Here is a 144,179-nt window from a genome sequence, read left to right as displayed (position 1 = left end):
AAATAATCAGTCATCAAAAACAACCATTTATCATCAAAAATAACAAAAAATCAGCCCAAAAACCAACATATTTCACACTCAACAATATTACATAGGTAACCAATGGATTTGGGTACCAAAACCGCCTGCTAAACCACCTCTATCAGCTGAAGGCCAGATCACATCAAAAGCAAAGAAGTGCATGAGGAAATCTAAATGAAAATCCAAGTCTTTAGTCAACAACAATGGATTGACTGAGCCCCTCACGATTGAAATCAAGAAACCAAACATGACTATTTGAAAGGTAGATCCTCAGTCTAGCATGCTTAACAAGCAAATATCAGATGTAATCGTCAAGTGTGCATAAGGAGCCTTTGACTTCCCAAGAGGATAATGAGCACCATAGGTGCAACGTTCCTCATGATAAGGCTGATTGCTCAACAAAGCAAATGGCAAAGTCATCTAACAGCCAGCAGGAGCAAATCTTCTAGCTAGTGCCAAGTCCATCTAGGAGTCCCAAATCTCCTACACCCTCTTTTTCTAAATGGACATAGGAAGCACAACAGCAGTTGTCAAGTGTAGCTACTCAATCCCAACCTCTATCTCCATCTAAGCTTCTAAACATCCAAGATGCAGGATATAATACCACCCTTAGCTCTCAGCCTAAGGATATGCCTATGCAATCCACCTTGACTAGCTCAATCGATGCTCGATCTACACAAGTGAATGAGCAAAGGGTAACAAAAGACACGACCACTTCTCATCTGCTTAAGGACTTGACACTACAATCTACCAACAATAGCGAGTCCACTGAACTAGCTGCTACTACTTCCAATCAAGAATTACAGTAGTCGCAGTCTTTGGCCATGATGACACCCCTTGTTGAAGAATGTGTCCTTAGCAATTCACCTGTGGAAGAAGTGTCGCAACCAACATCCTTGACACCTCTAGCACTTCCAAAAGCACCTAAAGCCTAGGCTTGAGGAGAAATCTCTTGAAGATTTGCCCAAGGAGATGGCGCATCGAACCAATGAACCAGAGATGAAGTGCATGATGAAGCTTGATCACAAGTTGATAGCCATCACACGTGCGTACATCCATATGGACATTGAAAGGCCAACACTAGAGCACACAAACCTCATAGCTTTCGAACCCCTGACTTGGGACAAGCAACAACATGTTTGATCCCGCTATGTAGTTGTCTCACTTAAGAAGTCATAAAAGACTAGGTAGAACGACTTAGGCAAAAGGGAGGAGGAGACTACTCTAACGAAGATGGAATCAAAGATTTAGCCTACAAGCTGGAACATCACTGCAACATGGACTCCATGCCATGACATCTAAGCCTAACACTAGCTTAGGAATAGAGGAGCAATGTGCTCTCAACTAACTGAACTTCACAAGAACTCTCCTTACTAGGGGCTTGGGGAGCCAAAATAGCAAATGTAGCCGCCTCAACAGGAACCACTAGAGCTTGGTCCATTACGAAGGGCATGACTTTAATCAAATCAACGAAAGAAACAATGAGTGTAGGAACCAAGCCCCCTCCATGGCCACAACAAGTATAGTCAGAAGACAAAGGGCTCCATGCCAAGACATGCATTCCTTGGTAAATCTCTTAGGCCCCCTCGAAATGTAACTGTTGTAGAGCATCAGGATGATATCTAGTGTGCCCCCCTCCAAATGCATCTCCAAAGCAAAAAAAAAAAAGAGAGAGAAAAGAGAAAACAAACAAAGACCCACACAAAGAAAAAGGAAAGGAGCAATGAGCTTTTCCATGTATATCAGAGTGCCACAAACACTGCACCTAGGGGTCCTCAGGTTAAGCATGTCTGGTGGCCTTAGTCAACCGCGGCTTCATGCCTAACCCCCTAGCCCTTCGTGTCCCCCACTTCACACTTAAGGCACATCAACGGCAAGACACACCTAGGGAGTTTATGCTCGCCTATGGTTAGATCTATCTCCCTAAGTGACACCCACATCACCTCCCATGTACACAAACTAGGTCCTCAAGTGTGGGACAATACCATAGGCTTCCCTGAGGTCACGACCCAACTCCTAGTTTCACTAGCATGGACACCATGCAACACTCCATATTGAGGTAGACACACCCCTAGGTAGTGCACTTCCTTTTTCTTTTTTCAAGTATACTCAACAATGGTGATCAACCACCAACATTGAAGGTCCCCCACTACCTAATCAAATCTTATCTCTGCCTCCACAATCTAATCTCGACATCAATGAGCTCAATTATGCTACATCATGTTTTCAAAGCACAAATAACGTCTCAAGAAGTCTTCAAGTGTACTTCTCCTCAACATCAACAATTTTTTCCACCCCATTGAATCCTCGCTTCATCCACACATTGCTACGAGGAACCAAACTTCTAACTATGTCATATCTAAGTATGCACGTGCACTCACATAATATATGCACCACAATCTATACACAATTTGGGTTCTCAAGTTCAAGACAATACTCTCGGCTTGCTTAGAGTTGCTTAGAGTTCAACCTGTCTCCCAAACTAATCAAACTACATCTTGTGCACGATAAGAAGACTAGCACTAACCCCTAGGGAGAGACCATATGAGAGGTTTTTAATTGCAGGTATTGAATGTTGAGAAATGTGCAATCACATCCACCATAGCCTCTTTGTATGGGACAAACAAGGCAAAGAAACAAACTGCAAATAAAGCCTTAGACTAGGTCATGTATGCACGATTTATTAAAACCACGGTTGTTGAATACCATGGTCCCTTTCCACCTATCTCCACCTACCAATACCACCTATTGTAAGCCTATAAAAGGCACTCATCCCCACACTCATTCAGTCAGTCATTATCAATCACTTGTACTTGCATTATGCTTGGATAATATTAGTTGTTCTTCCTTGTAAATGTTTTTGCATCATTATGATTGTCTATTTTCTCATCAGTGATCCTCCATAGCATGCATTCTTAGTAGTTTAACATGGTATCAGAGCGGGTTTTAAGTCAGTGAGTCATCAGCCCACAAATTGAGTCATTCCAGTTTGAAATTCTGGCTCCCTCCACTTTTCCATGAATCTCTCACCTACCTCCATAGCTACCCATCTTCAGTGGAGGGCTTGAATCTCTCAAACCGGGCCATTTTAGCTCGTACTTTCTTCTGGAGAACTCTTCCTTTGCTCTAGGAGCTCCTCCCTATCACTTCAAAGTTCAACATTGATGCCTCTCTGCTCCAGCATTGCACCTACAACGGCACGCTGTCCGGATTGCTCCTTCTGCTGTTCGTAAGTCAAATTCTGCCTCTGTACACGTCGCGACGCTGACGAGCATCATAGGGCTTTGATAGCCTACTTTCTAAGCTTCATTTCTATCAAAAAAAAATTGGAAATGATCAAGTATTCAGCTCACAGGAGGTGAAAAACCAGGCTGCCCCCTAAAACCCTAATGCAGACTCCATAGCTTTCAAGCTTCAAGATCTTGTTTTACTTCCTTCTCTCACTCCTATAGCTCAAATCAAGTCACTGACTCTCTAGTATGCTCCAGTACTCAGTCTTCAGCAAACATTCAAATTATTTATCAGCAAAGGAGAGAAGATCTTAACAAGATTCTCAAGCATTTCAAGAAACAGTGTCCATTAACACTCATCTAGTGCTTTTAGCACTAATGTCAATTAACACAATCAGCTTTGCCTCTAATCAAAACTGATTTTTTGTGCAACTCCAGCATCAGATCAAGGAGGAAAAAACCTGGACTTGCATCAGATCTTGAAGATTTCAACTTCAAGGGCATCATAGTCACTAAATTGCCTAGTATCTCTTGATACTAATCACCTAGTGATTCTTAGCACTTGTGCCCAACTGAAACTGGAACTGTTTGGAGCTGATTTGTTGCTGATCTTGCAAATCTCAAAATAGGCAAGGATTCACCGACATCCCGATTCAATGGTGTTGGATTCCATACATGGCAAACTAGGATCAAATTGATCCTAATGAAGAAAGGCTTGTGGTCAATCACAAGTGGTCAAGAGAAGAAACCAAGGGAAGCTATACTTTCAGTTGTATGGGATAAAAATGAAGATAAGGCTCAAGCTATTATCAATCTTGAACTTGATGATAGCTACATTCATCATGTTGATGATTGTGAAACTTCTTATGCGACATGGGATCCATTAGAAACCTTATTTGGAGCTCATTCCAAATCCTCAAAATACGGTTTACTAATTGAATTTTTTAGGCTCGACATGCAAAGTAATACCTCACTTGCAACTCATTTGAATTATATGGAAATCTTGTTGACACAACTTTCAGGAATCAACTTGAAGATGGATGAAGACATTTGCATTGGAGTGCTTCTCAAAAGTCTTCCACCTGAGTTTGATAATATGTCTACCACATTAATCAACATGCCAAAGCCAAAGCTTGTGGACATCAAAGCCTCTCTTCTAGAAGAGGAAAAGAAGGTAAAGAACAAAGGAGAAACAAGCATCCCAAGAGGAGACCAACAACTCCTCTATGTGAAAGGGAAGAAGAGCGTAGTCTGTGACTTTTGTAAGAAACCTGGGCATATTGAGAAATTCTGCTATGCTAAGAAAAAGTCTCAAAGAGCATATCTTGCTATAGCCAAAGAAGATGAAGACAACATTGAAGAAGAAGGAGAAGAAGAAATCCAAGATCAAAAGGATAAGACTCGCCAGTCCCTCTTTTGTAGCTCATTCTCTGATGATAGACTGTTTTAAAGTTTAGCATGTGGACTTGCCTTATGTTCCCACCATAAGCTCCTAAACTCCTCATGTAGCCTCTGCACACTACAGTCTCTACACACTTAGTGAGGCCTTGTAACAGCCTCTAGCTTTGTATGGTTGTTTTTTTGTCTCTTCCATGTCTACACTTAGCAAGGTTCTACTCATGACAGCCTCTATATACTCAGTGTCTTTTACGGTTGTGATTAAGGAGAGGTGTTGAGAAATGTGCAATCACATCCACCCTAGCCTCTTTGTATGGGACAAACAAGGCAAAGAAACAAACTGCAAATAAAGCCTTAGACTAGGTCATGTATGCACGGTTTATTAAAACCACGGTTGTTAAATACCATGGTCCCTTTCTACCTATCTCCACCTACCAATACCACCTATTGTAAGCCTATAAAAGGCACTCATCCCCACACTCATTCAGTCAGTCATTATCAATCAGTTGTACTTGCATTATGCTTGGATAATATTAGTTGTTCTTCCTTGTAAATGTTTTTGCATCATTATGATTGTCTATTTGCTCATCAGTGATCCTCCATAGCATGCATTCTCAGTATTTTAACATTGAAGACTCCAATGAAAGTACCGTCAGCTCTTCATCAACACTCAGCTCTGAACTCTTGTCCTTTATCATCATGCAAGCCCACAAAAGACTCGTCACATGCAAAATCCCCAAAAACCAACACCTGTGCTAGCCATGAGTACAACTCCCAACAAAGAACAGCCCTATCACCAACTACAACAATCCTATCAATTGCAACCTTCATCCACACCACCACCAAAACTCCTCCACAACAAACCACGATAGTCCCTTCCAACCACATCTTCGCTGCATGCCAAAGCCTGCTACCCTACGACAGAGAGTGCCATGGGACTGGCACTCGTCTAGGAGGGGGATAATGTTTACCCTTAAACAAACAAGGTGGAAAATCTAAAAAATCTAGAGCAAAAGACAAGGCTAAGGCAAAAGTGGAATGGAAGACGAAGGCACACCAAGAAAAATCTGGAAACACAAGAAGTACAGAAAATTCCTAAATCAAGGAGAGAGACGCACAAGAAAAAGTACAAGTCAATGCTTTTGTAAAAGAGCGCAAGGTGCACCATGATTTATTTTGTAAAATAGTGCCGCAGGCTCTCACCCGTGCAAATTGTAAAGGTAGATGGGCGGTAGGAAGGAAGCTAGGAAGATAGGAGGACAATAGGGAAAAGGGCCTAGGGCGGCCATGTAAAAAAGGGGATAACCATCCAAAAGGAATTTAGGGTTTTGTATATAAAGTTGAAAAGTGAATGAGAAGCTCATTCTTGTGTGTGGCAAAAAGTAGCTCTCCTCTTCTTATTCTTCTTCTTGCTTGCTTGAGCTTGTGCTTGAGAGAGGGAGTGTGCGAGTGTGAGGGAGTGAGTATGTGAGGGTGAGGAACCATGGTGGAGAAGCTCTCCATCTTCTCTTCTCTTCTCTTGCCTGTGGCAATGAAGCTTGGAGTGTGGAGCTTGAGGATCGAGCTCGCTTGAAGCTTGCACTCATGGAGCTACCAAAGTGCTTGAGGGAGGAGGCAACTCGATCGAGCATGGAGGTAAGCTCACTACACTCATAGAGAGAGATAGTGTGTCGGCTATGTGAGAGGTAGCCATTAGTGCTTGGTTTGAAAAGCTTGAACCTTAAGCGGTCAGTGAAGATAGACTTCCAACCATTTATTGACACACTCAATTTGTCTAGCCATTTGCAAGTGATAGGCCATGCTAGGAGTAAACTTACTGTCCATTGAAGAAAAGAGACTCCACCAAAAATTGCCCATAAATTTAGCATCACAATCAAATACTATCTTTAGTGGCATTCCATCAAGCTTGAACACATTCTCCATAAATTGATTAGCCACTTGTTTGGATATGAATTAGACTTTAATGGGGTTGAAATGGGTAGATTTTGCCAACCGATCAACAACCACATAAATGCTATTCAAATCATGCTTCATTGAGTAGTCCTGTAATGAAATCCATGCTAATACCAATCCATTTACATTGACAAATAGGTAATGGCTAACGCAATCCACCAAGTAGAAGTGTTGAGTCTTTATTTTGTTGACATTGAATATAGTACATGACATAATCTTTAATATCCCTCCAAATTCCCTTTCAATAAAAACTCCTATGGATAGTGTCGTCTTAAACAACCCATGGTAACCCGCCAAAGGTGAAGAATGAATTTCTTACAAAATATGGTGCTCATAAACCTATCCTTTATATCACAACAATCCATTATACCATGTAAAATTTGGATACTCTCTTTACCTCTTCCTTGTTGAAATGCTCTCATCATAGTGGTTGCATTTTCATCAAGTAAATACTCTTCTTGTATATCATGAATCCACTCTTTGTATCGAGTAGAAATAGAAGAAAGTGAACATGCCCATATTCTTGACAAAGCATCTGCTAGAATATTGTGTTAACCCACGATATATAAAATATCAAAATCATAGCCTTGGAGTGTAGAGACAACCATTGCAATTGCTTAGGAGATAAAGTGGGCAAAGAAAGGAAATATTTCAGCACTCTATGATTGCTCTTGACCTTAAAATGGTTGCCATAGATATAGTGATGTCATTACTTAATTGCATGAAGTATGGCTAGTATTTCTTGCTCATAAACATGGAGTTGGCATTCATTTTCATCAAATTTTCTTCTCTCATAAGCAATTACTCCATGATCCTAATATAGAACAATCTCAATACCTCTTATAGTGGTATCCACACATATAATGAATTCCTTAGAAAAATCTGGGCATACTAGAATGGGTGCGAAAACTAGCAAAGATTTCAGCTCATTGAAGCTTTGGTCCACTATAGTATCCCAAAAGAAAGATTTTTTCTTTAGTCTATCAGTTATTTAATGGAGCTACAATATGAGCATAATTTTTAGTGAACCGCCAATAGAAAAAAAGTTAATCCAAGGGAATTCTCAAAGATGTAGAAGTAGTAGAGGTAGGCCAATTCTTGACACATTGCACCTTCTTTAGGTCCATTCTAATCCCACTCTCACCCATTATGTGGCCCAAATATTCCACCTCATCTTGCATGAAAGAATACTTGGATTCTTTTGCAAAGAGTTTGTGCTTTCTTAAAGTGACAAACACATCCCTTACATGCTATAAATACTCATCCTTGCATTTATTATATATGAGGATATCATCAAAAAACACAAGGGTTGGCTTAAACAAGAATGGTTGTAAAATATTATTCATTAGGGATTGAAAAGTGGCTAGAGCATTTAATAGACCAAAAGCTATCACAAGAAATTGATAGAACCCCCTCTTAGTTCTAAATGTGGTCTTGTACTCATACCCCTCTTTCATGTGAATCTGATGGTATCCTGAATGAAGGTTGATCTTCATAAAAACCTTGGCATCCTTGAGTTCATCCAGAACATCGTCAATGAAAGGAATGGGATATCTATTTTTAATGCTAGACTTATTTAGTTCCCTATAATCAATGCATATATGAAATGCCCCATCTTTCTTCTTCACTAAAAGTATTGGAGAAGCAAAAGGTGACCGGCTCGCTTATATCGAACCCATTTGTAGCAACTCTTTAACCTATCACTCCACCCCTTCACACTCAAATTTTGACAATTTGTAAGGAGGTTTATTAATGGGCTTGATATTAGGAACCAAGTCAATTGGATGGTCAACGTCTCTCTTGGGTGGCAGTGAAGATGGGGACTAAAATATGTCTTTGCATTCCTTTAACAATTATTCCTCCTCCTCCTCAATTTATAGTATTTCAACATCCAAGATAGTTAGGTATAGAGGCAACCATAACTACATAAAAGATTGCAATTGTCCATCCAACATTGCATAGTCTTTAGCCTGGTCCTTTGCAAATGTAACATGCATATCCTCCACAATTACCAAAAGCAACAAGTTGTGATCCAAACCAAGACACATGTGATGAGGTTGATGTGATCGAGACCCAAGTGTTAGTTGTGCCACAAGCTGAAATGCTAAGAAGCGATAGCTACAACAAACTTCATTTGAGTCTGATGTACAAAAGCTTTCTAAACCAAAGAGAGTGCAAAAAGGAAAGAATTGAAGAATCCCCGCTCCAAACATAAGATTAAACAATAGCTACAAAAAAAATCTCAATAGAAGCATGGATACTAGAGCTATTTCACATCCAATGATTGATGAGTGTAAAGTTTTTCCAAACCTATAACAAGCAGGATACATAGGAACTAGGGGTTAGACACCCAGTCACCCTGACTGGAGTATATAAGGTGTAAGAGTCCCAATTTAGGACACCAATTATTATCAAGAATATACACTTCACCTTCACCTTCCATGGCTTTCTCCCCCCTTCTCCCCTCTTTTCTATCTTTCTCTCTCCTTTTTGTCTTTCTTTCTCTTCCTCCTCTCCTTCTCTCTCTTCAACTCATCCTCCTCTCTATTTTCAGCTTCATTCATTACAAGTGGTATCAAAGCATCAAGCTTTGGTCCTTTTCTTATTTTCTCTTCTCCCTTTTCAAAATTCAAACCTTAATTACTTAGGTTACATGTACATGTATAGTAGGAAGGACCATAATTAGTCTCAGCTTCTTGGAGTAAGCAGGAGCTATGTCTGGAGACTCAGTCATATTTAGAGGTAAAATGGCTAACTTAACAAGTCATCACTCCTTTTCATGAAAATTTTAGGGGTTCTAGGCCAAGTTTAGAGACTCGGGAGTGGAGACAAAGTATAAGACAGTTGACAAAAAGGTGAAACTAATTGCTTTGCCACTTCCACCAGAGAGTGAGGGTATGTATGAAAAAGTGTCAAGGCAGCCAAGCTTACGAGATCCTAAAGATACAGGTCATCAGTTTACATCTGAAACATTACAGGAATTGAAAGTTGGTGCAGAAGGGTTTCTTTTGCTTGCTGAGAGAGACTGTTTTATGCGGATGTTGGCTAGAAATGGGAAGGCATTTGCATTTTAGCCAAGTGAAATAGGTTGTGTGGATCCAAATGTTGTCTCTCCTATGGTCATATTTACTGTGCCACATGTACCATGGAACTTGAGGCCTATTCCAGTGCCTAAAGCTTACTTGCCAAAGCTAATGGATTTGCTAAATGAAAAGATTCGCATGAAAATCTTGGAGCCTTCTTCAGCCTCGTACTCAAATCGTTGCTTTACTGTGCCCAAAAAGAATGGGGCTTTGAGATTTATTCAAGACATGCAACCGGTCAATAAAGTGACCATAAGAAGTGTGGGTGCAGGTCCTGTGGTTGATGAATTTGGAGAGGCTTTTGCAGGGAGAGCGATCTATTCTTTGGGTGATCTTTACTCGGGTTATGATCAGTTTCAGCTTGCAATTGAAAACAGGGATATCACAACCATGAAGACTCCTTTGGGGTCACTTGTTGACATGCTTCAGTCCATTTAAAAATGATCAATAGCTTGTACAAAGGTCTGGCAATCAATGCATAGTTCAACACAAACCGTCGGACTTAGACTTATTCTACCTCTAGCATCATGTTAGCCTGAAACTATGAGAGTATGAGAGGCATAGTCTACATCAACATTCTTCCTATTAGCATCTTTAAAGATCCCTCTATATCTAAGCATCTAAATCCACCCTCAAGAGTATTAGTGCTTATGGCAATTAAAAAAATTTTACATGATGCAAGGAGAGTCACAACCAAGAACATAGACCTAATATTATCATCAAAGACAATCTTTTGTGATGTAAGCTAGCTGTAGATAGAATGGAACTCATTAAAAAATATAAGTAAACATAGGAGTTCCTTCCTTCATAAAAGGTCCAATAAGCATCCAAGCATGTAAATAAGCATTTTCAAAAATTGTAACAAGATGTCTATCTGTTCAAACAACACGATTCATCAGTTACTCATAATTGTTGAGTGGAATAAGAGGCACTTTACACACTGCATTCTCAAACATTGTAATGAGCTATTTGTTCATTCATGCAGCATGATTTACTAGTTACTCATAATTGGTCAACACATTCCAAAAACTTTTGAAGAAAAAATTTTCTTTGTTAAGCTAGAGTTTTAATCTTCTCACTAGCTCTGCAACACAACAAGGGGTGAGATTGTGGTAGGGATAGAGAATATAAGAGCATAAATAATTCCCTGTAAATGGTCCCACTTTTGGTCTTGCCACAAGCTCATTGAAATACCATGCCTTTTCATCTATGATTATGCTTAACCACCTACTCACACAAAGGTGATGTTGCATCGGTCTAGTTAGCTCAATTACCTTCCTCTACAACCTAATCACCCTTCGCTCTCTACATAACTCAACCATCCATTTGTGCAATTTAGTTCACGAACCAATCAAGATTGCAAGCTTGGCCACCCTTTTTCATACACAAGGAACTTTAATTGTTCCAGAGGTATGAAAGACATAGGGAAATTTCCATTGTGATATCTAAATAGCAAATTTTTCTTCTATAGGATATTCTGTAGTTACCATCGGACTCCTCAGGCTGCATGACATTTATCTCCTCAATCTTTATGCTAGACTTTGTAGGTATACTATTGCAATCTTTGGATTTCTCCTGCACTTTTTCTTTCCCCTTTTCTTTGCACTTGTCATTGTGCATCTTATGGCACTGTAGCATATGTGTCCTGCTTTTCCACAATAATGGCATGTAAGATTAGACTTATGTCCACTGGACTTGTCGCGTCCATGTGACTTAGACCGAGACTTTTGAGAGTCCTTCCCATGATGATCATTATCTTTCTTGCCACTTTTACCACCTCTAACAGATAAAGCATGTGAACTACAGGAAGCATCATTGTTTTTCCTATTAATTTCTTCAGTCAAAAGAGCACTCTCTACATTTTTCGATTTCAACCCATCAAGTTTGTTGGTATAGATCGCAGTGTGAAATGCATCCTAAGACTCAAGTAAAGTTCCAAGCAGAAACAAAGGATGCAGATTATCTTGAAACTCAGTACCTTGTTGAAGCAGATTCTTCATGATAGAATGAAAGTAGCTAAAGTGAGTAGACAATGGGATCCCCTCCTTCATGCAGAGATCCATCAAGTGTTTAAGCCAATACATCTGCGAAGCAATGCTCTATGTTACATAAAGTTCATGAATCTTTTCCCATAGATTCCTTGCACTTTGATCTTCATCTTCAACAACATTATTGTGGACCTGTTCAAAGAGTGAGAAAATGATAGTGGACTTGCATAGTGCATCTAAATCAGCCCAGTCATCATCATCCATATTCTCAGGTTTAATAGCTTTGTCTTTTAGTGGCTTAATCTGCAATTTCTGCACCAAAACCTGCCATATTTGAGACTTCCAGTACCCATAGTTGGTGCCATCCAACTTGGCAATGTTAAACAAAGTCATATCTTTGAGATGACCAACCATAATGAGTCAAACAAAGGCAGAGTATGCAAAAAATAGCATGCTATAATTAGCAATAAACAAGTCAAAAACGTTGCTAAAACAAGCTGAAAATAATAGAAATCGCTAAAATGACCATCTGTCCACCAAATAGTACCAAAAGTACATCAAAATGACATGATTAAGCTTAGTAAATACATCATAGTCCGCATAAAATAGCTTGCTGTAATAAATCACAATAGTGAGAAAAAGAGAGCAAACAATGGGCTAACAGTGATCCAAAGTCAAGTATGACTGCTAGGTCAGATACTGCATGAAGCAAGCATGTAACAAACACTGTAGTAGCCAAGAACCATGAGTCAAACACCCAAATGTGTCAGAGCAATCGATGTCAGTAGGAGGAAACAAGCCATGACATAAAGAACTTAGAGAGTAAGCCAAGCTAGCTGTATGCCTAACTGATAGGACCTAATAAAGGTTGGTGTATGCTCAAAGAGAAGACACATCAAATTAGCCCAAACGCATCCAATGCAGACAAGCATCTATCAAGAGCATAGACATGTAAGAGATCCTACTCTCGTCTACTCAAGAAGCTCAACTACATAAACCACAAGCTATGCAATATCCAGAGATAGCATGAAGCTCCTACTGGTAGAAAGGTCAATGTCAATTGAGCAACCAAGCTCAAAGATAGCATGTGAATACATAAGGCATCATGGAGCCAAGAACGTATATCAATATATCATCCAGAGGAAGGGATCGGTCAACAAGCATCACCTATAACATCCAATACATAATGTAATAGTCAATTTCAAATCCAAATAAGCATCTAAGAGCTCCAAAGTATGCAAATGAATGCCCAACTGAAGCTCCAAGTTGGCAATCAAACATAGACAATGTAAGGAGCATGCATTTCTAACATATGCATCAAAGCATGCACCGAAGGGTCAAGCATAGACCACAGGCATAAAGACTATCATGAAGCATGCCAATGTAGACCAATGCCAATAAAATGCTAACCAAGATGGAGCTTGATCAAAGCTCAAAAGGTATTCTAGAGCAATACAAGACATATGCCAACCTCCATATACATTCATCTAGTCATATGAGTCGGGAAGCACTCCTGACCAATAGGTAGAGCATGCATTGACCAAATGTGCTTCAACCCTAGTTATTACAACAATAGATTAACTATCAAATCTAAGTAAATGAGTCCTCAAATCAAGCTCAAAGTCACCTCAAATCATGGGCATATGATATACTGATGTACTAGCATCAATGGTACACATCAATAGTGCATATAAAACACCCAAATCATAGGCAAAAGCAATAGGCATATAAAATCCCTGTTAAAAGAGGTTCATCCTTGTTGTATATAGCAATAAATACACTATCAAATCAAGGTATTTTAGTACCAAAATCATCTCCAAATCCAACCCATAACACGGGCATAGCATTCCCATACATGTAGACATCACTCCAGCATAACAAGGCATAACCATGCACCATAAGACCAACAAAGCTTACCATAGAAGCATCAAATAGAGTGCTGCCCTATATTTCTAGTGAGCAAACCTCAACCAAAACAGAGTAAATGAAGTGGTTAAATTAGTCCAAAATAAACTCCAAGCAATCACAACATAGCATCCCCGAATATTTAAGCATCAATTGTGCATAATCGTGCATAATCGGCCATCATCCAACCAATGGCAATCAGTGTAGACATCAAAGATAAGTGCTGCCCTATTTTACGACAATCTATGGACCGTTATAATAGCCCAAAATTGAAGCTTAGCACTCAAATCGAATGACAAGAGTGGAAGGATCAATGCTAAGCATCAAAACTAAGTATATAAGTGCTTGTATAGCCGCCCAATGAAGAAGATATGCTGTAGGAGATGAATAATGTGAGCTATTACTAAAAGAAGGGTCTATTCCACACAACATGATGCTGCATGAGTAGGGTGAAGGCTATGGGGGACTACTCTAACTTGCTCGAGAAGGCTCAAAGAGTGCCCAAGAAGAATGCAATCGATAGGAAGCTCGAATGGAGTGGCTATAGCTACCAACAAAGAAATGATTGTTGTAGGTATTCAAATGGAAGCTGAGAGTGTGCTAGACCAAGCTTGATCAAGCAAAGAAGAAGGCTTTGATACCAGTTGAAGGGAGGAGAGCCTTAAAGTGGAAGCAGGAGTGGGAGCAAGAGCTATGGTGGAAGAAGCAAAAGAGCAAGAGAGAGAGACACACATAATGTGGGAACTCCAACAGTCACAATGTGTGACTGTCCTTCCCTTTATTCGAATATCACTGAAAGAATAAAGAATGAAGTGACAGTGATGGATGCCTGTCACCTGTAGTGTGTAGGTGTAGGTACTATCAGTGTAGTAATACACAGGCGGCTAGGCAGAGGTGCCTTTACCCCCAACAACAAATTGAACTTTCAGGGGCTGTTGGAATTCTATAGGGGTGCATTTCAATCGGTCAATGGCTGATTTATTGACAAAATTGTGAGTACTACCACTGTCTACAAGGATAAAGACATGCTTCCCATGAATATTGCCTTGAATGTGTAGGGTGCTGGGGCTTTGAGATCCCATCCAAGCATCCAAGGAGATGGAGCAAACGGAGGTGGTAGTTAGGTGGGATGTCAAATCAAGTGCATGGAATGGGCAACCACATGGGTCAAAGGGGAACCCATCCTTTGGGTCATAGAACTACTTGTGATCCACATCCTCAACATGCTCATCATTGTCAACTTGTAAGTCATCCTCATCATTGTACCAATCTTCCATTACATACATGTTATGAACCTTGACCTTGGCTGTCCTTGGCTATCTTGTAAGGTCGACATTGTACTTATCCCCATATTTAAAATGTAGGACTTTTTCCTTCCGTTCCTTCACAACATCTGGGGAAATGAACCAATGGCTCATTGAAGCTATTGGCCGGTGATGTAGTGGAGTGTCTATTTTTAGCATACTTGCTCTCATCATTAGAGCCAGATGTTGTCCCAAAAGTGCCCTATTTTCTTTCAGCATGGAAGCAAGGTAAGTGGGTATTTTTGGGTTGCTATTAGGCATGGAATTTCCTCTAGAACCACTCCCATATGGGTTTGATCTCAAAGGGATATGGGGATGTCCATAACCTTGCTAAAAACTCTCATTCTTATGGTACTTCCTTGCATATCGGCCATGATAAGCTCGGTTCCAACCCATGGATGTACTTATGTAATTTAGCATCATCACTAATTATCTCCACATACATGGTCAAGTCCATAAATTGATTTGTGTACTCTCGTACAGTGAGATTAAATTAGTCAAGAGTGCACCATTGTCTTGCCAGCCACTCTTTTTTCACGGGAGATACAAATGCTTGAACCATATACATTTTAAAGTCTTCCTGATCAATGAATTGATGATTCTCTCAATTGATATAGCACTACCATGTGTGGGCAAATCCTTCCAAGTGGAGAGAAGCAAATATAATTTTTTTATCATCTGTACAAGGGTAGATGTTGAATAGGACTTTGACTTGGATGTCCATTCCTCCAAGTCCGATGGTGAGGGAGATTTCCATTGTACTTAGTGAGTAGAATCTTGTCACAAAAATCATGAGGGCCTTGCTACCCATACATACCTTTCTGCCCATATATACCATGTTGTGCATTTATGCCATGCTGCCTATTATAGCCATACTACCCATTATTGCCATGCTACCCATGATTGCCATGATGGCCATTAATACCATATTGTCCATGATGGGGCTCATTCATATAAGTTCCATTGGGGCTCTAAGGGAAAGTGGGGGAGCTTCTACCAATGGTGGGAGAGGGCCTCACTAGAGGGTTGGATACATGGTTGATGGGGGAGCTCAAAAAAGGCTCTTTATGAGCATGAGAGAGTTCACCAACTGTTGAGATATCGAGCTCCACTCGTGATACTCCAGGGTGACCGTTGTGTATTTATGTCACCAACTTGTCAGTTGCAGACGCGGTTGGTACACCGCCCATGAATAATAGCTACATGATAGCTATCCTTATCTACTCTAGTTGGTGGCTCAGTTAGTATGCCACCTTAGTTAGTTGAGTTTGGTTTGAGACCCATATATAGGGTTCTTCTATTTCTTTGTATGAGAGTTCTTTTTGGCTTACACAACTAAGAAGAGGAAAACTTTGCCTCCACCCTTGTGTGTATTCCCCCATTGTGCAAGCAAGAAAGCTACAAGTGAGACTCCTTCCTTCTCTCCCACAATCTTGACATGGTATCAGAGCCTTGTTCGTGGTAAGGAGCTCAAGAAAGCAAGCCAAGCTCGCGGGGTTCTGGTAAGAGGAGCAGTGTTGCTTTCATTTTCTATTTTGGGAGGAGATCTCTGCAGGTAGTACAGCCGGAAAGTGCAGGAGTGCATTGTCTCAGGTTGAGACGCCCTTCGCAGTGAAGCAAGAGGGCAGTATGTGCTATAGGAAAAGGGCTTTAGCCCTAGGCGACCTTGGTTTTTTTATTTGAGGCCATTTCGGGGCCTGTTTTGAAGGCGGAAGTTTTCTGCACGCACTCAGGAAAAGGCCCTGTTTTATGCTGTGCGACCACTGTTCTACAGGTCGGTGAAAAGTTACTGTAGAAATTGCATTGTATGCCTGTGCGCAGAGACATTGGGAGTTACAGAATCATCCCTGCTGCCTGTTGATGCAAAATCGTCACTAGGAAGTGACTGTGTGGTCAAATACCACTTTCGTCAGTTTTGCAGATTTGCCCTTGTGAGGCTGAAGCTGTGTTCTTTGCAGTGACAGAATTTTTTGCAGTGTTCTGTAATGGCGTCTGATTCTCTTTCACAGATTGTCACTGAAAAGCTTGACAAGAACAACTTCCAAGCATGGAAGTTTAGAATGACAAATTTCCTTATGGGAAAAGGATATTGGGAATTTGTTGCAGGAAATGAAGAAGAACCAGTTCTTCTTGATGTTCCCAATCAACAGCAAATGCAGGCATTCAAAGCATGGCATGAGAGAGCCAGGAAAGTTATGTACTGGCTGTCTATCAGTATTTCAAACTCTATGATTGTGCATATTCAGGATGCAAGCACGCCAAAGGAGGCATGGGATACTTTGTCAAAAATGTATAGCACAAATATGCAAGCCAGGAAAATGCAGCTCAAGCAAGAGTTGCATAATGTGCAAAGAGAAAGTATGAGCATCAATGACTACCACATGAAGGTGAAGAAGATTGCAGATGCACTTGCTTCCATTGGTTCGCCAGTGAAAGATGATGATTTAGTTTCTGTGACCTTGAATGGTCTAGGAAAGGATTATGCACAGTTTCGGACATCCATTTCAGTTCGTGAAAGATTTCCTGATTTTGAGGAGTTGATTGCTCTTCTAATTTCTGAGGAGCAGAGAAATGGTGGTGCATCTTCTTCAGGAGGAACTTCAAAAGAAGCTGTCTTCTACTCAAATACTGGAAGAGGTAGAGGCAGAGGTAGAGGAGGCCGATTTGGAGGCCGTGGCAGAAATCAGAATATGCAGTAAACTCAAGAAAACCAGTCCTATGGAGGAGGACGTGGTAACTCTAGAGGCAGGGGGAGCCAAAGAGGTCGTGGTGGATGGCAAAGAGACCAAAATGCAAACAGTAATGTTGAATGCTACTACTGTGGTAAAATGGGTCATATGGCTAAAGACTGCTATAAAAAGCAGAATGACATCATGAATGGAAAACTGCAATAAGGGAATTATGCATCTTCTAGTAGACAGGGTGATGACAGAAATGAGCATTTGTTTATGGTGCAGCACATGAACAATTCTGTGACAAGTGCAGAAGAAAGCAATGATGTATGGTATGTTGACTCAGGTGCATCAAACCACATGACAGGTCATGCAGAATGGATGGAGGATGCAAGGAAAATGGAAAAACCAGGATTTGTGGAGACTGGTGATGATACTGCACATCCTATTGTGCAGATTGGAAAAATTCATTTGTCTATGCAGGATGGGAAAAAGAAATACCTGTCAGATGTATTTCATGTCCCGAATATCACCAAGAATCTGGTTTCAATTGGTCAAATGGTTGAGCAGGGCTTGCAGGTCAGATTTAATCCTCATGGATGCTTTGTTGAGGATATGAAAAATAAAGGTCGCTTGATAGCAAAAGGAAAGAAGAAGGGCAGAATGTTTACATTGGATGCAGACATGCCTGAATTGAGTGCAGCAATGTTTGCACATGGGACTGGTGTAGTTGCAGATATTGATATCTGGTATAAACGCATTGGTCATGTTAATGTACAGCGACTTAAATCAATGCAGACCCAAAATATTGTTGCAGGATTGCCCAAATTCAAGGTTGCAGAAATGCATAAGGTATGTGAAGCCTGTCAGTTCGGAAAACAGGCAAGGAAACCATTTCCTAGACATGTTCAAGAGAGTGAGAAGCCATTGGACTTAATCCACTCTGATGTGTGGACTACTAAAGCTGCATCTCTTGGAGGCTGTCATTATTTTGTCACTTTTATTGATGACTATAGCAAAAAAGTTTGGGTGTATTTTATGAAAAAGAAAAGTGAAGTTTTTGGGCATTTCAAAACTCTTAAAGCTATGGTTGAAAAAGAAACATGCCTGCAGATAAAATGCCTAAGGTCAGATGGAGGGGGAGAGTATCTCTCAAATGAGTTTGCAAGGTTCCTGCAGGAGCATGGCATAAAGCAGCAATATTCATGCAGTCATACCCCACAACAAAATGAAATTGCAGAAAGGAAAAACAGGCATATTGGAGAGGTATCTCGTGCCATGCTCAATGAAAAAGACTTGCCAGATTTTTATTGGGCTGAAGCAGTTGCTACAGCAGTCTACATAATGAACAGGACTCCCACTGCAGCAATACATGGAATGACTCCAGAGGAGAGGTATACTGGTAGGAAACCAGATATTTCTCATTTGAAAATTTTTTGTTGCATTGCCTATGTACATGTGCCAGATGAGTTGAGATCCAAGTTGGATCCAAAAGCTGAGAAGTGCATCTTTATTGGTTACTCTCTGCAGCAAAAAGGGTATAGATGCTATAACCCTTCTACTCGTAAGTTTACAGTGAGCAGAGATGTTGTTTTTGATGAGATGAGTAGCTGGTATAAACCAGTAAATGTGATTGATGATGTAGATGCACAAAATGGTAATGCTGCACAAAATTCACAGCAGCAGACACAAAATATTAGTGGACCTGGAGCGTCCTCTAGCAGTGGTTCACATTCTTCGCCATGGACAGGCAGATTGAGATCAGGAGAATCTTCTCAAAGCAATGCAGATAGTGGTATGCAAGTATCACGAAAAGGAAAAGAGAAGGTTAATTTGCCCATGTTTGATGTGAATGCAGGTCACTCTTATGTGGATGGTGAATCCAGTGGCTCAGAACAGAGCATTGATGATGAGTTGGGTATTCCTTCTATTGTTACACCTGGAGTAAGGAAGACCAGGGATGTTTTGAGAGCACCTGGGAGTGAACCTACTTTGCGCAGATCTACGAGAGCTAGGTATCCTGTGGATAGGCTGAAATATGATGGATTTACAGCCATTCACTATGCATATATGGTTAAAGTGATAAGGAACCAGAACCCACTTCTTTTGAGCAAGCCATGGGAAAAGAAAAATGGGAGAAAGCCATGGATGAAGAAATGGATGCCTTGGAAGAAATGCTACATGGGAGTTAGTACCTTTGCCTAAAGGTAAGAATGCAATTGGCTGTAAGTGGGTTTATAAGGTGAAGCACAATGCAGATGGTTCTGTGAATAGATACAAGGCAAGATTAGTAGTCAAGGGGTATGCACAAACATATGGCATTGACTATGAAGAAACATTCAGTCTGGTTGCAAGGATGGCAACCGTAAGAGCAATCATTGCTATGGCTGCATCAAAGGGATGGTCTTTACATCAGATGGATGTAAAGAATGCCTTCTTGCATGGTGATTTGCAAGAAGAGGTCTATATGGAGTAGCCACCAGGTTATGTGCATGCTGTTCATCCTGAGTTTGTTTGCAGGTTGAAGAAAGCCTTGTATGGCTTGAAGCAAGCACCTAGAGCATGGTTTGACAAGATAGGACAGTATCTTGTCACTATTGGCTTTCAGATTTCCAAGGCAGATTTCTCACTTTATGTGAGAAAAACAGAGAAAGGTATCATGCTACTTGTCATTTATGTTGATGATTTGATTATGACAGGTGACAGTGATGAAGATATCCTTCATGTGAAAATGCTATTGAAGCAGAAGTTTGAGATGAAGGATTTGGGAGAGCTGCGTTATTTCTTGGGCATTGAGGTGATTAGATCACCAAGTGGGATACAGCTCTTGTAGAGGCAGTATGGATTGGATATGCTGTCCAAATATGGGATGACAGGCTGTAAGCCTATTTCAGTTCCTTTGGAGCAGAATGTGAAGCTGAGCACAGATACAGGTGAGCTTCTAGAAGACCCTACTATGTACAGACGCATAGTAGGAAGTTTGATTTATATGACTATTACCAGGCCAGATTTGAGCTATGTTGTTGGATTGGTAAGTCAATTTATGCAGGCTCCAAGGAAACCACATTTGGATGCGGCTAGACGCATACTCAGGTATGTGAAGTCCACATTGCAGTATGGACTATTTTATGAGACCAGGGTTCAAATACAGTTGCATGGATACACTGATGCTGATTGGGCTGGTAGTATTTCTGATAGACGATCTACCAGTGGATATGTGTTCTCTTTTGGGAGTGCTGCAGTCACTTGGAGCAGCAAGAAACAGCCTACAGTTGCCTTGTCCAGCACAGAGGCTGAGTACAGGGGTGCAGCAATGGCTGCATGTGAGGTAGCTTGGTTGCATAAGCTACTTTATGATATGCATCAGTCTACAGATGGGCCAGTTGTCATTTATTGTGACAACATGAGTAGTATACACTTGGCAAATAACCCAGTCTATCATGCTAGAACAAAGCACATTGAGGTGCATTATCACTATGTGCGAGAGAGTGTTTTACTAGGTCTTATTGATCTAGTTTATGTCAGCATAGAGGATCAGGTAGCTGACATATTCACGAAGGCATTGGGCCCAGAGAAGCTGCGCAAGTTCAGAGACCTGCTTGGTGTGTAGGAATTGGGATTGAGCTCGAGGGGGAGTGTTGAGATATCGAGCTCCACTCGTGATACATCAGGGTGACCGTTGTGTATTTATGTCACCGACTTGTCAGTTGCAGACGCGGTTGGTACACCGCCCATGAATAATAGCTACATGATAGCTATCCTTATCTACTCTAGTTGGTGGCTCAGTTAGTATGCCACCTTAGTTAGTTGAGTTTGGTTTGAGACCCATATATAGGGTTCTTCTATTTCTTTGTATGAGAGTTCTTTTTGGCTTACACAACTAAGAAGAGGAAAACTGTTTTCAGCCTCCACCCTTGTGTGTATTCCCCCATTGTGCAAGCAAGAAAGCTACAAGTGAGACTCCTTCCTTCTCTCCCACAATCTTGACACCAACTTCATATGTAGAAGGGGGAATACCCTTGGAGGCAAGAATGCCCTGTGGACCATGCAGTGGCTCCAATGGTGGGGGGCGTTGAGACTCATGCTTGGATTCATTTGCCTTATTTTGGGATGAAGTTGTAGTTAGCTGAGATACAAGAGTGTTGAGCTGCTCTAGGGTTTGCTGAGTCCTATAGTTCAAGAGGGTCATCAAATTTGGACATCATTTGGTGGTGGTTGGTGACCATGTCATTATGCCTCTCCATGTGACAAAGCTCATGCTGACATAAAGTATGGTTGAACAGGTTTTAGGGATCCATTATCGGGAACTTCTGCATGAATATCACCATGGTAATCTTGTGCCAAGATAGGTTCATCATTCGTGGAGGTTTGAGTGTCTCTAATCTCCCTCTGGAGCTCCTCATGGGCCTTACTTTTGCCTTTCTAGCCAGCCATCTAGATGCAATCCATAGGATCCACTATCAGTCAATGGGGTGTAACTTTTGGTGGAAAACTCCAATCGGTGAGATTTTTTATTCAAATCTAAGGGGAGGAATCCCTCTTTGAGATGAGCTATTAAGATTTGTGACAAAAAAGTATTAGAATTTTTTGCAATCGGATTTCTATGTTTGGGTTTGTACCCTATCCACAATGACCTCAATGCACAAAAATGGCCATAAATTTTAGAATGTAGCTTTGATTGGGGAGATTTTTGATTAAAATCAAAGGGGACAAAGCCTCTTCAAGAGGAGCTATAGGGTGCCCTCCCAAGTGTAATAGAGAATTTTCTATAATTGAATCTTTATGATTGTCTTGATTGATTGTGACTAAAAACAATGTCTGTCCCTTAATGCAAATACATTGTATGAATGGCTCATAGACTAAGGGGCCTGAGCAACATCCTAACTAGCATCTTGAGCATACTGAACACAATCCAAAGTACATTTACATGACCATCTACTTTTGTCATCATTGCATAAGTGGAGCTTAATGCCATACATCACTTCTAACTCCATACACCTCAAGTGTCATACATGGGTACCATAAGCATTCAAAGGGTGTCCAAAGGGGATTATGGGAGGTTGTTGGGGGTAAAGGTGCCTCTACCTAGCCACTGCATGTATTACTACACTGAAAGTATATGCACCTGTACATTACAGGTAGTAGGCGTCAATTCACTGCCACTTTATTCTTTATTCTTTTAGTTACATTTGAATACACCTTGTGATTGTTGGAGTTCCCACATTCTCTCTCCCTCTCTCTCTTGCTCTTGCTCCTTCCACCATAGCTCTTTCTCTCGCTCGTGCTTCCACTTCAAGGTTCACCTCCCTTTAGTTGCAAATGGAGAGGAAGAAATTAGCACGCATGTATGTCTTGTAGTCCTATGCTTGATTGAAAATTGTGTGGCATTGGTTGACCTATTGCCTTAGATATGGGCCCCATCGATATTATCTTGGGTTGTGATTGGTTGAAACATTTGGAAAAATTTGCTATGGATTTCTCTTAGCTCTATATGGAGTTTATGATACATGGACAACTCATTCTCTTAGAGAGAATTCAAGATAATGCTCATTTTCAGCTCTTTACAGCAAAGCAACTCAAACGAGAGTTTAAGAAATGCTCACAGTTCTTTGTCTTGCACTTGAATAAGGAAAATTTAGATCATCTCTCCAAAGTATCTAAGGATTCAGCCTTATAGGCCTTACTTGAGGAGCATAGCGATTTATTTCAAATGCCTACAGCCCTTCTCCCTGAGAGGTAAATGGATTGCCCACTTGATTTAGAGCCCCATTCCAAGCCAGTGAACAAGCTACCTTATAGACTCTCCAAATGTGAATGTGAAGAGGTTGCAAAGCAAGTCAAGGAGTTGCTTGTGAGATGGGTTTCATTGAATCAAGTTCTTTGCCTTATGCATCCTCTGTCTTGTTAGTCAAAAAGAAAGGTGGCTCTTTCCACATGTACATCGACTACAAAGAATTGAACAAAATCACACTGAAGAACTACCACGGATTGATAACTTGCTGGTGGATAAGTTGAAAGGGATATGCTTTTTCACTAAGATTGATATGCACTCAGACTACCATCAAATCCGTATGAGGGAGAATGATGAGATCAAAACAGTTTTTAGGACTGATCGTGAGCTTTATAATTTTCTAGTGATGTCTTTTGGATTGATAACACTGCTGCCACATTTTAGAGCCTCATGAATAATATTCTTCACCCCTTCCTGTTTAAGTTTATGCTCCTTTTCTTTGATGACATCCTCATTTACAGTAAGTCATAAGAGAAGCACTTGGCACACGTGAGAAGAGTGTTTGATATATTAAGAGAGCATCAGCATTTTGCTAAGGAAAGTAAGTATATCTTCATGTAGACATCGATGGAATACTTAGGACACATTGTTAGCAAAAATGGCATATAGGCTAACCCCTAGAAGGTGCAATGTGTTAAGGACTAGCCCACTCGATCCACCACTACTTCATTACGTGGTTTCCTTGGTCTCTCCTCATTTTATAAATGCTTCATTAAGCATTATGCTACCATTGCAACACCTTTGACTAATCAAGTAAAACATGAATCTTTCTTTTGGGACACCACTACTGATCATAGCTTCAAACAATTGAAGGAAATGTTTACTTCAAACCCCATCCTCATATGCCCTGATTTCTCCAAGATGTTTACCATTCAGTGTGATGCCAGTGGCATAGTTTTGAGAGCCACAAGCTTGATGACAAGGAGATGCAAATAAATTTGTATGACCAGGAGATATTGACCATCCTCCATACTATTAAGAAATGGCATCACTATTTGTATGGCAACCAGTTTCAAGTAAAGAGTGACCATCGAGTCCTCCAGTACTTCCTGACTTAGTCTACTTTGACTCCTAAGCAAAAGAGATGGGTGGTGACATTGCAAAACTATGATTTTAACATTTCTCACACTCAAGGCAAATATAATATCATGGCTAATTCACTCTCTTGGATGTGGGCATGCAAAGTATCCTCCATTTCAAAGTTGCACAGTGATTGTATTGAGGATCTTCAAAAAGCTTATTTGTTGGATAAGGACTTTAGCCACATCTTCAAAAAAATCACAACATGGGTTAATGGCTGAAAACTCCCAATATCAACTCAAGCATGGCCTTATTTGGTCCCATGGCTTGATTGTTATTCCCATGCTTCTCCTTTTGCACAAAAGATCACGGAAGAGATGCATGAAAGCCTTATGGAGGGATGTCAAGGATTTTGTAACCAAATGTGTTCCATGCCAATAGAACAAGGACAACACGCTTAGGCCCATTGGCCTCTTGCAGCCCCTTCCTATTCCTAAAGGGAAATGGATACATATCACCATGGACTTCATCACTGTCCTTCCAGTTACCAAGAAAGGCTAGAACAGTATATATGTGGTAGTTGATCATCTCACCAAAGCTGCCCACTTTATCCCTACTAAGACACAATACATTGCCTCTCAGGTGGCCACTCAATTTATGGAATTTGTCTTCAAGTTGCATGGCTTGATAAAATTCATAGTGCATGATCGAGATGTTAAGTTATGAGCAACTTTTGGCAGACAATTTTCACATCTATGGGCACCAAGCTTGCTCCATCCACTACATGTTGATTTGGTGATTTGGCCTATTGATCAGAGCTTTCCCCTACCACCAAGATTCATAATGTGTTTCATGTTAGCCATAGCTAAAGCCCTTCATTGGCACCTCAATGGACTATGTGGAAGAACTTCCCCCCATAAACAAAGAAGGTATCACTCAGTATATCCCTAAGGCAATCATTGGGCAATGAGATAAGCACTTAAGATCTCCATCAATCATGGAGTACCTCATCAAATGGCAAGCCCTACCCTTGAAAGAAGCCTCATCTCCACTATTGTCAATGAATTTCCTCACCTCCAAGATCCCAACGAACTAGCTAGTTATGCCTCCTTTTGACCACACCCTACCTACAAACTGCACACTGTTTTAGAACAATTTTGTACTTGCCCAAATCTCAACAATGTGTTTTCTACATGGGATACAAGTACATGTCATCATAAGCTCTGTTTTGACATGTGGCACGCCTAGTAGGCCTATCATGGACAACATGTTGTCCCTAGTCTTTACCCACCCATTTTCATTGTAATGTGGCTCAGAGTTGAACTCTACACCCCACTACTTAAGCCCATCTATCAATCCCCTCCAATTGTCTTTGTTTTTTAGGGCAAAAAACCTTCAAGGTGGGGATGGATTGTAATGAGTGGGATACATAAGAACTAGGGGTTAAACACCCAATCACCTTGACCAAGGTATGTAAGGTGTAAGAGTCCCAGTTTAGTGCAACTAGTTATTATCACAAACATACTCTTCACCTTCACCTTCACCTTCCATGGCTTCCTCCTCCCTTCTCCCCTCTTTTTTGTCTCTCTCTCTTCTCTTTTAGTCTTTTTTTCTCTTTCTCCTCTCCTCTCTCTTCAGCTCATTCTTCTCTCTCCTCCCAGCTTCATTCATTAAACCATTAAAGTAAGCAATGGAAGTTTGGTCTAAGGTAGCTAGACATCCAGCATCATTGTTTTTAGAGTTTGATAAGGATGGAAAGACCTGAAAAGAACATTGGGGACTTGTCTACAAGTCATATTGAAAGGAAAATATCCACAATGCTATATTAAGCAACAATCATAATATCACTTGCCAAAGATGTAATATTATGGATGAATAAATATGGAATTGTGCCAATTTTATTAGTGATGCACATGCATTGAGCATGAGCAATTGTAACAAGCGGGATACATAGAAATCAGAGGTTAGACACCCAGTCACACTAATCAAGGTATATAAGGTGTAAGAGTCTCAAATTAGGGCAACTAGTGATTATCCAAAACATACTCTTCACCTTTATCTTTAGCTTCCTCCTTCCTTCTCTCCTCTTTTCTGTCTTTCTCTCTCCTCTTCTAGTCTTCCTTTCTTTTCTCCTTGCTCTCTTTCTCTTTCTTCAAGTCTCTTCTCTCTCCTCTCAACTTCATTCATTACAAGTGGTATCAGAGTTTGAGGCTTTAGTACTTTTCTTCTTTCCCCTTTCTCCCTTTTCAAATCCCAAAAACCCTAGTTACTCATGTTATAGGTACAAGTATAGCAAGAAGGACTATAGTTAATCTTAGCTTTTTGGAGCAAGCAGGAACTATGGTTAGAGACTCAAACATATCTGGAGGTAAAATAGCTAAAGTAGCAGGTCATCACTCATTTTCATGCAAATTTTAGGGGTTCTTGGCCAAGTTTAGGGACCCATGAGTTGGAAGAGGGCAAAAACCCTAGTTACTTTTTGCCTCAACCCTCCTTCTCTCTCTTCTCCTACAAGCTGCCATGGCTGCCTACCCAAAAAACCTTCAAGATATTACTTGAGACTGCCCCCAAGCATCAGCCAACCTTGGAACCTTGTTCCTAACCCCACCAGCTCCAAATCAAGCAGTGGAGTGGGGGGATTGTTGATGTGCCCAGAAGGCCTATAGGGCAGTCCCCCGCAATTTTTGGCACATTTTGCACTAGTTGCCTTACATGCTCCAACCCTCTTGCCTTCCCTCTCCTGCTACCTTCTGGCACTCTTGCCACTCTAGGGCACTTGCTCAACACTCCTCTCTCTTCCCTCTTGACACTTTTGGCCCCGGGAACCAATTTGCAATATGGGTGGACAGTTTGGGACAGTTTGGACAGCCATGGATCCTTCAACTAAAGCTATCTCTAACCACTGAAACTTAGTTCAATCCCCCTATCTTTGAGAGCTAAGCCCCTTCAGCCCGTGAATTACCTCTCTTACTTGGATTGAAGACATGGAGCTTAGCATGCAAAGAGCTTTGTGGGCAACCATGAAAGCTACATTTGAAGCTTTCCACCCTTGAAGTTCAAGCTTAGGAACAAGCATGGGAGCCCTCCTCATCAATGGAAGCATTCGAATGTTGAAGTCTTCTTCCATGGGAATGCCCCAACCAATCGGGCTTGTTTGATGGAGCAAATGGGCATCATGATGGGTTATGTTTCAACCGTCTTCCCCAAGCAGCACTGATTTTATTAGTTCAATCCCTCTTGTATGCATGCATCTACTGAAAGTCAATATTCCCCTTTGCTTCCTAATGCATCATAACTAATCCTGAATCAATTGTATTGGCTGACATTAACCCCATCTTTGTCTTATGTGCCTTGGATAAACCTCAAAGTGAGTAATAGTCTTTGTAAATGGGTAAGTAGCAGCCAATGAGTCACTAGACTGCCAAGGTAACCCCTATCCAAGTCTTTGTCACCCTTGAATCTCATGAAATGACCCAATGTTTCCTCTTGAATGCATCTCATGTTGATTGCTTAATAAAAATATGTGCCATGTATACTCTGACTGAGGAAAAAGGCTAATGCCAGACGAAGTGGTAAGACAAAAGAGAGGTGACTCTCCCTTACCACTTAAGACCCTGAAGGGGTGCACAACCTGGCCCGGGGGGAACTTTGCCCACCTCCCAGTGATCCAGAGCCTGATACTTGTATGCAAGTGTAGGTACTTTCCCATGATCACCACCTCCCCTGATGTAATAATCCCCCTAGACACCCTTTCAATGCTAATGGCACCCATGTATGACACTTGAAGTGCATGCAATTAGAAGAGATATATGGCAATAAACTCCATTTATGCATTGATGACAAAGTAGATGGATATGCAATGATGCTTGGGATGGTGATCAATATGCTCTGGATGCTATTCATGTTGTTGATTAGGCCTCTCAGCATATGACTCATCCGTATAATGCTTTTGCACTAAGAGACTGACAATGTTTTTGGTCACAGTCAAGCAAGACAATCATAAAGATCCTATTAAAAAAAGTATGTATTGCATCAAGGAGTAAATCCTATAGCTCATCTCGAAGAGGGCTTCGTCCCCTCCAATTTGAATCAAAAATCTTCCCAATCAAAGCTACGATCTAAAAGTTATGCCCATTTTTGTGCACTAGGGTCACTATGGACAAGGTGTAGATTGCTCCAGGACAGACACAGTAATTCCATTGCAAAATATGTTGATCATTTTCTGTCACAAAGATTAATATCTCATATCAAAGAGGACTTTGTTCCCTTCTATTTGAATCAAAATTCTCACCAATGGGAGTTTCCTACCAAAAGTTGCACCCCAATTACTAATAGTAGGTCCTATGGACTGCATCTAGATGGCCGGTTAGAAAGGCAAAAGTAAGGACTGTGAGGAACTCCAGAGGGAGATTAGAGACTCTAGGACCTCCATGAATGATGAACCAAGCTCGGAATAAGTACCATGGTGATATGCAGGAGGAAATGCCCGATACGGATCCCTACAACCTGCTCAACCACACCCTATGTCAGCATGAGCTTCGTCATATGGAACAGCCTAATGACATGGTCACCAACCACTGCCAAATGATGTCAAAGTTTGATGAAGCAATTGAGAAAATGGCCCTCTCAAACTTGAGGACTCAACAAACCTTGGAGCAGCTCATTACTCTTATTGCTCACTTAGTTATAGCTTGATCCCAAGAGAAGGCAAATGACTCTAGGCATGAATCTAGACGCCCACTACCTCAAGAGCCATTGCATGGTCTAATGGGTGTACTTGGTGCTAAGGAAATCCTCTCTTCTACCTAAGAGATTGGTGAACCATCTCATATGCATGATGAGCCTCTATTGAGCTTCCCCATCAACCATGTAGCCAACACCTCACTGAGGCCCTCTCCCACCCTTGGTAGAAATTCCCCCGCTCTCCCTAGGAGCCCCCATGCAATCTATATGAATCAGCCCAATCATGGACATTACAATACCAATGGCTAGCATGGCAATCATGGGCATCATGGAATGTATGGATAGCAAGGGTTTCATGGGCAGCAAGGCCCTCATGATCTATGTGACAAGATTATCCTCACTAAGTATAATGGGAAATCTCCCTCACCATCAGACTTGGAGGAATGGACATCCAAGTTGGAGTCCTACTTCAATATCTACCCCCACACTGATGATCAAAAAATAACCTTTGCTTCTCTCCACTTGGAAGTACTTGCCCATACATGGGGGTTCTATATCAATCAAGAGAATCATCAGTTCGTTGACTAGGAAGATTTTAAAATGCATATGGTCCAAGTATTTGTGTCCCCTATGGAAAAATAGCGATTGGCAAGACAATGGTACACTCTTGACCAACGTAACCTCACTATACATGAGTACACAAATTAGTTTATGAACTTGACCATGTATGTTTTGAGCATTAGCGATGATGCTAAATTACACAAGTATATCTATGGTTTGGAATTGAGCCTATCAGCAGATGTCATGGCTCAAAAGCCTACCACACTATTTGAAGCAATTGAACTAGCTGAGAGATATGCAAGTACCATAAGAATGAACATCCACCACCACTTCATTACGTGGCTTCCTTGGTCTCTCTTCAGCATCCCCTTCATTAAGCTGAGTTAAGGAGATGTTGGAGATGGGTTTCATTAAGCCGAGTTCTTCCCCTTCGGCATCCCCTATTCTGTTAGTCAAGAAGAAAGATGGCTCTTTTCGCATGTGCATCAACTACAGAGACTTGAACAAAATCATAGTAAAGAACCACTACCCCATCCCATGGATTAATGACTTATTGGATGAGTTGAAAGGGGCATGTTTTTTCACTAAGATTGACTTATGCTTTGGCTACCATCAAATTCATATGAGGGAGGGAGATGAAATCAAAATGGCCTCCAGGACTGATCGTGGGCTTTATCATTTTCTAATAATGCCTTTTGGGTTAACTAACACCCCCGCCATATTTTCGAGCCTCATGAACAAAATCCTTCAACCCTTTCTATTCAAGTTTGTGCTTGTTTTCTTTGACAACATCCTTGTTTACAGCAAGTCACCAAAGGAGCACTTGGCATATGTCAGAATGGTGTTTGACATATTGAGAGGGTGTCGACTCTTTGCTAAGGAGAGCAAATGTACCTTCAAGCAGACATCTGCGGACTACTTGGGACACATTGAGAGCAAAAATGGCATACATGCTAACCCAAAGAAGGTGCAATGTGTTAGGGATTAGCCCACTCCATCCATCACCACTTCATTGTGTGGCTTCCTTGGTCTCTCTTCATTCTATAGACACTTCATTAAGCACTATGCCACCATTGCATCACCTTTGACTAATCAATTAAAAAAGGAGTCATTCTTTTGGGGTGCCACTACTGATCATAGCTTCAAGCAATTAAAGGATGTGCTTACTTCCATCCCCATCCTTGTCTTCCCTGACTTCTCTAAGTTGTTTACCATTCATTGTGATACTAGTGGCAGGGATATTGGTGCAATATTGTTTCAAGAGCATGATGTGATTGCGTTTGAGAGCTACAAACTTGATGAAAAGGAGATCCAAATGAGTGTATATGACCAAGAGATGTTGGCCATCCTCCATGCTATCAAGAAATGGCACCACTATTTGTATAGCATATGCTTCCAAGTAAAAAGTGACCACCGAGTCCTCAAGTACTTCTTGACTCAATTGCCTTTGACTCCTGAGCAAAGGTGATGGGTGGCAACATTACAAAACTATGACTTTGATATTTCTCACACTTAGAGCAAAGATAATATCATGGCTGATTCACTCTCTTGAATGTGGGTATGCAGAGTATCCTCTATTTCAGAGTTGCATAGTGATTGGATTGAAGAGCTTCAAGAAGCTTATTTGTTACTGATCACTTCAGTCACATCTTTGAGAAATTACAACATGGGGTCATGGTTGAAAACTCCCAATATCAGCTTAAACATGGCTTTATTTGGACCCATGGCAAGATTATCATCCCACACACTTCCCCCTTCATGCAAAAGATCATGGAAGAGATACATTCTTGGCCCACTACTAGTCACTTGGGTGTTTTCAAAACATATGACAAGATTTCCAAGAGCTTTCATTGGAAAGTCTTATGGAGGGATGTCAAGGACTTTGTGACCAAATGTATTCCATGCCAACAAAACAAGGACAATACACTCAGACCCACTAGCCTCTTGCAGCCCCTCCCTATTCTCGAAGGGAAATGGACTCATATCACAATGGACTTCATCATTGGCCTCCCCATGACCAAGAAAGGGTGGAACAATATCTATGTGGTAGTTGTTTGCCTCACTAAAGCTGCCCGCTTTATCCCCACTAAGACCCAATACATTGCCTCTCAAGTGGCCACTCAGTTTATGGAATATATCTTCAAGTTGCATGGCTTACCACAAGTCATAGTACATGATCAGGATGCTAAGTTTATGAGCAACTTTTGGCTGTCAATTTTCACATCCATGGGTACCAAGCTCACCCCATCCACTACATGCCACCCTTGGACTAATGCCCTGACTAAAAGGGTGAACAAATGGCTTAAGACATATTTATAGCACTTTTGCCATGATGTATAACACAGTTGGGATATGTGGCTCCACTTGGCTGAGTTTGCCTACACTCTAGCATTGGAGTTTCCCCTTTTGAGGTCTTATACGGATATAAGGTTCCCCTCCCTACAGTCTTATTCAATGATAAGATAAACCCTCAAAGTCAAGCCAAGTTGGATCGCATGCAAGCCCTCCTTCAGCAATGCAAAGTGAATCTTCAAAAGGCACAAGTGCACATGAAACTCTATGATGATGAGAAAATAAGGCATTTGGAATTCCGAGAAGGGGAATTGGTCCTCTTGAAAATGCCTAAGTCCCGCTACTCTACTCTCAAAGAGGGCAACAGTAACAAGCCAACCCACCGCTTCTATGGCCCCTACTGGATCCTGAAGAGAGTTGGTGGCTTGGCCTACCGATTAGAGGTTCCCCCTACCACCAAAATCCACAATGTGTTTCATGTCAACTAGTTGAAACCCTTCATGGGCACCTCAGTGGACTATGTGGAAGAACTTCCTCCCATAGATGAAGAAGGCATCATTCAGTATATCCCTAAGACAATCATTGGGCAATGAGATAAGCACTTAAGGTCTCAATCCATTAAGGAATACCTCATCAAATGGCAAGGTCTTCCCCTAGAAGAAGCCTCTTGGCGCCCATCCACCGTTATCAATGGATTTTCCCACCTCCAAGAGGCCCAATGGACTGAAGATTGCCCACTATTTTAGAACAGTTTTGTACTTACCCAAATCTCAAGCACGTGCATCCTACCTCTACTTTTGCAGACTGCACACTATTTTAGAACAGTTTTGTACTTACCTAAATCTCAAGCATGTGCATCCTACCTAGGTTGAAAGTACTTGTCATAAGCTCCGCTTCGACATGTGACACGTCCCATTTGGATCTACCTACCAAAAGTTATGACAATTTTACCTCAACATGCCAATCATGGACAGCATGTTGTCCCTAGTCTTTATCCACCCATTTTCATTGTAATATGGCTCAGAGTAGTACTCTGCACCCCTCCCTAAGCCACCCATCATTGCCCTCTAGTTCTCTTTGTTTTTTAGGGCAAAAACCTTCAAGGTGGGGATAGATTGTAACAAGCGCGGGATACATAGAAAATAGGGGTTAGACACCCAATCACACTGACTAGGGCATATAAGGCGTAAGAGTCCCAAATTAGGGCAACCAATGATTATCAAGAACATACTCTTCACTTCATCTTCAGCTTCCATGGCTTTCTCCTTCCTTCTCCCCTCTTTTATGTCTTTCTCTCTCCTCTTCCAGTCTTCCTTTCTCTTCTCCTTGCTCTCTTTCTCTCTCTTCAACTCTTATTCCTCTCTCCTCTCAGCTTCATTCATTACAGTAATGTGTCTTCATATGAAGACAACACTATAACTTCTAGAGAGATAGAGGAGTCTTCAATGACATAGCTCACACTACTTGGTTGATGTTAGCCAATCAAAAAGCAAACTCACAAGAAAAGAAAGCAGTTGAGGAGTGTAGGCTCATTATCATGTATATACTTGCCTCCTTTGTATTTGGTATGTTAGATGTGATCAAGAGTTTGGAAAAAGATTAATGAATGAGATACTTTAAGAACCTTGAGTCTTTGTCCGTTTTGTGTTTTTGAGTCTAATTATATGACATCTCTATAGAATTACCTTATAAAGTTTTACTATAGCTTTGATAAGTAAATGGATGATAAAATGCATTGATAAATTGTGCCATTGGTGTTGTGATCACTATCATGGAAAATTTGTGCCATTGGTGTTGAAATCACTATTAATATAAAGTGATTAGGACGACAATGAGACGACACTATACACTTGCATTTTTTGATCAAGTGCATGGCTTGAGGTTTTATTACTCGTTGTGCTAGGATAGCTCATCGAAACATGACCAACAACCATGCTAAGCTTATCTCTTATCTCAAACCATGAATTTTTATGGAGCACAGTCGCATAGCTAAGAATACACACATATATATAAGGAAGTTATGGATATGGTAGGTTCTCTTGCAAAAGCATCCTCCACATGTTCTAGATCCATCTTATGTAATTCTCCTAAATATCTAAATATTTTCTTTTTAGATATTTTCTAAGTACGTGCTCATATGGGTACATTCCAACAATGTTCTATTGGAGATAGTCCCATCCTTGCTAACCTTGAAAGGAAGTAGCATCCAAAAGTGTGCAATATAAGCATTATTTCCACAAAGACAACTATTGACCCAAAGCTCCATTGATGCATCATTTTCCTAAATTTGAACATTGAAAAATATTCCAATCATGCATTAAACTTGCCCAACAAATGTCATGGTCCCAAACAACACAATTGGTAGTCACCTTGATTTGAAGAATCACTAAGTGGAAACCCTTTCTATTAAAATAGCATTAATGGTTTTGTATTTGGGTAATGATTGATGTACGGCTACCATATATTGCACCAACTACAAATGATATACCTCAAAGGCCTTGAGATACATTTGCGTGCCAAGGGCTGTGACTGCTGTGATCCTTGATTGGAAATAGTAGTAGCTAGTTCAATGGACTGGCTATTATTGGTGGATTGCAGTGTCAAGTCCATAGACTGATTAAATGTGGTCGTGTCTTTTGTTGCCCTTTGTGCATTCGCTTGTGCAGATCGAGCCTCAATTGTTCTAGTCACAATAGATTGCACATGCATACCCTTGGACCGAGAGCTATGAGTGGTGCCATGTCCCACCTCTTGGACATTTGGAAGCTTAGATGGAGATAGAGATTGGGATTGAGCAGCTGCCCTTGACAACTGCTGTTGTGCTTCCTGTGTCCGTTTGGGAAAAGAGGGTGTAGGAGATCTGGGACTCTTAGGTGGACTTGGCATTGGCTGAACGATTTGCTCAAGGCTGTTAGACGATTGTGCCATTTGCTTTGTTGAGCAATCAGCCTTCTTACGAGCAGTGTTGTGCCTCTGGTGCTCATTATCCTCTTGGGAAGTCAAAAGCTCCTTGAGCACTAGTAGTCTTTGTGCACGCTCAATGGTTACATCTGACGTCTGCTTATTAAGTATGCTAGGCTGAGGCTCTTTCTTTCGAACACTCGTGTTTGGTTTCTTGCCCCAAGACCTGGAGTTTATCTTAGATTTCCTCCTGTGCTTCGTTGCTTTTGATGCAATTTGGCCTTCAACTGATAGATGTGGTTTAACAGGGGGTTTTGGTACCCAAATCCATCGGTCACCTACATAATACCCTTGAGCACGTAGCAACGCTTTGGATATCCATCTCGGCATTGTATTGGCTCTCCATTGATGCCTTCGTCTATAAGGCTTAGGCTTCCTTTGGGGTCTTTTACGATATTTATAAGTCCAAAGCCCGTCCTTGGCAATGGTTCCCGATCTCCTTGTTTCAAGCATGACCTCACTCACCGATTCTCATTGTTCAACCTGTGCTTATATCAACTCTTCCAACAAGTCCTTTCTTTCGTTAGTAGGCTTGACTGTTATGTCAGCACCTTCCATGCTTTCCCTCGAGGTTCGATGAGGTCACCCTTGCTAAAGGTTTTGACTATCCTCACACCCGGTAGTGTTAGGTGTATGCTCTGTGCTACATAGTCGGCCTCACACTTGGTCGCCCTTTTGAAGGGTCTTCCTAGGAGGGTTTCCTTCTCGTAATTAGCACTATTTGGAGGAACATGAAATAGGATAAGCAAGCTTTCAGTTTCAATTGTCGCTAGGATTTTGCACTTCCCTATGAGTGCTTGTGGGTGTCCCCCATAAGGGCTAAGAGTTACATTAGTCGGTGTGAGCTCTGGTTGGCCTAGTAGGGTCCATGATTCATAGGTCAAGATATTAAAATCTGCTCCTTCATCAATCAGAGCATCAATAATAAGCTCTCTTTTTGCGGTGAGTTTGACCCTAAGATAAGCATGTGATACTATGTCTTCGTCTTCCGAGTCTTGGCTTGTAAATTTAAGCCTTCTGACAAATGCCCTTGAGTCCCCAACTGCACGACCAGATGTGGATTCTCCACTGATGTCTTGGATTGTTAGTGCAGTGCTATTCAAGGAGCATCTATTGTCAGGACTGTCATATCTAGTCATTCTCGCTATTGTAGCTTGATGTTGTTGCTTCCCGCTTTGACTAGATGCAGTCCGAATGCAACACGTATGTGTTTTTGCAGTGTCGCCTTTTTGCCCTTGTTGCCTAGATTGGCCCATTGAGGTTCTAGGGTCTCTATTTGTCTCTGTTTGGGTACGGGCTTTTGGTTGCTCTTTTGCAAGTGAAAATCCATGCTCGTATAGAGCCATTACTACACTAGGGTCTAATTTGGAGGACCTGTCACGGCGCGCGTTTTCTCTCCAACCTACTTAGGGGAGGTACGAAGGGGGCAGTCCCCCCGACCCGCAAGGCCGTTATGGTAAATGCCATATGTGATTTGAAGGACTGTTTATAGCCAAATTTTGAACTACTTGCTCTAAGTTTCAGCCCAGTGAGATCGATCTATGATATGGTTTCGGCTCTATATGGTCTCTCGGTTAGTTTCGTTGTCCACAGGTTAAAATTTGAAAAAATCTAAATTCGACCCAACAGGTTCGAATTGCAGGGGCTAAGTGCCTAATTCGGCCCGTCCGAAGGCCGAGGGCCGAATGAGAAAGGTCCGAATGTAACTAGTCCGAATGTCAAATTCGGCCAGTCCGAGTGTGGTTGTCCGAGGGTCGAGTCAGGTGGCTCGAGGACCGAATGATGAATTCGGCCCTCGGGCCGAGTCAGGTGGCCTGAGGGCCGAATGATGAATTCAACCGGGCTGAATGTCAACTTGTATGAGTGGGGTTGAGCTGAGTTGGCAGGGCCGAGGGCCAAATTTCAAAGTTGGTCCGAATGGTCGATTCGGACGAGCCGAGCAGTGGTGGGCCGAGGGCCGATTTTGGGACTCGGCCCAAAATCGTTGTCAGTCGGACGGGCCGAGCGCAACATGATTTTTGACGGTGCAATGATAAATCGCTCGAATCACACGATTCAGGTCACGGCCTATCATACACACCTCCAGATCAAATCTATGGATGGAGGAGAATAGTTATATATACCTGGAATAGTCCATAAACTCCAAAATGCAAATCGGAAACCGAATTAAACCCTCATGCCCTCTTATGACAACAAAAACCCTGATGCTTGTTTTTCTTCTTTTTCTTTGTTTTTTCCTATCCTAATGCACCCAAATCACAAAGCAAATAACTACACTACTCCAACATTCTTTTCCAAATCCAAAAAACCAAAAACCTACTTGCTAAGGAGATTGAATACCTCTTCAAACTCCCTCGCTTCCTACCTATCTACCTCAAGCACCAGTTCAGGGAAAACCCTTACTTCGATGCTCGATTCGAAGTGCGCAAGTGCTCAGGGCTTGAATCCGTCGGTCCCGACAACGAAATCAAAATGTAGGAGCTTTCACTCAACCGCCAAGACCCACGGTTCCCTTATTGTTTCAAGCGTTCCAAGCCGAGCACTAATGGCTACCTCTCACATAGCCGACGCACTACCTATCCATGAGTGTAGTGAGCTTACCTCCATGTCGATCGAGTTACCTCTCTCCCGTGCACTCCGGTAGCTCCACGATCCAAGTGCAAGATTCAAGCAAGCTTAATCCTCAAGCTCCGTGCTCCAAGCTCCATTGCCGCGAGCAAGACAAGAGAAGAGAAGAAGAGAGGAGAATATGGAGAGCTTCTCCTCCTTGGTCCCTCATCCTCACACACTCAAGCAAGCAAGCAAGCAAGAAGAAGAAGAAGAAGAAAAAGAGGAGAGCCACTTTTGGCCACACACAAGAATACGCTTCTCATTCACTTTTCAACTTTATATACAAAACCCTAAATCCCTTTTGGGCGATCATTCCCTTATCCCCTTTTTTACATGGCCAGCCATAGCCTAGGCCCTTTTTCCCATTGTCCTCCTATCTTCCTACCTTTATAAATTGCGCGGGTGAGAGCCTGGCACTCTTAAAATAAATCATGGTGCGCCTTGCGCTTTTTTACAAAAGTATTGACTTGCGCTTTTTCTTGTGTGCCTTTTTTCTTTATTTAGGACTTTTCTGCACTTCTTGTGTTTCCATATTTTTCTTGGCGCACCTTCGTCTTTCATTTCACTTTTGCCTTGGCCTTGTCTTATGCTTCAGCTTTTCCAAATTTTCCACCTTTGTTCGTTTGAGGGTTAACATCAATGTACAGTGCAAAATATATAGTGTGACATGGTTGCACGGACGGCATTTTCGCGTGGAGAGTATTGACAAAATGCACTCCACAACAGATTGTGGTATCATGGCAAGGTTCAAACAAGAGAGCCGACGACGAGCAACGAATCCAAACACGGTTATAGATGAGATGGAGTATTTTGGAAACTTGCAAAGTATTGTCACAGTGGATTATCATAGCTTCTCCATGATCCTATTCGATGTGCAGTGGTTCAAAGTGGTACTTGAAGGAGTTGAAGCAACAGTTTGACGAGGTCCATCTAGATTTCTCGAAATAGATTTCGAAAAAAATAGACGAATTTGCACAACATGTTAGTGTTGCTGGCCCATTGTGAACAGGTGCATGAACTCGTGTGTTTTTTAATTGTATTACGACATGGTACATGTCACAATAGTTAAATCTCTCTTGTACGTGATTGTGAACATGTAATTTTCTATCCAAACCCCCGACAACCTCAATGGTGGTACGTTATACCTTTAGCTCCCCGAAGTGCGAGAGTATATGATCAAAGCGATGTTCCGAGCATAGATGAGAACAGTATGCAAATAGAGGGGTCGATATTGCAAGGGGTGGAGGCCACCGAAAGCTTGGAGCATGTAGAGGAGCCAGCATCGGGTAACAATGATGGAAATACAGGAGTCCAAGAATTCTTTGAGAATGAGGTGGACTCATCCTTTTGTGGTGACATGTCTATCGACCTTTCAGTGTATGCGGAGTTGTGTCAGGAGATTGACATGGGACCATAGGGTACTTCATACTTGGGGCATCCACCTACTCAATTCGTTGACGAATCGCTTATAAGGGTACATAAGATATGCATTTTAAGTAAGATCATTTTTTAAAGATTTATATTATTGTGATTCGTATTATTTATATTGATTATGCTAACATTAATTTTTGTATGTGCAAGTGACCTCTGTGGATATTTAGATCATCACAATGAGTCGAGGGATGAGCGACAAGGAGCTACAGGAGATCTTCACGCGTATGTCTCTAGATCAGATGGCAAGATTCAGAGATATGGCGGACCAGGAGCTGTCTCGGACACCATCATGCCGTTCTATTTGATCTACTTTAGTGTGATCTGATGCTTTAGTTTCCAGCAAACAAGGTCAACGCTCCAAACTTGGGCCAGACGGAGGGAGTGGTTTAGGGGGATGCTGCGGAGACCTAAGAGGCAGTGAACCCGCGGTCAACTCGGAATATAGGTGCTACTCCTCGCTCTTGTGGCGGTTCGAGAGAGCATGGCTTAGGTGGGTGTTGTGGAGGTACCGACGCAGTGTCTCTGTCTAATCGTTCTGTTGGAGTTGCGTCACTCATAGGATTTGTCACACCTGTGGGGACGTCTACTCCAGTCACTCCAGCTTTTACTTAGCTGTCCGCAGGTGGCACCCCTATGGGTGCTACTCCAAGAGGATACTACCCCGTAGATACACCAAATGTACAGGGGTCTCCTGGATATGCCTAGGAGTGTGGTCGCAAGTGGGAGAGGACACACCTTAGGCATACCACAGAGGGGTATGCCTACTTTGTAGATGATAGGACAGGAGCCATCATCATGAATGATGAGGGGAGGAGGGTGATGGCTCGTATGAGAGAGTTGTGCCAACAAGTTTTTTGGCACAATGTCTTGGATCATTGGAAGAACATACCGGAGGGGAGCAAGGACTACATAGTAGCATCCTTGCATGAGGAGTTTCCGATACCAGCCACAGCAGATAGGTTTTCCACGAGGTGGATAATGGAGTGCATGTGTGCGTACATGTCACACAGACGATCGGACGCATGCAAGGCACTCAAGAGTAGGGCTTCAAAGCCCGAGTGGCTAGACGTGGACAACTGGTGCCGACTTACGGAGGAGGCTACAGATTCTCCAGGATGTTGGAGACAGTAGTGCGAGGCGGCGAGGGCACGATTGGAGGCCGGAGTGGTCCATCATCTTGGGAGTGGTGGCCACAGGACATATCTGGAGGACTTTGTAAGTTTTTCTTTTGTTCTACTTGTTTTTTTTTTTTTTGCAATATCCTTTGTACTGACAATCGTGTTTCTAACAGTTGTATTTTGTTTTCTTTGCAGCACTCCATTACAAACCGCGATCCCATCGGGCCTAAAGACTCGATATACAGAGAGGCATGGTCTCACTCATTGATCGACAGATTGTATGGATGTGGCGGCCCTGTAAGTCACTCATCTTTCTTGTCCGTAGTTACTAAGTTTAATTCAAATGCATTATTGTATGGTGGACTGATGTGTAGTTGTTTCTTTTTTTGCAGAGTCCATTCGATGCTCCTTTGTGGTGGGACGAGGTTTCAAATGGCGAGGATCTATAGCTCACCCTTGGATCCCTGGAGCTCACATACTATTCTTTTTTGGTCACGTGATCTGCGTAGACATTTTCTATGTAGTTGTAGTAGTATCTTGCCATGATTGTACCGATCGCTTTCATTATGCGATCATGTATTTATTTCATGTATCAGTGTTATGATTCAAGTATACTTTGCCTTTATTTACATGAGCATTGTATACGTTACTGAAACTATTTTATATGGCCCAAATAAATCACATAGCTGCCCTGCCACAACTTTTTTTTTCCCTGTTACCGTTGCTATTAGCGTCGCAAATTTACTGCATGCGTCGCTCTCAACGTCCCAAAGCATCGTTATCAGCGTCGCTATTTGCGTCAGGCAAATTTCTTTATGAACATTTTCGTCACTTTGAACGTCGGTATAAGGCCTGTATCTTGTAGTGAATACCGATAGATCACTATGGATATTAATTTTCTGAAGCGTCAACAAAACTTTATGGGCACTAGGAAGCTCGATGATATGAGTCCATCAAAGTTTAGCTATAAGTGGTGTGGTGGTTAGCACCTCCCACAGAACAGTTCTCATATGAAGTGCAATATATGTGGGAAGTCAAGCTGTATGGCCAATATCTATTGGAGTAGGATTAGTTCTCTCCAACAAGGTAGTCAACTACCTGGACCTATGAATCATCATGTAACTAATGGGAATACTCAAGTGGAGTTGCCTAACAAAATCTTACAAAGGGGAAAGGCCACCTAGAGGAAATTCCCAATGGGGTCAGCTTAGTTGAGACGCTTCCAATTAATGAGGGTGTAACTTCTAACAATGTTAAACATAGTACTTAGTAAAGGTCAAAAAGTGAAAGAGGATCAAAAGGATGACCCTAGTACAAGCAAATCTAACCCTAAACCTAGTGTGGTGGACACAAAGGTCGCAAATGCTAATACCCAGGTGGATTCTCTTAAACATGATGGTATTTTAGAGAAGCTTGTCGTTAAAGGTAAATGCAAAGAGAAAGCAAAGGAGGCTACTAAGGCCATTAGTGAACCAAAAGAGCAAATGGTGTGGAAAGAGAAGAAAGTAGTAGGAAACTTTTGGGAGTTTGATTTAACAAATGCTTTATGTGAAGTAAAACCAAATGTGAATTTTTCTACAACTAATCTAATTCTCACCCAATGTTTGCAACAAGGAATTCAAGAAAATCCTACAAGGGGTTATGTTATAGAACTTGTTGGTGTTAATTGTGTGGGTAGTGAATGGTGGGAGCATGTGGAAAAACATTGCCCTAGGGTACAAGGTTACGTGGATGGCATTCTGATAGAAAGTGCAATGATAGACCGGGGCTATTTTATGAACATAATGAGTATGGATTTATTGGAGAGGCTAGGTCTACCCATCCAAAAGGATCTCACTACGATCCTAAAAATGGAAACCAAGCTATCAATTTGCTACTTGGATGGCCATGGATCTTATAGTTTAATTGTTTAGAGGATATCCTAGCTAGCCAATTGATCTTTGGGCGTGGGTTGAAGAGAACGATCTTGGATGGCTACCCTAAGTGCCCATTGAATGAAAGGGCATTTCCCATCACTATGGAATGGGAGGTGCTTGAGGGAACCTCCATCATTGGGACCTCAAGCTCTAGTGATTCTAATGAGGGTTCCACCATGGAAGAAGTTTTTCAAGTGTGCTTGAATGAGTTGATAGGGGTGAAATATTAGATTCGTAATGTTTTTGTGATAGAGTTGGATCTTGAGACTCCTAATGATTCTTACCCAATCAAGCTCAGTACCATATTCTTAGATGATGAGCCCATAGACTATGTGGCACACCTATAGAAGTTTAGAGACATATTTTCGTGAAGCTATGATGAATTGAAGGATATTCTTCCTATTGTTGCCATGTATATGATGCTATCGAAAGAAGACATCAAGCCTACAAGACAAAATGTCATATGAATGCCTTTTGAGCTAAGAGAGCCTCTTTTTGAGGAGTTGATGTGATTAAGGAAGGCAAGTCTAATCTTTCCCATTGAACCATTGAATAGTGCTCACCGATTGATGATAAGGAGGAAGAAGAACAATCAAATCCACCCATGCATAGATTTTAAGGAGCTAAACAAGCAGATAGTAAATGACTACTATCCTATGCCCTTTATTGATCAACAGATTTTAGATCAATTGGCAAGGCAATAGACATACTCCTTCATGGATTGTTTTGTGGATTACAATTAGATGGCTATAGTTGAGGAGGATAAGTTGGAAATGACATTCATTATAGTCTTTGATACCTTTGCATACCATGTCATGGATTTTGGTTTATATATTGCTCCTGGGTCCTAGTAGGTGATAAGACATTTGCCATATCTCCCCTGAATAGCTTAAGGTTTTAATAAACAATTTGGGGGCTACCAAAATCTATAGTGGGCAACTCATTGTTCTTCAAAAGTGCTTTAAGCATTTCTATGAGTACTACATAGCGTTAAATCCTCAAAAGTGTGTATTTGGGGTATCCTATGGTTTATTATTAGGTCATGTTATGCGTGTGCCTAGCATTGCCACTAATCTTGAAAATGTAGCTTTTACTGTGGCCTTGAGTCTATCCACCAACCCTCGTGAGGTTCACAGCTTTGTTTCATTTGTGGGCAATTATCGTCTGTTCATTAATATATTGGTTGAGTGTTCATTGCCTCTAATGAATCTCTTGTCACACAACCATGTTTTTGAATGGATGGAACCATGTAAGGTGCCATTTGAGAATGTCAAGATGGAATTACCCAAAATGCTAGTGTTAAAAGCTCCCAATAGAGGTGAGGTTTTCTATGTCTTCACGACAGCAACAATGCATATAATTAGTTGTTGCCTATCCTAGATTTGGGAGGCACATCTTTATCATTTGAACGTTTTTGCAAGTTGGAAGTTGGGTGTTTCAGAGCTTCATTATAGTAGCTATTTGAGAAGGTCTAACAGGCTATGATACTCACCACAAAAAAGTCTAGACATTGTATTCTTTACAGGAAAATGGTGTTTTTCACCAAGGCTCACGGGTTATACCTATTGCTGAACAAGCTTTACCCCCTAATTGCCTAGCCAAGTGGTTAATCTCTTTGCAAGAGTATGACTATAAGATTCAAAGCAAGCCACCAATATTGCTGGGAATTGTCGAATGTCTAGTAGATTTTGGTGAGCTTAAGGAAGATGGGCTAATATCAATGACTGCAAGGATCAACGTAAGATTGATGTAGCCTCAATCCCATTGTGGTATGTGTCTATCATGCATTACTTATCTACATGCAACCTAGTGGAAACTCTTTCTGTGTCCAAAAAGATAAATATTAAGCAACAAGCATTGTGCTTTTCATTAATAACTAGTGTTTAGTATAGAAAGGGTGTGGGTGAATGTTATCATCATCATGTGGTGCTTGATGAGGTGCCATTTATTTTAGAAGAATTCCATGATTCAACATGTGGGGGTCATTTTTGTTATATAGCTTAATGCCTAGAAGGCTTTACATGTTGGCTATTGGTGGGGTTGACAATTTTCCAAGATGTGTTTGACTATGTAAAGCATTGTGATATCTATTAGAGGCATGATGATAGGGAAAATCATAAATGGTTGCTTAATCCCATTCTAGTGACCTCACCCCTTGAAAAGTGGGGCATTGATTTCATTAGACCTATGTATCCTTCATCTACAACATGGAAGCATTATTCATTGTAGTGACTAACTATTTCATGAAGCGGTCAGAAGCTTATGCTACAATGAAGGATAATGCCAAAGAAACAACTAGTTTCATTCTTAAATAGATTGTTTGTTGTTTTGGTCCACCCAAAGAACTGGTGTTTGACCGTGGAATACAATTCTTAATAATATTATAGAAGTTTTGATTGAGGCTCTGAAAATTAAACATAATAAAACTACACCTTATAATCTACAAGTGAATGGGCAGAGAGCACCAAATAAGCAACTTGTGGGGACTTTATCTAAGACTATATTAGATGGCAAGCATGATTGGGATAAGAAACTTTATGTGGCTATGTGGGCTTATAACATGACATTCAAAAAATCAATGGGCCACACCCCATTTAAGTTATTATATGGGGAAAAGTGTGTCTTGCCATTGGATATTGAGTTACCTACTATGAGATTTACTTTAAATCATTCTTTAGGCAAGGCAAAAGCATTGCAAGAGTGGTTCACTTCTTTAGCACACTTTGATAAAAAATCAAATTGTAGACTTTGTTGCATTAAGAGGTAAGGAAAAAGTGTATGAAAGTGGTATACGATCTGTGAGCCAAGAAATATACATTTGCTAAGGGTCAATTGGTCCTATACTATGATGCACATTGTGCGCTATTTCCATGAAAATTAGAGTCCAAGTGGGATGGCTCTTATAAAATTGTTAGTATAAGAAAGAATAGCTCTACAACCCTTTCAGTAGACTTGCAAGGGATAGAGTTTAAGACTCGAGTGAACTTCAATAAGCTGAAGTCCTATTATATGTAGGGATTGACATAAGACTTGGCATCTTTGCATGTCTTCTAGGATTGAACTTAAACTTTTAGAGTATACCAAGGCTATTGTAAGGGAAAAGTCATTCCTTATCTTGAATATCCATACTTAGAGCAGTGCTTTCACTGAGGCAGAGTCATTTGGTGGAGCAAGTGTTATCACATTATTGAGTAGCTAGATGGATCTTTCATGTGGGACATTAAGGTCTATTGGCACCATTGTTGTAGGGTTCTTTCTAGTGTCCCTATTAAGTTTAGTGAGGATGGAGAGATTGTACCTATCACACACCCTCTCTCTTAGCTAGACTTTGATTATCATAAGTATGAGTAGGTTGATCAATATGGCACAACACATCAATGAAGCCTTGGTCTATACATTGTATTTTAATGGAGCTTCCCAAGGGCAACATGTGAGTGTAGGGGTTGTTATTAAAGATCCCCGCAGTAGAGTGATCATGAAATGGGAGTTTTTCTAGGCACAGCTTTCACTAATAATATGGCAGAATACAAGGCCTTACTCATTGGACTAAATTTGGCTAGATGTGTTATTTATCATTTATTAGTGAAAGGTGACTTGCATTTGGTGATCAACTAGTTGAATGGGACCTACAATATGAGGGATCCCATTCTACAAATGTACTATCATGCAGCCATGGACATGTTGGAGATCTTTGAGTTAATGACTTAACCTCGGACTTGATGTCCATTAGGTTCAAACCTCCTACCTCAACATCAGATTTTAGCTTATCCATCCTAGTGGGGGCTACATATCTAGTGCTCCCTACCTTGCTCCATATGAGGCTACCTAGCAATGAGTCAATCACCTCCAAGAATGTGCTGATAAGAGATATCAAAGGTAAATAGAACCTAAGCATAGGATAAATGAGGAGCTTGAGGATTTTTAATATGAAAGTGGAAGGGTCACATAGTTAATTTCTAGACTCACTTTCTCCTTGTTTATTGAGAACCCATTTTGTATTGTCCTTCTCACATACATCGATACCTATAGAGAATCCTACATATCTAAATATATTTATTCTCCTTATGATTTGTCTAGTCTAGCTCAAACTGAACAAAGTGTCTTCTGATACATTGATTTGGTTGGACCTCTTCAAGTTGATTTTGAGTCCTAATGCGTGCTTAAACACCTCCAATGCATGTAGGGCTTTGCTCATATTCTTATTGTTTGCTATAATAGCATCGAATCATTAGTAAATCCTTTCCCCAAGAGTTGCTTTCTTTAATACTTTATCCCTTCTAGCTTGGTCTCATGCGCTAGCTCTTCTAGATAACAACATAAAGGATGGGTAGCTAATGCAAACATGGTGGGACTTAATGGTTAGCCTTGCTTGACCCCTCTTTTAACGGTTATAGGTTCCAATAGAGCACCATTTGTGGAGATGTAGGCTAGTGAATCCTATACCGGGAAACTTGGAAGACCAACTATTTTCTCACGGAACCCTATCTTGACCATAACTTGGTTGATGTACCTCCAATCAATCTTGTCAAATGTTTTTTCAATGTCAATCAGTAGCAATACTACTTTTTCCCCTATAACAACAACCCAGTCTTTCGAGCCACATTGAAGATCTACATTGAGTCTCTTACTGAAAAGATTGCCCAATTTTTCTATCTCCTTGTTTGCAGCAAGGTTATTGATTGATGTGGCTCTCGAGCAAAATTCTTTGTTTGAATCAGTTAAGCAATTGCTGCAAGCTTTCTCAACAATATGGTTGATTGTGTCTTCAACCCACTCTAATTCCTCCCTCTCCTTGCTACATAACCACATGCCTTGCAATGTATTGCATTGTTGTAGGGTATCAAGAACATTCGGCCATTTATTGTTCCACTTGCTCATTTAGTACATTTATTACATCATCTAATAGGTAATTGAACGGTTTCTACCTATAATGTCTTGTGTTGACCACCAAGTTTTTATGCATGCATATAAACTTCTTAGGCTCAAATGCATTCATTATTAGAAGGATTAGAGCATGATCCAAAATAAGAGTACCTTGATCTACTTTCAACATGATGTAGTTCGAGAGCTAGTCCTCTGCTTATGTGTTGTACCAATGATTGAGTCGTGACTAATATCCCTCGCGATTGCGAGAGTGATAGAAAAACATCCCCTAGTCAATCTACAAGTTTTTTTAAAATATCAATAGTAGTGTGCTCTTATAACGCTAAGTCCCATGCTACAAGGTCCTCCCCTTGAAATAGCACAAATGATGGCAATGCATCTCCTCATCAGAACCATGTAGCATGTTAAAGTCTCCCCCAATAAGCGCCTTGAATGTACGTAGTCCTCTTAGCTCCCTCCAAAGAGAGCTCCTATATTTAGTATTAACCCATACACATTAACTACATCAAATGTCTCATCATTCTAGATCAAGCTAACCACAAGAAGATAGCCACATGCAACATTAAATTTGAGAATGTGAGATTTATCTATCTTGACAACAATGAGACAACTAGACTCCTCCCCCTTACACCTCCTACAAAGCATGAGTAATCACCATGACTAAAACTAGTGCCATTGAGACTGTGTAACTTATGCTCTTGTATGATAGCCATATCCAATTTATTTTTCTTAATCCAGCTCGACAACAGGTAGTGCTTTTGACACCACTATTGACACCTTTCACATTAAAGGTAGCCATTCTAAGTTCAACTTGCTTTGTCATTTTGGCCATTGTCATCTTTTTGTATTACTCTTGTAGCCTTTATCTTATTTCTCCAAGCATTCATGTTCCTTGAGCCATTATATAAGAACCATTTTAGACTTGGCACCATCTTCTGCACTTGTGTATGTTGCAAACCACTCCAAAATATCGAAGCTTCGGTGAAATTGGGAGCTTGCTCTATAGATGCCATTTGAATTTTTGCATTGATCCTGGGATATTCCCTATCCAAATGCTCAATGAAACTCTATTGAGATTGGTGAACGAGTTTGCTTTGCTTTTTTGTACCCTTAGGAATCGCAACCTTGGACCGAATGTTTTTAATGGTGTGTCACTTAGCACTCTTCGATGGAGGAACTTCCACCACTTTTTTGCTAACCTCATGTTCGGATTTGCTATTTCTGATTTTATGCCACCCCTCTTGTACACCTCCTTTATCTTGCATAAATGCTACCTTCCCACTCAATGTAGGGTTATCTCAAATCACCTATGCCCACAATTGTTTGAGAACATTTACTTTTTGCTCCTCATTGTCCTCATTATTTTTTGAGTATTCTTTGAAATAGTACCCCCACATACCACTACTACCATAGGTGCCTACATTCAACTCCATACAAGCTTGAGCCTGAGACTCCCTACATAGGGCATGTCCAATCCCACCGTATGTGGCTTAGCTTCCGAAGTATCCCATAAATGACAAATCCTATTATGAAATGGATTGGCCAAAGGAGGGATGTAAAGTGGTTTGTTCAATCCCTTAGGAATGTTTGGCAAAATATTCTAGAGATAGGTGGGTAACTCCATGAGCTCAACCCACAATGAATAATCATTTTTCATTGCATCTTGAGCAAGCTCCAATCCATTATGTAAACACCAAATCAAGGCCCCAAAAACAAATAACTCAGGCCTTGACCTTCTTTGGTGCATCTATGGTATTAAATACCACCTTTAAAAACCCTCTTTTGCCATAATTGATCCATTTGACCGAGCCATTACCCCCATTTGTGTTAAATCAGGCAATTGCCTCCATAGGCTTAGGTGATTTGCATGTGAAAAACACAAGAAGTGTGCCCTATTGTGAAACCAAACCACATTTTCACAGACATTGTTTATGTCTAATATGATCTTCTTGGCCATTCTAGTTGGAGCTTCATCCATATTCTTCTACAGAAATGGGGTGAGTATATCAGCCACTAGTTGGGGATTGGGTTCGAGACAAAGCTTATAGTCCTCACTTGAGTCAATCGGTTTTGCACCTCAAGTATCTTCCTCCTCTGCCTGGGCCTTCTCCTCCCTCACTACTTCCTTCATGCTCCTCCTTGCACTTTCACTTCTGCAAACATGTCTTGATCAGCTCACTAGAGGTGGTGCAATCATCAACATGCCTCCATGCAAATCACCTTGCATGTACTCCCCAAATGTGGCCAATTAATGCTATTTATGAATATGATGCCATGTGTCTAACTGACTATGGACTCATTATTTGGCCTCACTGCCAATCTCCCTAAAATGCATAGCATGCAAATATGTATCTATGATAACAAGCTAGTTTAATTTTGCAATGGGAGGGACGATGTAAATCTCGTCTTGTGTTCCTTAACCATAGTAAGGGGGAGAAGAAACTACTCTCCAGTTTGTCTCTCAATGCACTCACCGAATTTAGGGGGGGAAAACTATTCTCACTCTAGTCTCTCTCCCTCTCTGCCCATTGCCTTGATCTCATATTGTGCAGCGCACTACGAACTGCAAGAGGCTAATAAGTTATAACATTAATCGCCATGGCAGGATGGACGTGGGCTGCGGTGGCCGGGTCTTTCGCTGCAATGTCTGCAATTGTTGCAAAGATGTCATCACCTGAGGTAGGATTGTGCGAGCGAGAGAGAGAGAGAGAGAGAGAGAGAGAGAGAGAGAGAGAGAGAATCTTATGTGGGCGCTTCCTGTGGGACAGTAGCTCTCTCTTGCTATGCGAGTTAGCGGCTATGGCGGCGTGGTTCTGCTCAACATCCTCATGTGGAGCTGCTACACCAAAAGCCTGAAGGTCCTCACCTCCCTGCAAGCTACTGTGGCGAGCTTCGCCTCTAATTTCCTGTTGACTGGACTCGGCGGCTGGTTTTTCTTCCGAGAGGATCTTCATTTTCAGGTCTTTGCTATTCGAGAGCTTCTGCTATTCTTCCGCCATTTCACGTCCTTCTTGCATTCGTCTAACTAAACCTAATCTATTCAGTGGTTCGCTGGAGCGTTTCTTATCCTCCTCGGCATTTTGTCCCTCAGCAAGGCATCCACAGAAGATCAAGAAGTCTCAGTGAAACCAAAGCAAAACTAAGGTAAATATAATGCCGTTCTGTTCATCTAGCAAGCAAATCATGATGCCATGTGTTCATTTAGCGAGCCGAAGCAAAATTAACATATTCCTAATGCCATTTTTTTCATCTAGCAAGCTATCTTGTGGTGTTTTTACTGGAGAGTGTAGGCTTCCAGCAGTTGAGGATACATCGTTTCTTAAGGTCAATATTACTGTGCCAGGCACACAGGTTGGATACAGTATACTATTGCTACGCCTTAGTTTTGTTGCTAGATCTACAGCTAGTAAGTAACACACGTCATTTAAGCTTAATATCAGGAAAGTGGTTCCAGATCAATTCATGCTTCATAGAACACCTTTTATGTATCGAATGGTTTTTGTTTGGGTTAGTGGTTGATTGAATTGTGAAATCACTTGAATGATTGCAAGTCATCTTTCAATGAAGGCTACTCATGATACCATTAAGAACCAATTCTGGTTGCTTGTTTAGGTGTATGTGGACTTAAATAGTTGCTAAACTTCATATGGAGGACACGCCTTTAGATAGGGGCTAATAATAAGCCTAGTTGCAACTTGAGAAATCCGATGAGAGAGAGAGAGAGAGAGAGAGAGAGAGAGAGAGAGAGAGAGAGAGAGAGAGAGAGAGAGAGAGAGAGAGAGAGAGAGAGAGAGAGAGAGAGAGAGAGAGAGAGAGATGAAATGAAATGATATATTAACGTCTACAAAAGGCCAAAATGACCTATGAGACCATGAGTTACAATCATGTGTATGATGGTACAACTGTCTGGGGAAAATATGTAGCACAAAACAAAATAAGAAAGGAAACTAACTATGGCTATGTGTAAAACATAGATCTCTATCTAGTAACAATGAACTCCAAATGGATCAATCTCATGTGGATATGGAGGGCCTAGCTCTAGCCCGAGCAATAATCCCCTGTATTCGCTTATGAAGGTGTTGCCGGTGTCTGTGTCGAGGCCTAGGACGTCTGGATCGGCTAAGCTGAACGACTTGATCAATCAGTACTCCTTGTCTGTGCAGTGTGTGTGGACTGTGGCGGTGAGAGAGGCTTTCGTGTGGGCTGTGGCTGTAATTGTATTGAAGTCTTCTGAGTCTCCTTTGCAAAGAAGTCTGTGAGCTGCCTTTGTGGAGGGTCTCGGTGTCCTGGAGCAGCTGTACTCTTGAGGCACATGTCACGAAGCCGTCATATCTCAAGAAGAAAGAAGCCAAGGCATTGCTGATCGGTAAAATCCATGATTTTGGATAGTGGTCCGAATCCGTCTCTAAAAAGACAGTGGAAATGACCACGGACCTCATACTATGCTGGGCAGCGGCAGATATAATACTCCTCTGTCTTTGGCTCTAATTGGCATATCTGGCATATGCGCTCCTCTGATGGGATGGATCTATATCTGCCAGTCTCAATCTCTAGCTGATGTGAGGAGGTGTGCAATTGGCCAATAGTATATCTGATCCCATGGGAAAGGTGGGTGTCCATGTATCTTGGGTGAGCAATAAATCCATCATCTGTAGTATGAAGGAAATGCTCGCCGTAGAAAGCCATCTTTGTCTCTAGCTCTTGCCCTGGCACCAACCATGTCCGCCTGATATCCAACTAGGTAAGATCCATTCTGATGATCTTGCGAATCTCTAACCTGCTTAGATTAAGAGATGGTGCATCAAGGGAGTACTGGAAGGGGGGTAACTTGTCCATGCTAAAGCCATGCAACTCAAACCAGGCCGACATCTGTGCATACCAACATGAAGTATCACCCTCTTTGGCAAGCTGCTTGGAGGATTCAAGGGCCAACTGTGCATACCTGTGTGTGGGTAAGTTCTATAGGCTATGTATGTATGTGACCGATCGGGTGAGGGCCTCTACCACAATCGGTGTAGTTGCTAGCTCGGCTCTGATGATCTCATGTGGCACTGAGGCCTTACATCCGATAATCCTGGATATCATGGACACTAGGGGTTTCTCCATCGACCTCCATCCGTCATAAGTGCACCCTGATCTGCTATGGTGGTCAAGACTGGGCCCCCATATCTGTACTCCATAAAGTAGTGTGGATGTGACCAGTGTATCGAAGAGCCATAGCTTGGTGCGGGGTTCTTGGAATTGCACCTGTGAGCACATCCTCTCCAAACCATCTAGTGCTGTGTATCCGCGAGTCAGTCTAGTGTCTGCTGCCTCTCGCATAGAAAAGGTGGGCCATGTGAATAAGACTCCCAGGTATGTATAATAATCCACATATTCCAGCTCCTCAGATCCATATGTGAATTTAGGTGCTGATCTCCTGACCCATTGTGGTGTAGTATTAAATACCATCACCTTGGTTTTACCAAGGTTCACTGAAAGCCCACTGTCCAAAGTATAGGAGTGTAATGCATCCAAGTGTCTCTGTAGACCCTCTGGAGAGTCAGCTCTCAATACAATGTTATCTGCATACAATAGGAGAGGTATCCAAGTGCCAGCTAGTGGAGCTCCTTTATCTCCTTCAAGTGAAATGTAATTAGCAATCCCATCAATGTATAGGCCAAATAATGTCAGAGAGAGGGGGTATCCCTGCTTTACCCCAATGGTGGAGTAAATAGGTGCCGCAAGGCCCTCAACTGTCTAGACTCTGCCCACAACTCTCTCATATAGTGCCAAAATACCCCAACTGAGCTCTTTCGGTACTCCCATGGCATGCAATCTATGTATCAGCCTGTCTCTCGGTACTGTGTCAAAGGCTTTGCGGAAGTCCACAAAGCAGTAGTAGGTCCGTCGGCCATGGGCCCTTCCCTTCTCAATGATCGCTTTGAGTGTGAGGATGTGATCCAATGTGGAAAAGCCTCTCCTAAAGCTAGCCTGTCCCTGTGCTCTAAGACCCCACCTCTTTGCCCACCTGCCTAACTCATGCTCAAGGATGGAAGCATATAACTTAGCCAATGTATGTATGCCCAACCATGATAGTCCGATAGTTGCTGGGTAGTGTAGGGTCCCTTGACTTGAGGATAGGCACAATAGTGTTCGTGCTCCAGCTTTTTGGTAGGCCTTCACACATGACTCTGTTAAACATGTAAGCTAGGAATCTTGCCACCAAAGCTCTAGCATGGATCAAGTGCTGGGCTGCTAGTCCATCATGATCTTGTGCCTTTCCTTTGCTAAGTCTGTCAATGGCCTCTTGGACCCTACTTTCTGTAAAGAAAGTGGTGGTCTCTGGACAAGGCTCAAGTGGGTCAGGAAGAGATGGCGGACCCTCCACAGTATAGAGACTAGCTGCATACTCTTCGCATACAGCGGTGGACGTAATAGGTGTGGTCAGGCAATGCTCTCTGAAAAGCCTCCAAGCCTCTCTAGAGTCTTGGCTCAAGAATAACTGATATAGGTCTCGCTCTAGTTGGGCCAATAATCTTCTCTTCTTCCTCCTCTTTGTGAGGCGTCTAAAGAGTATCTGTGCCTGTTTGTGGGTAGTGGACCTGAGTGCTCTCTCTCTCTATAGCTGTGCGCTGGTCTCACAGCACTCATCATCATACTAGTAGTTCCGAGGTGTCCCCCTGGTGGAGGTTCTCCGTGTGGGTCGTGAGTGTGGGAAGGCTACACCTGTAGCGATGTGTAGGGCCTCACTGAACTGCTGAGTCAGCTCTTGTAATGGAACGTCGGGGTTTGCATCATGTAATAGTCTAAGGATCTCTGCCTCATAGGTATCCTCTGTCTCTCTGGTAAAGAGGTATCCCGGGTGGCGGTGAGCTGCATGATGGGTCTGCGTGTCAGTGAATTGGAGGTCGATGGTGAATGATAGGTAGGCATGATCCATTGTAACTCCGAGAAGGCGTGGGGATATTGAGAGGTCTTGGATGTGAGATATCAGCGTCGGTGGGGCAAGAACATAGTCTACTGTGCTGGCACCATATCGATGAGGATAACATGTGAAGGCGCCGGTTAGGGGGTATCTAGCCAGGCCATTGAGAATGGCCAACCTGTGTGCTGTGCCCATCTCCACAAGGTATCTCCCATATTCAGTGACTTCCCCCATATCCTGAGACGTCCTCTCCAGCTGTAGCTCTGACACATCCTGCTCGTGTAGCATCTCCTCAGATGCATCAAAGAAAGACACCTGATGGGAGGCTGTCCTGGCATTAAAGTCTCCTAGTAAGATAACCTCTCCCTCCTTCGAGAACTCCCAAATATCCTTATCCAAAGCCACATATGGTGATTGCCCCTTGGGTGGGCGTATCGGGACGTCATAGGGGGGAAATAGCATATGGCAATATGCAAAGTGCGTTTCTGATTAACACTGCCACTCCTCCTGACCCGCGATTACTGTGGTTTGTGCGTGTCTCCTTCCTGCAAGCTGACTCCCACCTATGGCTTGTCACTCGTGGAAGTGTAGTATGTGGCCCCTGATGTGTCTCTGAGTAGAACACTGTATCTCTCCCTCTGAATGTCTCCTCAAAAGCTCCCACATTCAATCTTGGTAGCTCCCTCACCCCACGGTGTTGGCGTCGTGTTGTAGCGCGTTGATAGCTCCACCCACCCACCGTGACATAGTCCCTTGCTGAGCCCCGGTGATCTTGTACATGCTTTCTACCTATGAAAATGACGTGATGCCCTCAAGATGGGCCCTTGGGTGAATCTTGTGCCATGTTATGTGCCGTGTCGCGTTTCGTGTTGCGTTCCGTGATGTGTTGGGCTGCCCCGTGACATGTTGAGGGGTCGGGATGGCAAAGTTGGGGGATGGGTCTAGTGCTGCTCCGGGGCCTAGACGGGGTCCCGCGCGGGTCTCTGGGGGCCGGAGGGCTCCATTACAGTTCCAAACTCCCACTACAAGGCTGGTCCCATAGGTCTCACGCCATCATTTGTGGCGCCTCTCCATGACTACCACTCTCCCTCCTTTGTAGAAGGCGAGTTTGCCCTCCTCCCTGGCTGCCTTAATTTTTGGCATGCACTCCCTCATGTGGGCTAGTTGGGCTGGTATGAGATCGTCACCCAAAAACACACCGGTCCCCTTCAATGTACAACGTTGGGCTAGGAAGTCTCTCCTAGCCTCCATGGTGGGGAAGCGGAGAATGAGTGCACGCTCTTTTGAGCTCTCCCTTTCTGTGCTTTTCTTGCCCACTCTCCAAGCGGAGACGAGTGTCTTTCTTAATATTCATTAATGTGTATAGCACCTTGGTGTCCTCATCTACTTTTTCATGCATCTTCAGCCCCGTCACCCGAACATGGAGTGCTCTCATTTTCCTTTTTTGTTCCTCCTCCAATGTGTCATTGATTATGGTTGTTGTAGGTGCGTGTGCTAGGTGTTTCCCCTTCTTTGCAATTTGAATCCATTGCTCCGCCTCCTCTACTTGCTGTTGGGTTTTCCTCGGTAATGCTAGGTTGAATTTCTCCTTCCTCTAGCTTGGGGCTGAGCTGAATGTCAGTCAGTAGCTGCCTAAGTGATTGAATCTCCCCATCTTGGGCTTCTATCTTCAATTCTAGCTTTTTAATCTTATCGTTCAGCTGCCTGTTTACTATGCTCAGTCCGTTGCCATACTCCTTCTTGACTTTGTTGATGGCATTGTAATCATCTGCTCTATCTGGACCTTCTCCATTTTGGGGGTGAACTCCATCTTTTTGTGTTGGGCCTGTGGGGGAGCTCGATTCAGAGTTCAGAATAGAGGGTAACCCTTTCAGTGTATGTGAGGAACAGTGACACGGTAGAGACAGGCCGGGGCAGTGACGTCTCCCGACAGTGACATGATTGGACGTTGTGATGTGGTGGACTGACGGGAGAGAGAGAGAGAGAGAGAGAGAGAGAGAGAGAGAGAGAGAGAGAGAGGTTGTGTCATTCTCTTGCATTGGCAGATAGATCTCATTCGGCACTTTGACTTACTCCCTCGGGAGGACTTACTTCCCTAGCATATGGCAATTTCCTCTGCATCTTTGCCATGACTTTTGTAACTCTTTTGTCGTTTAGTACTTTATAAATATAACATCCATTACGAAAAAAAAAAAAGAGAGGTTGTGTCATTCTTGGTCAGTCTAAGGTTTATTTTTTCTGCTGTATCTGGCAATATTTTCAGCTTTCCTCAGAATTATCGGCTCATTTGGACCAGCTCGGAGGAATCCCTTTGGTGACATTCTTCTTTACTTATATTTCAGGCTTTATCCCCATGGTTGGACTGGGTTTATGTGCACTTGGATCATTTCCTGAAATGACTAGCCAATCAGGTTTATCATAAGATCATTGAGGATAAGAGATGGGTGATTGAGAAAGCGAATAAAGTTTGGTCTTCTTGAGATTCCCCCCCTTAAATCAGGATAGCTTCTGGCAGAATTGGATAATCAAGGATGATTGTTGTTAGTCCGTGCATCTGTGAATCAGATATATCATTTGCTTATTTAGAGACAAGGATTGGTTGGCACTGAAGGGTAATCACACTTTGGGCCTTCACAAGGGCAAAGCATAATTGATTGAGGAAGACCATTCATGGTCCCCCATTTACAATAAACTAGTTAGTTCCTTAAATAGGCAAGGTACTCTCAGGAGGGGAGTCTTGTACTGTTTTTTAAACTTTTATCATTACAATAGACTTATCTGTTCTGGCTTTTGACACTTGGGACTTGCTCAAAACACAAAAATGCAAAATAGATTGCATATGACAAATAAATGCTTGTAGTCTTTGTTGATTGGACCATATGTGTTTTGTTTTGTGAAAAACAATAAGAACGTCAAGTAGGTGAGCTTTGAAGTCTGAGCAACAGAAGTCTGAGCACCGTTAAGATGCCCCCATAGATCTAGCATGGGCCTCACACATGACATGAAACAAGCCATACATACACAAATGGAATAATAGAGGTTGGACATCAAGTTCATTACCTGGCCATAGGGCCAATTGGGTCCAAGCTTGAGCTTGCAAGAGTCCGCAAAAGAAGAGAATCACCAATATGGAGAGAAAAGGGAAGAGAGGGAGAAGATGAACATAGAGAATGAAGGAACAAAACTGCACTGATCTGAAAAGTAAAGCTGAGTATTAAGCTTGTTAGCAGAGTATTTGTCAGCTCATGTGTGAGTCTGAGCTTGATCTGGGCTGGGCATTTTTATTAGGTATTTTAGGTATTTTTCTGGTGTGGCATTTTATGCCAGTGGGACATTTTATGCACCAGTCGGCCAGCATTAATGCTGTCCGACCAGCATTATTGCTCCCCACTTTTTCAGCCTATTTATACTCAGTGGCTCCTCCTTAGTCAGTCACTTCATCTTCACCATCTGCAGACTCTGTGGAGAGAGGAGCCAGTGCCAGTGCCCACGCAGCCAGTGACTCACTGTTGTATGCGACTGTCTCGTGTTCAGATATATGGATTCCATTTCCCGTGCATACATCTGAGTTCTCATTTGTATCGTGTTCTTTCTTTTCTCTTTTTATCTTGTGTTTCAGCAGTTTATTTCAGCACATGTTTATGCTTTCACCGCTGCTCCACTTCTGACATGGTATCAGTTTTCAGGATTTGTGTTTCTGCTGTGTTTTCTTGCTGATTTTAGGATTGTTTTGTACCCCTGCTGATCAGACGACTACTGTTGCAGCCAGGCGACCTGTTTTGGGGCTGTTTTCAGCCTGCGTTTTTTGCAGTTTTGCCATCGCCTGCTGCCTCCGCACCCTCTGCTGCCTACGCACCCTCTGCTGCCTGCGTTTTTCATCTGCAGCTGCTGGCGACAGTTTTCTACCTGTTTTTCTCCAATTTACAGCCTGCGTTTTGCTGATTCAGCATCTCTCGTGGCTGGGTGACTGTTACTTCAGGCCGTTTTCTCTGTTTTTGGCAGTTTTTAACTGATTTTTTTGACTTTCTGCAGCAGATTTTGTCTTCTATTGATCAGATTTTGGGTTCTATTGCATGTGAACTCTCATTTTCTGTAGTCTGTGCTTGTGTTTTGGCTGTGTTTTCTCTCTAAATTCCATCTCTTCTCTACTTCTCTTCTTATCCTCTCCATATGGCTCCTTCGTGCACTTCCACTGATGATAAGTTACATGGACGTGATTATCTCACATGGAGTGCTGTCATGAAAGCTTGGTTTGTGCAGAAGCGGTTATGGTACATCGTCTGTGGAGCTACACCTCGTCCTCTCCGTCCTTTTCCTCTTTCTGAAGACTTTGATGAGGACAATCATGAGGAAGCGGTGCTCACATGGGACTCGGACGATGCCCGTGCTTACTCGGCGTTGCTTCGGTGTATTTCTAAAGCGGTCTTACCGGCGGTTACCTCCTGTAGGACATCTCCTGAAGTATGGCAGAAGTTGCAGCAGATGTACGAGGCACCTTCCACCATGCGGGCCGTCACACTTTATGGCCAGCTCCAGCAGATGAAGTTTGAGCCGAAAGATACTATTCAGTCTTTTCTTCTTCGTGTTACGCAGGTACAGGACCAGCTTCGGCACATGCAATCTGCTCTTCCCGAGGTGCATCTTGTCGGGACGGTCCTCTACAAGCTCCCCCTGGAGTTTGATGGAGTGGCCAATGCTTTGCGGGTGCAGACATCATCGACTCCTGTCAGTTTTACACATATGACCTCGATGCTTCTTGAGCATGAGGCATCCTTGAGATTACAGGGGCGGCTTCTGGCACATTATGGAGGTGAGGCTTATGTAGCTTCAGAGAGGGGTGACGGGAAGAAGAAGTCGAAGGCCCAGTGTTACCAGTGTGGCAAGAAGGGACATTTGCGGAAGGACTGCAAGAAGTTAGCGGCTTCCAGGAAGAGGGAGCAGAAGACGAAGCGGGATGCTGACTCTACCGATGAGTCCTCTCCTTCATCAGACTCCGACTCCGATCCTCCGACCAAGGTGAAGTCCAAGGCGCGGAAGGGATCCTCTTCTTCGGATCGCGGAAAGGGCTTGGTGGCCCCTTCCTCGGCTGCTTTCTAGTGGTGGTGATGAGGTCATCCCTCACGACTCTCTTGTGCCAAAGAGGGAGTGTGAGCGGGTATTCAGATGGGGCAGCCGCGCCTCATCTATACTTTTATACAGGTGCACAGGTTCCAGAGAGGGACGTCCCTGACGCATCGACTTCAGTCTGGTGGAATCAAATCCTGGAGCTGGGATTGACATCCAGGTTCATGATGAGCTGGTCATCTGACAGAGAGCGGGAGGCTTTCGTCTGGAGCTCACATGAGGGGATACTTTGGTGGTCTGGCCAAAGGTGGGGAATCCATGGTCACCTATGTTCAGAGGCATTTTTGACAGGATGGTCTTGTATGCTACTGCGAGACATTGATGATGGACACAGAGACATTCTATGATCTTCTCTATTTTCAGGTGTTTGGTACGATCGACATCGACATCAGGTTCTCTCCGAGGCACCTTGGTGGTGGCTTGATCACCCACTGCTTGGGTATCCATGGTTCTACTTGGTGGTTCTATGTTGTATAGTTTCTGATCCCTTTTCATTGTACTATTGTATTGTATCAGATCACTCATGATCTGAGAGAGGGTGTTAGCAGAGTATTTGTCAGCTCATGTGTGAGTCTGAGCTTGATCTGGGCTGGGCATTTTTATTAGGTATTTTAGGTATTTTTCTGGTGTGGCATTTTATGCCAGTGGGACATTTTATGCACCAGTCGGCCAGCATTAATGCTGTCCGACCAGCATTATTGCTCCCCACTTTTTCAGCCTATTTATACTCAGTGGCTCCTCCTCAGTCAGTCACTTCATCTTCACCATCTGCAGACTCTGTGGAGAGAGGAGCCAGTGCCAGTGCCCACGCAGCCAGTGACTCACTGTTGTATGCGACTGTCTCGTGTTCAGATATATGGATTCCATTTCCCGTGCATACATCTGAGTTCTCATCTGTATCGTGTTCTTTCTTTTCTCTTTTTGTCTTGTGTTTCAGCAGTTTATTTCAGCACATGTTTATGCTTTCACCGCTGCTCCACTTCTGACAAAGCTACGGTGTTCAACCCCTGCACACTGCTGGTATGCATTAGTGGGGGTGATGGAACAGGCAGAGAGCTGTAATGGTAGGCTGTGAACAGGAGATTGGAGATGACTGAATGGAATGAGTGATAGGCTGCTGATGACATCAGTTGGGAGGGTGGAAACTGGCTGACCTGGTCCAGGTCATCATCGTGACGAAAATGCAGCTGACCTGCCATAAATATAAAAAATAGGTCCAATCTGGTGTGAATGCAGCCTATACCTGCCCATATGCTGCCGCCAGCCTGCCACCCGTGCAAAACTGAAATGAACCGAGTCATGGGAATGTGAACACAGCTAGGAAATAAATGATCAAGCTGGAAACTGAAATGCACATGCATGAAAGGATGCCAAAGCTCCTTCATCTCCATTATACTTTGACAAGGCTCACAACTAGGAGATGAACAACATGGATCCAAGAAATGCTAGTATCTCCTTTCAGATATGGGAGTGTGTGAAGGCCAAGGAGATGCGTGTGATGATGCATGGAATATTGTGGTAACTGTGAGAGTGCGCTGCGGAAGAGGGAATACGAACACGGAGGGAGAGAGAGAGAGAAAGCAGAAAATAAGGAAGAGAAATCTGCACTAACTGAAATGAATGCTGAATACAAACGGGAGGGCGGAAGGAGACTGATCAGTCCCTGCATGCAGCCCACAGCGTCAGTGAGGGCACCAGATCAGGCTGATGATGATGGCAGCACCACCACGGGGGAGAAGGAGTGTCGGAATCTGCAAGAAGACAAGTGATAAAGTGGGGAGGGGGGCTGCCAATAAATAGGCAACGGACAAACCCTAACCCTAACCCTAAAATGGGCGCAAACCCTAAAATGGGCGCCCCACAACAGTGACCAAAAAGTGGCCGGGCAGCCAGTGGCTGCCCACTAAAAGAGGCCAAAAAGAAATACACATCCTAAGATAGCCAGTCAAGAGTGACTAGCCTCCCCTATCATAACACATGACAGACATGTTAGAGCTCCTAATGTCCTCGTCTAACTCAGACTGAGGCTCACAGGCAGGAGATGACAAGGCATGACAAACATGACTGCTAACACCCCCTCTCAGATCCTGGATGTGGCTGAAGGCCGAAGAGGAAATAGATCCTGGGGTGGCAAGAGGAATGCCAATGTCGATGAAGTCCGTCGATGTAGACTGCTGCTGAAGGAGCTCCTCACAATCCTGGGAACCCCCCTCTAAAACACTAGGGGCTAGGGAATCCACAGCCGCATCACCGAGATCGTCCCCCTCTGAAAGGTATGGGAGGTACGAGGGAACCACCGGAGGAGAGGGTGGGGGATGGGAAGGAACCTGTGGAATAGAAGGTGCACAAGCGGGAACGGGTGGAGCAATAGACTGCCTCGGAGGACCTTGCATCAAAGAAGGGGAATGGAGCCTGTAAAGCCCGCTCTCCTGCCAACCTGTAGATAAGACAGCTCCTGTAAGAGAATCCTCAATAACAACGGCATGCTCGGTGAAGATCACTCGTGTGCCAAGCCTCGTAAGACCATAAACTGAGAGGAGGGGAAGGCCCAAATCCGGAACATGTAGGGCCTGTGAAAAGGAGCTCGAAGGTCGGTCGGTAAACAAAGGCAATGTGCCAACACCACTAATAGGCACCGATAAAATGTCACCAACAGTGACTGAACCCTCTGATGGACGGAGATCCTGTAACAAATCACCTCGGGGAGTCATATGACTCGAAGCACCACTGTCCACTAACCAAGGCTGCGCAGAAGACACTGCAGCCACGGAAGAAGGATCCTCCTCCAAAGCATGGATATGAAGGAACACTGACTCATGGGTAACAGCTGGTGTAGAGGTAGAAGAAGGCTCCGATGTAGATCCACCCTTCGCTCCCGGACGAAGGTGAGGGTTTTTCTTCTAGCATTGCTCCTCGGGATGTGTCCCTATCCCACAGTGTGGGCACTTCGGTCTCTCTGAATCTGTGTCAGATCCTGAAGAACTGTCCTTTTGCTTAGCCTTTGACTTCTTCTTCTTCTTTTGTCCTCCCGAACCTGCAACAAAAGCTCTAGTGGAGTCGGATCCACTAGCACTGACCTCTCTGAGTCGCTCATCATGCTCCAAGACAAGCGGGGATAGCTCCTCCCATAGAAGCTTCTCACGGGTCCTCGATGTAAGAAGGCTGGTGTAGAAGACATCAAACCGAGGCGATGGCAGCTGAGTCAAAAGAATCATAGCCATGTCTTCAGAAGATATCGTCCGACCGAGGGATGCAAGCTCATCCCTCATATCCTGTAATCTGTTGATGTGGTCCTTCATGGAAGGACTATCATCAATAGCGAGCATCCGCAACTTCTTTTCGAGAGATATCCGGTAGGCAAACGTCTTCTGATGGTAGAGAGATGCGAGCTTTCTTCACACGTCTGTTGCAGTCTTCAACCTGTGAACATGAACAAGGACAGAATCCTGCAAACTCAGAAAGAGGAAAGATCTGGCTCTAGAATTGAGCCGATCCCATAATGCTGCACGATCCATAGATGTCCCATCTGCGGGATCCACCTGAGGCCGGGGAATAGGAACAGAAACAAGCTCCCAAAGATCGAAGGAGTCCAAGATACACTCCACCTTGCAGGACCATAGAGAAAAGTTGGAGCTATCCAACCGGTCCTCTTTGGGCAGCTGAGGAAGTACGGGTACCTGTACAGGGGGTACCAAAGGCTGCATCTTCGGCCCACTGGAAGGGGCTTGCCAAGATACATGAATAGAAGGGGGACAGGAAAGAGGAATAGACTCCGGACGACGGTCCTCGTGATAGAAATCACGCCTCCATTCAGATGAGTGTCGAGACAAAAGCTCGTCATCTGAGTCATCAAAGCTCGTAAACTGATGAGAAGACATCTTCGATATCTGCAAACACCAAAACACAACAAGGGAAGGTTGCCGGTGTCGAGACACAAACACCAGAAGCTCCTGAGCTGGCTGCCTTGCACAGAACGCAAGGATGATGTCAAACGCAAATGGTAACGATGCAATCACCACAGAAAAACAGCCTCCTGCCTCAAAACGCAGCCTGGGAATAGGTCGCCAGCAGGAAAAGAGCCGCCTGAAGATGGAACAACAGCTAGAACAGCAAGGCGCAGGCTGGAGGAGTGTCGCCCAGCTGGAGGAGGGCCGCCTAGGCTGAAAACGCAAATTTGGGGATGACGCCAACAACAAACGCAAAGATGTGACACCAAAACATGCCGCCTTGATCAAGAAGATGGTGCAGAAGGTGACGCCTCAGCTGTTAGAGACGTCTTGACCAGCAAACGCAAGGTTGTGGGTGTTCTCCCGCGTAAAACTCAGCTCCGTGTACTCTCCTTCTGCTCTGATACCATGTGAGAGTGCGCTGCGGAAGAGGGAATACGAACACGGAGGGAGAGAGAGAGAGAAAGCAGAAAATAAGGAAGAGAAATCTGCACTGACTGAAATGAATGCTGAATACAAACGGGAAGGCGGAAGGAGACTGATCAGTCCCTGCACGCAGCCCACAGCGTCAGTGAGGGCACCAGATCAGGCTGATGATGATGGCAGCACCACCACGGGGGAGGAGTGTCGGAATCTGCAAGAAGACAAGTGATAAAGTGGGGAGGGGGGCTGCCAATAAATAGGCAACGGACAAACCCTAACCCTAACCCTAAAATGGGCGCAAACCCTAAAATGGGCGCCCCACAACAGTGACCAAAAAGTGGCCGGGCAGCCAGTGGCTGCCCACTAAAAGAGGCCAAAAAGAAATACACATCCTAAGATAGCCAGTCAAGAGTGACTAGCCTCCCCCATCATAACACATGACAGACATGTTAGAGCTCCTAATGTCCTCGTCTGACTCAGACTGAGGCTCACAGGCAGGATATGACAAGGCATCACAAACATGACTGCTAACAGTAACAACCTCATGAAGATATTTGCTGCATTGTTTGCTATAGCTTGTAAAATAATAAACCAACTCCAACTTGGACTCCTAAATTTGCTTTGGAACATAGTGGTATTGAATTCTCAATGTGGTTTGTGTAAGTATGAAATACCGAGTTCTTTGCAAGAGCAAGAGCACATTGACTATCAACCCAAAGTAAGGTAGGTCCCACATGGGGGAATCCAATGTTGAATCTTCACAAGCACGTGGGAATACCAGATTGCCCATCCAAGAGAGAAAGCCAATTCGGTGTGTTACAGAGAGGCAAAATTTTGAGATGCTTTAATCTTGTCGATAACATTTAATTAAATTATTAATCAAATGTGCAAGGTTGTTAGCACATGTGATGCACATGGCAATTATTTCATGGTAACAAGCCAAGGACCTTGAGAATGCAGTAGGTGTTAAAGGCAAAAGTTGTAATAAGTTATGCCTGATAGGTATTAGGTGGTACCCGATGTTAGATCTAGGCCTAGTTCAATTATTGGGCATCCACTAATGTCACTGGATGCATTAATTAATTAATTAATGCCAGTTTGAGGGTCAATAATTGCCCAGGGATACTTGGAAGACAAATTGGCCAAGCTAATTTAATTATTGGCTTGTGAAATTAAGTTTTTGAGTACTAGAATAATTATTAAATTAATTTTCAGTGATAACCTTTTGAAAATTAATTTAATAAGCTGGATAATGCTGGAAAATGAAATTAAAAGGTTGTCACTTGGCAAAACTTGCCCATGCAATTGGAAAAAACGTTTTTAGGAGCAGGTGAAGTCTACTTCAGCCATTGTGAGAGAAAAGGAGGCTGTTAGAGAGCAAGGAGATGTTGTAATGTACTTTGCAGCCAACATGGACTAGTTATACAACCAAGTGACAACAATTTGGAGCCCTCTAGCAGTAGATGATAACAACCCAAGGTCCTTCTAGTGTAGGTGACGGCATACAAGAAGGGGCAATAGTCTTTTTGGTGGTCCTAAGTTGTAGGTGACAGCTTCCATGGCTGTTTGAGCAGGGTAGCAGTAGTTTTTCAATGTTTGTCGAGATGAAACTCTTGAAGGTTTACTTTCTACAACGTTCTCTCTCCTCCCGTAGCTATCTCTCAAGTTATTTCAGCATTTTCCAACAATTTGGACCATCAAAGGAAGAGATTTCAATCAATCTCTATTGTAAATCCTAATTTACAAAAGAAATCAGGGTTTTGACAGCTGCCTCGGGATGCGTGCTCAAAATTGAGGGCATAGGACTTGAATTCCAGTAGTTGAAATTGAGGAATTTCAAGGAGATTCAAGAGGCCAGCTAGCTAAAATTAGATTTAGGACTAAAATTTTTCTTTCAAGGAGCGGGGTGATCGCCAATCCCCAAGCAAACCAAGGGGCAAATTGGTTTGGAGACTTGTTGATCAGTTTAGACAGCAAGAGGCACTTGGATTAGCAGTGGGGATCAACGGATCTCAGTTGTACTTCATCCATTTGCAATATAAGTTAAAGAAATATTGAAAGGTGGGACTAGTCTTGGGACCGACATGGTGTCCAATGTCCAAGATTAAAGTGGTAAAGTGTGCATTTTCAATTTTGTGAATTTGTGAATTGCTGTAATTAAGTGCTTTATCAAGTTATTTTCCACCCTATCTGAGGAGGAAGGCTGGTTTCATGGTTGAATGTTAAGAGTTGACATTGCCACAACTAGTCCAACTTGTAAGAGTGGCTCCCTCTCGATACAAAATCCCATGGGATTGGGTCTCCTTAAGATATCACTAGATGTAGAAAGTAGCTTGTCAGTGAGCTTGAAGGGGAGTCTTCATGAAGGAAGACAACAAGGCTGACATGAAAAAAATGTCAGGTTAAGTGCAGATGATGGAAATGAGAAGCCCAATGAGGCACTAATACTGGGTAGCATTTTTAAGGGGATTGTTTGCTATTGTAAGTTGGGATTCAGCTTCCATGGGTCAAGAAATAGGCTTACAAGAAGCCATGTCAAACTCCGTTAAATGCGTAAAGATGTATATGTGCTGAAAAATAAGAATGCCTAAAGTAGCTGATAAACTTGAAGACCAAAGAAGAGGTGGAGGAGACCAAGGTTTGTCATGTCAAACTGTTGACTCAATATCTCCCATCTATGCTCCACCTCCTTTATATGGCTATGCGACAATGAGATTACCTAGATAAAGGATGATAAGAAACATAAACTTGACCCTTAGCCCAAAAATAGAGGTTGGGATCATGATTTGAGCATCAGAAGCCATGTTTGAGGAAGAAGCGGTCTATCCATAGATACTAAATTGGAGGGGCTTGCTTCAGACCATAGAGAGCCTTAAGCGAGTGATACACATAATCCCCCTTGTTGGGCACACCAAAACCTAGGGGTTGATCCACATAATTCTCAACTTGTAAGATGTCGTTCAGGGAAGTGGACTTCACGTCCACTTGATACACATGCCAATCATTGGGTTGCAAGAGGTAACATAGTCCAAACAGTGGATATTCCAACATTTGGAGCAAAAGTCTTAATTGTCACGAGGACGTGAGAATTTGATGCTTTGCTTATATTTAATTGACATTTGATTAAAGGATTAATCAAATGTGCAATTAAAAGATGCACATGTGTTGCACATGTGAGGTGCAAGCTACTTTCTCACAGTTGAAGACCGAAGGACCCTGTGAAAAAGATGGGTGTCAAAGGCAAAAGTTGTAACAAATTACACTTGTTAGATTCTAGGTGAATTTTGGTGTCAGTTTGCTCCCAGGACCATTAATTGGCCATTAAGTGTCAGTGGTGATTCTAGGGACTAGGCATTAATTAATGGATTAATGCTTGTCCAAGGGTCAATTAATGCATGAGACCACTTTGGGTTGCAAATGGCCTAGCCAATTAATTTTTGGATGGGCAAGGTCAATTTTCTAGGCATGGATTAAGGGCTGAATTAATTTTCAGAATTAATTGATTCTGAAAATTAATTAAATGGCTGGAAATTGCTGAAAATGGATTAAAAAGCTGCCACTTGGCAAAACTTTTCCATGCAAGTGGGGAAAAGGCTAAATAGGGCTGAAGGGAGAGGGAAATCTCATTTTTTCATTTAGGGAGCTGTTGGAAAGAGGTGTTGGACTGTTGCTGCCAGCTTTTGGGGCAAATTCCCAACCATTGGAGACCGTTTTGGTGATGGAGATTGCATATTCTCGACCTTGGGAAGCTGACAATTGCTGTTGATGCACTTTCTCTTGAAGATCACAGTCTTTGATGCTCCTATTGTTGTTGGTGCATCTGTTTGGGGCTGGTACAGCAGGGCAACAATTGATTTTGATCAGTTCTTCACGACAAATCTCAAAATTTTCTCTCTCTATAGCATTCTCTCATCTCCTTCGGCCCATGCTCAGCCATTCTCAGCAATTCTCAGCCATTCGGAGGAGATCTCAGCCATTTTTGGTGGGCTGATCTGTAATTTCTGTAGTAAACCCTAATTCACAGCAGAAATTAGGGTTTAGCAGCCACTTTGGGATCCGTGCTAGAGATTGAAGGCTCAAGGGACTGAAATCAGCAGTTGATAATTGAAGATTATCAAGGAATTTCAAGAGCCAGCCCATCTTGAATTGATTTGGGGCAGCATTTGGCCAGCCAAGGGTCAAATTGGAGAAGAAGTCATGGGTGAAACAAGGGGCAAATGACCCAAAAGGCTTGCTGGACATTTATGACAGCAAGAGCAATTGGTTAGCAGGAGGAGATTGAAGAATCTCAAGTTGTACTCCTTCCAATTGAATGAAAGCTAAAGAAATACCACAAGGGGCGCCAATTTTGGGGCCAACAGGGTGTCTACTGTCCAAGAATGTTATGGTAAAGTGTGTATTTAATTTTATGTGCATTTATTTATTGCTGTAATTAACTCTTAAATCAGGTTATCACCACCCATTCCAAGAAGGAAGGCTGGTTTCAGTAATCTAAGCGGGTCTTTTGAGTAAAACCCTTGGCAACAAGCCTTGCCTTATGCTTGTCCATGTTGCTATCAGGCAAATATTCGGTCTTGTAGGCCCACTTCACATTGATAATTCCATCTAGGTGGATGTGAAACTAACTTTCATATTTTAATCTACTCAATAGAATCAAGCTCATCTTGTGTAGCATGATGTTGTGTCTTTTGTGGAAAGGCCTCCTCTCGAAGAGTCGTAGACTCACAATCCTCCAACATCTTGGTAATAAGGTCATAGTTCACACATAGCGAATGACCACTCCTTCGTTGTAATTGTTAGCTTGTCTTATTTTGTCTAGTTGTGAGCCCTAGTTAGAGTCTAATAGGGACATTTGGAGCTTTGACTATGTTTTCTCCTACATTTAGTATGCATTTTGAGTGTTTGTGCCACCTTGCCAGTTACTGATTTTTCCCTAGACTGCTGCAATTTTTTGGCCTCCCATGTCATCATTTTACTGCATTTATTGTAGTTGGACTGCATTAAATGCAATCGGCTAGATTTCCCAGGTCGGCCAGCTCAGCAGTTGGCCGATTTTATTGATTTTCCTCTATTTATTGTTGGGAATAAAGGCCCTTGTGCCTTTTAAATGTGCTCGGTGTGTGAACACACCCTTAGCACTTGCACTTTCATATATATATATATATATATATATATATATATATATATATATACTAAAAATCTAAAGTGGTACACTCGTCATTGTACCCACAAATCGTGCTCACTTGACTACTGTGCTCTCTCTCACTCTCACTCTTTGCTGGTAGCCACAAATCGTGCTCACTTGACTACTCTGCTCTCTCTCACTCTCACTCTTTGCTGGTAGCAAATGCTGGTCTTGATCCTTGCACTCCCTGTCACTACAAACTGGTATCAGAGCACAAATTTTGTGAGCTTCCTGAGACCACAGCACAAGCTGCTCGAGCCACAAGGCTCGTTCAACACAGGTTGTGCTGAAGACCAATAGTTGGGCAACGGATAGTAGTCAAGTGACCAACATGTGTGTGGCAGTGGTGCGGCAGGCTGGGCGAGCAGGCAATGGTTTGATGCACAGGGCGACAACTAGTCGAGCAGGGAGGAAGCGTGCAGCATCGCGCAGCGGGGTGTTGACTAGCGTGGCAGTGTGGCGATTGACGAATAGTGGACGGGAGACGGCAGCCAGGCGTTAGACGGCGACCAGTGGGCTACTTCAGCGGGGTGCGCGACGGACTGGACTAGCGGGGCGAGGACAGTCTTGACGGGTCAACAGACATGTCATCCAAAATTTTTTTTATCTTCAAAAAATCTTTTTTCAAACTCCTCTCTCTAATCGAGGTTTGCGCGCACAAGCACAAAAGGTCAGATTTGTGCAATCTTAGCCCAAAAATTTTGGGCTTCTCCAAATTGAGTACTGTTCATACAAAATTGAGGCATTTGCGTCGGAAATTGCAGACATTGTGCTCATTTGAATTGGGGATTTCGTCGAAATTATTGAAATTTTGCTCATCTGAGTGAAATTTCTCAACATTGGACCCATAAAATTTGGGGCTTTTATCGTATTGGTGAAATCCTGTTTAGCTGAGTCAGATTGGCTGACATTGATGCACATTTGGACCCGAAAAATTTGGGACTTTTGCAAAATTTTGTGAAATTTTGCTAATTTTGCCGAGTTTATACTTTTGGGAACATGTATTAATGCAATTGGGACAGATTGGTCAGTGAAATTTGGGGGTTTTGCTGAAATTTCTCTATTTTGGCAAAATTGGCCTATTCTATGCATGTTAGATCCAATTCAACGATCCAATTCAACTGTATGGTTAATGCTTTGAGCACAAAAATTTTGGGCTTTTGACCGTGCGTGTCAAATTTTATGCCCATGGGTACATGTACATCAGAAATTGCAGCTAAAACTTGGGACTTCTCATGTAATGTGATGTATATGCCCTTGGAACAGCTGTAATCAGTTGTGGAATGCTGTAGCACATGGTTTGGTGCTTTTGAGAATTTACTTACAGATCTGAAATTTCTGCTTCTACGTGGTCATTTGTTGCTGGTTGGTACTTGTTTGTACCTTAGTCACTTGTATGACAGTTTGGGCTTGCATTTGCTGAATTTTTTGGTCACATTTGGGCTGAAAATCATGGCTGGCAGTAGTGACAGCAGTAATCTCATGCACATAAAGAAGCTTGAAGGAGCACATAACTTTGCAGTTTGGCAAAAACAATGCTACTATATCCTGTTGCAAAAGAAGTAGGCAAAGTCGATTAAAACAAAAGGGGCGAAACCCACAGATATGGAACAAGACGATTGGGATGAGTTAAATGAGCTTGCACGCTCAACCATTGAGCTATCGATTTCTGATGCCTTTTTGTTTAACATTGAAGGTTTGGATTTTGCATATGCTATTTGGACTCAATTGGAAGAACTGTATGTACAGAAGAGTGCTGCAAGCAAAATGTATTGGCTGAAAAAGCTTATGGATTTGCATATGAAAGAGTGTACAACAATGTCTACTCACTTGAGTGAGTTTAACTTCATTTTCAGCCAGCTGGTTGCCTTGAAGTTCTTGATTGATGAAGAATTTAAGGCTACGTTCTTGCTTTGCACTCTTCTAGAGAGTTGGGATACATTGAGGACTGCTATGAGCAATTCTAATGCGATTCTTTTGTATGCTGATGTAAAGAGTGCTCTACTCATGGAAGAAATGAATTGGCAGAATAATGCATCCAGTAAGTCTTCCAATGCTTTGCATACTAGGGGCAGATCATAGCAGAAAGGCAAATTTGATAGCAAGGGACGCAGTAAATCACTTGGCAAGGATGTTGAATGCCATCTGTCACAAGACTGTGACAACTATTACCTTTTTGTTGATTTCTTTATTACTATTTTATTTGGTTTTTCTTTTTGGAAGGATCCCTCTTGAAATCTAAACGCCTGAGTTGCATGGCCAGTATGTGAAACGGACAGGAATATCTAGTGAGTCAAGACTGGACAGTTAAGGTCCAGTACAAGTTTGGAAGAGACTGATGGCACTGTAGATTGACAAGCCTGGAAGAGACTTGTGAAAGTGTATATGGATAAGTGTGCTGAAGAACTAGCCTGGAAGAGACTAGTTCAAAGTGAAGATGGACAAATCTTCAAGAGATTAGTCCATGTGGGATCATCAGTGGAAATTCACTTTCAGTTGAGCTACATTACAGATTTGGATGTAGCCATAGTCTGCAAAGATGGTCAGAAGACTAGTGGGGATGCAATGGAAGCAACTCCTAAAATTAGGGAGTTACTATTTTTGGACCCCAGAATCTTTTCGCGTCATTATCTTCGTTTTTGTACGAGGATTAATCCTCCGGTCTGTGCCGAGGTCAAATTTTGAACCGAGGATGGAGAATTTTAGACCGAAAGGTTTAAACCAGAAAATTGTTACATGTATGCCATGTGTCACAATTTGGGCATAGATTCCCAAAAGAGAGACAGAGGGTAGCACAAAAACGAGTTTCAATGCATGGGGGGCCTTATATTTTGTGAAAGGGAGATGGATAGCTGCAGATGTAGAGCTCTTGAGAGCTGGCCTACCTTGTCTATGATGCACAGAGGCTTGAGCTTGCTTCCTACTCTCCCTCTTTCTCTCCTTGACAGTATGGTTATGCTGCAGAATCAAGGGCCTTTCATCTGATTCAGGTACAGCTGTGTGGGAATATGCTGTTTTTGCATGAGGCAAAGAGCCTCCTTTCTCCAGGAACAGGAGCAGTTGTATGCTGTCCCAGCAGGGACAGGTGAGGGTGGTAACCTCACCAAGTAAGTGTCTGAAACAGCACTGAATCAGTACTGTTTTTGGACTGTTCAGAGGTTAATTCAGAGCCCAATTGATGTCAGAGTCAAGGGGCACTTGGCCTAGATGATGCAGGACAGTGCAGGGAGCAGTATGAACTGAAAACAGGTTTCAGAACAGGTCTGAACCAGTAATTATAGTGGGCTGAATAGTACAGGGAACAGTATGAGTTGTAAACAGGTGTCAGAACAGGTCTGAACCAGTAAATACAGCAGGCTGAAATGGTCAATTCTGCACTCCAACTAGAAGTTTCAGACTTGGGCAGAGTTTCCCCTCCTGGTCGGCTTGTTTTGGGTCAGTAATTGTATTGTTATGCTGTCAAATTTCACCCAGAATAGGTGAAAGACAGCCCATTGTACTTTCTCCTTTTTAAAAATAAAGAAATATTGTAAGGGGCGCCTAACTTAGGGGCCAACAGGGTGTCTGTGTGGCAACAAGAGCATTTTAGCTTCCTGTTTTTCTTCTTGATTCTGTGTCTTTTAAGTTCAGGTAAAGTGGGCGACTGTGAATTGGGTGAAAGCATTTATGTATTTTGGTTGTACTCTACCGCCCTTCCTAGTGAACAGGCCGGTTTCACCATCATTGTGGCAAAAAGAGTCACTTTAAACGTGATTTCTACAAATGGAAGAAAGAGAAAGGAAAGGGCAAGAAGACAGATGATAGCAAGGAAGAGAAGAAAGAGAGTTAGCCTAAGAAAAGCAGTGTCAAAATTGAAGAGGTGAATGTAGTCACTCATGACAGTGACAGTGGGAATGACATACTCTTTGTCTCTTCTCACTTTGGTGCACATGCTTTACTTGCAAATACAGATGATGACATGCATACTTGGATTCTCGATTCAGGTGCTTCCTTTCATGTCACCCCTCATCGTGAGTGGTTCTTTGCCTATACAGGGGGTTGACATGGTGTTGCCCATCTTGGGACAACATATGCATGTAACATTGCAGGTATTGGCAGTGTGCAGTCGCAATTTGAGCATGGTTTCGTCTTTAAACTTCAGGATGTACGGTATGTAGCTCAGCTCAAGAAGAGCTCGATTAGCACTGGGCAGCTAGATGACGATGGATTTCATACCACCTTTGGTGATGGAGAAATGGAAAATCTATAAGGGATCTAGAGTGATTGCTAGAAGTTGTAAAAGTGATACCTTGTATCCTCTCCATGTATCTAGTGTGAGTGATCATGTTGTTGCCGTGACCAAGTAGCCAAAGTGTTTCTTTGTGGCATGGCCGGTTGGGACACATGAGTCAAACTGGAGTGAAAGTGCTCTCTTATTTGGGTTACTTACATTGTCTTCGTTATGCTGATTTTGAGTATTGTGTTTATGGTAAACATGCACAGACGTTTCATAAAAAGTCTCTTTTGTTGAAATCTTCTTGTCTAGAGTTAGTACATTCCGATGTATGTCAGATGCTGTGAGAGCAGAGGATCGAGGTACAGCTGGGATTCAGTAGACAGTGTGAGAGTGAGAAAACAGAGTTGAAGCACGACACCCAAGAGAATAGACTGAATGAGTGTAGCCTGAAAGTACAAAGTACAATCCTTAAACCTTAGGGTTGTAGGGGGTGTTCACACCCGACACACACTAAGTGCCCAAATGTGTGTAACATAAGCACATAAGTACATACGACAATAAGACCATAAGTCTGGGGAAAAAAACCTCTCCTACCGAGAGTAAAAAGTGCCCCAGTGTCCTACTGATCACCGACACTCCCATATGAGCATAGGCGTAAGTAAGGTGTGAGTCAAATACCCAACAAACCCCCCTGGAGTGAAGAGTGATCAAGAGTACAAGGATCATCCGCCACCAAAGGATATCAAATTTAAAGCATCTCGAAATGCTTCAAATTTGTCACGAGGAAGAGCTTTGGTGAAGATGTCTGCCACATTACTGGTGGTAGGACAATAGACAAGGCTGATATCACCTGCATGTAGCCTCTCTCTGACAAAGTGATAGTGAATCTCAATGTGTTTCGTGCGAGCATGAAACACTGGGTTCCGTGCCACTGCAATGGCACTCTGACTGTCAGTGAACAATGGAGTAGACTCAGTAAAACAGATACATCCAAATCAGCTAGCAAGTGTCTAAGCCATACGCATTCAATTGTGGTAGTGAAAGCTGCCTTGTATTCAGCTTCACATGACGATGTGGCAACAGTGGATTGTTTCTTGCTAAGCCAAGAAAGAAACAATTGCCACTAGTGGAGTGACGTGTATCATAATCACCAGCCCAATCAGAATCAGTGTAAGCATGTAACTGCAGTGGTCCCCCCTTGGCATAAAGCAACCCAAGAGAACGAGTACCTTGCAAGTAGCGAAAAACACGCTTGACAGCTTGCCAATGTGACATACGTGGCTGATGCATATACCTGCTCAAAGCTGAAACTGCAAACTGTATGTCCGGCCTAGTATTGCATAGATAGATAAGACATCCAACTGCAGGAGCATATGTATGTATATCAAACAAATCACTGTCATCTTGTAATGGCAGTTTCAGTCCAGGTTCCATGGGAGTACAAACTGGCTTGCAATCCTGTAAGCCAAACTTCTCAAGAAGCTGCCCAATATACCTTGACTGTGATAACCCAATACCTCGAGCATTATGTATGAACTGGATGCCCAAGTAGTAATGCAAAACTCCCAAGTCAGACATGTCAAAAGTTTGCTGCAAATTTTGTTTGAATGCTGAAATCTGATCAGCATGTGTTCTAGTGAGCAAAAGGTCATCAACATAAAGACATAAAATCAGCATAGATCCCCCTTCTTTACATACGTAAAGGGTAGACTCAGATGAGCTGTTTAGAAACCCCTGACCAAGCAAGAAAGCATCTATTTTTTCATACCAAGCTCTAGGAGCTTGTTTCAAACCATATAGTGCCTTTTTAAGCTTGCATACCAAATGTTCTGAGCCTTCAACTGCAAAACCAATGGGCTGCTGTACATAAACTTTCTCCTGAAGTTCCCCATGTAAAAATGCAGTCTTGATATCTAGCTGATGTATTGTCCAACCATAATGTGCAGCCAAAGCAATCATAGACCTGATGGTCGTCATACGGGAAGTAGGAGCAAATGTCTCCTCATAATCAATGCCCTTTTTCTGTGCGTAGCCTTTAGCTACCAGCCGTGCCTTGTATTTATCAATGGATCCATCTGCTTTTCTTTTCAATTTGTAGACCCATTTCGTTCCAATGGCTTTCTTCCCAAATGGCAAGGACACCAAATCCCAAGTTTGATTCTTAGTAATAGAATCTAATTCAGCTTGCATAGCTGCCATCCAATGCACACTGTGTTGTGCATCCTCATAACATTCAGGCTCTTCATTATCAAAAGTACTTGCTGCCATAATAAACTCCATGGTATGTGCTGAATCATGCAAACGAGTTTGCCTTCTAGTACGACCAGCCATGGGTGCATCCAAAGGACTATCTTGCATAGTCTGCAAATACGATCTTGGTAGCTGTCTAGCATCCTGGCTGTGTGCAAGCTCTTGCTGAATTTCAGTTTCAGCATGATGCTGAATATTCCGATTAGCCAATGGCTGAATTTCTGCACTTTCCATAGGAGCAGCTGGCTGAACATTAGGTTCATTTTCTGAACCTCCAGCTGAATCACCAAAAGTAATGGGCAGCAGCCCTTCAAAAACATCACGGGCAGCCTGATATGTGTCCAAACCAGCCAAGGATAATTCTGATTTTTCATCAAAAACATCCCTGCTGACAAAAACCTTCGTCGTAACGGGATCATAGAGTCTGTAGCCTTTGCTCTCATTGCTATATCCCATAAAAATGCACTTAACAGCCTTGTTGTCCAATTTTCTTCTAAGTACGTGTGGAATATGGGCATAGACAAGACACCCAAAGGTACGAAAGTGACCAACAAAAGGTTTACGGCTGTTCCAAGCCTCAAATGGTGTGATGGTCTTCAAGGCTTTGGTAGGGCATCTGTTCAAAATATGGCAAGCACACATGACTGCTTCCATCCAAAAACTATGAGGCAAGCTCTTTGCCTTCAGCATACATCTGGCCATCTCCATGAGTGACCGATTTTTCCTCTCTGCTACCCCATTCTGCTGTGGAGTATAAGCTGTAGTATACTGATGGACTATGCCCTTCTGCTGCAAAAAAGAATTCAGCACACGTGGGCGAAGAGTCGAGTTGGCGACAGTGCTGACGAAACTAACTGCTGACGAGACTGACGACGGGCAGACTGACTGCTGACGTGGGGCTGGAGCTGGCGTTGCCCTTCAAACTGGTGGTGACTGGCGAACGTGCTGGAGGCAGACGTGCTGGAGCGGAACTGGCGTGGACTGCAGACAGCAGACTGCAGGCTGAAGCTGAGTTCAGAGCTGAGCTCTGATACCAAATGTGAGAGCAGAGGATCGAGGTACAGCTGGGATTCAGTAGACAGTGTGAGAGTGAGAAAACAGAGTTGAAGCACGACACCCAAGAGAATAGACTGAATGAGTGTAGCCTGAAAGTACAAAGTACAACCCTTAAACCTTAGGGTTGTAGGGGTGTTCACACTCGACACACACTAAGTGCCCAAATGTGCGTAACATAAGCACATAAGTACATACGACAATAAGACCATAAGTCTGGGGGAAAAAACCTCTCCTACCGAGAGTAAAAAGTGCCCCAGTGTCCTACTGATCACCGATACTCCCATATGAGCGTAGGCGTAAGTAAGGTGTGAGTCAAATACCCAACAGATGCCAGGATTATCTTTAGGGGGAAATAAATATTTTGTCACCTTTGTCGAGGATGCTATACGGAAGGTATAGGTTTATTCTATTCGTAGCAAGGATGAAGTGCTTGACAAGTTTAAAAAATTCTTGGCATTGGTTGAAAATCAGACTGATAAGACACTCAAGTGTCTTTGCTCTGACAATGATGGGGAATATGTGTCCAAGGCCTTTCAGGCATTTTGTGACAACAAAGGGATAAAGAGGGAGCTCACTGCCCCTCATAATCCACCCCAAAATGGCGTTGCGGAGAGTATGAATCCAATCGTACAGGATAAGGTCCGTACAATGCTATCTCATGCTGCATTAACCCATGGTTTTTGGACAGAGGCTGTCATGACAGCCGTACACTTGATAAATCGGTCCCCAAGAAGCGTGGTCAGGCAAGCCACCTTCATATGCTCACCTAAAAGTGTTTGGTTGCAAGGCTTTTGTGTACATTCGTAAAGAAAAACACAGCAAACTTGAGCCAAAGTCCTGTAAATGCATTTTTTTAGGATATGGTGATGAGGGTGAAATGGGGTATAGATTATGGGATCTTGAGAAAAGGAAAGTAGTACGCAGCAGTGATGTTATCTTCTGGGAAGATCGCATGTATAAACAGCCCAAAAAGATTGAGGAGGTTCGTAGGGTTGTATTTCAGGAAGAAAATACCTTTTGGACAGCAAAATGTGTCCGTTGTACAACAACAAATACCTGTTGTAAATGAACATGCAAATGCAGAAAATAATGCTGAAATGATCAGCCAGCTATTGCCCATGATAATGAGCCACTACATGTGCAGGAACAGTCAGGACAGCAAGCTGTTAATGCTGATTTGCAAGCTGAAATGCCAGGACAACAAGCTGAAAATGCTCAACAGCCAGCAAACAATGATCATTGGGTTAGGAGATCGTCTGGGGCTACTAGACAACATGATAGATTCATTCCTAGTGTAAATAATGTGGCTGATTACGTCATGTTGATAGACTGTGGTGAACCATCTTGCTTCAAGGAAGCAATGTCAAGACAGGACAACAAGAAACGATATAAAGCCATGTTGTCAGAAATGGAATCTCTTGAGAAAAATGACACTTGGGACTTGGTGCAGTTGCCTAAAGGGAAGAAAACACTTCCATGTAAATGGGTTTACAAGATGAAGGCCACTTCTGGTTCCTCACCAAAGTACAAAGCAAGATTGGTTGCGAAGGGGTACAAATAGGAACATGGAATTGACTTTGATGAGATCTTACTTGTAATTAAGATGACTACATTGAGAATCATTTTGGGCTTGGTTGCAACTGAAGATATGGGGCTCATACAGATGGATATAAAGACTGCATTCTTTCATGGTGATGTGCATGAAGACATATATATGTAGCAGCCTGAAGGGTTTGTGAAAAACGGGAAAGAGAAGATGGCATGTAAACTCAAAAGGAGTTTGTATGGGCTGAAACAAGCACCAAGAGAATGGTATCATAAGTTTGATACATTTACGTAGTCTCAAGGTATACATAGAAGTCAAGTGGATCACTGCTTGTACACCAAGAAGGCAGCCGATGACAGCTTGATTATCTTGGTTTTGTATGTTGATGATATGCTGATTGTTGGCAGGGATACTTATGCCTTGGACTCACTGAAGCAAAGTCTTTATGGTAGCTTTGACATGAAGGATCTTGGTGATGCAAATCACATTCTTGGCATGTGAATACTCAGAGCTAGGTCGAAAGGATTGCTCTATCTATCTTAGCAGGAGTATATCTCCAAGGTTTTACAATGTTTGAATATGGAGGGGGGGAAAACAATCGGGGTTCCATTGTCTCCATATGTGAAACTTAGTGCAGCGGACAACCCTACATCTGATGATGAGAAGGCTGAAATGGCCAAGATACCATATGCTTCAGCTGTTGGTAGTTTGATGTATGCTATGGTTGCTACACGTCCTGACATTGCCTTTGCAGTGCGAGTGGTCAGCAGATACATGGCAAACCCTGGTAAAAAGCATTGGGAAGAAGTGAAAGGTATTACGAGATACCTCAAAGGCACAAAGGAGTTGTGGATCTGCTTTGGAAAGCAAAAGGCATCTGTTGTTGGCTTTACGGATGCAGACTATGCTGGTCATGTGGATTGTAGAAAGTCCACTTCTGGATATGTGTTTACCTTCACAGGAGGAGCAGTCTCTTGGATCTCCAAGCTACAAAAGTGTGTTGTATTGTCTACTAGAGAAGCAGAGTATGTGACTGCCACTGAGGCATGCAAGGAGGCTTTATGGCTTTCACGTCTAGTGGAAGAGTTTGGCATTACAGAGTTACCTGTTCTCCATTGTGCTAATCAGAGTGCTATCATGCTAGCACGGAATCTCGTCTTTCATGCAAAGATGAAGCACATACAGGTGAAGTACCACTTCATTAGAAATGTACTTGACAGCAAGAGCATTGAGCTTATCAAAGTGCATACAGATGATAATCTTGCAGACCTTCTCACGAAGGGTCTTCCAATAGAGTGGTTTGCTCATTGCCGACAAATGATGGGAGTTGGATAGATATATGTATTTTAGCTTTGTATATACCTAGACTTAGCTGATTCTTTTCTCCTCTTAAAGGCACATTGCCTTTAGGTGGGAAATTGTTGGGAATAAAGGCCCTTGTGCCTTTTAAATGTGATTGGGTGTGAATATACCCTTAGCACTTGTACTTTCATATATATATATCTATCTAAAAACCTAAAGTGGTACGCTCGTCATTGTACCCACAAATTGTGCTCACTCGACTACTTTGCTCTCTCTCACTCTCACTCTCTGCTGCTAGCAAGGATTGCTGGTCTTGATCCTCGCGCTCCCCATCACTACATTTATAGCAGTCAAGCCGGTTGGGCAGACTATCATTCTCTTATCTCTTGTAGGTGCTTCGACAGCTGGCTATAGTCTTCTTTGTCTCCGTTGTGGATTGTAGGCTGTACACTCTCCATCTCTATCATTGTCTCCATCACGACCACCATCATAGGTGCTGCCATCATGATTCAATTTGATCTGGTGCCCTCATTGATACATTGGACTGTGTGCAGGGATTGATCAGTCCTCATTGTATTAAGATTTTCTTAATTGTTTAGTGCAGATTTCTTTTCTCTTCTTGCTTTCTTTTCTCCTCTCCTTTTGCCTTTGTGCATTTGCAGGTTGTACGAAGATGTTTGATCGCAGGTTCCAAGGCTTTGATGACTTGGATGAGGAGGTTTTCTATCACTTCTCTGAATGGCAGTGTGATTATCGTGAAGAATAGAGGCATTGAGACCTTTTGTACGGCCTTATCATTTGGAGCAGCTTTCTCCTTTTCCCTCTCTCCACGTTTCACACAAAGCCCGTTCTATTGGTTGTAGAATGCCTAATATGGCACCACCGGTGCAAGTGCTTGTTCTCCCTTCGTTACCCAAGGAGGATTGGCCAGATGGTTTCGACTATTCGCTTTGGTCATGCAAGGTGGAATGCATCTTTGACACCTTTGATATTTGGAAGCTTGTTACCCTATCTATAACTTGTCCCGTGGAGGATCCTCATGAGGGAACATCAATGGATCGTGCATGGGACTTGCTCAGCTCTCAAGCCTAATCCTTCCTTTTTGTGAGCTTATAGGATTTTGTCTTAGTGCATGTTTGTAGGTTAGAGGCAATGGTGGAAGTATGGAAGAAGCTTGTGTCTTTGTACCATTAGAAGACATTTGCCAAGAGGATTTCTCTTGAGAAGAAACTTAAGATGTCTCTTGTCCTTGGCTGTCTCAGATGGTCCTCCAATGGCTGTAGATTAGACCAGTAGCATCTCCTTTCTCTCTTGTAGGCCGAATGAACTGAATCTCTCTTTTTCCAACCCCCAAAAACGTTTTTCCAGACTTGCATGGGCATTTTTGCCAAGTGGCAGCCTTCTAAACTCATTTTCCAACATTATCCAGCCATTTAATTAATTTTTAGAATTAAATAATTCTAAGAATTAAATTTAGGCCTTCTAACCTTGCCCAAAATTAAATGTGCCCATCCATAATTAAATTGGCTAGGCCATTTGCAACCTGGAGTGGTCCCTAACCTTTGTTGATCCTTAGGTTGGCATTAATTAACTAATTAATGCTAGTCCCTAGTGCCACTAGTGACACTTATTGGCCAAATGACTATCCTAGGTGCAAATCTGACACCAACAGACCCCCAAAGCCAAGCTGGCATATCTTATCACAAATTTTGCCTTTGACACCCATTGCATTGTGAAGGTTCTTGGTTGGTTATTATGAAATAACTACCATGTGTATCACATGTGCTAAATAACCTTGCACATTTGATTAATAACTTAATCAAATGTTATTGACAAGATTAAAGCATCTCAAAATTTGATACCCCTGTTACAATGATTCTCCTTACTTAGTTGTAATCTCCAAAGTTCAATGTGTTCTATACTAGCCTTATATTAAGAACTTGAGAGACTTTTTTTTTGGAAGGAGCTTGTCTCACTAGTCTTGGAGCATGACAAACCGTTCAAAGAGGTAGGAGCTAGTGAATGCACAAAGGCTTTCATGGTTGGTTCGGAGAAAGGAAAAGCCCAAGGCTAATAAATAGGATGCCAACGAGGAGGAAACGTTGAATAATAAGAAGCCCAAGTGCCCATATTGTGGGAAGAGTACATATCAAGAGAAGTGTTGGTAGAAGTACTCTCATTTGAAGCCCAAGGAGGGGTTTAAGGATTCAAAGTCTAACCTAGCGACCATTGAGTCCATTTTCATATATGTGTTTGAGGAGGAGGATAGTGTTTTTGCTTCTTCCCACATGACCTATCAATAGGATTGGCTTCAGGACATGAGTTCTAGAGGGGGATCCATCATCATTGGTGACAATTCTTTCGTACCCATTTGTGAATGGTCTTACGCAGTTAGGTGCTTGAGTTATTTTTACATAGGATGTAGTTATTGAGGAGTAGTTCTTTGAATAGGTACAAAGAAGGGTGGGCTTTATACACGCACTACCCTTGTTGTGAGAACTTTCCATAAGCTAGGTTTACTCTGGCATGCCTGATGTAGACACCTTAACTTTGATGCTATTAGGTGAGCTTCTTAGAAGAAGATGGTGGAGGAACTTTTTGATTTTCCTCCTATTTATAGTCTATACCCTAGTTGTTTGAGGGGCAAGCACCATAGGCAGCCCCATCCATAGGTTGTGTCTCTCGTAGGGATTCTACACTGTTAGAGATCGTCCACACCAACCTATGTGGTCCTATGGGCACGATCTCCATGGGAAAGGCCAATTATTTGATGCTGATCATTGATGTCTTTAGCTGTTATGTGTGGACTTATTTTTTGGAGTACAAAAGTGCAACGTACTTCAACTTTTGTGATTGGAAGGTGCTTGCGGAAACACAAACGTCTTTCAAGGTACGAGGCATTCGAGTAGACTATGGTGGCGAGTCTTGTTCTAATATCTTTTCTTAGTTTTGCAAAGATAACGGTATTTGAATGGAGTACTCTCATCCGAACATATCATTTGAGAATGCTGTAGTGGAGCATGTCAATCAGACCATGCTAGAGATGGCCCGATCGATGTTGGAGAATAGGAGGCTTCCTTACATCCTTTGGGGTGAGGTGGTGGCTATTGTAGTTCGCATCTATAATCGGTCTCCTACCTCCATGTTACAGGATATGACTCCCTACGAGGCTTTCTTTGGAAAGAAGTCTTCTGTTTTCCACTCTCTTATCTTTGGGTGTGATTCTTTTGTCCATGTGGACAAGAAGAATATGTTGGAAAATAAAGGCTTATCGTGCCTATTACGATGTTTGGGTGTGCACGCACCCTTACATATGCACTTCATATATATTATTAAAAAAAACCTAGTGGTATACTTTGTGATTATACCCACATCAAGTTGTGCTCTTACTCTCTTTCTCACTCTATGCTCTCATTGTGCATATCTCAGTCTCGCGTGTCTCGATCCTTGCGCACTCTCAGTTAACAAGCTGGTATGTTTGGTTGCAAGGCATTTGTGTACATTCGCAAGGAAGAATGCAACAAACTTGAGCCAAAGTCCTGTAAATGTATTTTCCAAGGATATGGTGATGAGGGTGAAATGGGGTATAGGTTATGGGATCTCGCAAAAAGGAAAATTGTACACAGCAATGATGTTATCTTCTAGGAATGCACAAACAGCTTGAAAAGATTGAGGATGCCAGAAGGGTTGTATGATGTACCGATAGGATAGCAAAGGATGCTTGCTAGACAGCAATAAATACTTGCTGTAAATGTCCTTGAAAACGTAGGGAATAATGCTGAAAATGATCAGTAAGATATTGTCCATGATGTGTCACAATTTTAGCAAGAACAGATGTCTCTGGAACAACCAGAACCAGTTGTACGGCATGCTGAACTTGCAAAATAGCAAGCTGTTAATGCAAATTTGTAGGGTGAACAGTTAGTAAATCTTGATCATTGGGTTCGTAGGTCAACCGGAATGCAAAGATAGAGAGATAGGTTTGTTCCTGGTGTCAATTATGTTTCTCATTATGTCTTGTTGATAGATTGTGGTGAGCTGTCATGCTTCAAGGAAGCAATGGACAAAAAAGATATCAAGAAATGGCATAAGGCTATGCTGTCAGAGATGGAATCTCATGAAAAATGGCACTTGGGATTTAGTGCATTTGCCTAAAGGGAAGAAAGTGCTACCATGCAAATGGGTTAACAAAATGAAAGTCACTTTTGGTTCTTTGCCAAGGTACAAGGCATGATTGGTTGCTAAAGGGTACAAGCAAGAACATAAATTGATTTTGATGAAATTTTTTCTCCTGTAGTCAAAATGACTACCTTGCGTACCGTTTTGGGCTTGGTTGCATCTGAAGATATGGAACTCATATAGATGGATGTAAAAATAGCTTTCTTACATGGTGGTTTGTATGAGGAGATCTATATGTAGCAGCTTGAGGGTTTTGTTACAAAGAGAAAAGAGCACATAGTATGTAAACTCAACAAGAGTCTGTATGGGCTGAAACAAGCACCACGAGAATGGTATCATAAATTTGATACATTTATGCAATCTCAAGGATTTCATAGATCTCAAGTTGGTCATTGCTTATACACCAACAAGGCAACAAATGGCAGCCTTATTCTCTTGGTTTTGTATGTGGATGACATACTAATTTGCAGGTAGGAATGTTTATGCTTTGGACTCCTTGAAACAAAGCCTACATAGTAGCTTTGATATGAAGGATCTTGGTGAGGCCAATCATATTTTTGGCATGTGTATACTCAGGGATAGATTGTAGGGTCTTCTCTATATGTTACATCAGGAGTATGTTACTAAGGTTTTGTGCATTTCAATATGGAGGGGGCAAAGCCATTAGTGTACTGTTGCCTCCATATGTGAAACTTAGTGTAGATGACAGCCCTACATCTGATGATGAAAAGGTTGAGATGACCAAGATTTCTTATGCTTTAGCTGTTGGTAGCTTGATGTATGCTATGGTTGCTACATGTCGTGACATTGCATTTGCGGTGGGAGTGGTTAGCAGGTACATGGCATATCCTGGCAAAAAGCATTGGGAAGCAGTCAAGGGTATCATGAGATACCTTAAGGGCACAAAGGACTTGTGCATCTGCTTTGGGAAGTAGAAGTCATCTATTGTTGGCTTCACGGATGCAAACTATGCTAGTCATTCTAATTGTAGGATATCTACTTCAGGATATGTGTTCACGTTCACATGGAGAGTAGTTTCTTGGATATCTAGGTTGCAAAAGTGTGTTGCATTGTCTACTACAGAGGTGGAGTATGTGGCTGCCATTGAGGCATGTAAGGAGGCTTTATGGCTTTCACGTCTGGTAAGAGAGCTTGGCATCATAGAGGTTCCTATCCTCAATTGTGATTGTCAGAGTGCTATCATGCTAGCACAGAATCCTGTCTTTCATGCAAATACAAAGCACATACAGGTAAAGTATTATTTATCAGGGATGTACTTGACAGCAAGAGCATTGAGCTTGTCAAGGTACATACCGATGATAACCTTGCAAACCTTCTCACGAAGGGTCTTCCAGCAGAGCGGTTTGCTCATTGCCGCTAGATGATGGGGGTTGGATAGCATATGTGCATTTCAGCTTTGTACATACAGACTTAGTTGATTCTTTCCTCTACCTTTAGGTAGGAGGTTGTTGGGAATAAAGGCTCACCGTGCCTTTTACTGTGTTCGGGTGTGCACGTATCCTTACACATGTACTTTATATATATTATCAAAAAAACACTTAAGTGGTACACTTTGTGATTGTACCCATATTGAGTTGTGCTCCCACTCTCTACTATGCACTCACTCCCTCTCTCACTGTGCATATCTCAGCCTCGCGTGTGTCGATCCTCGCGCACTCTCAGTTAACAGGGACCTTCTTTGTCTGCGATTCCTCTCCCCCTCCTCCCTCTCCACCTGCTTCCCTTCCCCCTTTGACAACTCCTTTGTTTTGGAATAGTCCTACCCTTTTCCCATCCCCTAAGGTTTCTTTTGGGGATATTGAGCCTTTAGAAGGGGAGCCTTCCTCTTCAGATGTGCATGGTTAATGGAAATGGAAGTAGGGTTAGGATCATTAGTGGGCATTAGAGAAATGTCAGGACTCCGGAGCTCTGCAGCTCAAGTGCAAGACCAAAGGAATTGTCAGGAGCTCAGCACTCAAGGACAGGTTAAAAGGAACTTGGGAAATGTGTATTTTCCAAAAAAACCAAGGAGATACATAAAAGGTTTTGCCCCATAAGCAGCACACTTACTAAGCAGCTCCAAAGCTTGTTGCAACTCGTTGGAAATTTTCAGCCCTTTATGCATTTAGAAAGCTGATCTTGGTTATTTTGGGGTCTCTTGCTCTCATGCAGCAGTCAGCAGTTTAGGGACAGTCATTCTCTCTTCTTCTCTGTTGATGTGCAGGCTTGCTCAGGAATGGACTGATCACAGCAGCATCAGTCTTTAGGGCAGCAGGATGCTGAGTTCATGCTGCTGTTAGGGCATTGTGTGGCTGTTTACAGCCAATTTTGGGCTGTTGCAGGGCTGGGCAGAGCTTCAGGCTGGCAGGCCAAGGCAGGAGCTCTGGACACTCCCTTCTCAATCTCCAGCACTCTCTCTTCTTTCGGCAGCTCCAGAACAACATTTGCAGCAAGCCTTGGCAACTGATTTTATCTAAAATCTGAGCATAACAGGATATGACAGCAGCACATGGGGCCGAGAGTCTCTCTTCTTTTCTGAAATCTCGAGCCACATGCACTTTTTGGACACTTTAGTTGTGGACTAAGTGTGTTTTATTTGGTTTCATTGCAGGAAATCCTCTCTCTCTCTCTCTCTCTCTCTCATATTCTGATGCACAATAGTGTGTTTCATTATGATGCACAATAGTGCACAACATTTTGCAATTATGGCAAACAAAACGAAGACACTACTGTATTTAGATTGGAATGTGTATAGAGTTGGAGCATACATGTGTGCCAATTTCTTCCTCACCATTTGCTACTTGAACTTTGAGGGAGTGTTGCAATTCCATATCAATGCATTTTAACCGATCAATGGGTGGTTGATCTATTGACAAAACCACGTGCATTACCACTATCGATAAGGATAAATACATGCTTTTCATTAATATTATATTGAATGCATAATGTTGGGGCTCCTAGAGCCAGTCCATGTATCTATGGAGATGGAGCAAAGGGAAGTGGTAGCCGGATGGGGTATAATAGGGGTAATCAAATTAAGAGTATGAGACAGGCAACTACTTGGCTCAAAGGTGAACCTATCCTTTGGATCATAGAATTGCTCTCGGTCCAAATCCTCAGCATACTCCACATTTTCAGCATGTAATTCCTCCTCATCATTGTTTCAATGTTCTATTACATATGTGCCCTATATTGTTATGGGAGCACTAGATTGTACTCAAAGAGACTAGATTAGATGCAAGATTTGTTGCTAGATTTTTGATTACAAGATAATTCCACATAGGGGCACAAGGTACAATGATAATAATGTATGGAAAATCCCACAATTCGGGACTGTAGGTATGGATATAAGATATTAGAATTACAAGATCTCCCTCCATGGGGATGAACAAGACACAAGACATTACTAGACAAGATCTCATACTATGGGATTATAAGGTGACAAGGCAATAGGAGTATAATGGAAGACAATATAAGACTAGATAAGAACTAGAACTGGAACTCTGAGTTACTTGGAGGTTTGGACTCCTTAAGCTCCCAAGACTAGCATTGGCAAGATTGAGGAGTTCTATGGCGAGGCCCTTCTTTTATAAGTATTGTGGCTAAAGATCTTCTAGAATGTTCCATGATGACATCATCAATGATGTAGGCGATGACATGGCATATCTTTTAGAAGGTTTTATGACGATATGGCAAGGGTGAATTCGCATGGTTGGCTTGACGATGTCTTGTTAAGGGTACGTTCGAATGGGTCGTGGATTCATATGACATGAGAAATAATTAATTTATACACTTGATCATGGCAAGTCTGTAACATCACCCCTTTTGGCGAAGAGTTCCATAAGGAGCGGCTTGATGGTTGTGAGGTGCCCGCCCATCGGCTTTCCAGGCACTCTTTTAGCGGTCTATCGAGAAACGAATCTAAGCGTCGCTACTCGGCACTCCCAGGGAATGTTCCGAGTTTTGTCGCCTAGGGTTTCCCGAATCCGCCTCGCAACGGAACGTTTACGACCGAACCCACTAGGATCGACCTGAAATTCGGGTTCCTAGTTGTCAAGGTCTCCTGTTAGCATTCTAGCGTCGGGTATTGGACATCCTACTTTACGCAGAGATACCCAACCCGAAGGAGATCTATGCCGCACTTGGTTCAAAGAGAATGGGAAACGAGAGGGATGCGTTGCTCAACCTCTCTGCCCATAGGGCATAGTCCCATTCCGGTCCCCTAAAACGGCATGAATCGGGTTCTAACCTATCAATACCTAAAGGTCGAATGACGATAAAAACTTGTGAGAAGCCTCCCAGTTCTCTGGGACCACCCTGCCGTAGGACGGACCCGTCGGGGATTCCGCCCACCCGCTTCCCTTAATAGCTTTAGTTTTCTAATTAGGTCCTACCACATTTATGTGTGACACTCAAAATCAGCTTCATTAATTAAGCCTTTTAGGGAACAAGGTTCGTTCGCGTAAATTATAGCACAGACACGAAAACAGAGCAAAGCAATCTATTGACAAACAAGATCAAACAAGTTCCTTAACTTATCTTCAAGTTAATCTTTGTCTCCCGCCCATACAGGAGAAATTATGTTTCGCTTCTGTCCAACAGAAGTATCCCTTCTGCCATGCAGAAGTAACTGGTCCAATTCACATGGCACCAAAACTCAATCCTTTATCTAGAATAGGATCTCCCAACATGCCCAGATGTTGGGGGCCACGGAGGTCTTCAACTCCATTCTTGACCTAGCAAGGGGTGTCCAGAGCTCCAACTGACCCACAAGCTGTCTAGGAGCGAAACATCATACCCGTGGTTGGCCTTTTCACCACTCGACCTTCGGCCCATGAATCGAGCAGTGCCCTTTCGGGTTACTACGCGGTGCGACCATGGAGGTGATCCACCCGTACAATATATCCTTCCTTAATTAAATCCTTTAAGAATCAAGCACAAACAAGGCAATCAGCCTAATATCATTTTCCAAGGAAACATTCCTTTAATCCCATGGCGACTTGTCATCACAGACCCTTGCCATGCATTTACCATAAATCACAAGCACTTGGAATAATCATCCAAACAATAACTAACAACCAATTGAATGTAAAAACATTTAGGATGTTGTTCGATCAATCAACAAAACCAATTGCATTATTTCCAAACAATGCAAGAATAGACGATATAACATTTCCATCGTATATTTGCTCTTCCCCTTGGGATCTAAGAGCAATACCATGCAACATGTTCTTAACACTTCCTTCCTTCGACTAGGGCATATGTTAAGGGTTCAAACACTATTCATGATGTAAGTTCTATAGGTCACTTACCTTGATTGATAACCCAACCCTGAATTTGGATTGGCAAAAGTCATCGTTATCCAACGGATCTCAAGACATCCTAGTTTTTAACCCTTATGATCAATTTCTTGTACTAGCTCTTAGTCAAGTCATGAGGTAACTAGAAATTTATCCTCATATATCAAACATGTCATAGGCATAACATGTAAATACTTGATAAGATAAGTGTGAGATGATCTCAAGTAATTAGACTCCTAGGCTCTTAGGCTAAGTACCTTTGAAGTATCTAAACTTTAAACTAGTACTTCTCCATTCATGATTCTTAATGCCATATTCTTTTAGCAATTATGCTATCTATAACCCTTGACTATACTCTAATCTAGCATTTCTATGCCCAATCTTTTAATATCGTTCTTTTGACGACTATGCCATTCATAACGCTTGACTGATTCTTCCTTGTAATTGCTCTACTAGCAAATACGTCATATGAAACTGGATGCAATTATCTATCCTTGTTATATGCACTTCGCAAACTCCATCTTCCGAATAGGTGAGATGAAATTTATCCTTTTCCATTACCTATACTCGTGCAATAGTATGGGGCCTAACGTATCTCATACGAGAATCAAAGCAAGCATTAATCAATTTGAAAATACATTACTTACGACCGGAACCGCAGTTGGATTGATATTGATGCCTTTGCCCGAAGCCTTGTTGCTAGTTGCAAGATTGTCATCCGCACGCGACATTCTTTGCTTGGAGGCCATCGTCCGCAGGTAGACTCAAGAGATTAAGAAGGTAGAATAGATTCAAGATGATAGAGGGAATTGAGCTAATTCTCTTCCTTGCAGCCTCTCGAGGTGACTCTTCTCTCTCTCTCTCTCTCTCAAGATCTCTTTCAAGCTCTTCCTCACAATCTCTTGGAGGAGTATCCTCCTCTCTACCTCTCTCTCGCAGCCTCTCGGGGTCTCCTTATGCCTTTTTATGCCTCTCCCATGCCCCGTATTTATAGTGAATTAGAGAAGAGGGCTTGTGGTTGAGGAGTGGAGCTCTTTGTGGAGGGGGATCTTGGAAAGATCAGTGATCTGATGCTCAGATCATAAATCTGATGGTTCCATTGGCTCCGAAAGGGGGGTAAAACCCCAAGACACTTGGTTAGAAAGCTCTCAGTTCACTCCTTCTTCTTTTCTCTGTTCGAAGTGCTGTCTACTGCCTGTAAACTGCGATCGCTGCGCGCGCGATTTCGCCAGTCACTTTTCTTTATTTTTCTTTTTATAAAATCTTCAAACTAACTAAAATATCACTTCTCTTTTCTTTTTAAATGACATCCAGTTCTAAAAATCTCCATATCTTTTTCTTTTAGGATAATATCTAAAGTATCTAAAATATACTAGTTTTATCCAAATTCTAATGTTTTTGGACCTTCCAAACTATACACATGAACTTAGTGATTAATATAACTCATAAGTCTCGTTCACCTTGTAATTTACGTGAAGGGTAGCTACGGTCTTTGCCAATTCGAGAAAAATATCGAATTTACGACTCTTGATTTTTCTAAATAAAATATTTTAAATTAAATAAAAATTATCAATAATTAATGTTAGTTAGTTTTTACCTTAGTTAGTCTTTAGTTAGTAATCTTACTAACTTATTAATTGACTAACTAACTTACGAACCAACCAACTAACTTTTATTGTGCGGAGATATTACAATGGTTTGGTTCAAGTTTCGTTGGATTCCTCTTGTGAAATTCTTTAATTTTGAGAGATGCTCTTTGGAGATATTATGCAGGTTCTCAAGTGCGATCATTGATGTCATATCCTTTCCAGTGAACAAGGTATTTCAATCAACCTCAGGAGATCCTAGAGTCTTGATCTCAAAATTTTCATGATCTTCAATTTGGATAGGTGGTAGGAAATTAGATCTCTCCCCCCCTCAGTGGTGAGTCATGGTATAACTCGAGCAAGGAAACATGGAAGACTAGGTGGATCTTCATGATACTAGGGAGTTGGAGTCAATAAGCAATTGGGTTGATCTGCGCTACGATAATGAAGGGCCCAAATCTCTAGTGGTCTAGCTTGGTGGAGGGCTTGGTTGTCTTGAGGTTATGCCTAAGGAATCATACTTTATCACCGATTTTGTATGATGGATATTGGAGACAATGTTGGTCTGCATAGTGCTTGTACTAATTTTGAGCCTTTGAGATTTGTTGCTTGAGTTCTTAGTGTATATATGCTAGGTATTCAGTTTTATCTCAAGGGGCAGGGTTGTTTATGTGATTGGAGAGATGTATATCCATCCTTGGATACTAGGCATAGTTTGTAAAGAAAGGAGTTTGCTTGGTAGATGCATGTATACTATTATTATAAGCAAACTCTACAAAGGGCAAGAGCTCAAATGAATTATTCCAATCGTAGTTGATGGTACAACGGAGATATTGTTCCAAGACTTGATTTATCCGTTCTATTTGACCATTAGTCTGTGGATGATTGGCTGTGGATAACTTAACTTGGAGGTTACAAAGGCTCTTCCAAAAACTAGATATGAATTGGGGATCCTAATTGCTGATGATGTCCTGTGGAGTCCATGTAATCTAAAAATGTATCTAAGGAAGAGTCTAGAGGTAGCTACGCTTGTGATGGTCTTGGTGGTAGGGATGAAATGTGGCATTTTTGTAAACCTATCTACCACAACAAGAATAGAGTCATATTTGTTTGATTTTGGGAAGATCTGTTATGAAATCCATGACAAAGAAGACCAGGATCCCACTAGAATAGGCAAGGGTTGCAAGAGGCCATGTGGTTTGTGATGAGGTACCTTAGCCTTGTTGTATGTATCATATGATTTTATATATTACTTAACTTCTTTCCACATTTGGGGCCACAAAAAATCTATTGAAATAAGCTCTAAGGTCTTATTAGCTCCAAAGTGTCTTGCTGCTGGGGTGTCATGGCATTGTTGGAGTACATGGAGTCTTGTCTTTCTTGGAGAGATGTAAAGTAGATCCTTATAGTATAACAATCCATTAGTTTCCTGAGACTCACAAATTTCATTTCCTTTTTCTCTCGACATGGTTGGCCAAATTATCATGCGACAGGGCTTCATGAATTAATTGGATCAATTAAGGTAGTCTTGGTGACAATTGGAGATGGCTGCTAGCTGAAGGTACTCTAGCTTGAGTAGTATTGCTTGTTGTTGATCAAAATCTTCTTCTCCCTTCTTAGATGTCATGTAGGATCTTCTTGATAAAGTATTTGACTGGCATTGTTGGTGTCCTAGGCGATAGGTAATGACAAAGCCAAACCTAGATAAGAAGTTACTCTGGTAGGATTGTCTTTGATTGAGGATATGAGTTGTCATAAAGTATTCTAGATTTTTGTGATTTGTATAGACAATAACATTATGGGCTGCACCCTCTACGTGATGATGCCAAGTATCAAAGGCATCTACAATGACAAGGAGTTATTTGTCATGGATCTCATAGTTTATCTATGGAGGGAAAAACTTCATTGAGCAAAATGCCACTGGATGCATATGACCATCATCTCCATGTTGGGACAAGATGACTCCTAAGGCATAGTTTGATGCATCGGTCTCCAAGAAAAAGGGCTTGGTAGGATCTAGGTGGACTAGGATTGGGGCAGTGGTGAAAGCGATCTTCATGGTTTGGAAGGCCTTCTCGAGGTAGTATGTAATTCAAGCACCTCATGTTGATTCTTGAGCTTTGATTTCTCACTTCCCTTGCTGATTTGAATGAGGCACTGAGTCTAGAGATGAAGAGGAGTTGAAAGAGTAGAGAGGAGACCTGAGACATGCTAAGCCATGTTCAGTTGTACTCTAATACCATGTGAAAGATGCGGATCTAGAGCATGGCTATGGTGGATGGAAGATGAAGATTAAGTTCATGATGACATAGACTGAAGACTTGGCCAACTATTACTCAAGTGAATTAGGTTCCAAGATGAAAGCTTGGACTCATAAAGACAATCAATCTTGAGTTGAGATTGACAATGACCAAGACACTAGCCGAGACACAGAAAAGCATCATGATATTGTATTTATCATATATGAAAAAGTGATAGTCAAGTACAATGCTTTATGATTGCTGGATGGGTAGCAGTTTTCCCTTTCTGTGCAGATGGGATTCTTGCAGCTTGCATGTCTTCATCCCAAACTGCCTCATACAAAGAGGCCACAGTGGGTGTGATTGCAAATATCTCAACAATGTTGAATGTGGAAAATGTTTAGTGTGCTACAAAAGTCATTTCTATAAGTACATCCTCTATTTAGAGCCAAATGTAGCTTGAATAAATTATGTGGAGCACAATCATGTGGATTGGGAAGGCCATAATTGACATGGGATACATTGTGATAGTTTTTCAAATTCAAGGTTGCTTATTGCACCTTGGTTATTAGAAGAGAGAGGACTTTGGTCAAAAACTTACTCCATATTGGGTTTACTACATTGCAAGCATTTCAACAACACATTGCATTGGTGGAGAGTCATGTAATTCAAAACTTGAATATAAGGTTGTTGGGAATGAATATATTTATGACAATGTGAGATATTTTAAATATCGTATCAAAATTTGAGTCAATCCTTATCTTCAAGTCTGACAAGGATGATGCATGCAGCATTGACAAATAGCCATGGAAAATGTCTCTTAAATCTGGATATTGCAATATCTTTTCTAGATGTTCCCATACACCATTGTAAGCATTTAAGGAAGGAAAAAGCTAAGGACCCAAGACTCCATGATAACTCATGTCTTTCATGTAGGTTGTTTCTACTCCTCAAGAGGCTATCCCGAGTACAATTTTCTTTTGGGCATTGCATTAGACCCTTTAAAGTCTTGAGACCCCAATCGAATAAGTGGAATACTTAAAATGTTTCAAGAGTGATCCTAGGACAATCTAAATGCTTATGTGTAACTTTTATGATATACCGATCCTTTAAGCTTTGATTATGTACATTGTCTCTTAAATATATCTCATTTCAATATACTTGTTAATATTTATAGCTTATGATTTAACATTTCTTCTTCAAATGTATGCATTACCCTTTTCTTGCATGACTATAATTTCTAACTAATTTGAAAATCTAAAAGGTTGTACTTAATACATGATTACTTTTATCTCTACACAAATACATGCAACAAATTACTTGCATCTTCTAATAGTAAATGTCAATTATTATCCTCAACATATAATAATAATACTACAGTAGTATTCCAAAATCTAACACATCAATTCTAGTTTGCAACACAAGCATGTACTCGTGATCACTAAATTAAGAGTTAGGACCTTGAAAGGTCAAAGCATGACATCTAGTGAGATGATGATATTTACATTTGAAGACATGGAAGGTGATTGAACAAATGTTGATTTGAGCTTCAAAAAATAATTACACAGAGAGAGAGAGAGAGAGAGAGAGAGAGAGAGAGAGAGAGAGAGAGAGAGAGAGAGAGAGAGAGAGAGAGAGAGAGAGAGAGAGAATTTGAGATATTCAAAACTATTCTTAGCTATTGGCAATTGGTTGTGTAGGGGTTGTGTTGGTTTGGTGGGGCAATAATGAAAACAATGAAGAAAAAGACCTTATTATCATTGACAAGGCCCTGTCCTTCCACCTTGATAAAAATAGGGATCCCATACTAATATGTATTTTCAACCCGTCTATCACGCACACATGCACATGATGGAGAACACAAACTCAGTGCGTATGAGGATGAAATAGTGCACGACAATTATCAACATATGAGCACATAATAGAGCACATGATCATTTATTGCACAATCACATAAACTCATGGTCACTTAAAATAACTCACGAGCATGCTATCCATCTAGCATACTTGTCGTCAACCACATCCACCCTCAGGCATATGCTTAAGCACATGAGTACATAGAGCACATAACAAAGTATGGTAATAACTAATTGAGCACAAGTACAAAAGAGACGCACAATAAGACATGATAATTAATATGATAAAATCAATAATAGAGCATGTGATATGGTACATGATAGACCACATATATGAAACCCATACACTCAAGCACAAGCGTGTAGGCCCATGATAATATACATAGACATACTATAGACACATACTTGAGGGGGCACAACACACTAGCATACTATACTAGAGCACATGGACAAATACACATTCCATACCACTCTAGTACATAGTACTATAGTATAGTAGAGAGTATGCGACACACACCATAGATAATATAACACTCAAGCATAGACACTAGCACAAGCACACACACTCTTTATCACAAGCACAAATACTAGACTATGGGTATGCACGTGAACTTGATTGCTCAAGTACACACTAACACACGCACAATAGTCCATAGCACATGGGGCCACATGCACTTATCTTGAGTACACAAGTGTAGGAGGATACACACAAATATACTAGTACATAGCATGCAAGAGCACTAGCATATAAGAACACAATGATGAGATGGCAAGCTCAACATGTGCGTACATTGATAATGTGTAACTTGATTAGGTGGATTTGTACATCTATACTTAGCATATTGATGGTTATTATGATCTTCACACAACCATTGACTTATCACTTATTGTATTTGATTAATTACACCTACCTAAAATTGACAAAGTTATATTACTAATCAGTTACTATAATTAGTTATATTTTTTTGACTTATATGGTGGTAAGAAAATATATTGGTTTCTATCTCTCTTCTTGTATTCTTGAGGAAGCTTCCATCTCTCTTCTTGTGTTCTTGACTAAGCTTTTTCTTACATGTATTATGTATGTTCATCATAATAGCTCAAGCAAGTCTCCCCAATACGAGATTCATGACATGGTATAAGAGCAACACCATTAAGTGAGGTTGGTTTTGGAGGCTATTGAAGAAGAAATAGTAAAGATTCAACTAAGCAAGCAACCAGTAAAGCTCTTTCATTCTATTACTCTTTCCCTTGGAAAGTGCATGTGGAGGCACCAGAAGTAGAACATAACAAAAATCTTAGATTGCGTTGAGATTTGATGTGTAAGCAAAATACTCTATATTCTTTATAGACAATTCCTTAAGGACTTGCGTGTTGTGTTTTTAGTCATATAAGATAGTTTTGACCTTGTTTTAGCTTCGCAAAGGTATAAATAACAATTTAAGATATATTACAATTTTAGCTATGTTGAGTATTCTTAAATGCACATGTTTCAAATCTATAAGTTTTAAGGTATTTTCGAGAAGTAAACACAATGCTTATTTACAAACAATTTGTAGATTGTGTGTATTATTGAGCAGTCAATGAAAAAGCTTACTTGGCTTATTACATTCACATCTTGTGAAAGGTTGTTAAAAATACTTTCTTGGTGTTTGGCACTTAGTTTTGTCATAATGACAGAGAATAGTAGAAATTCTATTATTAAGAAGCTATATAAGAATAACTATCCATCATGAAAGTTTCGTGTCAGAAAATTTTTTACTTGAAAAAGACATCTACAAGTTTGTTTCAAATTAAAAAAAGAACCAAAGCTAAGTGATCTTGTAACCATAGAAGAATTAAAGGCATATAATGAATAAAATGAAAAAAACCAAAAAGTATTTTATTGGTTGTCTGTAATCATTGATAACATTATATTGGAATATATTAGAAATACATAGAATTCACATGTAGTTTGAAAAACCTTTGAAAATACATTTTTAATAAATACAAATGTATGGAAGATTCAACTCAAGTAAGAGTTGAACACTTTGAAGAAAGTAAATGTGTTTATAAATGAGTATGTTTTGAAGGTGAGAAGCATTATAAAGATATATTAGTAACTATTGATACATTGTGTGATGATGATGATTTAGTTTCATCTACTTTGAATAGTCTTAGTAATGAGAAAGCTTGAAAAATTTTAATGACTTTTATGCATGTAAGGAAGTTGTTTCTATATGATTACTAAAGAGATTAACATGTAGGGCGAATCATTAGAAACGACTGATGAACATATCTAAGTATTTTACTTAAGTTCAAGAAGGGGATGTAATAGATTCTATTTAAGAGGCCATGATATGGAATATGCTAGTAGTAATTAAAAAAATAGTTTAAATCAACAATTTGGTAATATGTAATTTTTAGGAGGCTGTGGTAATTCTAGGGGTAGGGGGAACTCTAGAGAAAGAGGTGGATGATATAACAAAGTTTGTAGCAATTCTAGTATTGTTTGTCATTATTGAGAAAGAATAGATTATATTACAACCCACTATTAAGAAGGATGAGATTTGTAGTGGTAAATTGCAATAAGAAAAGTACAAATCATTCTCAAGGTAGAACGGTGATAAAAATGTGTATTTATTTATCATACAATATATGATGAATACTATTACAAGAAAGGAGACATGTGATTATGTATGATATATTGATTTATATGCATTAAATCATATGAATAGCCATGGTAAATGTTTTAAAGAGGTGTGAGATTTAGATAGTCTAGAATATGTAGAGATGAGTAATTCATGCCACTCGATCTGGCACATTGGAAAATTTTCTTTATCTTGAGATGATGGTTAGATAAAATGTTTGTTACATGTGTTTGCATGTGTTATCCATTATAAAGATGACTAGCTATGCTGAATGATTTGGAGAGATGTGAGATTTACATAGTCCATAATATATAGAGATGGGTGATAATTCATGTCACTTGATCTTGCACATTGGAAAAGTTTCTTTATCTTTACATGATGGTTAAACAAAGTGTTTGTCAAATATATTACATGTATTATCTATCACAAGGAAATTGGTATTGGTTAGTGTCGTTGCTCTTGCGAGAAGACCATCAAGACCCATGGACCGCTTATTGCTTCAAGCATTTCAAGGTGAGAGCTATAGCTATCTCTCATATAGCTGTGCGCACTCTTTCACACACCAATGTAGTGAGCTTACCTTCGAATCCAATTGAGTACCTTCTCCCACGAATCTTGGTAGCTCCATGATTCAAGATGTGCCCTTAAGCAAGCTCCATCTCCAAGCTCTAAGCTTCGACCTCTGTAGCCATGCACGCAAGAAGGGGAAAGAGATAAGAAGAAGATGGAGAGAGGAGAAGAAGAGATTCTCCATGGTCCCTCACTCTCTCCACACACACACACACTCCCTCTCTCACACACACACTCTCCCTCTCACATGCACACTCTCTCTCACATGCACAAGAAGAAAGCAAGAGCAAGAAGCAAAAAGATGTTAAAATATGTGGGATCTAGAGTATGGTAGATGCGGAAGCTATGGAGGTTGAAAGAGGAAGAAGAAACTCATGAAGACATTGACCTTGACAAAGACAAATTGTCACACAAGTGAATTAGGTTCAAAGATTGAGACTTGGACTCATAAACACAATATTGTGTATTGACAGTGATAAGACACTTTATTGGAAAGAAAAGAGTACTATCATTGCAATAGAAAAAGAGTACAAGTACAATGCTTTATAGGAATTGAGTGGTGGTACTTTCTCTTACTATGCATATGGGATTCTGGTCATCCTGAGCCCTCATTGCTCCTTACGAAGGGGCTGAAGTAGGTGTGATTGCAAATATCTCAACACCCCTCTTCAATCACAACCAGAAGTACAAAGTGTGTAGAGGCTTTAGTGAAAGCAACATCTGCAAAGTGTGGGCACACCATAAACATGGCAAAACTCCAGAGGCTGTTGCATAAAAGGCTTAAGTGTGGGTACTGCAAACATGATGGACATCCAGAGGCTGTAGCAGGGGCCTCACAAAGTGTACAAAGGCTGAAGTACATGGCCAACTGAGGAGTTTACACGTTTATGTCTGAGGCATTAGGGCTAGGAAATACAAAGCTAAAAAAGTCTATCTGAATAGAAGGTCTGATGAGGTTTGTTCTTCTCTTGGTGGTCTTCTTCTTTTTCTTTTTCTTCTTCGTTTGCTCCGTTTTCTTTTTTTTCTTTCATTGTAACTAGATAGGCCTTTTGGAACCTCTTTCTGACGTGATAGAACTTCTTGGTGTGTCTGGTCCTTTTACAGAAGTCACAGAAGAGCTGATCCTTCTTGCCTTTGTACCTGTTCTTGCCAACATCTAATGCATGTTCATCTCCAGACGTGCTTGGTTATTCCTTAGTTTTTAGCTTATTTTCCTCCTCTAATAGTGATGCCTGGATATCAACAAGTTTAGGGTTTGGCATGTTGATTAAAGTTGTTGATACATTATTATTTTGAGGAAGCAAACTCTTAAGTAGAACACTGATGCAAACATCTTCTTCCATTTTAATGTTGATTCTTGTAAGTTGGATTGGAAGTCCTTGCATGTAATTTAGATGTGTGGTAAGTGATGTGATGGAATTCATTTCAAACTTGAAAAACTCAATCAAGAGACCATAATTTGATGATTTAGACTATGCACCAAACAAGGTGTCAAGTCTCTTCCATGTATCATGTGAAGTCTCACAATTATCCACATGGTGGATATAGTTGTCGTTTAGCTCCAATTTGATAATGGCCTGAGCCTTATCATCATTCTTTTGCCAAGTGACAGTAAGGTCCGTATCAGGAGGCTTCTTTTCTTTTCCAGTGGTAATGGCCCAGAGGCCCTTCTTCATCAGGATGAGTTTGATGCGGGTTTGCCAGGTATGAAACCCGACTCCTTTGAAACAGGCAGTTGGAGAGTCTTTGCCCATGTTAGACTTGTGGGAAAATCAATAAATAAGCTTCAAAATTATCAGATTTAAGCAGTAGAAGAGTTGGTTGAGATGTGTCAAAAGACACAAGTGTTTAGAGCACTAAAATGAGTGTCAATAGACACTATGTTTCTTCCTTGAGTCTTCAAAATCTACAAAATCCTTCAAGTTCTTTCAGATCCAAATATTCCCCTTCTTGATTTGATGCTGGGACCTTCAAATCTAAGTGACAATGGGTTGTTCTAGGTGGCAAGAGAGAGAAAATGATGAGATTTTTGAGCTTCGTGAAGTTTGGCTATGGAGTCACAATAAGGGTTTTTGGGGGAGCCTGGTTATTCTGACATTGTAGGAGCTATACTTGATCATTTTGAAAACTTTTTATATGAGGATGAAGCTTAATTCAAGGGCTATCAATGCCCTAAGGTAATGGTTGGGATTGTGCCCTGTAGAGCACGCAACAACAACACGACTTGATTAGGTGCAGATTTTGACAGTGACTTATAAAAATGACAATGCTGTTCTCATCGTGCATCAATCTCAAAAATTTTTGTGATAGGATGCAACATCTTGACCCGGAGAAGATCTTCTTAGAAGGAAGCTCTAAGAGATGTGCCCTGGTTGAAGAGATCTCAGCCCTCCAAGTCAGGTAGGTCCTGCAGGCTATGACAGACACAAAGGGCAGCAATTGTGAAGAACTACAATGCTGAGTTTGAATTGGCCTAATGTTGAATTTTGAGATGACAGGGAGGAGCTCCAAAAGTAGGGCAACACTTCTCCAGAAGAAAGTTCAGAGAGATTTGACATGTGGAGAGAGATATGAAAGCTTCAATTTGACAAGGTGCTACTGGCTATGGTAGCCATGAAGGCAAGCTTGAAGGTGGAGATAGAAAGTGAGTTCATAGGTTGAGACTGAGATGAGTAGAGATAGACGAGAGGTGAAGAGCTACTAAAATGAGCTAAGCCATGCTCAACTGCGCTCTGATACCATGTTAAAATACGCATGATCTAGATCATAGCAAATGCGGAAGCTATGGAGGTTGAAAGAGGAAGAAGAAACTCATGAAGACATTGACCTTGACAAAGACAAATTGTCACACAAGTGAATTAGATTCCAAGATTGAGACTTGGACTCATAACCACAATCTTGTGTATTGACAGTGACAAGACACTTTATTGGGAAGAAAAGAGTACTATCATTGCATTAGAAAAAGAGTGCAAGTACAATGCTTTATAGGAATTGAGTGGTGGTACTTTCTCCTACTGTGCATATGGGATTCTAGTTTTGAGCCCTCACTGCTCCTTATAAAGGGATTGAAGTAGGTGTGATTGCAAATATCTCAATAGAAGAGAATAACTTTGACCACGTATAAGAATGAGCTTCTTCATTCATTTCTTGACTTTTATACATGCCCTTATCCCCTCCTTGGGTAGCCATCCCCTTTTTTGGACTTGTCCATTCCTATGCTTTCTTTTCTTCTTCTTCCTATTAGCATAGGCCTCAACCTGTGTCTCTCATTCTTTACAACTTGCACGGGAGAGATCCTAATACTCTTTTATAAAGTGAATTGCAATGAGACTAGCTCCTTTCTTGCTAGCATATTAAGGTGCACTTATTATTATGTGCTTCTTTTTCCTTTTAGAAAATTTTTTGCACTTCGTGTCCTTAGATTTTTTTGAGTGCACCTTTATCCTTTGTCTTTCTCTTGCCTTGGGACTATCTTCCATTTCCAAAATTTTGACTTTTTCTTCTTGGTCTTTCAAGGGTGTAACATTACCCCCCTTCTAGCTGGGTGCTAGTCCCATGGCACTTGATGGTACGACAAAAATTGTAGAGGGTTGGTGAGGAATGGTTCTTGGGATAGTTGGGAAAGTGAGTCACATTGGGAATGCTCTGTGAAGCGAGTTTAGGAGGTTGCCAATGGCGAAGATAGATGATTGGTTGAAGAAGGCCTCTGTAGGTATTGGTTTGCTGCATTGTTGTACAATGTTCTTGAAAAGAAAAAGAGTGCACTTCCTAGGGTGTTGTATCTACCCTACTATGCAATGCACTGTGCATGTGCTGGTGGAATTGGGAGGTGGATCGCAACCATAGGCAAAGCCTGAGGTGTTGTTCCACACTTAAGCACCTAGTTTATGTAAATGGAGATGTTGTGAGTGACTTAGGGAGATAGGTCTATCAATCGTGTCTTGCCCTTGATGTGCCCTAAGTTGTGATGTGGGGGGTGGGCTAGGGTGGTCCTTAGGTGCAATGCTTGTGACACTCATAGAGTATAAATGGGTTGATTTTATTATTGTGCTCCTTTTCTTTCCACTTATTACTCTTTTTTTCCTTTCTCTTTTTCTCGACTTTTCTTTTCTTTTCTATTTTTATTATCCTTTTTCTTCACTTAAAAAAATAAAATTAGAAAGGGAGCACATTAGGTGGCATCCCATTTCACGAGTAGAGGCCAAGACGTGTGGAGGCTTAAGGGCTTTGCTTAGGAAGGCCTGCTTTTGTATATACTCCTTCAAGTTAGCTCTACATTGAGTGGTGTAGATGACAAAAATGGGTGGTTGCACCCAATGAATCTACTGTCACTCGTGTCTTCTAATAGACTTATACAAAATGTTGGCAAGAAGGTGCCTCTCATCATGAGGTGCACCATTGCACAACTATCTATTCCTACATTGATACTAAAAAAGATAGATAGTAATCGCTCTTCCTTTATAGTAGGTTTTTGTTTTAATAATATTTTGCAATAGACAGAGATAGTTACATGTGGTGATGAATGCGGGATTTGGGCATGAGGAGAAGTCTTTGAGGAAACCTGCTATTGATGGGCAGATGTCACTTTCAATGAAAATCGTGCTTTCTTCAGGGGTCGAGGCATTTACATTGTAGATCAGAGGGAAGCCATACCTACCATGCACCTCTCAATTGAAGTCAACTCCAATCCTCCTTAGGTAGGGCATGCATGTAAGATCATCCCTTTCATGTGCTAAGGTGCTATAGAAAACCACTTAGGCTGAGCCTCATATCTTTTCACTCTTTGGGGTACCTCCATCACCTTGTCTTCCTAGTAATATGCAGGCTCTTGTTGCCATCCCATGGGTTGATTGTCTCATTCTTTTCTCTAGCCATCTCCTACCTAGCCTTGTTGAGTGCTTTATGATATCCTTCACCACCCTTGGAGATAGTACCCCATCGAGTGTACGAGGGAAGGTGAAGGAGAACTTGAAAGGGCAGCCATGTTTCTCCCATTACTCCCACACTGCAAGTTCCTAGCCCTAGTTTATCGGGTCACACTCCTCAATTTGAGGAATGGCCATTTGTGAAACTTGTAGTGGTTTGGCTTGGAGCTTCTTGCGAGCTAATTCCACTTGTTCTCTACATTTGTGTCTCATCTCCACCATCCTTTTAGGTGGTATGGCTTCCTCCCCTTGCTCTTCTGGTTGTGCTTATGGCTACAGAGGGGGGACTTGGTTCATACACTTGTTTTTTCTCTTCTTGGTCTTGTTCAAAATTGAGTCCTTCATCTTGGATCGGCTTTGTTGGCTCTTGTGGACTGTGCTTGTTGCTCCGGCTCCCCAAGTGTTGAAGTAGGGTTTTCCCTAAACAACCAATGCTTGAGAAATATAGGTAGGAAGCAAGGGAGTTTGAAGAAGTATTTGATCTCCTTAGCAAGTAAGTTTTTTGATTTTTTGGATCTAGATGAGTAGGTTATATTAGCGTAGGAATTTGGTTGTGATTTGAATCTATTAGGATAAAGAAAAAACAAGAAAAAGAAGGTTATACACAATAGGGTTTTTGCTATTGTAAACATGCCAAGAAAGGGGAAAGATAAGAATTGAGTAGAGAAGGAGTTTAATAGGCCAAGAATAGGTGGAAGAGATTATTTGGTCATTTGAGAGAGAGAGAGAGCTTGAGAGAGAGAGAGAGAGAGAGAGAGAGAGAGAGAGAGAGAGAGAGAGAGAGAGAGAGAGAGAGAGAGAGAGAGAGAGAGAGAGAGAGAGAGAGAGAGAGAGAGAGAGAGAGAGAGAGAGAGAGAGAGAGAGAGAGAGGGAGGCAAAGAGGGGATATTTTGCATGGCGATCTTCATTGCAGTGTGTTTTGGCCCTCTAGGTATGTTATAGATGTTGTTTGATGCTTGTTGATTAGTGTCAACACCCTGGTTGTAATCATTAGAAATGCGCATGTAGGATTTTTAAGATTTTTCATCATTCTATAACCTGTCGCCGTAATTAGACGTGCACCACAGGGTCAGATTGCCCTAATCGGACCATCCAATTTTTGTCCATTTGGACACTCTTTCCTCGTCCGAGTCACTAGACCCAGATACTCCACTCAGGCAAACCTCATTCGTCGTCTAAGTCTCTTAACTTGGACCACTCTATTTGGGCCGTGCTACTCAGACTTGCCAATTCAACCATCCAACTCGGACACTTGTCTAGTGTGACTTGAACCCTTGAACTCAGATCACCCAAAATAGGGCACTCAGACTTGGATAGTCCGACTTGACCCCTCAGACTTGGACTATCTGAGTCGACCACTTGGATAGAACTAGAATCGGAGAGTCTGATTTCGAGAATTAGAGGACTGATACTCAGACACAAAGTAAAACTTGAGAGTTGACAAAACCAACATACCCAACCTGGAGCTGAGCAACACCCTTGTAGGCCTCCATACACATCAAAAGGCTCATAGAGCCTCCAAACTCAAAAATCGTGACTTAGCGGGGCCTAGGAAGTGACTACAAACACAACCTCTTAGACGACCCAAAATGTCTAAAGGACCCAAACGAACGTATTAGAGTGACCACCATAGTGCAGGAGTGGGCTAGAAAAGTGTGTGTTGTACCACATTGTTTTTATCACAGTCACACATATTAGCAATTGCATAAATGATCACTTGAAGTGCACCCAGAAAGCTGAAAGCTTGATTTTTCACCACACATGAAAGAAAGCATCCCATGAGCACCTGAGTGCACTTAAAATTGAGAAGAATTGACCAAAATAACAAGAAACGCATATGCGAGATAAGCAAAACTCAATGAACCCACTAATAGAAGAAGACTCTCGGATCTTGAACGTGCGACCGATGATACTAAGCCTTAGATCAAGCCTCTTGGAGAGCAAAAGGAGCTGACACAACCAGGGACTCAATCTTTCTTGAGTTGATAAACTTGATCGACACTCTAGTAGCCCAAGAGTCTGACAAAATGTTAAGATCTAGTACCAATCCAGAAAATGGTGAGCTTGACTTGGGAGACTTCCTAGTCGACATCCAAAAAATGATAAACTTGTACGATTTGAAGACCAAAATGGAGCACCATAGTAGACCAATTGAGGACATCATAGCGGATCTCGAGGAAGAGCAAAGACTGGCAAAGAAAGCACTGCAAGAAGGCATAGGTGCTTATAATCAGGAGTAGCAAGCTCAAAAGCAGATAAGATATAGAAATGCACGAGGTTCAATGTGTCTTAGCTCTCGCTAATAGAGCACTAGGACATGACCAAATGTTGAGAGGGAGAGAGCCTTAGAGGTTGACCTTAAGCTAAGCGAGCTTCTCATAAAGCGACTCTTAGGCAACACAACTGCAAAACAACAGAGCAGATCAGCTCTAGCAACTACATTGCTAGAGCTAATAAAGATACTTGTGGTTGCTAAGCAACTTGACAAGTATCAGCTTGACAATGAACTGTATAGCTTTGTGGAGCAATTTGAGCAAGTATATGAGGCTAACAGTCTCATGGACCTTGCTCAGCATACACAAGCTTTTAGACATTGCCTAAGAGACAAAGGACAGATGTGATACACTAGTTTAGAAAATGTCAAACACAATCACTTTAATACCCTTAGGGGTCTCTTTATCAAGATGTTCTCTTAGGTAGGGTATTCGGATAACCTTATTGTTTGATTGATGAATGTTAGTCAAAAGAAGAAAGAGGAATTGGAGACTATATGTCACCCACACACAGAGTCTTCAAGAGAATCCCAACCCATGTAGTGACCTAGCGAGCGAGCGGTCTCCATTGTGTCATAAGTGGAATCCAAAGTAAATAGCTTTACAAGGCCTTGGTGAGAAACTCAACCCTACAAAGGGATGCACTAGCTATGGTCTTCGAAGAAGCCATACAAGTGGATGACTACTCAAAGAGAGGAGCTCAAGACCCACAACTCGAGATAGCACTACCTGTAGAACCTTAAAAAGAGCTATGACGACTATTGGTGAAATATCTAGCCAGAACACCCAAGATAAGGAAAAGAGTGTCGACCAGAGCCAAGAATTGGTGGATGTAAAGCTAGAGGTGGCCAAGCTCCATGAGATGATGAGGAGACCTAACCGACCTCACATGCAATGTGTGCATTGCGAAGGGAACCACCTCCTGGTCGAGTGCATGGATCCTAGATTCATACCTTGTGGCAACCATCGTAGGTTTGGCCATTATGCCATGCATTGCCATTTACCAAGGAGATTGCCATACCCACAACCTTACAACTAGCCATACAACTTGGGAAATAGGCTACCACAATTTGAAAGGGGAGCTCCATTAGCTCTTCCAGCGCCTAATGATGCCAAGCTAATTGTCCCTAGAATGGACGTCAACCCTATGAGAATAGTTAGACCACATGGACCCTTCATGACCCATCCATTGAGTGATGCTCTAGTGGATTATGTTGAGGAGCCAAATGAGGAGGAGGCATACGTAAACCCTTGCATCTCCTATGATGAAGAGGGTAATCCCATTCTAATGGATTTTAGACCAGTATCGGTGATGGCATTAGGTTGTTGGGGAAGAGGAGGCCTAGGCGGTCAAAACCAAGAGTCAATTGCATGCTAGACTTACAACCACACATGACACATCTTATCTCATTTCCCTAAACGAGAGCAAGCTAATTGAGAAAAGGCCAACTTGAGATGCCTTGAGTGTGGAATCACTCATTTGTATATCGAGTTCCCTAGATAAAAACCGTCCTTTAGTTCAGCTATCGTGCAACCATTTTGAATCTGATGTAGACCTCGATTTGATGCGCTTCTCAATCTAGTTCTTCACTCCCGCACTCTTGCTTTGATACCAATTGAAAGGAATCGATTTGGATGTGCAAGAGAAGGGAGACAACACAAGATATGGAGGCTCAATCCATCTTCTTCTTCTTGATCTTCATTCTTATCTTTCTTTCATTCTCCATTGCACACTCTAATTGGGTATCTTCCAAAATGGATAGATACTTTGACTTTTAGGACACTTTATATATAGCCTATCTTTTTCATACAATCATAGGATATGACTTAACTTACAAATTATTTCTCAACATGTTTCTTATACCTTATATTTTAATATTTACCAAATTGTCAGGCTATCTTTGATTTGAGTAGGGTTTCAAGTGGAATAGTAACTTTTGTAGATATAAGAACTGCAATGATGATAAGTTCAATGATCTTGTAGATGTATTGTGGCTTGCTTGCATTAGGAACAAGAGAAGACTCTTGTTCTATGGGTTGTGGTTCATTTGGGGGTTTAGTAGTTATTTTGTTAGGTTGTTGTGGCTTCTCTTGAAGAGGTGTGTGGGATAGGCTTCGAAGGCTTATCATGTTAGCCTGCTCTATTTGCAACTCATCTTGAGTCGCCTTTATCCATTCCTCGATCTTATCAATTAAAACTAGCTACTAAAAGAGGCCAGGATATATCTTGTCCTTGGCAATGGTTTTCTTAATAGTCTATGGTGTTGTTCTAGCACTCTTTATACTCAAGGGAATAGATGTCATATTTCCTTTCTATTACTTGCCTTATACTATGGACAATCTGGATACGTGTGCATGAATTTATATTCAAGGTAGTGTTGGTCGATAGCATTTACCTTAGACTACTTTTGTTTCTATGGACATATTGAGAAAACATAGCATGGTTACCATAGTTCCAATAGGTGATGGGGTCTCAATTTGTAGGAATGCCTTGCCCATGTGGTGAAAAGCAGGAACTAGAGGATAAGTAGATGAGAAGACACTATGCACACAATGAGAGAAAAAGATAGAGACAATACGAAAAGTAGAGTAAACTATAGTTGATGATTTCATTGCTAGTAGCTATATATACATATGGTACATTAAACAAGGTAGGTGAGATCATATTCTAAATATCTAGGATATTTACAATGAGGATAACAATGGGATCCTTTTGTTCACATGTTTGCATATCCTTATCTTATCCAGACTTTATCCTAACATCCCCCCTCAAAAGGATTCATGGAGAATTTAATTGAATACAACTAGATACAATTGAAAAGAAAAGAGAGTACCACTGAAGATCATGATTTACATCCATTTATAATATCATGCTCCCCCCCTCTAAAGCATGCAAAGGATTTGCATTGCAATTTTGTGCTTTGAGTGGGAAATTGTGGATAGAACTATGAAGATATAGCTATAGAGCTAGTTTGGTGCAAGGATTTGATGGATTAATGGAGGAGATAGGAGCTGAAATGATTGTTGAAGTAGTAGGAGGCCACAGACTGCCAATATGGACTGTTTACATGGATTGTTGGACACCATTTGCTACATGGGTTGTTGCTAAGTGGAGCTTTGATAGACTAATATTGGATTGGAGAGACTGAGTTTACTGAAGGTAGGGAATTATGACTAGCATTCATGAAGGAAGAAGGAGGAGAAGATGGCACTGAAAAGTGGTTGCGAGTAATTTTTGAGCTAGAGAGGTAATGTGGAGAGCTTTGGTAAGTAGTAATTAAGATATGATTATTAAATTGTTGGCTTGGTAGAGGGAGTTTACATATGGCAAGTGGGTGGGAGGGTTTATGAAGTGGCATGTGGATGTAAGAGAGGCATGACCCAACATTGTATGGATCTGAAATGGGATGTGTGTGTTGCAGAGGATGAAGCAAAAGTAGTGGGCGTGACATTGGAGTTGTATGTGGTAGGGGATGAATTCGAAGATGTGGTTGCAAAGGGTGCAATTGGATAAAGAGTAAGAGATTGAGAGTTTGTGGTGGTTTAAGAGGAATGAAAGATATGGAGTTTGTTAAATATTGAACTCCTACCATAAATAGAGCTTTGTGTTGTGGGTTATAAAATCTATAAGCTTTGTGACCATAAGGCTCACCATATCTAGTGAAGATAAGTTGTGTGGCTCTAGGAGAGAATTTGGATTTGTGGTTCGTGTTGACAGGAAAGGCTGTGAATCCAAATATCTTCAGATGTAATAGGTCTAGAGGGCGACCAAACAATAGTTCGTAGGGAATGTGATTGTGAAGAGGACTAGAGTATAGCCTATTTTAAAGATATGTTGTTGTAGCACTTGTTTCTTTCCAATATTCTTTTTAAAGACATGTTGTTGATAGCATAGCTCTTGCGACATCCCAAAAGCTTTGTAGTAGTCTTTGAACTCTTTGGATGTATACTCTCCTCCATTATCTGTCCAGAGAGAACTTTGATTCATAACTTGTCGTTATTCTCCACTGCTTCTTTGTATTCTGGGAACTTTGAAAATATTTGCGCCTTCCTTGTGAGAAAATATACAACAATATATCTAGAGTAATCATCAATAAATACCATGAAGTATTTTGCTCTAGTGAGAGAGACATGATTGATGGGACTACAAATGTTGGAGTGTACTAATTGAAGGGGTTGAGTTGTAATGGAATAGGATTTGGAGCAAGGAAGATGTGTGGCTTTCTTGAGAGTATAGCTTGAAAAAATGGAAGTTGAGAGAGAGAAGGTGGGATGCCTAGGACAAGTTCCTTATGTGCAAGTTTTTGGAGAACATGTTGAGAGGCATGACCAAGTCGAAAGTGCTAGAGAAAAGAATATTGTGGTGAACTAGAGAGTGAGATGGAATTAGCGGAAGCATTGGCAAGAAATTTGGGAATTCAATAGCCAAGTGTGTAAAGCTGACCTAATTTTGTACAAGTGAGTGTGAGAGAAGGTAAAAGTAATTTCAAGATACAATGGTCCTTAAAGAAGTGAGTAGTGAGAGAAGATTGAGAAGTGAGCTCACTAATGCTTAAAATATTTTTCTTAAGACTTGGAACATAGTAGACTTTATACACATTGATCACATGGTTAGATGAAAGCTCTACTAGAATGGTGTTATAGCCTTGAGCTTGTTGGATGATGTTGTCCCCCATGGCTACACTAAGTGGAGTAGGCATCTCTTTGAAATTGACCAACCATTCTTTGTGAAAAGTCATATGATGAGTAGCTCCATAATCTAGGAACCATGTATATTCTTCTTTGGAGTCTGGATGAGGTACCCAAACACTTGTAGCTAAATTGATGATGGTATCTGGTTGATCTTCTATGTCATAATTTCCAATGCTAATACAAAGTGATCTTTTCCCCTTGAGTGATATTGGTTGAATCTATCTTTTTTCTGACAATCCTTTTCTATATGACATTGACCTTTGCAAACATTATATATGAGATGATAATGAGGATATCTAGAAATGGATAACGATTGAAATCATTGATGAGAGTTGGGGTTTGTGGTGAGGATTTCCAAGGATTCCTTTGAAGTTGGACTAAGGAGAGAAGTTGGGCCTTGGGTGAAGGGAGTGAGATCTTTTGTGAAGATGTTTTAGGTTGTAGGTAGTTATAACTAAGGCTTTGGACTCTTGAATAGAAGAAGTGAAAAGAGTATTTCTCATGACTTTCTCTTGTTTGATTCTATTAATGAGAGGGTGAAGGTTGAGTTTATGAGTGGAGGTTTTATTGGTAATAAAAGATCTCTAGGGTAGAGGCAAAGAGGAGAGGAGAAACATAGCTTATAGTTCTTTAGAGATGGATAAACTAAATATTATAGTTTCATCTAGTAGAGACTGTTACTGTTCTAAGAACTTAGTGGTGGATTGAGCTGAAAAGATGAATGGGTTACCTCTTACCCACCCAGTCTCCAATCCTCACTAAGAGAGCTAAAGAGGGGCCCCACCTAGCTAAAGGGAGGATGGGCTAGGACATCCCTTTCCTCAAAGAGAATGGAAAGAACCAAAAACACAACTTCATGAGAGAAAATTTGTAGCCCACATTAATGGAAATGAAGATGATGGAAGGTTAATAGAGGTGATGGCTCCTAAATTCTCACATGAACATATATATAACATGAGAAAATAAAGATTCCCCACCAATAGAGCATATGGTAAGTCTTACTCAATAAGTTTAAGTATGAATGTAGAGGGAGAATTAGAAGAGAGTACATATGATTTAGACAACATATTAGAATATGAGAGAGAGAGAGAGAGAGAGAGAGAGAGAGAGAGAGAGAGAGAGAGAGAGAGAGAGAGAGAGAGAGAGAGAGAGAGAGAGAGAGAGGAAGAGAGAGATGAAGCTTGCCATTATGTATTCATGAAATGAGAAGATGAGAAGAGAGGGAGACAAGAGGAGAAGAGGTGGAGGAAGCTTGCCATTATGCTACATAATAAAAGAGACTCACTCATAGCTTACCTCAAAGAGATGGACTAGTATGAGGGTATTCTAGAGTGCTCTCATGTGCTTGTCATTGTGTTTTTTTACATCTCCATGGGCTCCTTATATAGCATTCATGAGGGATTAGATTAAGCTAATATTTTTATTAATATAATCCTAGATGATGTATGACATCTTTGAAAATATGGAGAATAGTGGATGGGACAAGTCCCCACCTTGGTCATCATGCAAGAAGCCAAGGATGGTGGTAGACAAGCTAGAGAAAGGGAGCTAGATTACAAGAGGTGGATGCCCAAAGCACATTATTATAGTATATTTACAAGAAGGATAAAATGGGAAGTTGATGTGGTGAAAGAGAGAAGAAAATTGCATGTAGCCAACAGTCTGCACCTTCGTAACTTCAAATCGGTGAAGAATTTGAAAAAAGTTTCTTTTGCAACTTTGTAGACCAGGTCGAAAATGATCGGCTTGAACAAGAATTTTCTTAAAATTCACTTTCCTTTGGGATTTATTGAAATGATAAAAAATAGCTTCCAAAAGTTGCTTTGACTTTAGTTCCTCATATATATATAAATACCCGCGTAGTTGGACCAGCTTGTCCGACTCCCAAAATCGGATTCCCCAATTTTTGGAGTCGGATCATCCAACTGCGAGAATCGGACTACACTGTCTGATCCGATTCCCGAAATCGGACCACTGCGAGAATCAGACCCAGTCTCAAAATCGGACCACGTGTCCTAGTCCCAGAATCGGACTCAGTGCCAAAATCGGACCATTGGCCCTAGCGCCACAATCGGACTACTCGACCCATCGCATTAGTCGGACCCCCTTGTCCGACTAGGAAAATCGAACCAAAGTAAAATTTGACCACTCTATCCGAGTTTCAAAATTGGATCAACTGTGATAATCAGACCACTTTTCCTAGTGTGAAAATCGGACCAGCTCGTCCGATCCCTAGAATCGGACCAGTTTACCAAAACTTAAAATAGAGGGTTTTTGAACCTGCCTGACTCCGGCCACCCTATTCACATCTCTGACCCCCTTGGGAACCCAATTTAGGCCTTAAAAGCCAGGATACCAGACATGATAATCGAGGATTCACCCCGAACAGCTAGACACTATAAGCAAACCGAATTTAGAATTTGACTTGACTTTCGGTGACCAACCAACCAACCCTGAAGCAGAATAGAGAATGCAGCATGGACTTTCAGTAAGACCTTAGATCAGCTAGAACCTACGCTTAGAGCCATATCAGGCTAGAACGTGAGGGAAAGAGTGGAGTTTGCATTGAGCATTGCCTGCATCCGCACCTCACTTTTGATTTTATCACCAAAGGTACACTACAAGAAAAGAAAAAGCCTGTTTTTGCATTGAGCACTAGAAAGCACGAAGCACAACTTGTGAATAAGATTGACAACTACTTTCAATAACAAGGAACTCATCAGGAGATATAATAACATTAAGAAACCCACCATTAGGAGAAGATCCCAAAACATAGTTGGGTGTCCGAGAGCCCCATCAATAGGACCCTAAGAGGACATGAAGATCCAGAAGGCGACAACATAGAGGAACGGACGCTGCCGGAGCTACTCAAATTGATCGACGACCTTGTGGAGCTGGAAGTGGGAGCAATGTCAGGATCACAAGGCGGACAAGGAGAGGACTGACTAGACTTGGGAGAATTCCCAGTCTTAGTGCATGAGTTAGTCAATGAGTACGACTTGTTGACTAGGACGGTAGTTCAGAGCAGACCAGTAAAGGAAGTGGTAGTAAGCCTAGAAGATGAAAGAAAGGCGATTAGAAAGGCGCTAGAGAGCATAATTGCCTATAACCATGAGCAGAAGTCTAGGAAACTTCAACAAGATGTAGACATGTACGAGGCCCGGTGTGTGGTAGCCTTGGCTAGTGGTGCAGCCATAGCATAGCCAAATGCAGAGAGAGAACGAGCAGCAGAGGCTGACCTATCGTTGAGTGAACTCGTAGCCAAGCGACTCATGGACAATACGTCTACTGAGCAGAGCGCAACAGCCTTAGCAACCTCATTACTCTCGGGATTAGGGGTCACGCAAGGGGCAAAGGGGTAATCTAGAATCCCTATTGTAGCAAAGTAGCTAGACAAGTGTGAACCTAGCAATGACCCATATAGCTTTGTGGAGCAATTTGAACAAGTGTGCAAAGCAAACGGTCTCACGGACCTTACGCAACGCTCTCAAGCTTTCGGTCTGTGCTTAAGTGATTAGGGGAGAATTTGGTACACTAGTCTAGATGCAGTCGAGCGCACGAACTTTGCCCGTCTAAAGGACCTCTTTATTAAGAGATTCTCTGAGGCAGGGTACTCTGACAATCTCATCGTCCGATTGATGAATGTCAGTCAGAGGGAAAAGGAAGACGTAAGGGACTATGTCACTCATGTGCGTAGTCTCTTCAAGAGGATCCCTACAAATGAGCGACCTAACGAGAAGGCTGTGTCTACCGTATTTATAAATGGAATTCGAAGCGAGGAACTTGACGCAAGACTGGCCATTCCTAGGCTAGAGATGAACCCAACAGGCATACCCAGACCACCAGGGCCCTATGTAACCCATCCGCCGAGTGACGCTCCTGTTCACTATGTGGAAGAACCTAGGGAAGAGGAGACCTACGTGAACCCATACATATCCTATTTCATCACGCTGCCCGGAAAGGAAACATGTAAACAAGGACAAAGCTGACATTCGGTGCACCGAGTGTGGAATCACACACCTATTTCTTGACTGTCCTAGACAGAAGCCATCAGATAATTCTGCCAACGTGACCCTTGGGGCTGTTCGGTGTGGAGACCTTTGAAAGTGAGGATATGCCCATCCCACTATATGTCATGACGTGAGCGCAGACAAAACATGCATGCATCTCATTGCTTGGGCCAAGTAACCTGGATGCAGCCTTGTCGGGAAAGAAAAGTCGAAGGAGAAGGAGAAAGAGAACAGATGCAAGGATTACCCTTAAGACTGAGAAAGCTACAACGCTAGTGACAGGAAAGAGAGTCATCGATGCAGAGGCAGAGACCTCAGCTCCTAAGATAGCAGAACTAGGGAGTGCCAAGGTAGGGGAATACCCCCACCCCAAACGGCAACTCGAGGCTATAGCCAAAGTCAAGGAGTGGGTCAAGGACGCCCCCAGGAACACCTTAAGGACGTAGAGCCCATACTAAAAGACAAAATTGAAGACCTCTCTAGTGTGAGTACACCCGTTTCACCATCGCAACCCCAATCAGGGAATGCACCCACACCGCATGAGATGCCACAGAGGCAAGACCACGAAGCATATCAGCAAGCTAACCAAGACATATGGCCAAAGAGTGTTGACCAAGAAGGAAGGCAACCACCCAGCAACCTCCTCACCACTTTAGTAACCACTCCAATAACCGTGAGCCTAGGAAATCTGCTTTGGCAGCACCCTTTCTTTAAAAGGTGATGCGCAAATAAGCAAACCCTATGGGTCATTGACTGGTGCGCAGATCGGATGCTGTACGATCGCGTAGTGAATGCCGGAAGGTCCCCAAGAACAATAGAACTCTACTTTTTGCACAAAACTCAAGGTAAAAAATATGAACAACATGAACAAGAGGCCAATTGGGTGCAATCTCCCCCCATGCCTTGTGTGAGCGCTCCACAGAGCATGTATTTTATGTATTAATCATCTTCAAGCTCAAATAATAGCCCAAATTACAAAATAGCAAGCTTTTAGCTTTTGAGTTTGCTTTAACACAAATAGAAATAAAGCTAATGAGCGGTGCCCAAAGAGTCTGGCATACCCAATACAATGTCCAAGTACAAATAACATAATCGTGTGTCCATGCGCATACAAAATAATAAATAAATATCCAACGCCTCAATAAATAGGCGCGACAAAATATAGGCGCTATGCCTAAGGTATGCGCCCATCAAAATATAAATGATAACTCGAATACTCGCTATCCTTCAATACTTTTCTCCGCCACTGCTGCTATCTCTACACATCAACTGAAGCATTTATAATCGTTAGTATAATTAAACCGACAAAAGTGAATATCTAGCAGACTTCACCTACATAAATAAATCAATTGGTTAGAAATCAATCCTAACCTTAATTTATTACGAGTGCGCACTCTAAACTCATAAACGTTTATTAATTTAATATGCATTTTGCGGAATCACCCGCTATGGAATCACCCATGTACACACTAAATTAATGAAACACCCGAAAAGGATAGGCGTCCCCATCAACTTCTCACACAAAGAATCCACTTTGTGTATGAGCCCCGGTCATTAAAGTTTACGGAATCCACCGTAAAACCTCACGGAATCCACCATGGTACGGAATCCACCGTGAAATATGCCTCCTGGCATCATACCCCCGGGGTGGGATAGCAATTGACCTCAATTGCTATTAGCTCAATGTGAAGCTAACAGAGTGGGGAAAGCATTTAAGTCTCTAGCGTGCATCCATTGGGCTTATTCTACAGGATGGTTCTTAAATTTAACTAGATATCTAGAATATCTTCGGCCAGTTTTAGTGGTCATAAAGTCAGTATCTATGATAGCTTCAGGTTTAAGTATTTCAGTCTCTTCCTCTAACAAAGGTGGGTTTTCATAAACAGGGTGTACAGGTAATTGGGCTCTAAAGGGTTTTAATAAATTAATATAAAATGTGTTGTGAATTTTTCAGTGAGGTGGTAATTCTAACTTGAATGCATTGTCATTAATTTTATGAATGATCCTAAATGGTCCATAGAATCTAGGTGCTAATTTCACAACTGGGTGTCTATCTACACTTTGTAGTCTACGTTTTTCCATTCTCAACCAAACATAGTCATCAACTTTGAAATTCATTGCTTGTCTTTTCTTATTGGCTTGTTTGGTATATGATTGCTGGGCTTTGGCAATCATGTCTTTAACCTCATCAAAAATAGTATTGTGTATACTAGCAATATCATCAGCACTCTGAATTCTACTTGATAAAGATGCAACAGGTGTAGACAATCTATAACCATAAATCACTTCAAATGGTGTTTTTTTTGTAGATGTGTGGTGTATTGTTATATGCAAACTGTAGTAAATGCAAATGTGTATCCCATGTCTGTGGTTTAGAAATAGTGTAAGCACGTAAAAGATCTAGAATAGTACTATTAGTGGCTTATGTTTGTCCATTAATTTCAGGATGAAATACATATGAAAAATTAATTTTTGTGCCTAGGTTAGCAAACAGAGTAATCCAAAAGTTGTTACAAAATCTAGAATCAGGATAAGAAATAATAACTTTTGATAATCCATGGTTAGTGAAAATAGTTTTAAAAAATAATTGTGCTGTCTGTGATGCTATTAAAGTTTTCTTACATGAAATGAAATATGCTTGTTTACTAAACCTATCTACTACTGTCCAAATCATATCATAGTTAGATTTAGTATTAGGTAAACCAGTAATAAAATCCATAGAAATTTGTTCCCATGGTCTTGACGGAATAGATAAAGACATAAGTAATCCATACTGTTTATCATGTCTCTTAACTCTTTGACAAATCAAACATTCAGAAACAAAGTTAGATATATCAGTGTCCATATGTGGCCAATAAAAATCTTCAGTTAATGTACGTAAAGTAGATATGATACCTCTATGACCTTGATATGGAGGATAATGAATCTTATTCAAAACAAAAGATCTGAATGGAATTGTAACACATAATCTCTTTTCATAAAACATAAATCCATCGTTATAAGATAATGAATCAATAGGAATCAAGTTATTTTGAACTAATTTATTTCAATCTGCATGAAAAGTAATATGCTGATGATAAGTATATTTCATAGCAATCAAAGAATCAAATGATATAACATAAATATTATGAATGGCAGGTCTTCTACTTAATGCATCAGCTACTACATTTTCTTTACCGGGTTGATATTGAATGATATAATGAAAACTCTGAATAAAGGATGCTAATTTGATATGTCGGTCAGATATTTGGGGTTGGCTAAGTAAATGTCTAATACTTTGTTGATAGGTCTTAATCATAAATTCGGAGCCCATTAAGTAGTATTTCCATTGTCTTAAAGCTTGTATCACAGCTAATAATTCTTTGTCATATGTGGAATATTTCAGTTCGGAGGGTTTCAGCTTACAACTAGAATAGACTATGGGATGATTGTCCTGCATAAGTACGGCTCTTATGATCCGCTAGCATCGGTCACTACTAAAAAGAATGGTCTATTAAAATCAGGTAATTGTAGTACAGGAGCATGGGTTAATGCATGTTTCAATAAGTCAAAGGATTTCTATTGATTATCGGACCAATGATAAACAATACCTTTTTTCAAAAGTTTGGTTAATGGTAAAGCAAGTAATGAAAAATTACGCATAAACTTCCTATAGAAACTAGCAAGACCTAGGAATGATCGTAACTCATTCACATTTTTAAGTACATGCCAGTTCAATATTGCTTCTATTTTCTTAGGGTCAACCTTAATTCCATCAGATGATACTATATGACCTAAATATTCAATTTTTTTTTAAAAAAACTCACTCTTTTTCGGATTGGCATACAGTTGATTATCTTTTAATAACTGAAAAACCAATGACAAATGCTCATAATGTTCTTTCTCATTTTGACTAAACACCAAAATATCATAAAAGAAGACAATAACACAATGCTGATATTTTAAAAATATACGATTCATCATTCTACCAAATGTAGCAGGTGCATTAGTTAATCCGAAAGGCATCACTAAAAATTCATAATGACCAAATTGTGTCCTAAATGCAGTCTTGAATATGTCAGACTTATCTAGTCTCACCTGATGATAACCAGATTTAAGATCTATTTTACTAAATATGACAGAACCTTGCAGTTTATCCATAAGGTCATTGACTCTAGGAATTGAATGCCTATTCTTTACAGTGATCTTATTTAAAGCTCGATAGTCAATGCACATACGGTAGGTATTATTTTTCTTCTTTACTAACAGAACATGTGTACCAAATGGAGAACTACTAAGTCTAATCAATCCTCTATTTAGTAATTTCTCAACTTGACTTTGAATTTCTTTTTGCTCTATCTGATTATGCCTATATGGTGCTTTGCAAGGTGGTTATGTACCAGGAATCAAATCTATTTTATGGTCTTCTGGACGTGAAGGAGGTAAACCAGGTGGTAGATCTTCTGCAAAACAGTCTTTAAAATGTGCAAGAAATTCTTTATGCCTAGGGTGCATATGATTTTCTTTAACTTGCAGTTCATTCACCCAAATGAGATAAGATTTACTACTTTTGCGTAATGCACGTTTAGCTTGAGTATGCGAAAGCAGTGAAAAAGCATTAGATGCATGCATACCATACAATGTAATATGTTTTTCTTGAAAATTAATATTAATTGAATGTGTTGAATAATCTATATCTGGATTATACTGATGACGCCAAGGCATTTCTAAAATAATATCACTAGACTGTAATAGTACAACTAAAAAATTTCTTCTTTCAGTGTATTCACCAATTTGAATTTCTAAGTCATACACTTCCTGTGTACCATTATACCTAGTGCCTAAGAATGCTGCTTTGATGCGATAATGCGTAGGTATAGTCTGTAATTTCAATTCTTTTACTAGCTTTGCAGAAATAAAATCATGAGTACTACCATCATCATGCAAAATAATCTTTTCCTTTCCATGCACTAAACATTTCATTGTCAATAAAGAATGTGGAGTTGGTATACCTGGTAAAGTATCCGAAGGAGTAATAATGTCGTCTTCATCTTTCGTGAAATCAGACATTTCTTTATGCTCGTCATCTTCCATTGCTCCAAGGTAGTTGATATGGACAGGTGGCTTCTTCGAATCACAATTGACTGCTAGATGTCCAGGTTGGTGGCATTTATAACATACTATAGGTTTGGCTTTGGTTACGTTGTTTGCAATGGCGGGAAGTCTAGGGATATTAGGATTTGGCTGTGGAATAGGCTTGGGGTTTTGATTGGCATTGGATGGTAAAGCAGGTGGTTTTGCCCAATTTTTACGGAAAGATGATGAAGAAAAACGATCTTGATTAAATCTTCTAAAATTTGAATTGAATTGCTTAGATCCATAGTTACCATTGGCTTGGAATTGCTGTGGACGCTTGTCTCTTCCTCGCAGCTTGTCTTCAGTGTCATGCGCTAATGAAATTGCATCTTCAAGAGTTGCAGGCTTGAACATATTAACTTCAGTGTAGTAATGCCTAAGTAGTCCAGACATATACTTGCGCTTGTGTGTCGCTTCAGGTACGTCTTTAAGCATGCGTAACTGGAGTAATGCATTCCAAAAGCATTAAGTATACTGAAGAATAGGCTCATGATCCCGTTGCTGAAGAAGGTCCCATTGTTTTATGGCTTTTTCATGAAATTGTGGAGGAAGAAAATTTTGCATAAACTTCTTCTTGAAATTCTCTTAGGTAGCAGGACAATCTATACTTTTACGAACCACGGTCCACCAAAGAGATGCTCTATCCACTAAATGATTAGTGAGACACTTGATTTTATCTTTTTCTGCGTATGTTTCCTCATGAAAGTAGTCATTAAGCTGACTGATGAATGCAAGAATAGTTTTTTTCTCTCGAGTGCCGTTGAAAGTACGGAATTTGAAATTTCTTTTACTTATCTTTGTTTCCTTGCGGATGGATTGAGCTTCGAGAGTCGCGTTGATGGTACGTCGAATAAGGTCTTCAGATTGAGGTTCCTCTTTGTCGGTAGTCGATCTTTGTAAATTAGCCAATTGAACTTGTAATGCTTGCCTAGCTCGTCATTCTTCATCCAACTGCATCATAATTAAGTCCAGCTTTTGCTCCATCGTAGGTTCAGGTAGGTCGCCTTCAGCCATTAAATCATCCATATGTGGTTCCGTCATCCTGCAAAACTCAAAAGACCTCTCATTCTCAAAATCAAGTTAGTGGGATGAGCGTAGCTCAAGATCGGGTATACAAGGCTTATATATTTTTGTGTGTGGCTTTCACAATCTTCGTCTTCGACTATTGCGGGATTTGTAATCTTTGAAAAATCTGTGTTTTATCCTTATGCGCGTGCTGAAAATGCTTCAGCAAACCTGCGTATGCAAAAAGTACCTTCCGATGAATAACTTTGCAGTTCGGAGTTTTTGCGCAGGAACAGTCTTTCTATGAGTTTTGAACAGAAGTCAGTTTTGACTTCAGATGACTTGTCTGACTTGCAGAGTTGCAGACTTATGTGACTTGCAGAGTACCAAGACTTGCAGAACTTGATTGCTTTATCTGACTTGCAGGATTTAGACTTTGTAGACTTGCAGTACTTGCTGGGTTTGTGAGGCCTATGTGACTTGTGGCTTTGGAGACTTAACTTAAAGCCTTAAGTGATCAGAAACGGCGAAATTTAGGGAGGGGGGCGTTTTTTCAGCCGGCGCAAATTTCGGAGTCATCCTCAACGGCGCCGAATAAAATAGTGAAGATTTTTAAAGGTTCTTTAAGCTTTGAATTAAAGCTTTTAAGCTTTTAAGCTATGGAGCTATGGAGTCTTATCTCTATTTGAAGACGACTTGATGAAGAGGATATAGGAGTGGTCCTCCGCTGCTCTCCAGGCCGGTTCTTCGCAATCTGATGATGGAAACAGAGATTCTTGATCGCCAGAAATCCACCCGTATCGACCATTCGCGACGAGATTGACCGTAGAGCTCGATCATTCCAAGAGCTCCGCCTTTGCACAGGATGGGTAGCGATTGGAAGCTCTTGATCTCGGCTTCGCTCTGATACCACTGGTGCGCAGATCGGATGTTGTACGCTCGCGTAGTGAATGTGGAAAGGTCCCCAAGAACAATAGAACTCTACTTTTTGCACAAAACTCAAGGTAAAAAAACATGAACGACATGAACAAGAGACCAATTGGGTGCAATCTCCCCCCATGCCTTGTGTGAGCGCTCCACAAAGCATGTATTTTATGTATTAATCATCTTCAAGCTCAAATAATAGCCCAAATTACAAAATAGCAAGCTTTTAGCTTTTGAGTTTACTTTAACACAAATAGAAATAAAGCTAATGAGTGGTGCCCAAAGAGTCTGGCATACCCAATACAATGTCCAAGTACAAATAACATAATCGTGCGCCCATGCGCATACAAAATAATAAATAAATATCCAACGCCTCAATAAATAGGCACGACAAAATATAGGCGCCATGTCTAAGGTATGCGCCCATCAAAATATAAATGATAACTCGAATACTCGCTATCCTTTAATGCTTTCCTCCGCCACTGCTGCTATCTCTACACATCAACTGAAGCATTCACAATCGTTAGTACAATTAAACCGATAAAAGTGAATGCCTAGCAGTCTTCACCTACATAAATAAATCAATTGGTTAGAAATCAATCCTAACCTTAATTTATTACGAGTGCGCACTCTAAACTCATAAACGTTTATTAATTTAATATGCATTTTGCGGAATCACCCGCTATGGAATCACCCATGTACACACTAAATTAATGAAACGCCCGAAAAGGATAGGCGTCCCCATCAACTTCTCGCACAAAGAATCCACTTTGTGTATGAGCCCCGGTCATCAAAGTTTACGGAATCCACTGTAAAACCTCACGGAATCCACCATGGCACGGAATCCACCGTGAAATATGCCTCCTGGCATCATTGACCAAGTACATCCCTTGCCCTGAGGACGAGTGGGATTGGATGTACGTCTTGGCAACCGTTGACCTACCGTTCTCAGATGAGGAAGAGCTATATAGGCAAGCTGCTAAATCCCCAAGCATGCCAGCAAGGGAGCCCATCGTGTCGTTCTACATGATGGCAGGAAGCTCAGGTAACCTAGGGAAAATGGTCTCGTTCCATATCCCCAGCAACAAGCTTGAGCTTTAGGAAATCATAGAGTACTTGACCGATAAACTGAAGGGCAACATGGCCACCAATCTAAAACCCCTAAGCAATCTTTTGGCTAAGCCTGAGTGGAAATGGATCAAAATTCACGATCTTTGAATCTATTATACAATTGGGATTTAGTCACTGACGAAAAGGAGATTGGAGAGGAAAGCCTAGGGGATGATGAGCAGTCAGAGTGGCAAGACTCTAATGAGGAGTACGAGGACTGCCGCTCTATTAGAGACGAGAGTGAAGAAGAGTTAGACACGATAGAATATGACACCGAAGGGAGAACGATCGAACATATCAAAGCAGACTCTCGGCCTGGAAGGAAAAGGGCAGGCCGGGAAGGGAAAGGGCAGGCCGGAATGAAAGAGAAGTCATGCGGATGGAGTGCGATAGATCCGGGTTGGAGCACATGGGAGCCATGGATTACGAGCAGGCAGGAGTGGCGCAACCATTGGTAGTTTCAGTACTTAAGATGGATACACCTACTGAATTACGGCCCCCTGGCAAAACTCCTTCCTCAAGCGAGGGATGCGAGTTTAACTCAGAGTTAGAAGTCAATATGGAGAGTGATCCCGAAATACCCCAACCCTCTAAGGTCAGACACACCAAAGGGGACTTGCCAGTCCACCTAAGGTGCAGACGGCTAAATGAGTAGGCCAGGAAGCAAACTAAGGACTCAGAAGCAGAGAGGGAAAAGAAGGTGCAGGATCTCCGCAAACGCTTCACAAAGTTTAAGAAGGGTGATAGAGTGGTGATTCTGCTAGGAGCAAAGAAACAAGGACAAACCAGTGAGCCAATTTAGGGACCCTCCAAGGTCAAGGAAGTCAACTTGGTAGGGGAAGGCGAGAAGCCTCGACCTGTGTTCATTGCTGATGACTTGACCAAGGATGAGGAGGCTAAACTTGTTGCTCTCCTACGAGAGTATGTCGACGTGTTTGCCTGGTTCTTGAAGGAACTTAAAGGAGTCGATCCTAGGATTGTGACCCATAATATCCCAATGGTTCCAGATGCGGTGCCAACAAAGCAACAACCTTACCCTATGAATCCCAAACATGCCTATGCAGTGAAGGAGGAAATCGATAAGCTCATGAAGACGGGATTTATATATGAGATTGAGCACACGGATTGGGTATTACCTATAGTGATTGTTATGAAAAAGAATAGTAAAATTCGAGTGTGCGTGAATTACAAGAAAGTTAATGCCGCTATGAAGAGGGACAACTACCCCTTACCGTATATAGAGCACATGCTGGAGAGGGTAGCAGGCAAAGAAGCCTACAACTTCCTGGATGGCTTCTCTGGCTATAATCAAGTGCAAGTGCACCCTGACAACAAGCACAAGACTGCCTTCGCCCATGGAGTGGGGTGCCTTCGCCTACATCGTTATGCCCTTTGGGCTAATGAATGCACCTGCAACCTTTCAATCATTAATGTGCACCATCTTCAAGAATATGCTTAGATGCGAGCTAGAGGCGTTCGTAGACGACTTATGCGCACACTCTAGTTGGGCTGAATACTTAGAAAAGTTGAGAGTTGTCTTTGAAAGGTGTCAGTTATACAATCTCTCACTGAACCCCTTAAAGTGCCAGTTCTGGGTGCAGCACGGATGTATTCTAGGGCACGTAGTGTCAAGGAACGGCATTGCCACTAACTTCTCAAAAGTCAGAATCATTGTCAATCTACCACCACCCATTAATTACAAGGGCGTTCAGTGTTTCTTACGCCATACGGGATACTATCGATGCTTTGTACTGAATTATACACTGATTGCTACACCATTGTACAAGCTGCTGATCGTATTCGAGTGGACTGAGGAATGCCAACGTACATATGAAGAGTTGAAGAAGGCTCTCACCACTGCATCAATCTTACGAGCCCAGACTGGAGCATAACGTTTCATGTATACATAGATGCCTCTAAGTTTGCTATTGGGGCTGTTCTATGCTAGCCTATGAGCATAACCTAGATTACCCCGTGAGTTTTTCGAGTATAGGCAGCTCACTGAAACGGAGATGAACTATTCCATTACAGAAAGGGAAGGGTTAGCCATGGTATTTGTTGTAAAGAAATTTAGGCATTATCTGCTGGCCACCCCCTTCGTCTTTTTCGTTGATCATCAAGCCTTGCTTATCTCGTGAACAAGCCGTGCGCTATAGGTCGCATAGCTAGATGGTTACTTCTCTTGTTGGAATTTGATTTCTCTGTGGTTATACGAAAGGGAAAGCAGCACTACATGGCTGATCACATGTCCTGCATACCCACAGGAGAAGCTGCTGGACAAGGCATACCTGACGACCTACCAGACGCTCATCTCTTTGGCTTGTCTAGTGTAAGAGACTTGTTTAGAGCCGATCTGACGCCATATTGGGCCGATGATGTAGTTCAAATGCTAGAGAACGGTCTACCTGAGAGACCTATTGAGAAAGCCAGGCTAAGGAGACTTATCTTAAAGATCCAGCCATACCAACTGATCACCGGCCAACTCTATAGGCTAGGATACTGTACTCTGTGAAGGGTCACAAACAGAAAATTAAATTTTGAGGACTAGGACCTTTCCGAGTACGTATAATTAGCAAAACAGGCAATGTTGAATTGGAGACACTTGAAGGTGAAGGAATAGGCTTCTTCAATGGCAGTAGCATGAAAAGTACTATCCTCCCTCCCATCTGTTACACGAGCCACCTATGCTTGAAGCCCCTGTCAACGTCTGCGTGGTCACTATTACCGAACTGACAGATTAAGATGAGGAAGCAATGGGACCCGCCTATCTACGAATCACGGTCACTGCAGAACGGACGTATTCTTTTGATGCCTTGATCGACGAAGGTGCCGACTACAATATCTTGACGCATGACCATTGGACACGCATTGGTCAGTCTAAATTACAGCCCACAAACGCTAAACTCAGTCTATTTGGAGCAACACTTACTCACTATTAGGAAAATGCAAAGTGGCTGTCTCTATCGAGTCTGAAAGTATACCAGTCTTCTTTTATGTGTTGCCAAACACTAAAGGGGCCGGTAATAAGTCATTACTAGGTTGCACTTTTAAAAAGCAGATGAACTGCAATGTGGACTATAACCTAGATCGCATCCATCTTGCTATAGGCAATGTGCACATAGTGATTACTTTCAGCAAGGGTTATCTTGATCCTTCTACAATTGCAAAGCCACCGATAGAGACCCCTACGACCACGCCTATGACCAAGCCTAGGGAGAAGGGCTGTGATATCCCACCCCATGCTCAAACTGCTAGAACCAAGCCCACCAAGGCCATTCACAAGGCCAAAGAGTCCATGCTCATATGGGTGCCAAAACGACAAGGGCCACCTCCTTGTAAACTGCAGAAATGTGCTTCTAAATGCAAAAACTATTAGTCATAGCCTAAGAGGAAACTCACACGCTATCGACATAGGCACACTACCATGCCGTGATGGATCCCCAAATATCTCTTGCGAGCACAAGGATACTATGAGAGCAACCCCTGGATATGGGTGTCTAAGAGTGGACATTCAAGAGGCTCAACTCTAAGCAACCTCACTCCAGCTAGAGAGGCTTGCATATACGGAGCCCAAGCTGCAAAGCAAGCTGGACCAGCATCGGTTGTGATTAATGAATCCCAACTCACTTATCGTCCAAAGCTAGATATCCCAGAATTATTCAAGTCAGAGGAGTCGAGCACCCCCATGCCGGCTCAGGTAGAATGCAGTACACCTCCTATGCCACTAGAACCCCTTGCAGCATCTCAAAGTGCTCTTGAGCGCAAAGTCCCATCTGTGACACCATCAATGGAGTCACCAGTGTCCAGCCGGATTACACCATTACCACCAGCAGGTCTTAGGCCTTCATATGAAAGACAATCTTTCCTTTCAATGGCCAAGGATCTTGCTGAGACCTCGGGAGATGATGTAGTGACATGCATCAAGGAGTTAGATAACACCTTCACCACATTCACTAGGAGCTATGAGAGGCTTGACCTAGGAATTCTCGATGAATCCCTTGCTTTTGATGTTTGTGCATTGCCATGCACTTGGGAAGACTACGAATTCATGACTGTCAAATTTTCCAAATTTGCCGCCGAATTAATTGCTAATGGAGAAATCTCAAAGGAGCAAGCAGTTCTCAGACTATCAAGAGTTCAGCTGCGCTCCTGGCTCTAGCCGCAGCACTAGCTGGTGGGGAGTCTCCTGCCTCTACTGCACGATCTGCAAGAAAAAAAACCCGCCTCAAAAGCCTCCACAATCAGATACGACGGTGTCCTGATGGCAATCATCGATGAGGCTATCAAGGATGCTGGTGTAGATGAAGAGCAAGCTATGCACCAAAGCTCATCTCACTACGAGGAAGAAGGCTCGAGTGAAAAGACAATAAGTGACAAAGGAGAGATGGAGGTACCATCCACTCAAGTGGCTAAGCCACAGGAGCAAAAGAAGAGTGACAAGAGCCGGAAGAAGAAGAAAGAAAGACTGAGCAAAGAAGAGCGAGTTGAGATGAAGAGGGCTCAAAGAGAGTCAAGAAGGGTGGAGGAGGAGCGAAGGAGAAAAGAAGAGGAAGAACTCGAAAGAATTAGAGAAGAATCAAAGAGGGCAGAAGAAGAGAGGCAAAGAAGGGCAGAGGAGGAAGACGAAGAACTAAGAATGAAAGAATTGGCTGAGTTGGCAGAGGCCACTCATACATCTGTCGAAGAAACCCATGGGGGAGGAGAGATCGATCCTTTGAGTCCCCGCCATGAAGCTGAAGCAAGTGGCAGTGTGGAAACGGCCCCAGTAGTTGTGGGCAAGGGCAAGTCCCTGTTGCACCCCCTACCTTCCTCCTTTGTGTCAATACCAACGGACACCATAACCACAACCACCCCGCAACCCACGCCCTCTCTAGACACGGCCCAACTGATGAGCATGATACAACTACTTGTCAGTAAAGTGGCTGAAATTGTACCAGAAGCTGGAGTAACAAGGCCCGCTGCCGCAGATCCGAAACGACATAAGCTAGAGGCATCAACCACTACAGTCCCTACTCCCATGCCACCTGGTGCCGACTACAAAGCTTATGTGGTTGAGCTTCTATCACAATTGGACAAGGCAAAAGAAGAAAAGAAGATAGCCCTCTTGGAGTTAGAGAAAGAAAAGGAAATTTCGACAGCTTTAAGGCTAGAAGTTTTAAAGCAAGGAGTCGACCGAAGAAGGGAAGTGAAAGCGCTACAAGATCAGCTCAAAGCAAAGACCAAGAAATCCCAAGACAATGAGAGCCATCTAAGACAAAGGTTGGAAGATGAAGAGCAAAACTTGGTGGCAGAACAGCGAAGCCTGAAGTTACTAGTGCAGCAGTATGCTGACTTGGAATACAGAACTACAAAACTGAAAAGGTTCGGATAGATAGAAGCTCAAGAGGGTGAGCCAAGTGAGTGACAAGAAGATGCCATAGCTTTTTGGCTATGGTATGAACATGAAGGACAAGACAGATTGGAGAGAGAAATAGATTTCCTAGAACAGGAAAGGGCGAGAGTCCCTGGAGCAGAAGCACAAAGGCTGCAAAATGAGGTGCAACGACTGCAAGATGCATTGGAGATTGCCAAGGGAGACATAGAGGCTCTCATGGCCATGTCCTTTACTCAAATAAGATTGCACCTTGTAGAGATCCAAAGTCATGAGTAGCTTGTGCAAGAAAAGAAAGAGCTATTTGCTGAGGCAGAAAAAAGATTCATCATCGCAAATTAGGCAAAAGAAACTGTTGAATAACAGCTGGCTCGAAAATCTAGGGAGAGGAACCAACTCTGGTTCTTAACAATTGAGTAGCAGCAGGTTGTACAACCTTGGCAAGTGAGCTTGAGGAGGGAAGAAAGAAGATGAATGAGAGAGCCAAAGAGTGGGAGAGAAACAATTTTGAAAGAGTTAGGGACTTAACAGAATGCTTGAGGGTCGCTGATGAGTGCGAAAGAGTCACCTAGGCGGAGGGCAATGATTCACTGGAGAAGGTAAGAAGGAAGCTAGAACTGACCACCCGAGCACTAAAGTATGGCCTTCAAGAACGGGAGCTTCCAACAGGCGCAGGAATCACAAAAGAGCAGCAATTTCACTACCTACGCCGTGCCGGCCTCTCCACTGTTGAGCTTAAGGAACTTGGGTTTGAAGAGTGTGAGCAGCCACCACCACCACCACAACAAGCGATTCCATCAGTTGCCAAGCAGAATGTCGAAAAGGGTCCAAACTTTGAGCAGGATGCTGAAGAAGAGCAACAAAAAATGCCCAGTCCGCCTTTACTAGACCTCCTGCCTGAAGAGCCCGAAGATGTCCATATGCCCGAGCGTATTGAGGTAGCCAGAAGAAGAAGATATGAACTAGCAGAGGAAGCCCAATGCAGAGCACGATCACTGCCAAGATAATTTCCTGAAGAGCCTGTGCCACTATGGGGGGATTCCCATCCTATCGATTGGCCTCACGAATTGGTCATATGGCATGAACGGGAGTTCCAGACAAGGCCATTTGAACTTTCATTTGCTTATCCACGCTCTCTGGACCGTGCTTTGCCTCTAGGTATTCTAGCCAAGATCAAGGATTTGGCTATCTTGCAAACAGATGGATAGAGGAAAGAAGCCTCATAATGACTAGATGGAGGCAAGAGCATGAAGACTACTGGCAAGACAAGGTAAATAGGGTTTCCAAAACCGTCCAAGGCTACAAGGCATAGCCAGAGTGGCAGAGGAGGATTTGGGATACCAATTTTGACGCCTGGACCGCCTTCTACAGCTCGCTTCCTGAAGAACGCAATGACTCCATCTACATGCCCTACCTCGTAGGCATGGAGTTAACTATGATCAAAATATCCATGGGGATTTTGACTTTCCTAAGATATATAATGTTAATGCTTGGAGCCTCGAGGAATGCCTAGTCTTTAGGTTAGAGGATCTCCTCCCATCTATCAACTGCTTCCTCGCGGATTTTTCTTCTTGCCCAGATTCAGCCTTCTTAACTACCTGTGATTATCTTAGGCTTATCAAGTTCCTACTAATGCAGAGACCCACAGCCGAGGAAGCCCACCTCCCTCCACTCTTTTTTGACATCAACCTAGAGATAGATAGTAGAGCCATGACTAGATTAATGATGAGGGCAACCCTACTTCCCTCCTTTTTCCTAGAAATCTTAGAGGATACGAGTGATACCCGCTTCATGAGGTGCAATCATCCTTTCTTCTCATCCACACCTCTGAAGGCCCGGGTGTAAACGCCCCGAATAACGTAGTATGCTTAACAATTATGATATTCGCTTGTTTTCAAGATTTAATATAAAAGAGAATGAACACTTAAAGCTGAAAATGAAAATTACTCACAAAATTATAGCCATGAAAATGTAAAAGTAATGGAGACAAGATTGAGGGTTGAAGATGGGCAACCCCCCCCGAAGGAATGCATTTCTGCTCAACCCAAGTCCCTTAGGGAAGAGCTCAGTTACAATCAACCTGAGAGTGAGAAGAAGTAATTCTCACTCTCACAAGATCATGCAAAGATGTACGAACACACATGCATTATCTATTATGCAATGATAAGAACTGATTTCTTTACAGTATGAGAGAAGAAAAAGGAAAATTCAGCCTTTCTCCATCGTTGATGAGCAGTACATGGATAGGGCTTGCTTCTTGTAGCTAAAATGGAAGAAAAAGCTCGAGAAGGAGGTGTTGTGATGAATTTACAGGCTTGCTGTCCTATAAACAGCAGTGATAGAAGAGGGAATATGGAGGAATTTGATAATGAAGAAGTGGGGGATGATGATGGGGATCGATGGGGCCAGTTTCTGGCTATCTGTGGGTGCTGTACATGAGTTTACAGCAAAGAAAAATGATGATCAATGAAGAAAAACGAGCTCTTATTTATAGGAGAGGGGAGAGCTAGTACAAAAGGGGAAAGTGGAGTAGCACAAGACAAGTGTCCAGCCACATGTCATGAGATGTGACAAGTGGTGGGACACTTGGAAACTTGTGTGACAAGTGTCTTGACACTTGTCTCTTCTCTATGGCCTTCCTTTTTGGGTTGAATACTGTCAAGAATAGAAACAACCAAATTTAGTAAGCACAGTCACAGTACAGAACTTACTATTTTTAGAATGACATCCCTATTTTTTAGGACTAGCATTTTTAGGCTAATTCGAGGCTCCTAAATTTTAGGGACCTCCTAAAATTTAGGGATCTCCTAAAATTTAGGGACCCCCCCAATATGGGTGTCATATGAAAGCTTTTTCCGTGTACATCGCAAAAATGGTATCCGAATCTTCATGTGACTTTCCTATGCAAAGAAATGTGCATTTCAAGCTTTCAGCCCACACATGCACATTATACAAGCATTTCATGATCATGCCATCTTGTTGATTGTAACTGTCTGTTCTAGTGGATCTAGCCCACACTTCAAGGCATCAATCCTTTCTGTGTGCGAGTCTAACCCTGATATGCATGAGTTCTAGTCACAGGCGCCCAATCGGGTCATATAGATGGAAGTGTGAACTATCTTTTCTCTAACCCACCGCGTGGGTCCACCATAACCTGTGACCACTCATCAGTGGCCAGCTCCAATGCACTTTTCTTTATATCTAATTAGTGCAAAGGAAATAAATTTAATAAATCATTATATAGACAAATTAATGAAAAAGGATACAAATTCTGTTTCTATAGAGTTGTGACACCGGGCCGGTATTAAAGAATATCTACAAAGTCGCGCATTCCTATCCCAATGCTTGCGACCGCCTCGTAATCCAATTGAAGGTGATAGGCATTAGCCAGGACATCTTCCTTGTATGCAATTATTCAAAAAAAAAAGAGAAGAGAGAAAATAAAAAAATAAAAGCAAAAGAAAAAAAGAAAAAAAGGGGGAGAAAAGAGAAGAAAAAGAAAAAGAGAAAAGAAATAGAAAAAACACGAGGGCTCACTTCACTCACTACACCTAGGGTTTACATCTAACCCCCCCCCCCCCCACTTCATGCTTAGGGCACATCAAGGGCAGGACTTTCAGACTTGTCACCCTAAGTTTTGCACTGCACCTCCAACAACACACGAACTGGGTCCTCAAGTGTGGGATATTACCAAGGGCTTACTCAAGGTTAGACCCATCTCCCAGTTCCACTACACATGCACTTACACCACACCGTGAGATAGACACACCCCTTAGGGAGTGCACAACTTTCTCTTGCAGGCTGTGATCGTGACTCAGTGAATGGCTACCTAGCTAAAGAAGATCATCCACGACATCCGCTAATGCCCAAGAATTTTTCTCTGAGTCGGACAGAACACCACTACAGTAGCTTTAGGAGCTTTTGCATATTCCGATGGTTGGATGGACCAACATGCTTGATGTAGCCGACCATCTGCCTGTTGATGGCTACCATGACTGAACCAAATCAAGCAGAAGGAAAACTCAGTGATGGACCCACCATTGGCATAGATTTTGGAACCTCATATTCTAACACCATATTAGAGATTTTGGGAATTTTCCAAGTCCCACTTTGAATGAATGTCTTACTTTTGTGAATGAAAGAGAGCACTTTGTATGTTACAAATATGAGATCACACATCTTGAGAGCTTAAGTGATGAATGTAAGCTATGTGGCTGTTACGAGATTTGGATTTTACCTCTATCTTTTCTAGCATACTAACAAAATATGATGTTGTATGGTGGTGGAAACATCAAGGAGGCTTAGCTAGTATATACGTAGGAAATTTCCAAGTTTAATGTAAGAATACAAAGGTTTGATGGAGTGGAGAGAGAATTTAGAATATAAGAGCCTTAAACATTGCATGAAAATATGTTATCATGGCCAAAATTTATAATGTTATGGATTCAAAGATATTATAATACGAGTTTTTCTTTTAGATATAGCATCATTTAAAGTGACATGTATAAGTTTAATGAACGAGGACCTTAAAAGAGTCACGACTAACTAGGTGTGGTTTAATAACTTGATTTAATACCATATCATAATAAGTTTGGATAACCTATGATGTGATGGTTCTTTTTTTGTGTAAACCAATAGACACAAGTATGTCAAATAATTGCTCACTCCATTTACATTTTTTGTATGTATATTCATGATATATAAATATCTTTTATTCAAAATTTCTATCTATCTTGACAATATATGGACAAGATGGATATTGACTTTGGCCAAAATTAACTAGCTTCACACTTTGACTAGCTAAATGAATTTTCATATCATAAAATAAATATTTATATACCAAGCTAGAAGTTTATGATTTTTCTAAGACTAAAGATTTAACCTTTGACCAATGGTTTGTGTTTCCAAAGAAATAGACATAAATTTTATTATCAATCAAGACTTATTTGTTAGCTGAGACATAAAGTACAAAATTGGATTTAAACCACTTTATAAAAAATTTCAACACAATTAACTAATGTTATTGAAAGAATAAAAAACATTAAGTAGATTCTCTCATTGATATTGGTGACGTTTAAAAACACCAAGGTAACTACACAAAACACTTTAAATTTTTAACAAGCATATATTTTATAGCCATGCAAAAGCTCTTAATGTAAGGGATATATTTATTGTGGAAGTCAAAATTAGTCCATATAGTCTCACTATCTTGTTGCGCCATGTATATTGGAAAAATACAACTTTTGTAGATAGTTGCACTACCATTTATGAAATGTTTGTGATATCCTAACTCATGAGCAAGTTGCATTGCTTCCATATCTTTCAAAGTAGAGACTAAAGGAGTCTGCTTCAACATGGATAATTGTGAGTTGTTCAATGTAAGTGATAGACGATGTGATGCATTTGTTGAGTGAAAAATAGGATTTAAACCACTTTATAAGAAATTTCAACACAATTAACTAATGTTATTGAAAGAATAAAAAACATCAAGTAGATTCTCTCATTGATATTGATGGTGTTTAGAAACACAAAGATAAGTACATAAAACACTTTAAATTTCTAACAAGCATATATTTCATATCCATACAAAATCCTTTAATGTAAGGGATATATTTATTATGAAAGTGAAAATTAGTCCATATAGAGTCAGCGTCTTCTTGTTACATCATGTATATTTGAAAAATATAAATTTGTAGATTTTGTATAAAACATTTAGCTACACTAACATTTATGAAATGTTTGTAATATCTTAACTCATGAGCAAGTTGCATTGCTTCCATATCTTTCAAAGTAGAGACTAAAGGAGTTTACTTCAACATGGATAATTGTGAGTTGTTCAATGTAAGTGATAGACGATGCGAGGCATTTGTTGAGTATGTTTGTATAGTAGACTATCATAAAGCACAAAATAGAATTTAAACCACTTTATAAGAAATTTCAACACAATTAACTAATGTTATTGAAACAATAAAAAACATCAAGTAGATTCTCTCATTGATATTGGTGGTGTTTAGAAACACCAAGGTAATTACATAAAACACTTTAAATTTCTAACAAGCATATATTTCATAGCCATGCAAAATCCTTTGATGTAAGGAATATATTTATTATGAAAGTCAAAATTAGTCCATATAGAGTCAGCGCCTTCTTGTTACATCATGTATATTGGAAAAATACAAATTTTGTAGATTTTGTATAAAATATTTAGTTGCACTACCATTTATGAAATGTTTGTGGTATCCCTACTCATGAGCAAGTTGCATTGCTTCCATATCTTTCAAAGTAGAGACTAAAGGAGTTTGCTTCAACATGGATAATTGTGAGCTGTTCAATGTAAGAAACGGATGACGTGAGGCATTTGTTGAGGATGTTTGTATAATAGATGGTCTCTTGAAGCAAGAAGTAATTGAAGGTTGAGCATATATACCATCTTTATAAATCATGGTCTCGTGCGGTGCTGATGATGAAGATGAAATACCATCACTCTCTGCTCTAGTCCATTTATCAATGACAACCTTGAATTGAGCATACAATTCATGTCCATATTGAACTGGATCCTGTCCATATCGATCAAACTTGATGACTTCACGTGCATCATGGTATTTGCTTAAGCGAGTCAAGTATAGTAGAAGTTCTTTGATCAAGATAGAGTCTTCACGATTAATATTAAATGTTTTTGGATAAATGTAATTCTCAACAGGATTTGGATATCCTTTGTAAGGACTATCATCTATGAGAATAGTCTTGGTATGTTGACAAACATCTCCATATTGATCCCATACATACTTCAGAGGCTTGAACATTGCTTCTACTCCCATCTTATCTGGCCTATATATGATTTTGAGTCGATGTCTATGACATTGTTCTTGGCCCCAAATCATGAAGAAAGGATACTTCCTTTTTTCATGGATCTTCAAGCACTTAATAACTGCCATGATATTCTTATGTAAATCTGTTGACCAAACTCTCACTTGGAATCTTACAAATAAGGCTTCAAGAAACTCCATACATCCTGGTCGAAGAACAAGCCATTGCTTTCCCATTTGAAAGCTTTGAAACCTTTTAGACTTAGCAAAGCGTCATTGTAAAAGAAGACCATTGAGATCAAGTATTACACATAATTGTGTTGCATTTCTTATCAAGGAAACATCAATCACATCATCGTGCTCTACTGTTGTTGAATCTGTTAGATATCCAACCATAGATGTCTTAGTTGAAGTTACAAAGAAGAAAAAGAAGCACATTAGATTCATTTACTTCCTCATCATTCTACCTAATGTTTGAGCTATAAATTGGCACAGAATACTAAAGCAATTTAACTTCACATTGATAAGTATATAAATAGGTACTACTTAAAAAATGATGTCTTAAGAAAAGAGACATTTGACCATGTGGTCAAATCTAATCAAAAGTAATATCATGAGGTGAAAAAAATATATATGATGATTTTTTTGAAGTAAAATCTATTCTAATAAAGTCATTTTTCCATATCTACTTTTTATCGCTAGTTATAAGTATACTTGAGATACTAACAATAGATTCTTGTAATTAGTTGCACAAATTATATTATCATTACAATATTTAACATACTCAGTTTTTAAAAAGGCCTTCAAAATGGCATGTACAAAGAAGATGTTTATTAGTCCTAATTATTAAAAAAAAATTTAAACATGATACTTTTGACCATGTGACCAAAACTATGTCACATATAAGTGACACATGATAATTTAATTGAGATAAGTTATACTCTATTTGGATAAGTTTTCATAGTTTCTTCTTAAGGACTAACCATTCTATTTTTAAACTAGTTATATCCCATAGATATTTAAACTCACGAATTGTAACAAGGATTTTACCTTAATATTCCATATACACATCTCAAAAGATACATTGGAGAGAAATCTTTGTTGCAATATTTATTACTGAGGTAAAACTCCTTTGGGAGGTGCAATGAATCTTTTTTGGGGTGTGCAATATATTGTTGGCTTTCTTATCCTAAGGTACATGCATAGACATACACTAGTAATGCAGTAAAAGAGGCTATAAGAGATAAGAGATTTGACCATGTGGACAAATCTAACCAAAACTAACATGACAAGATCATAACACAACACATATAAGAGTTTAATTGAAATAAGATCTGAAATAGACTTGAGTAAATTTTACATACCTAGCTCAAACTTTTGATTATGATAAGTATTCTTACACACTAGATTACAATTAAACAGTTATCCTTACAAAGGATGATAAATTTTAATGAGCTCTTTAATACCGATTTGGTAAAATATTTACTTAAATAGATTTTTTGAACCAAACATGCTTGGTACATTTTATAAAAAAGTAAAAAACCAAAGACAGTTTCTTTAATTAATATCATTAAAGAAAAAAATATTGCAAATGCTAATTGAAGTAACTTCTCAAGAAAAAATCAAAATTACATCAATGTGTCTTCCTTGATGAAAGGAGAAGGAAGGGAGTTTAAACACCTGAAGTAGCCCTTAATTTCTCTTTCATAATTAGACTTGCTATATCTTGGCTTGATTCTTCTATGCCCTCGGGTGGTACTTCAAGAACTTGAACTTCAGTATAGGAGGAACCTCTTGGGAGTTTGAATTTTGTTTGGCACTCTCATGGACCCTCCACAATTGTGCTTCAATCTCTCTTTGCTCTTGAGTATTGCAAACCACTGCAATAGTCTTCATATGATTTACCAATGCCACCTTGGATGCAAGTCCACTTGCATATACATCAAATACAACCTCATGAGCATCATTGAATGCTTTGATTGTAGTTTCCATAACTTTCATTTTCTTTCTCAAAATGGCCTTTGCAATCCTTTGTTCTTCTTCAAGATCTTCATCATTGCACTCCTTGTCCAAGCCTTCAAAGTCCAAAATGGAAGGCTTGTTGACATTGTTTATATCTCGCTCAAAATTGATGAAGCTTTTCTCCATGGTCACTAATGTCAAAACCACAAAAGAATCTATAGATCCAAAAGCAAACGTTCTATCCATTGGTAGGAAGTCAACACTACCAACTAGCATGCGATACTTGCAAGAAATGCTTTCAAGAGCATTTTCCAAAGCTACCATTTGCTTTCGATCAAGAAATGATAACAACATGAATTGTTTAGGTTCACATGTTATTTGTAGTAGAGTGGATACAACCTTTCCAAACTTTATAGAGTCCCATTTCATTCTCTCAACCCCATGTGCTGCATCTAGAACAACAACCCCAATGGTAATTGGATCTCTGTAAACATTATGTATAAGATCAAAGGTTTCTAGATTGCATCCGACAACATATACACGCCAAGGGGAAGTAGTGGAGGATTGAAGAGGATTTTGCTTTTTTCCAATTAGGAAGTTCACAATATCTTTTGCTCCATTTGATAGGTACCTTGCATCAGCTCCACGTGTGAGCTTCTTTGATACCCAATAATTGCAAATGCCTAAAATCTTTGTGTAGACTTCATCATTGATATCATAATCATCAACAAGCTCTTGCCAAGTCTTCATCACAGCGCTACTTTCTGGAATTGAAGCATTGAAAAGAGTGACTAATTCCTCCTTTAGGACCCTATCTTGCTTGATTTGCTTAGCCCTTGTTTCCATGTCAATCATATCTTCCTTATTCCATTTGTTTCTAAGAAAAAGGATATAACCTTCATTGATCTCCTCTTGTAGTGTAAGGATGTCTCCATCCTTTAAACCCATAAGGCAACGAAATGCAGCAGGAGAAGGTTGCCTTCTCTTTTTTCTCGAACTCTCCTCTTGGGATATAAGTTCATCTCTAGAGTATCTCTTCATCATTTTGATCCAACTATCAAATATTTCTTGGGAGCTAACAATCATATGGAAATCTCTAGATACACAATTTTCTCCAATATATGCCACAAATCTCTGCAAAAAAAAGATCAAAATAGTGAGCATAGAACAAAAGAAAGAGCATCACACTAATCTTCACAAAAAAAGAAGGTAAGCTTATATGTGATTACCTGCCATGGTACTCTTTGAGAGCTTGTCTTAGAAAGCCCAAATGCTAGCCACCACTGATCTCTTAATTGTTGAAGTTGCTCAACATAAGGGGCATTCTTCATAACATTATGTTATTCCATATTTTTCATTCGTGAAAGCTCAATGCACATTTCTGCAAGACAATCAACTAATATTTTAGTATTTCTTGTGGTGTATAAATGCTTGGTTGCTAGACAACGTGTAGTATTACTCTGAATATATATCTTTGCTGCATGAATTGAGTGAAGCCTTGATATAATCCAATAACAATAAGTGTCCAACTTATTAGCATCCACCTCATCACGATGCATGGGTCTCTTCTCATTGTTGTCTTGTACAAAAGGCATAAGATATGCTGCTATTGCTGGGTTTATGGGAGTCTTTATGAAAGACGTGGTTAGCTTCTCTACATAATCCCAACATAGTGACCTATAAGTATACAAAGGAGGTGCCTCATAACACCTATCAATGAGAATAGGAAATTGTGTTGTTGGACCAAATGGAAAGAATTTTTCAAACATGTGAAATCCTGATTCTTCCTTCTTTCCCTTCTTCTTAACTATTTTAGGAAAATCGAATGTTCTTTCTACTCCCTTGACCTCGAGAGAAATTATTGGCTTTGCAGGTGTAACTTCTAACATGGAAGGTAAAGTGACATCATTCTTAGTAGTGTTAGCAGCCATACTAACAACAAGAGCTTGTGACAAGGAGCTTTGTTGAGGTGATTTTGACTTTGAGCTTGTGGGATTCCATGAATTATTTTCTTCTTGAGGAGAATGTGAAGATCTCAAGTCTATTTGTTTATCTTGGAGCTTCATTCTTTTGTTGGGGCGACCACCTTTTCTTGATAGGGAAAGTAGCTTACTATTTTGAACAGCTTGGAATGCTAATATAATGTCTTCTGTGCCCTTTACCTCCTCAAATAAGGTCCATCCCATTGTTTTCAAAGAGTATTCTTCATCCTCTTTAATACGGGAAAAGTGAAATGACAAAGGATCATGTTTGTATACTACATTTTTTTCCTTGATCTTAACAAGATTACATGGTATTCCCTCTTTCCCAGCACATCCATCTGTTATATTCTCTATGACACCATCTTGTTGAAAAAATGCAATATTACTCTTCAAAGTGAATAAGAGAACATTGTCAGCCCTTTTTCCTTGACTATCATAAACATCCAGATACCATGGATACACAAAACCACCACTAACTCCATCAATGGTTTGGGTTTCCTTTTTGGATGTGCTATCTTTCTTTGCCATTGAATAGTTCTACAAAGAGAAAACATTGTTAGACAAAAGTGGATTTAAAAATATTCAAAATTCACAAAACCCAAATAAATGTATAAGATTTCTAAGTTGAAAATTGAAAACACAACAACACAAGATTTTACAAAATACAAGACAAATGTACTCCAAAGGGACTCTTCCATAAAATGAAATATTGAAATTTGAGATTAAGTGTGGTATGAGATCCAACCATAAATATGTGTGCTTATGTATCAAATCTCATGGATTATCCTGGCCCTAAGTTAGCATTAATTATGTTTCTCTTGCAAGAATCATATAGTAAAAACTTTGCCATTTACTTCGGTGAGAAGATCAAATTCTATTAATAGTGAGACTTGACCATGGGCTTAACCAAATGGTCAAGTGATAATAAAATATTGAGTGTGAGTGTGGTATGAGATATAGTGAAAAATCATTGTGGTTATGTAGAAAATGCCATGGATAATTTTATCCCTAAGTTAATATTGGATTTATTCTCCATGTAAGTTTCCTATGCAAGGATCATACTCTAGGAACTTTGCTAAGATTTTTGGCCATGTGGTCAAATCCTATTTAATCAAAGAATGAGATTTAGTCCAATATGAGATCCACCTATATATCAATGTGGTTATGTAGCAATCCCACAATTCCATTTGGCCCAAAGTTAACATTTTAATTACTGCACATGTAAGTTTTCCTTGAAATGAGCTATATTGTAGAAACATTGTCATTGGTTTTAGCCATGTGGTCAAATCCTATTTAGTCATAAGACTCATCTATTAGATTATAAACTTTGCCATGGTTTTTTACCATAGGGTTCTTAAAGGCTAGTTAAAGAGATGATGCGGTTTGTTGTGATATGAGATTCACATATAAACAAATATAGCTATGTAGCAAATCCCATAGATATCAATATAAGATAAAGTGAAAAACACTTGAAAGGTGGAGATTTGACCTCATGGCAAAACCTACAAGATAAGACGATTTCTATAAACTGGTTTTAACCATATGGCCAAATCTAGTTTCATAACCATATGAAGAAAGTGATTCATTTGTTGTAACATGCTGTGAAATTGAATTTGACTATATAGCCAAATATTGTTTTATAATGGAATGAAAAAGTGGTCTCATGGTTTGCAAGATTTATGAGATTAGATTTGATCATATGGCCGAACAAAACAAAAATGGGGGATTCTTGGATGCTAGGATTGATAACAAAATGAAAGATTTGACCATATGGCCAATTTTTATTTTGTAGTGGAATGAAAAAAGTGGCTAATTTGTGGCAAAATGATATGATATTTATAGGAAGTTATAAAAAATTGAAATGAAAGAAATGGTTTATGGAAACAAAGTGGTTTGTATGCTGCACAACAAGTTTTGACCACATGGCGAGACTTCCTATAAATATAGTAGGTAATCAAGGAGTTTCAAGTAGAACATGGTCTTCCTTTTTTGGAGATAATATAGAAGATGTTTTTCTTAGAACATTTTTCCATACAACCAAATCTAGCATAACCAAAATTTGTGTAATTGAACCCACCATAGATTTAGTCTTAATTTTTTAGGATCAAATTCCAAAAAAGTGGTTTGTTTGTTGCAAGACAAGATTTGACCACATGTCCAAATGATAGAAAGTAAGGAATTCTAAGTAGAAACTAGCCTTTCCTTTTGGAAGTAAGCAAGGGTTGATAATATAAGAAAGCATTTGACCAAATAGCAAAATGTCATTCTTGTAGTAAAATGAACAAAGTGCTTGATTGGTTGCAAGATATTGTGATACAACAAGAGTCCTTATTTTGGCCAAGTGATAGCTTAAGGAGAAGATTTGGCCACATGGCAAAAACTCACAGTATATTGCCAAAAAGAACATAAATTACTTTTTATATTATAAAAAAAGATTTGACCTCATAACCAAATCTCAGATTGTATTGAATAAAATAACAAAAAGTACTTCTTATATTGCAAGAAATTTTTTGACCATATGGTCTAATCTATAAATTGATGAAAGATCATGATATGTGTTGTTAGAAAATCAAATTACATCCTATGGCAAAATCATATTGAGTATTTGTAAGTATTGTATAGCCATATGCTTATTACAAAATTATAAAGAGTGTAACCATAAAATCTGATGGTAATGCTTTTACTATGAAAATACAGTATAATGGAAAGTTCTATATAGTAAAGTATAATACAATGTATAATAACTTAATAAAATACTCTAATATTACGGAATGGTACAACAAATATAAGGCTAGGTTTAGCCTTGAGGCAAAATCTTGAGGTATATAGTATCACAGAATAAAAAGAAAGGCTAATATTTTGAAAGCACTCATCATTGATAAAAGCATTGCACAAACCATTTATTCCATATTCACATCTAAGAGACTTTTTTCAACATTACACAACTCATATATTTCATATTCACAACAAAAAGAGTATTTTCAACAGTGCAAGAAGTCATGTTTTCAATATTGACGTAGAGTGAAGCTATCACTTGCAAGGTAGTGGTTGGACAACAAAAAACACAAGCACTCCAGGAGATCAATCAAGCAATCGAGAAGAAGAAGAAGACATTGAATTCTCAAGAGTGAGTGCCTAATCTCATTGCTACAGAAATACATATCGCATTTAGTTTTCATACATGATTCTTATTTAGAAAATGCTTTTGGTATTTGATCTTAATATTATTCAATACTAATCATACAAAAGAGTAGTAGTGTGATTTGTAGTAATTGTATGGATCGAAATGGTCATAATCAATGTAGTTTAACTCAACATCAGAAATGAAGTAGGAGAAAGTTGAAAACCTGTTGTAATTAGTAGGTCAGTAATGTGTGCCAATATAACAGAAATCACCCGTGAAGTAGAAGTAGGCATGGTGTGGACTGGCGATCATTCACTACCTTGTTGAACAAGATTTCTAATTTGAAGACGCACGTAGTTTTGGTCATAATACCCTGATTCGAACCAGAAATTGCACTGCACAATCTGTTTTAGTTTGAGAAAATGAAACAGTGGAGAGTAGTCAAAGAAGAGGAGGGGGATAGAACTGCTAAAGATTAGGGTTGCAACACCTGTAGTAAGAGAGGGGTGACAAGAGCAGAGATAAAAATGCAGAGGATCAGAGATGCGAAACCTGCAACTGTAAAAACGCAATAGAGAAAACGCTCAGGTTAGAGAGTTACGTGGAAGAGAGAGGGAGGGGAAGAGAAACTCATTTTGAAAAACGTCATAAGACCGATTCATGAAATGAATCATTTAAGGTATCACGCTATTCGAATAACGAGGGAGGGAAAGAGGACCCCGCCATTGGGGGCGTTGCCCCCAAACCCCCACCGGGGGCGTTGCCCCCAGACCCCCACAAGGGGGTGCTGCCCCTCGGACCCCTCGTTGGGGACGTTGCCCCACATTGGGGGCACTACCCCCTCGGACCCCCGCTAGGGCGTTGCTCCCAAACTCCCATTAGGGACACTACCCCCAACCCTCTACTAGGGGTGTTGCCCGCATACCCCCACCAAGGGCCCTGCCGCTTAAACCCCCCATTGGGAGCTTTGCCTCCAAATCCCTACAACGAGCGCTATCTCGAAACCCCAACTGGGGGCATTGCTCCCAAACCTCCACCGAGGAAGACATTGCCCTCAAACTCTTACTAGGGGCATTTCTCCTAGACCAACTTCTTTCCCCTCGCCCCTCCTTAAGAACCCACCATTGGGATATTGCCCCTATTTCCACAACTAGAGATTTTCCCTACATACTGTCTATCCTACCCTACTAGAGATTCTACTCTCGAACTATCACTAAGGTGGGTTCAAAATCCGCAATGATATTACACATTACATATTAGATACATTTAATATACACAATCTTACAAAATATGATTTAACATATTTAAATTATATTTATTAATTATTAATAAATTAATTTAATATATATATTTTTAAAATATATTTTGATAATATATTCCATAATATGCACATAGTACGATATACTAATATAACATGATTTAGACTAAAATAGTATAACTTAAAAATAAAATATAATATGATACATTTTACTATTATCAACAAGTACATAGTATAAGATTTATAAATATTTAACCATGATAAAAATTATCTTTCCTTCTCAAATAGCTTCTAATTGATGCTAAAATTTCCTCAATATTTATAACTTTGTGTCATAGTGAATGAAATCTCCTATTCTTTAGAGGTCATTGTGGTTTCAACATTTAAGCACAAGGTCAAAGTTTCTCAAAAATATCTTTATTCTTGTTGTATAAAGATTTTGATCATTTGATCAAATATTTTTCAATGGAGATCACAGAAATTATTTATTCTTGTTGATATACAATAAAGGCTTTGAACATTTGGCTAAATCTTGTTCGATGGACATCACAAAAATTATTATTCTTGCTATCGTCTAGGTTAAATACATGTTTTGACCATATGGCTAAATATTTTCTTGTGGATATCACAAAGAATTTTAATCCTAAGTCTTGTGTAAAATAGTTGCAATAGAGGTTTTGACCATCTGGCTAAATCTTTTTCCATAAAGATCACAATGAACTTTTATCCTTGTTATATGTATTTGGCTTGAGTTTTAACCATTTGGCTAAATATTTTTCTATGGAGACCACAATGAGCTTTTATCATTTTTGTCATGTGAAATACATACAACAAAGGTTTCAATCATTTGACTATGTTTTCCCCTATGGGGATCACAAATAATTTTTATATTTGCTATGGTATGGAATACATACAATAGATTTTTGACCAGGTGGCTAAATATTTTCCTATACACATTATAAATAATTTTAATCATTGTTCTCGTATTGAATAGATATAGTACAAGTTTTGAACATCTACTATATCTTTTCCCAATGAGAACACACAAGGAAGTTTTTGCTTACTCAAAGAGTAGCTAATAAAATAAAGTAAAATCAAGGAAACTAAAAATAATAGAAGAAACTTTTCTTATTTACTTTAGGACGGCACAGTTCATGAGAAAGTTTGGAAAGTTTGTTTTTGGCCATATGCTCAAATCTATCCCCTTCTTTCTGTACGATGTTTCCATTAATACTTTCTATTATGGAAGTTGGACTCATTCTATCTAATGTTTAAGTACTTTTTTTGTTTCAATGAAATTTGATACTTCATTGTATTTAGCAATTTCATCACTATTTTCTTCTTTCTGAGAGGTGACAACATACAAATGATAAAATCTCCATTTTCTCACTTGTATAGGTATCATAAATAAGTATTTTGGAGAAACTGTGAATTTGCTAGTTGATCATGAGAGATTGTTGCACTTGGTAGAGTGCATGCAATACATCCAAATGAGACATCCCATGGAGAAACACTTGAAGATGGATATATTTCAATGGCTATTGATAAATGTTTAAATGTAGCAGCGCATTTGCCATTCCCAACAATTGATGCAATGAAGGTTCATGAAGCTAGAGGTGGTTTTGCAAAATGGGGAAAGAAAGATGTGGTGGTTGTTTCAAACTCAATAACAATTCATGACAGAGGAGATGATTACGAATTAGACCATGTCCTACCTTCTGAGGACATTGATGTGCTTAGCATTTGTGAAAGTTGGAGAGAACGTAGAGTGATGCTATGGACAGAAGGCAACACTGTGTGTGTTGGGACATGGGTTATATTATTGGCTTTTCCATATGATGTGATAAACTTTGAATTGCTAGGAGAAGAGGATGTTGGTGTGGTGGTAGATAAAGCCCTTGATCAAACCACATGAACATATATAGATGACAACCTCCACTGTGTCACTTTGGAAAGATGGCCTATTAAACAAGTCACCTTTGATGATGGAACATCACTGCTATAACAACAATCATACATGCAATTTGTCTCTACAAATGCTTATGCAAAAAACATGGAAGATACCAATGAAGATTATTTTTCTGCAAAAAAATCAATTTTGGTTTAGAAGAGATCATATTGTATGGTCAATAGAAAGCCTCGAATTATTGCCCCTAAAGGTGCAAACTTGAGGACTTCTATGGAATCCATTTCACAAGTTTCCATGATTGATTGTTGCCAAGAAAAGTGTTGTCAGTTTTCTGATAGAGAAGCAATGCAACAATTATGTAAATACTTTTGGGGATTGCAATTTGAAGACCGCACAAACTATGTTTATGACAAGTTTGAATCATCATGCATGATTGATTACTTGGGAACAAGGAAGATAGCTTTATCTTCAATGGACAAGTGGTATGTGGAAGGGCATGGTATGAGATTCATGGAATCCCAAAGACATCTTTTTACAGGTACAAAACACAATTTGAGCATGGCGTGAGGAGG

At 41.0% G+C, this 144,179-nt stretch overlaps 1 protein-coding gene and 2 pseudogenes across 15 annotated transcripts; 1 reads left to right on the top strand and 2 right to left on the bottom strand.

The window, feature by feature from the left end:
• Positions 1-49,287: 49,287 nt before the first annotated feature.
• On the top strand, positions 49,288-117,592 carry LOC148026089 (cell growth defect protein). 15 transcript variants are annotated; one of them, XR_015693182.1, is made up of 5 exons: positions 49,288-49,503; positions 49,596-49,784; positions 49,869-49,968; positions 50,079-50,230; positions 95,041-95,369. XR_015693182.1 is itself a non-coding variant. In XM_087693333.1 (4 exons), the coding sequence occupies exons 1-3, from the start codon at positions 49,423-49,425 to the stop codon at positions 49,965-49,967; spliced, it is 369 nt and encodes a 122-aa protein (XP_087549459.1). In that variant the 5' UTR covers positions 49,288-49,422; the 3' UTR covers position 49,968; positions 117,409-117,592. The 15 variants fall into 15 exon arrangements, 10 of the variants coding, with proteins under 10 accessions (XP_087549459.1, XP_087549463.1, XP_087549464.1 ...); XR_015693184.1 differs by having other exon boundaries at positions 50,168-50,230; positions 95,041-95,366; XR_015693185.1 differs by having other exon boundaries at positions 50,115-50,175; positions 95,041-95,366.
• LOC148026091 (uncharacterized) lies at positions 50,962-52,644 on the bottom strand (annotated as a pseudogene).
• LOC148026090 (uncharacterized) lies at positions 54,785-55,670 on the bottom strand (annotated as a pseudogene).
• Positions 117,593-144,179: the final 26,587 nt, after the last annotated feature.

The sequence above is a fragment of the Lygodium microphyllum genome, chromosome 14, assembly GCF_053477565.2.
Source record: "Lygodium microphyllum isolate KBCC chromosome 14, Lygodium_microphyllum_v1.1.10, whole genome shotgun sequence".
Classification (NCBI taxonomy): Eukaryota; Viridiplantae; Streptophyta; class Polypodiopsida; order Schizaeales; family Lygodiaceae; genus Lygodium; species Lygodium microphyllum.
This window is presented reverse-complemented; position numbering and strand designations above follow the sequence as displayed.

What these genes read in the sequence shown, in the direction of transcription:
- LOC148026089 (XM_087693333.1), top strand. Translation starts at nt 49,423, where the DNA reads ATGGCAGGATGGACGTGGGCTGCGGTGGCCGGGTCTTTCGCTGCAATG. An exon ending in CAAAGATGTCATCACCTGAG is followed by an intron (nt 49,504 to 49,595) that starts GTAGGATTGTGC and finishes GTGGGACAGTAG; the next exon opens with CTCTCTCTTGCTATGCGAGT. An exon ending in GAGAGGATCTTCATTTTCAG is followed by an intron (nt 49,785 to 49,868) that starts GTCTTTGCTATT and finishes TAATCTATTCAG; the next exon opens with TGGTTCGCTGGAGCGTTTCT.